Source organism: Chanodichthys erythropterus, chromosome 6 (genome assembly GCF_024489055.1).
Source record: "Chanodichthys erythropterus isolate Z2021 chromosome 6, ASM2448905v1, whole genome shotgun sequence".
Taxonomy (NCBI): domain Eukaryota; kingdom Metazoa; phylum Chordata; class Actinopteri; order Cypriniformes; family Xenocyprididae; genus Chanodichthys; species Chanodichthys erythropterus.
This window is the reverse complement of record NC_090226.1, coordinates 34256803-34384619: the sequence shown is the minus strand read 5'-3', so window position 1 is coordinate 34384619 and position 127817 is coordinate 34256803. Positions and strand designations below refer to the sequence as shown.

The window sequence follows — 127817 nt, the reverse complement described above, 5'->3', positions numbered from 1 at the left end:
TTTATAGCTTCCTGATCCGTGACGTCACCCATCTCTGACGTCACGTCTTTCGTTGGTTGGATACAGAGGTGCTTCACGAACACAAAATACAGAGGGTTCCCATCACGTCATACGACGTAGCGTCTCGTTCCCTTACTCAGGGAACAAGGGTTACACTCATAACCCGAGACGTTTTTAATGTTGTTTATATGTCAATGTGTTTTTTTTTGTTGTTTTTTTAAACGCAGTGAACCAAAGAATGTGGTTTGAAATCACTGGTGTTTCTGATGTCACAAACTGCCTTGTAACCAATCACGAGTGGATCTCTGAGCCGGAGTGACTGAGAGGAGGTGTGGCTAATTTGCATATTCATTGATCTGTGTATATTAAATGAGGCAAGGGTGTAGAGTTACATTCAAGCTATTTTAAGGCATGAAGATTTTTTTTTAAATATGTAATTTTGGTGATCAAAGTTTTAAGGGATAAGTTAGATCACAAGCACTCTTCTTCATGAGCAACTGAGCATGCGTTTAAAAACCAAGCTCTGAATCGATTTGAGATGCATTTGGAAAATATCAGAAATGATCTACGAAACACAATGCATTGATAGTATTGTCCCAGCCCTATTGCCCACTTTGGCTTAGTGCATGCAAGCCAATTAAACACACACTTTACATAACATAAAGCACACACCTTTCTTAAAGGCCCCCTGTGGTGAAAATCAAGTTTTAATGTTGTTTATATGTCTATGTGGTGTTAAAACTGAAGTGAACCAAAGAACATGGTTTGAAATCGTTGGTGTTTCCTGACGTCACAAACTACCGTAACCAATCAAGAGTGGATCTCTGAGCTGGAGTGAGTGGAGGCGGGGCTAATTTGCATATTAATAGAACCACATATATACTAAATGAGGCAGGGGTGTAGAGTTACATTGAAGCTATTTTAAGGCATGAAGATTCTTTTTCAAGCAAAAAAACATTTAAATATGTCATTTCGGTGATCAAAGATAAGTTTTAAGGGATAAAATTATTGACTACAGGGGGACTTTAAATTAAGGAGAGTTATTCTCTGAACCCTTTCAATTATGGCTGACTTTTTGTAAGCCAACACCCAACCTTAAAAAAAGACACATAGTATTTAATAGTATTTAATGATTTGTAGATAACATTTAATAGGTTACACTGTAATGAAAACAATGCATTTGGTTTGTAAAAGGTGTCAGTTTTCGTTGCCTTTACACAGTTGTGTCCAGCAGGTGTCGTCAGCGTGCGGCGATTCAAGCGCTTCAGAACAGTAGATCATTTTACTAAGCAAGTGGTTCATCTGTGTTAGAGTTTGGAAAAGCTCCAATTTCTCATCACTACCTCAAAGTAGAGCAGCCTTTTGTTTCAAATTATTGTAGGTGAATCCTCTTCATCCAGTACTCGGTTTGTTCTCTATGTTCAAACTAAACTCAGTCTTTGCCACTGAAATCACTTCATGCATCAGGGTTGAACAGGATTTCAGTTGTGAATTTCTAATAAGTGACTGAGAAAACCTGTAAGCCATATTTATATAAAAAAGTATGTCAAATTTTACTTAAACGGTAATTTTATAGGTAGGACCGTTTACTTTCAAAATAATATCTATTCTTAATACTTTATTCATTATAAGTCAGCAAGGAGTCCTTCCTTGAATTTCTTTCTGTCAGTGGCATTCAGTAGAAAATGTGTCTTTGTTTTATTGACAGAGAGTCAAAGTCAGACTCAGGTTTCCATTTCTGACTATAACTTTCTCAAACTTTCTTTTAATGATGAAAAATGCTTCTGAGCAAAGGAGACTTTGAGAAGTGGGAAATGAAGAAGCACCTTCACTTGAGATGTGATGAGAGATCAGAACAGATGTGAGGCAGATGGTTTCACAGACAGCACAGGTTAAGTGTTCAGAAGACTCCTCTCATTCTCTCAGATAGACAAGAAGTTGCACATTCACAGTTTCAGAGGTTACTTGTGAAAACTGGTGAAAGCACATCTTGCTAGCATATTTGAAATCAGGAATATAGTAAAAAATGCAAAGCACTCAACTCTCTGGAGATTGTATAGCTGAAAACTATTTCAGCACATGCAATAGCACACACATTTTCCATTCCTGCTCTTTCTCTCTCTCTGAGGCTGTGCTACTGTAGCTGATGGAGAAACAATAACATGTGCTCGAACTGCTGAAACTTAAGCTTGGCAGTGATTCTGGCTGTTTTGTTAAAGGCCCCACTCCCGTCCATAGCCATGGAAATACACAGTCGCAGCCCAAAGCCAAGCAGTACTACATACTGGTCTAAACTTGATAATATTTTCTTTTTTTTTGGTAGTGATTTAACTTTGTAAATAGTTAGTTATGCCAAAATGTTATCTCTGTCGTCATTTACTCACCCCATGTCATTCCAAACCTCCACTAAAGGTGCATTGATTACTGAAGTTTAAAAATGAATATTATTATAAAGGATAAGAACTATTTTGTCAGTAAATGCAGATCATATGCAGCTGTACTGCCCTTGCAAACTGACGAGCCCACCGTTTCACCACATATATTAGATTCAGCTTTTTATACGCAAACCACATGCAAATTCATCAGCTGAGTATTTTTTCTTTAAAACTGCAGTGAAAAAAAGCAATTTGAAACTGCTCCTAATTCCTCTTGTCACAAACATGTGACCAGTCCTGTTAATGAGAGGGTGGGGCACTCTTACAAGATGCCCAGGCCCGGATTAAGAACACATTGGGCCCTGAGGCTATAGCAACACCAAGGGCCCCCTTTCATATGATTGCCAAGCCACAGTGTCTTGTACCACAAGAATTTTTTTTTTTATTGTTATTATTTTTATATTTTTACAAATTTCATTTTATCAAATCATTTTATATAAGCACAAGCACACTAAATATTCCATGCTATTTTACATATTTTAAAATATATTTAACATATAAAATATTTAACATATTTTGAAATTGTATTGCATATATTGCTGAAACAATAATTCTTTCCTCTTATTAACACAAAATAAACTATTTTGAAGAACGTGGGTAACCAAACAGTTGATGGTCCCCAGTGATTTCCACATTTTATATATATTTTTTTCCTACTATGGAAATGAATGGGGACCAGCAACTGTTTGGTTACCCACATTCTTCAAAATAGTTTATTTTGTGTTCAACAGAAGAAAGAAACTCATTCAGGTTGAAAACAACTTGAAAGTGAGTATGATGACAGGATTTTAATTTTTGGGGTGAACTATCCCTTTAAGGACAAGGGTCCGCATGCTAACTATTAGGATGCTGTCACTTTAAGACGTGCACGCGTCCCATTTTCTCAACTCTCTTCAGACATAACCAACTTTGTTTATGTAAACCTTTTGTGTATTTGACAGTATTATAGCGCAATCAGACGTGAAACATGAAGTCCAGTAGTCAGGTGCTGTTTGACAGGCTTAAGTGTGTGTGCACGCTTCGGGTGTATGGGGTCAGAAAAAGCGCATCTCAGAACAGCACACGAATGACATGTTTAACTGGCAGGGCTTTAAAGCACATGCAAATAAAGAACTTTTGTGATTGCGAATAAGTGCAGTGTCCCGTGAGTAACTCTACCGCTGTGTTAACATGTGATGTGAATGTGTCGAGGTCGAGTTGTACGGATGCGGCACCAGAACTGCAACTGATAGAATGTGCTTCAAGGGCAGATAGTGGAGACAAGTCACTCGACATTGGTGTTCGTCAAAAAACAGTAGGAAAGTTAATTCGGGATTTTTACACGGGTGATGATGATGAGAGAAAAACACTGACATTGTGAATTCAAACGGCAATAAAATCAATCGACTCGTAAACTGTAAATGTTGAAAACACCTTACGTTTTCATGAGAAACAATTACTATCCGAATAGGGCTTAACTCGTTATAAGAATAATAACTTGCTGCAGCTGCTATCTCACCTTCTTCAGCGTGTAAAGCACACAGATCGGCGACGGTGTCGGTGGGTGAAGATAATTGTGAGCTGCCGCTGCGCGCGGGGTCTTCCACTGGCTCGGATGTTTTATGTGAACCGAAGAAGTTAGTTTTGGTATTTTTGCTGTAAGATTTGCATCCCTTTTTCTCCCTTTCAAGCTTATTTTTCCTTTTTTGCGCACCACTTTTTTAATCATTTGAACACCAGCGAGGCTGAAAAAGCAATAAAGGCCAATTTTCTAGTCTACATGCGATAGCATAACGCAAAGAGGCGTTTCCCGATGTCATGGCACGAATTGTAAAGTGATTTTGATTGGACGATGATTTATCAGTCAGGCACATTTTCCAATCATTTTTTCTTGTTATTTTATTAGACACAAATCAACCACCTATGACTTGTCAATCTCATTTCCTACAGCCAATCAGGGGCCCCCTCTACCCGCGGGCCCTGGGGCTTCAGCCCCACCTAGCCCTTATGTTAATCCGGCCCTGAAGATGCCTCTTTCAGAAGATGTAATATAAGTCTCTGGTGTCTCCAGAATGTGTGTGTGAAGTTTCTGCTCAAAATCCCCCACAGATCATTTATTATAGCTTGTCAAAAACACGCCATTTTTGAGTGTGTCCCTTTAAATGCAAATGAGCTGCTGCTCCCGCCCCCTTTCCAGAAGAGGGCGGAGCTTTAACAGCTCAACAACAACAAAGCTGGAGAATCTCACGCAGCCAAAATGAGGAAATTGTTCAGCCTTACATTGTTCAAACCGGAGTCGACACTGATGGAGAGACTCAGGAAGAAGTTACAACTTTTAGACGTTTCTGAATGGTTAGTGGATAAATTGATGTAGTTGCTGTGGAGTTGATTCAACTCATCCACTAGCATGTGCCGTCATGTTCATCTTTTGTGTTGAATTGACCCTCGTTTGTGAAGCAGTCCGGCATAAAATGATGGCATGACAACAACACTCGACTACAACAACTCTTCCTCTTCTCTAAAGCAGACCAACATGGCCCCGCCCCCTTTGTTTATGTAAATTTTAGGGTTTGTGATGTCACTAACCCAGGAAGAAGCTCTTGTAGTCCCTACCAGCCGTTTGTTTTAGTCCTTAAACAACGATTTCTGTAAAAGAAAATATCTCCTTTGCATTGAACTTTGAGTGTTGTAACTTTGCAGATGTTGTTTATGATCAAACAGCAACATTACACACTAACTAAAGTTAAAAAAGTCAAATCATAATCAACCACGCCTTTAACACAATGAGCACAAGAACACCTTTAAAAGGATAGTTCACCCATTTACTCGCACTCAGGTTGTTCCAAACCTGTAGTACATCCAGAGACTCGGCTCCAGCTTCGACAACAACAGGATTTTCCAGGATATTTGGCATTTCCTCTTATTTTCCAAGTGTTCTCCAGTACGTGTGGGAGCCCTGCACTTCTACACATAAAATACTTGCCTCTTTGAGTCTATATGGAGTAAAATAATTCTGAAGGGTCATTTTAAATGTTTTTTTTAATAAATAATAATAATATAATTGGCTTATATTATCGGCTTATTATAAGGGGTACGAGCGATTGCTTGTCAAACACTGTCAAATAAGCAATAATGCCTACTTTACTTGCATCCCACAAATGCCTTCTGCTCCATTACACACATCACACCAGCTTTACAGCATCATTTCAGAAACACAGTGATCAAATCACATCAGAAAACAACATGATACACGTTACAATGATTTATTGATTGTTCATTAGGCAGTTGATGCTCATGATTAAAGTTAAAATGTGCATTTGGCAATAGATGAGCAAACTTCAGACCTGCAGGCTATATCTTTCTTCCTGAGAGCTGAAAATCTAAAGCAGCATGTGATGTTTTCCTAATATCATTACTCAGGTGTTTTGACGTTCACTATTGCTTTTTCTCCTGTGGACCAACTCATGACTGTAATGAAAATGTCATGTGGCCAAAACAGACGAATTAAAGGATTAGTTCACCTCAGAATGAAAATGTCCTGACAATTTACTCACCCCCATGTCATCCAAGATGTGCATGTCTTTCTTTCTTCAGTTGAAAAGAAATTATGGTTTTTGAGGAAAACATTTTTCTCCATATAGTGGACTTCACTGGGGTTCAACGGGTTGAAGGTCCAAATGTCAGTTTCAGTGCAGCTTCAAAGAGCTCTACATGATCCCAGACGAGGAATAAGAGTCTTATCTAGAGAAACCATCACTCATTTTCTAAAGCAAATAACAATTATATACTTTTTAACCACAAAAGTTGGCTTTTATAGAGAGGAAAATTTAAAAGATAAAAAAGAGAATCAATGTATTATGAATAATTTACTGCCATTGTGAGAACAGAATGTAATCAATGAAAAAGTAACTGCAGACTGATTACAAGTATTTTAAATGTATTCTAATATAATCTAATTACAATTACTTAATTTTTGGAATCTGATCCATATTACATGTAATCAGTTACTACCCAGCACTGTTAATAAGTTCAATATTAAAATTATGTCAAATCAAGTCACCTTTATTTATATAGCGCTTTATACAGTACAGATCATTTCATTTTCAGTTCATTTTGGCTGTACAGCAGCTCTAAAAGACAATAGTGTTGTTGTTCAGCTGAAGTTATAATACCATTTTATAAAACAGCCTGTAATTTGTGAAAATGTGTTTATTCCCTGTTTCTGTACTTCCCCAGTTCTCCAAAAATCCTAGAAAAACTGTTTACAGAAAGACTTGATGAATTTATTGAAACAAGTTAGTTGAAAGTCAACACGGATTCCGGACAAACAGATCAACATCTTTGGCTCTAATGGAACTAATTGAGGAAATTACAAATTGTATAGATACGTGTTAGGCATATTCATAGATTTAAAGAAAGCATTTGATACCATAAATCATGACATTTTATTACAGAAACTGGAGAGGTATGGAATCAGAAGGTGAGTAGTTATTTGAGAAGCAGCAACAGTTTGTGTAAATTGGTGATCAGAAATCTATATGCATGGACATAACTTGTGGAGTACCACAGGGATCGGTCCTAGGCCCAAAACTTTTCATAATTTACATTAACGATATTTGTGGAGTATCAAAAATATTAAAATTTATTTTATTTGCTGATGACACAAATATTTTCTGTTCAGGGGAAAATTTACAGCAGCTTTTGGAGGCGATCGCAAAAGTTAAATTAAAAACGGTGATTTGATGTAAATAAATTTTCATTAAATATAGTAAAACAAAGATTATGTTATTTGAAAAGTATACTAAACTTCAAGTAGAATTGAAAATCGATTATATCAATATAGAAAGAGTCTATAAAAATAAATTTCTTGGTGTTATTTTAGACCACAAAATCTGCTGGAAACCACATATAAAACACACTGAAGAAAAACTGGTAGAGACTATAGAAATATTAAATAAAGCCAGATATATTCTAGATAATGAATCATTGTATATTCTGTATAATACACTCATAGTGCCATACTTAAAGGATTAGTCCACTTTTAAATAAACTTTTCCTGATAATTTCACTACATAATACCCTTATTTCTCATCTGGGATCGTGTTGAACAATTTGAAGCTGCAGTGAAACTAATTATGACCTTCAACCATTTGGGCTCCATTGAAGTCCACAATAAGAAGAATAATCCTGGAATGTTTTAATCAAAAACTTTAATTTCTTTTCAAATGAAGAAAGAAAGACATGGACATCTTGGATGACATGGGGGTGAGTAAATTATCAGGAAAAGTTTAGTGGACTAATCCTTTAAATTATTGTGTGGAAATCTGGGGAAACACCTACAAAACCAACCTATAGTCGTTATGCACATTACAAAAGAGAGCAATCAGAATCATTAATAAGGCTGGATATTCGGAACATACAAATATTCTAGAAATCATACACACTAAAGTTTATTGATCTGGTTAAATTTAAGACGGCACAAATTATGTTTAAATCAAGAAATAATTTACATACAGAAAATTTACAAAAAATGTTTATGGAGAGGCAGGGTGGGTAAAACTTGAGAGAAGAATTAAACTTTAAAAAGCTCAACTCTAAAAAGTATGTGCATCACTGTGAGGTTGTGGAATAATTTGGAGCAGGTGTTTAAAAAGTTGTACAAAAACGAGTTACTAAAAGGATATGAGGATGAACAAAAGTGAGTGAGAGTGGGTTAAAAGATTGATTGTATTAAGATTAAAGGGTGACGGTTGTTTGGTATAAAAGGTGAGAATTTGGTTTGAGTTTAAAAAAAAGGTTTATATGTTACTGTCCTATGAATATATAGTATATATAGAAAAATATTTAATATGTATTGGAATTTTTGATAGCTGTATAAGGGGTGGGTAAATAACAAGCTTTTGCTTCATCCCGCTCCTTTTTGGACATGTGTAATTAATTGATAATTATTCTTAGATATTGTTTTTTCTTCTGTATGTGGTAACACAATTATTGTATTTTCATATTTTATTTTATTTGTTATTTGTTGTTGTTCAAAAAAAAAAAAAAAAAAAAGTCAGTTCAGTGTTGATTCACTTCCATTGTAAATATCATTATTAAATTAGTTTCAAATTAGTATTAAATCAGCCTGACGGGGGCGCTACAGTGGTCAAAAGTACGAAATGGTTCATAACAAAATGAATTTTGGATTTTTTGAAAAACATACTTTTGTGAACTAGTCCTAGGTTTTTAACCCAATCGGAACTAAAGCAGTGCAGCAAAATTCTCTGTAGTCTGATTGTCAATAATTAGCAAAAAAAGTTGAAATTTCGATTCACGGTTCCTAAGGGCCGCCAAAACGTTCAAAGTGGGTGGAGCCACTTTTACTAAAATGGCTATAACTCGTGAACTCAGTGAGATATTTTCACCAAACTCAGCACATCTATGTAAGAGCTCATTCTGTGGTCGCGTGAAAAAGGACGTGGCGACTGGCCACTTGTTGGCGCTATAACAATGAAAAAAACATGAAAACGGCTAAAACTACTTCACCGTTAGTCCAACTGACTTGAAAATTGGCATGCATTGTCTTCATCCGAGGAACCACGACCATCTATGAGGATATTGACGCATCTTCAAAAACATGTCCGCCGTCGACCAATGAAATTTGAGCGTCTATCTGACAGGGTTAACGGAGGCCGATCTGGGCCTGTTTGACTCAAAAAAAATTCAAAAGAAATCAGCGCCTTCACATTTTTCACATCCGTAAAGGATCATGTATTGCGCAATTTTTTGCACACGCCCACGATATTCATACCACATGATAGAACTCCTCGTTCTGAGCAACTTTACCTCTAGGACCGCCGCCGTCCATCGAATCGTTTGTTAAATATTGGAGATTATTTTAAAAACGACTTTGGCGAACTAGTCCTAGGCTTTTCGCTCAGCCTCGATAACTATTAAAAAGCTTTAAAAACTATTTCCTATGATAAATTGCGTGTATTTGCTGTAAATGGTCTTTTCCATCTCACAGGCTTGCTAATTAAAACATTACACCTTTTTACGCATGTGCTTAAAGGCCTTGAAATGCTTGAACCCCAATGCTTGCAGCTATATTTGAGATTGTTTTTGTTTTAAAATGATTTATTTTAATTTTAAATCTGTATGATTTAATGAATAGCTTTTCATTAAACCTCCTGCAGTTCCCTCAAACTGGGAAATCCTGACGTAATGTAATATTTAATGCACTTCATGTTGTTGATAACAAAGAATGAAATATGTTTTATTTCTGTTTGTATTTTTAATATCAATATGGTACAAGATCATCCTAATCAAATTAATGTGATGAATGATTTAGGTCAAAAGTAATCTAAAAGTAATCAGATTATATTAACTTAAAAGTGCAACTAATATGGAATCAGTAATCGACTGCAATCTGTAAGTAATCTAGCACATGAAGCAGTCGGTCTGATTTTCTATGAAATCTTAGATACATCCCACTTCCTGCTCTCGGGATGGGGAGGAAACGTGTGCCGCTCACAGAATTCCCTGAGCTCCGGCTAACAAAGGCACATCTTGTGTTCACCACGAAGACATTTAGACTTATTCATTCATTCCTATGTAGAGATTTGTACTTGTTTTCATCTTGGTACATGTAGTTCTCATCTGCATGGAATAGCTTTTCTTATGGCCACGTCACATTTATTTATATTTATACAGTACAGATTGTTTCAAAGCCGCTTTACTGTGATAACTGGAAAATGATTTGATGATGCAAACAGCAGCTCTAAAGAAAATAGAGTCATTGTTCAGATGAAGTCAGTTCAGTGTTGATTCAGTTCTGTAAATCTTTAAATAGAAATTTCTCTTTGCCTAAATGCTGAGAGATTCACGTGGTTGTTAAATTAACAGTCTACTCTTTATTCAAATGTCAAAGAGACCAATGCTGCTCTTTAAATTCCAGTGATTCAGGACCTTTGCACCTCACAAGCAGCGTTAATTCTGCTGGGATTTAAATGCATTTGGAGTCAAAAACAATAATCATATTTCAACTACACTAGGATCATGTCATTTTTAATCAGAAACATTTTGGGCTTAATTATACAGGTTTGTCACTTTTGTGTTTCCAGTTTGTGATGTGAAGCTGTTACCCGTATGGATTTTCTGATTTATATTTGTTGATTGTCATCGTTCATGAGGTACGTGCGTCGAGTGTTGAGGTCTGTGTACAGAGTTTTAACAGTATTTCCCAGATATGGTTGCTTTATGACATGGACATAAAAATGAAAAATCAAATGCTCAAAAAGATCAAATAATAAATCAAATTCTCAAAACAGCTGCTCAAAAGAGAAATCAAAAGCTCAAATGCAATTTCATTTCCTCATTCAGGGAAACATAACTGTACCAAAAATAAAATTAAAAATAATTTTATTTAATATTTAATTTTCATTATCAATCCACCTGTCATAAAACAAATTTTCTTAGGAAAAAAACTTCCATATTATGTGATGATTGCTTCTTCAGAAACAAATATCACATACTTCACGTTTTAAGAGTCCTAAAACAACATGCGTCCTACTAAAATACTAGAAAATGTGTGAACATTTTCTTGCAATAATGGATGCAATAATTCAAGAACCAAGGCGGTCACTGGCATTCTTTAAATATTCCAGTGGTGTTAAAAAGTGCAAATAAAGTGTCAGAGCTCCAAGTAAATACCAGCCTATTAATAAAAACCTTCAGTGCGCTGCTATATGCAGCTCAAACTCCCCTGCATCAGTCCAGCATTCATTCCTCCGTTCAGCTAATTTAGGACATTTTCTAAAATATAGGCTAACATTCCAGGCCTAGGGTGTGCTCTCACTGACACATAAATACAAAATACATAAAACAAAAGAACTGCTTGAAGCCAGTGTAAAATATTGGGGGAAATGAGTAAATTATACAGAACATGTGAATTCATGTGTCTTGGTGGAGTAAAGTGATAGTCTGCTGGATCGTTGTCTCTGGTCTGCAAGATTTATGAACATTATTTAATATAAAATATTTATTTAATGAAACATGTTTAACTCTAAAAAGCCATACATCTAAATAAGTTGTTCCAAATTTGAGGTTGATATCTCAAAAAATGAGCTTTCAGTAAGATTTTGTTTGGGCGCAGTACCACATTTTCCCCATTAGATGTCAGCAAAACTCCACTGGTACACACAGTTGGATTTGTGATTTACAGTGGAGTTTTTCTCTCTCAAATATCACACACGCACACACACACACACACACACACGTTTGTTTTTGTGAAATGTGGGGACATTACATAGGTGTAATTGTTTTTATACTGTACAAACCGTATTTTCTATCCCCCTACACTACCCCTACCCCTAAACCTAACCATCACAGGATTTATAAGCCTTTTGAAAAGTGGGGACATGGGTAATGTCCTCATAAATCACCCTCTCCTTGTAATACCTATGTCATATCCATGTCATTATACACATTTGTGTGTCCTGATATTTCACAAAAACATGCCCACACACACACACACACACAATTTTTTTATTACACACATAAAACCACACTCTGACATCCACACAAACACACCCACATAATTAAAGCTGCATAATTTATCCAATTGGCAAAATAGGCCAAACTTGAGAAAACGGCACCATCTGGTAAAAAAGAATAGTAAAATTGTAATTCTGAAGTCTCGCAAACAGAATGAAAGCCTATTAACAAAGATTGCATCATTTTATAGTTAAATGGCCCTGGAATTAAAAAAAAAATGTAGTTTTAATGAATTTCAATAGGAGCATTTTTGTCCAAAAGGCCCTGAGAGGAGCTATTTTTTGTTACTTGTGTAAGATAGATTTATTAAAGGAAATAGGGGGGAAATAGTAAAATTCCAATGAAAATACACACTTGTGCCAAAATATATGCAGTTGGCAATAACACAGGCAAAATGATATATATATATATATATATAACTGAAAAAGACAAAAATGTCCATAAGGACACTTAAGGGTTCAAACACACCAGCACTTTGATTTCACCAAATGGTGGGACTTTAACTGTGATGAGAGGTTAAGAGATCAACAGGTTTTCTTTGCATCTGGTTTCTGGTGTATTGGATGCCTTTATTGATCACGTGTATGTGTTGATGTGTTTTTCCCAGCATATTCTTCCCTGGTTCCTGACATGAATAACTGGACATTACATATTCAAATACATTCCTTAATTAGGAATTTCTTCAGACATCTTATGTTTGGTTAAAGTGGTTTACTCATACCACCTGGTCAAACAACTTGAGAAGACCTTTCACCACCTGTTCCAACAGTTCGGGCAATTCATGACAAAAAGTCCATCACAGCCCATTTCTTTCCCTGCACTTTTACCTTCTAACACCCTAAAGCACATGCACACACACACACACACACATTTTATGATGCAAGTCTTTCTGTGATTCATTGTCACAAAAGCAGCGTGGAGATTACTGGAGGGATGCGTGTGGTTGGGGAAACATCCGGCAGAGGATATAGCTAACATCACTGTTTATTTGTTTTTCCGTTTAATATGAAATCTTGGAGGTTGTCTGACTTCAGTTGTTAAAATTAGATTTTTAGGGCATTATGGTTAAAAGTTAATGATGGTTTTGATGCTGCAATCATGTACTGTATCAGTGAAGTGTATCTGAGCTGTAATCTGAGAAAGAGTGTCACTAATTAAACTGACTTTTTCTTAAGTGTCTTCTCATTAGCTTAAAAGATTACTTCACTTCAGAATTAAAATGTCCTGATAATTTACTCACCTCCGTGTCATCCAAGATGTTTATGTCTTTCTTTCTTCAGTCGAAAAGAAATGAAGGTTTTTGAGGAAAACATTCCAGGATTTTTCTCCATATAGTGGACTTCACTGGGGTCCAAATGTCAGTTTCAGTGCAGCTTCAAAGAGCTCTACATGATCCCAGACGAGGAATAAGAGTCTTATCTAGAGAAACCATCAGTCATTTTCTAAAAAAATAAATAATTATATACTTTTTAACCACAAATGCTCGTCTTGCACTGCTCTGTGATGCTCCACTTGTGATGTAATCACGTTGGAAAGGTCATGCATGACGAAGGCAGAAGTACTGCGGTAGGGCGAAAAACTCCATCTCATTTTCTCCTCCAACTTTAAAATCATCTGACATCGTTGTTTTACCTTTTTTTGTAAAGGCCGTTTGACTTAGTCTTTGCACGTTCACTTTGTAGACACTGGATCGGTACTTCCGCTTAAGTCATGTGTGACCTTTCAACATGATTACGTAATGCGTGGTGCATCGCAGAGCAGTGCAAGACGAGCAATTGTGATTACAAAGTATATCAAATTTACTTTTTTTTTTAGAAAATGAGCAATGGTTTCTCTAGATAAGACTCTTATTCCTCGTCTCGGATCATGTAGAGCTCTTTGAAGCTGCAATGAAACTTACATTTGGACCTTCAACCCGTTGAACCCCAGTGAAGTCCACTATATGGATAAAAATCCTGGAATGTTTTCCTCAAAAACCTTCATTTCTTTTCGACTGAAGAGAGAAAGACATAAACATCTTGAATGACATGGAGGAGAGTAAATTATCAGGAAATTTGAATTCTGAAGTGAACTAATCCTTTAAGAAAGAAGATGCTTATGAGAAGATGATTAAAACTTAAATGTTATTTTACTGTGGTAAATATTGTTGGCTCTGTGAGGGTCAAATGTGCACAGTGAAACTTAAAATCAACAAAATAGCATAATAAACATACTAATGATGTCAAAAAGCTGTTTGTCCAATGATATTTTCACTGTTAATGAATTGTGTTCATTTCTGAATAAATCAGATGTCATGGTCATCTTTAACTCTGAGGAGCTCTTACTATTTCTTTTTCATTGTGGATCTCACAGGACACACAGTTCTGGAAGTTTTATATTTTTTAATATTTCATACAAACAATGTTGAAGTCTCTACGGTCACAGATTTAACATGTCAACTCCGTCATCCCGGTGTAATAGTTTCTGTATATAGTATACTGTATATTTTTGATATGTGTATTAAGGCAGCTACAACTGAGAAAGAAAACAAAACTGCTCCACTGAACAACATGTGGTTAAGGTGGAAAAATATTAAATTTTGTCAACTCTGTCAGATTTTATGTCTGATGGTTGACAAGTGCTCTCAAAAAGTCTATATAATGTGATTTAACATGATTTTGCATATTGGGAATTTTTATAATGTTGTTTCATGATTCTATTTAAATATACTGTATATTTGGCCACAGCTGGATCTTTGTCAACTCCATCAGTATTTGTCAACTCTGTAAGTATTTGTCAACTCTGTAAGTATTTGTCAACTCCAACAGTTTTTGTCAACTCCATAAGTATTTGTCAACTCCGTAGGTAATTGTCAACTCCAACAGTTTTTGTCAACTCCGTCAGTATTTGTCAACACCGTCAGTATTTGTCAACTCCATAACTATTTGTCAACTCCGTCAGTATTTGTCAACTCCGTCAGTATTTGTCAACACCGTCAGTATTTGTCAACTCCAACAGTTTTTGTCAACTCCGTCAGTATTTGTCAACACCGTAAGTATTTGTCAACACCGTCAGTATTGGTCAACTCCGTAAGTATTTGTCAACTCCATCAGTTTTTGTCAACTCCATAAGTATTTGTCAACTCTGTCAGTATTTATCAACTCCATCAGTTTTTGTCAACTCCATAACTATTTGTCAACTCTGTCAGTTTTTGTCAACTCCATAAGTATTTGTCAACTCCGTAAGTATTTGTCAACTCCAACAATTTTTGTCGACTCCGTCAGTATTTGTCAAGTCAACTCCGTCAGTATTTGTCAACTCCGTCAGTATTTGTCAACTCCAACAGTTTTTGTCAACTCCAACAGTATTTGTCAAGTCAACTCCGTCAGTATTTGTCAACTCCATCAGTATTTGTCAAGTCAACTCCGTCAGTATTTGTCAACTCCGTCAGTATTTGTCAACTCCAACAGTTTTTGTCAACTCCGTCAGTATTTGTCAACACCGTCAGTATTGGTCAACTCCGTAAGTATTTGTCAACTCCAACAGTTTTTGTCAACTCCATAAGTATTTATCAACTCCATCAGTTTTTGTCAACTCCATAAGTATTTGTCAACTCCGTAAGTATTTGTCAACTCCAACAGTTTTTGTCAACTCCGTCAGTATTTGTCAACTCCATCAGTTTTTGTCAACTCCATAAGTATTTGTCAACTCCGTAAGTATTTGTCAACACCGTCAGTATTTGTCAACTCCATAACTATTTGTCAACTCTGTCAGTTTTTGTCAACTCCATAAGTATTTGTCAACTCCGTCAGTATTTGTCAACTCCAACAGTTTTTGTCAACTCCGTCAGTATTTGTCAACACCGTAAGTATTTGTCAACACCGTCAGTATTGGTCAACTCCTTAAGTATTTGTCAACTCCAACAGTTTTTGTCAACTCCGTCAGTATTTATCAACTCCATCAGTTTTTGTCAACTCCATAAGTATTTGTCAACTCCTTAAGTATTTGTCAACTCCGTCAGTTTTTGTCAACTCCGTAAGTATTTGTCAACTCCAACAGTTTTTGTCAACTCCAACAGTTTTTGTCAACTCCATAAGTATTTATCAACTCCATAAGTTTTTGTCAACTCCATAAGTATTTGTCAACTCCGTAAGTATTTGTCAACTCCTTAAGTATTTGTCAACTCCATAAGTATTTGTCAACTCCAACAGTATTTGTCAACTCCATAAGTATTTATCAACTCCATCAGTTTTTGTCAACTCCATAAGTATTTGTCAACTCCTTAAGTATTTGTCAACGCCGTAATTATTTGTCAACTCCTTAAGTATTTGTCAACTCCATCAGTTTTTGTCAACACCGTCAGTAATTGTCAACTCCATCAGTATTTGTCAACTCCTTAAGTATTTGTCAACTCCATAAGTATTTGTCAACTCCAACAGTTTTTGTCAACTCCATAAGTATTTGTCAACTCCGTCAGTTTTTGTCAACTCCATAAGTATTTATCAACTCCATCAGTATTTGTCAACTCCTTAAGTATTTGTCAACTCCATAAGTATTTGTCAACTCCAACAGTTTTTGTCAACTCCATCAGTATTTGTCAACACCGTCAGTTTTTGTCAACTCCATAAGTATTTGTCAACTCCATCAGTTTTTGTCAACTCCGTAAGTATTTGTCAACTCCATAAGTATTTGTCAACTCCAACAGTTTTTGTCAACTCCATCAGTATTTGTCAACACCGTCAGTTTTTGTCAACTCCATAAGTATTTGTCAACTCCATCAGTTTTTGTCAACTCCTTAAGTATTTGTCAACTCCATAAGTATTTGTCAACTCCAACAGTTTTTGTCAACTCCATCAGTATTTGTCAACACCGTCAGTTTTTGTCAACTCCATAAGTATTTGTCAACTCCATCAGTTTTTGTCAACTCCGTAAGTATTTGTCAACTCCATAAGTATTTGTCAACTCCAACAGTTTTTGTCAACTCCATCAGTATTTGTCAACACCGTCAGTTTTTGTCAACTCCATAAGTATTTGTCAACTCCATCAGTTTTTGTCAACTCCTTAAGTATTTGTCAACTCCATAAGTATTTGTCAACTCCAACAGTTTTTGTCAACTCCATCAGTATTTGTCAACACCGTCAGTTTTTGTCAACTCCATAAGTATTTATCAACTCCATCAGTATTTGTCAACTCCTTAAGTATTTGTCAACTCCATAAGTATTTGTCAACTCCAACAGTTTTTGTCAACTCCATCAGTATTTGTCAACACCGTCAGTTTTTGTCAACTCCATAAGTATTTGTCAACTCCATCAGTTTTTGTCAACTCCGTAAGTATTTGTCAACTCCGTCAGTTTTTGTCAACTCCATAAGTATTTGTCAACTCCGTAAGTATTTGTCAACTCCAACAGTTTTTGTCGACTCCGTCAGTATTTGTCAACTCCGTCAGTATTTGTCAACTCCATCAGTATTTTTCAAGTCAACTCCGTCAGTATTTGTCAACTCCATCAGTATTTGTCAACTCCAACAGTTTTTGTCGACTCCGTCAGTATTTGTCAACTCCGTCAGTATTTGTCAACTCCATCAGTATTTTTCAAGTCAACTCCGTCAGTATTTGTCAACTCCGTCAGTATTTGTCAACTCCAACAGTTTTTGTCAACTCCGTCAGTATTTGTCAACACCGTAAGTATTTGTCAACACCGCCAGTATTGGTCAACTCCGTAAGTATTTGTCAACTCCAACAGTTTTTGTCAACTCCATAAGTATTTATCAACTCCATAAGTTTTTGTCAACTCCATAAGTATTTGTCAACTCCGTAAGTATTTGTCAACTCCAACAGTTTTTGTCAACTCCATAAGTATTTATCAACTCCGTCAGTTTTTGTCAACTCCGTAAGTATTTGTCAACTCCATCAGTTTTTGTCAACTCCATAAGTATTAATCAACTCCATCAGTTTTTGTCAACTCCATAAGTATTTGTCAACTCCGTAAGTATTTGTCAACTCCAACAGTTTTTGTCAACTCCGTCAGTATTTGTCAACATCGTCAGTAATTGTCAACTCCATCAGTTTTTGTCAACTCCATAAGTATTTATCAACTCCATCAGTATTTGTCAACTCTGTAAGTATTTGTCAGCTCCTTAAGTATTTGTCAACTTCATAAGTATTTGTCACCTCCAACAGTTTTTGTCAACTCCGTCAGTATTTGTCAACACCGTCAGTATTTGTCAACTCCATAAGTATTTGCTACGCCATAATTATTTGTCAACTCCTTAAGTATTTGTCAACTCCAACAGTTTTTGTCAACTCCGTCAGTATTTGTCAACACCGTCAGTATTTGTCAACTCCTTAAGTATTCGTCAACTCCATAAGTATTTGTCAACTCCATCAGTTTTTGTCAACTCCATAAGTATTTGTCAACTCCGTCAGTTTTTGTCAACTCCATAAGTATTTATCAACTCCTTAAGTATTTGTCAACTCCATAAGTATTTGTCAACTCCAACAGTTTTTGTCAACTCCATCAGTATTTGTCAACACCGTCAGTATTTGTCAACTCCATAAGTATTTGTCAACTCCGTCAGTTTTTGTCAACTCCATAAGTATTTATCAACTCCTTAAGTATTTGTCAACTCCATAAGTATTTGTCAACGCCGTAATTATTTGTCAACTCCTTAAGTATTTTTCAACTCCAACAGTTTTTGTCAACTCCATCAGTATTTGTCAACACGTCAGTATTTGTCAACTCCATAAGTATTTGTCAGCTCCGTCAGTTTTTGTCAACTCCATAAGTATTTATCAACTCCATCAGTATTTGTCAACTCCTTAAGTTTTTGTCAACTCCATAAGTATTTGTCAACTCCAACAGTTTTTGTCAACTCCATCAGTATTTGTCAACACCGTCAGTATTTGTCAACTCCATAAGTATTTGTCAACGCCGTAAGTATTTGTCAACTCCTTAAGTATTTGTCAACTCCAACAGTTTTGTCAACTCCATAAGTATTTGTCAACTCCGTAATTATTTGTCAACTCCTTAAGTATTTATCAACTCCATCAGTTTTTGTCAACTCCATAAGTATTTGTCAACTCCGTAAGTATTTATCAACTCCATCAGTTTTTGTCAACTGTATAAGTATTTGTCCACTCCGTAAGTATTTGTCAACTCCGTCAGGATTTGTCATCTCCCCCAGAATGTGTAAACTCCGTCAGTATTAAACACCATCAGGTGAAGGTTTTTGTAAATTTTGAAAGAAATGTATTATTCTTTTTTTAATTTATTGTGTTAAAATATTAAAACACCAACTGAACTAAATGATGATATCTGATTTACCCAAGAACATTGGTTATATATATTTAATATTAAAAAAGAGGTTAGAGAAGGAATTTAGGAACTGGTTTGTTCATAATAACACAAGAAAAAAATGTTTTTTTGTTGTTGTTGTTGTTTTTACTCCTTTACTGAACACCATTATTATATAATTGAAGACTTTACACTGTTGTTGGAAGAATCAAATTAAAATATCATGCTTTTTAATGCGTCTGATGGAGTTGACAAATTAAGTTCCAAAGTGAATAAATGTACATTTTTAGGAAAAAAAATATTTTCAGAGAAACCTGTTCCCTTACATGGTTCATTAGCTGAGGCCTTTGTCTACAAATATAGGCTATCAGTTTAAACATAATATATTATTAAATAATAAAGCCCAACTTCTACAACATGTTTTGTCCCTTATCTCAAGAATCAGTGAGTAGCCAATATAAAGTTTTGTCTTCCAGAATAAAATACGAGAAAAACGCGAATAATTGCACTGGAAGGATTATTTTTCTCGGCAGAGATTTATTGTCGTCTTCTCTCAGCTGCACGTGAAAACAGGGTGCGAGAGGAGAGAGCAGGGCAACGCTTCTCCGATTTCACCTTCCTGGGGGGTAAAGGGGTGGATTTTTATTTCCGAAAATACGGCTCTCCATTCAAAGCTGCATGGACTCAAACCTGCGGGCCCCAGGATCAGTCCGCACGGAGATTCCTCAGGAGTTTGGCGCTTCATCGTCCACCATTTGGGACTAAATGCTTCATGCGCGTCACTAGGAGAAAACACTAAATCCAAGCTTTTTCTCTTCTGTTCCTGAAACGCCGCATGTCTGCAGTTTAGACATGATCCTGTCGGCGGATTCAAGGACTTTACTGCTATTTGTGGCAACACTAGTCGCATTTTCGGCCGTTGTCAAATGCCAAGAGGAGAATGAACGTGAGTCTGCCCACTCTTACTCTCAAAAGTTTCGGCTTGAATTATGAATATCATATTGAGTATAAAGGCTTAATGAAAGGAAATACTTTACGCGCTGCCAGATTGACAGTCGGGGGTAAAGATTTTGTGCATATTTGTATTTTTATGGAGTTTGGATTTATATATATATATATATATATATATATATATATATATATATATATATATATATATATATATATTTTTTTTTTTTTTTTTTTTATGAGTTTGAAAAAAGAAGAATCGGTGATAAACTTTTTTCCGTCTCTTTTTTAACCAGTTTTAGCTTATTTTTGAAGTGTAATCATTGTGAATAGTCAGACTGTGTTTATAAATGCTCAAAGTCTGAAGGTATTCAGGGTATTTCATCCATCAGCACACCTGCGGGACATTCCTGAAGCCTTCAAGCACACATATACACAGCACTGATTTATTCATTGAGCATTTGTTTTATTTGATCATTCTTTTATTGATTGATTGCTGGCTGAAGCCCTCCTGATGGCCCTGAGGCTCAGCTGGTCAGGCCCTAAAAGAGCGCATTCCTCTGCTGTCAGGGGCCACCGGGGCGAATCCAGGCTTGCACAAATCGCAGATGCTCCAAACTCCTTCGAATTGTCAGAATTCTGAGCTGGAGGGATACCGAAAGCTCTGCTTTTATTTTTTCGCCCATTCAGATTCTTAGGTGCATCATATCAGTAGTTGAATTCAGCAGCGGTGGGCCTCAGCCAGAGTTACTGCTACCCTTCCATACAGTTAAAGTGCTTCCATCTGTTTCCTAAATTACCCAGGGGCTACGATAGTCCAGGGAAAGAAGGAAAGACTGTCTGGCGGAAAGCTATTGGAAAAACATGAAAAGGACAGAGGCAGCTATTATAATTCAGCAAGGCACATTCCTTGGACGATATTTTTTAAATAAGCTCGTGGGTAAACAAATTAGAAGATTTCAGAGAGCTTTTTTTTAAAAGGCAGTAAAAAAATGACAATAAAATACAGTTGAAAAGAGGCAATTAGGGAGAGAGGGAGAGAAATCTGAGCAAAAGCTAACAATTGGGTTATTGTAGCAGAGTGTTTCATAGTGAGCAGGTCATGGATCGGCTCGTCTGGGTCTCCAGCTCAAAGGCCGTTTGTTAAACCATCAGTCATGGCATCATATTGCAGAGGTGGCCTATGGATTTCCTAACCTGCTGACGTTAAGGTTTGAAAGAGAGAAAAGGAAAGACAACATTCCCTCCCCTCACCTGTGTCCAATTTGGAGTTTCCTCCATTTTCCACTTCAAAAAGAAAAGGCTCTCATGGTTGCGTTCCTGTAGCTCAAACAGCGGAGAAAAGAGAATGGAAGGAAGGCCTGAAGCGTGTGTGAGAGTGAAAGCTGTCCGTTCTCCGTTCTCTCTGGCATGTTTGAACTGGCAGCGTACAGACACACACTTCCTGATCCTGCTGTTTAGATTAGGCAAAAGCCTGTGAATTGCTCAGTCTTTACTTTTCAGAAAGGCGTCATTCATCGCCGTATGGGGTCTGTAGGAATTTACAGAAAATAAACAGGCCGGTAGGGTAAACAAACAGCGCTTGTTTGATTACTCTCAGTCTCTCTCCACTGCCCCATTTTCCCTGCGAATTCTTGAGCGAATGCTACTGAAAGACTGAAAGGAAAGTCATTTCACTTTGAATTTGAGTATACAAAGAGCTGTGTCTGATACAAATATATACAATGAACAGTCTGGCTTGCATTTCATCTTTTAGTCTGTTGGTTTCCGGATGGGTTGTGTGTCTTTTAAACAGCCTGGAAGTAACACAGCAGAGAGCAGAATTCTATCAGGATGAGAGTTTGAAATGATTGTTAATTATCTGGTTTCATTGATATCAGTTTTGTGCTGCCATCTTGTGGTTTGAATTTGAATAAGCGTGACGATGACATTTGCATTAATGAGGAGGTTCCTCTGCACAGAAAAACTCGAATTTAATGCTTTCTACTAGGGGTGGGCGATATGACAAAATCTTATATCACAATATGAGTCATTTTATTTCAGGATAGCGATATATATCACAAAATAGTGATTTTTGCTTTACACTTATATGATACCAAAAATGTCATAATTCTTGTCACCAATTTCAATATCACAAAAAACTCAAGCTTACTGAAGACAAGTAAACAGTCAGTGCTAAAATAAGAACAAAGAAACTAAATCTAGCTGCAAGCAACAAGCTGAATAAGGGAGAAAAATGAAATATTTGTGGATATCTGTGATCATGAGGTTAGGATAAAGCTGTTTAAATGACAAAGCACTTATAATAACATGGTTTATAACTTCTGAGCAGTAGGTGGCACTATGACGAAACTCTGCATGCACCCTCAAGTCATGCCTGTGATGACATGTACCAAGTTCCGTGTCAATACACAAATCTTTTGCAAAGATACAACCGCATAACCATTTTGGCGTGCTCGCCATCAAATTTGTTGATGCAGTATAAGACAATGGTTTGGTCTATCAAAAATCTTTTAATAACTTTTTGTCATGAGTGTCTGTAGATGCTACATACCAAATTTCTTACAAATCAGACAAATTTTGTAGGAGGACTTCGAAAAAGTAGGTTTTGAATAAAATTCAATATGGCGGACAATAAGTATACAAATTTGGTATTGTAGGACTCGGCATAAGCCAACAAACCTAAAGATGTAAGTTAAATGACAATATGTTAAATTTTTCATATAAACATTTTCATAAATTTCATTATATCTCTTGACCACTATGTGGCGCTGACCTAAAACTTTACAGGACCTCTCAGAATATATATATATATATATATATATATATATATATATATATATATATCATTCAAAACATTCATCATGATTTAAGGACAAGGCACTCAAAAGTTATAAGCCATTTTCCCTATCTTGGAACCAGTAGGTGGCGCTTTGACGAAACTGTGCATGTACCCTCAAGTCATGCCTGTAATGACATCTACCAAGTTTGGTGTCAATACACCAAATCATTGCGAAGATACAGCATTAAATCCAGTTTTGCGTGTTCACCGTCAAACTAGAAATAAGAATTACTAGCCTACATAAATGATATAATCAAATGTATAAAAACACTGCATATCTTCACTGTGTAAATTAAATATACATTTATTTTTATTAAAGTGTAACAAAAGTAATTCAGTCAAGAGCAGTGAAAGATTTTCTCTTTTTTGTTGTTTGATTAACATTAATGACACAGCAGGTTTATTAGGCTGCTGTCACTTTAAGAGCGAATGCACTGATCTAATATACTGATACATGCATTTTTTTTTTTTTGTCAGCTGTTTACGTTCACTTAAAACATAAATGACTATGTTTACGAGGACAAAGAAGGCATTTTGGCTACGTTCACACTGCGAGCTTTAATGCTCGATTCAAGATGCTCAAGATCGGATTTTTTTGTATATCTGTTCACATTGTTCTTTTTAAATGTGTCCAATATCAGATTTCCAGTGTGAACAGATCATGGTTCTGATCTGACCTGCATGTGCAAAATAACGGTACAAACGAGGTTGCCAGGTTTTTACCACAAAATCCACTCAATTGCTTCTCAAAACTACTCCATTCGGGTTCCGTGGGGTGTATTAACCCAGTTCTCCGGGAAAATGGCAAACTTGGCAACACACACAGCACGCTGTCATATGGAAGTAAACACGGAGGGCATTAAAGTAAGCGATTACGCATTTATTTACTGTCTGATCTGCTGTGGAAGCCAGCGAAATTATGCGCAGGCAATATGAAAAATAAAGACAATGATGTGACAGAAGAGAGCAGAGTTTCCTCATGTTTTGCTTGTATTATAGAGCTGTCTCTGTAATACTTACAAGTTCTGACACATCACTGACCTTCTGCTGACCACCTTTTGCAACTGTCTTGATGATGTGGGGTATGGAAAATCTTTGAATAGACTCCCATGAGCACAGAATTGCTACAAATGTTGATCTCGAGTGACATAAAAATCGCATGATTTCTGATATGACTGTTCACACTGACCTGTAACGGATTTAGTATCATATATGAAAGTGGCACAAATCGGAATTTAAAAGATCAGATTACATCTGGTTTGTACTGTTCACACTGTCATGGGGAAAACAGATATGAGTCACATGTGGGCAAAAAATCAGATTTGGGCCACATTTACCTGCAGTGTGAATGTAGCCTTTGACACATAAGTATTTGTATTTAACTTTTGAAGCCCAAACGAGATAGAGACTATAGTCAAAAACCTCTACCGGAATATCGTCCACCCCTACTTTCTGCTGTAGGCATTGCACTAATATGATTTATCATGTGACACTAATCATGAAGCTTTCTATGGCTTGGGATTTCAAATCCAAATCATAGAGTTTTAATGTCATTTCTTTAACTCTTCACCCACCTCCTGCTTCCTCCTCCTCCTCTTCCTCTACTCACGCTCCTCACAGAAGACCCAGGCAGCTGCACGCAGGACGGCCAGTCATATAGTGACAAGGACGTGTGGAAACCTGAACCGTGTCGCATTTGCGTTTGCGACACCGGCTCGGTCCTGTGCGACGATATCATCTGCGAGGAGCTGAAAGACTGTGCCAAACCCGAGATCCCGTTTGGGGAGTGCTGCCCAGTCTGTGCCGCTGACCAGCCATCCTCCCCTGGTCGTAATTTATTTATTTCTCACTTTTATAAATAAATTACATTTGTATTATGGCTGTACAATTAATCTTAATCAAATCAAAATCGTGATTAAACCATTTGCTTTGGTGTGATTATGAAATCACAAAGTCTGCGGTTATTTATTTTATGCGCAGCTTGTCAGTGAAGCACGGCTCTGTGATCACTCAGTTATGTGCATTTGAAAAAGCAATGCGTCAAATATCTTTCCAAACATGAAAATCATTTACGAACCTCTTGTCCAACAAGACATTAATAACATGTTTTTATTTACATGTATTTTGACAGTCGAGTGTTTGAAAACATCCTTCTGTGAGATTTTCTGCTTGTTTCCGCCACTAAATAAAAAAAAAATTAAAAAGGTAATTGCGACTTTTTATCTCACAATTATGACTTTTTTTCTCACAATTGTGGGTTTGCATCTCACAATTTTCACAGATTTAAAAACAATTGAGAGTTATAAATTCTGAGATAATTCTTTTTCCCCTCAAAATTCACAATTCTGACTTTATAACTCATAATTCTGACTTTATATCACGCAATTCTGACTTTATAACTCGTAATTCTGACTTCATAACTTGCAATTCTGACTTTATATCTCGCAATTCCTGACTTTATAACTCGTAATTCTGACTTTAAATCACGCAATTCTGACTTCATATCACGCAATTCTGACTTTATAACTCGTAATTCTGACTTCATATCATGCAATTCTGACTATATAACTTGTAATTCTGACTTTATAACTCGCAATTCTGACAATATATCACGCAATTCTGACTTTATAACTCGTAATTCTGACTTTATAACTCGTAATTCTGACATTATATCACGCAATTCTGACTTTATAACTCGTAATTCTGACTTTATATCACCCAATTCTGACTTTATATCACGCAATTCTGACTTTATAACTCGTAATTCTGACTTTATAACTCGTAATTCTGACTTCATATCACTCAATTCTGACATTATATCACGCAATTCTGACTTTATAACTCGTAATTCTGACTTCATATCATGCAATTCTGACTATATAACTTGTAATTCTGACTTTATAACTCGCAATTCTGACTTCATATCATGCAATTCTGACTATATAACTCGTAATTCTGACTTTATAACTCGTAATACTGACTTCATATCATGCAATTCTGACTATATAACTCGCAATTCTGACTTTATATCACGCAATTCTGACTTTATAACTCGTAATTCTGACATCATATCACACAATTCTGACTATATAACTCGCAATTCTGACTTCATATCACGCAATTTATGACTTTATATCACGCAATTCTGACTTTATAACTTGTAATTCTGACTTTATAACTCGCAATTCTGACTTTATATTACGCAATTCTGTCTTTATATTACGCAATTCTGACTTTAAAACTTGCAATTCTGACTTTATAACTCGTAATTCTGACTTTATAACTCGCAATTCTGACTTTATATCATGCAATTCTGACTTTATAACTCGCAATTCTGACTGTATAACTCGTAATTCTGACTTTAAATCACGCAATTCTGACTTCATATCACGCAATTCTGACTTTATATTGCAACTGAGAGAAAAAAAGTCTGAAATGTGAGATAAAAAGTTGCAATCACCTCTTTTATTTTTTATTTCATGGCGGAAACAAGCTTCCATGGATATAGGCTATTAGCTAGATAATGTCAGTTACTATTAATAATGTCGATTAGCATTGCAGTATATACTTTATTATCTTGAAAATACCCGAGAAGGCCTGAAGGACTCAGATATAACCATATTTTGTCATAGTCGTGTGTTTATTAGTCATGTTTAATCAATCAAAGTGTTTCAGTCTTCTGTTTATTCAGCTATAGCAATAGTATGATCTCCATAGGGATTTCCTGTAATAACATACGTTATATTACTTCTGCAGAGCATATTTGCAGTTTCTGTGCAAGAGCGCCCTCTGGCTTTCAGATGGAGCAGCATTTACTACTGATCGCAGAGTCATGCTTCACTGACAAGATGCGCATAAAAACATTGCAGCATTTGCCAAATCACGATTTCATTTCGATTAATTGTGCAGCCCTACTTTGTATTCATATTTGTTTGATGGATTTGGGTATTTTACAAAGGCATCTTAAATATGTGCCGTGCAAATTTATGGATGCCTTTTTTAAAAATGAACCCAAAACAACCCAACAAACAATTTGAAAATGAGAACAGACTAACAACTAAAGACACAGTGTTGGCTTTGTCTGGAATGGATATCACTGGCGGCAGGAGTGTGATGGACACATATGGGAATCATTTAGAGAGAACCTCACTTGAACAGACGTGGTATAGAGTTTCATCTCTGACTTAATGCTTCGAGTGCTTTCTCTTGCGTACCTTTACAAAGTTTTACTTTATCACAGAGAAAGAAAGCGTGTATTTGTGTCCATCGTCCTTCACACGTTTAGCAGATAGACCTGGCCTGCGTTTCCCGAAAGCATCAACTGTTTTTCGGGGAACGCAGCCCTGATCTGCTCTCTGAATACAGAATAAGCGAAGCCGGTGCATCAGCCCCCTGCCGCCGACATCTGCTTCAGATCAAAGCCATTCTGAGGGTTTCTCAGTATTTGCTATCGTGTCCCGCGGTCAGATGTGAACGGCATGCCAATCTCTGTCAAGTTAGTGGCAGGTTGTAGCTCGCCCTCAGCTCACATATGGGTAAACTGTGAGCTTTTCGTATTATCTCTCGAATTTGATTTTTGGTTTATTGGTTTGTGCAGCACTAAAATGTCAGATTTAACGTTTACCACTGGATGCATAATATGCAAGACATATTTCAGATCTATTATGACATGCCGTGAGGAGGGTGAACGACAACGTCCCACCAACACAGTCTTTAAAATCACACTTCATTTACGCTGAACCATTAACAGACCTGACTTTACTTTATATTCATGCATACATAAATAAAACATACTGTTCAGTAAAAGTAAACAGCCCAATGTAAGGTTTAGATCTTAGTTTGTGGCAGATTCACAGCAGCTAAAATGCAAAAAATAGCATTACAGTTAGAAATGTGCATAATCAATCTGAGTGACTTTCTGTAATCATAAAATGGCAATTTGTGGAAACAATCATTCTTGCTCATCAACCTCAAGTGCTCAAATTAACGTATTTCATTTGATAACTCATTAGTACATTGGAACACATTGGAACACGTTGGAACACGTTGGGACTTTAAATTTCATTGTTTCAATGTTGCCACAGATATGGTGTGCATGTCTGAACTTTTACGTCACTGATAAACATTGGATTCTCTCAGTTAGTGAACACGTCCTACCGCAAATGTGAAATATCGTAATGAACAGGTCAAAAAATGATGGAATCATTATATTCATAATGCCTGAATACATACATCACATTCAAGACTCAAACTGCATGTGACGATTAAGAGCTGAATGCACTGGATATGGCCTGTAAAGTCATTTAGGCTCTGCCAACAAACACAGAGCTCATGATTGCTTTTATATGATGCTGTTTTAACACTCTGTTTTTTATCTTTCATGCCATGATAATAACAGGCTTGCCAGGTGCTAAGGTGAGTCTGTGTTTAATGTCTGTTTGAAAATCTGACTGTGTTGTAGGTGATGATTAAGTCTCAGGTTCATCCTGTGTTTGGTCTGAAATGTTAGTTAATGCGTGCATGAGTGCCAAGCAGCGTCAATCACTTAATGTGTGTGCGCTGTTGTGTTTCGCCTGAAAATATCATAAAATATGCCGGCTAGAGTATGAGGGAATGTTCTGACAAGAACCTCTCAAAGTTATGAACAAATGTTTATACACTTATATTTAAGTAACATTTAAAGTAATGTTCCCATTATGTTTGCATAGAACATTCAGAATAACGTTTTAATAAATTAATATGAATGTTCTATTTGTTAGCTGGGATAATCATTTAGAAAGGGTCAGTGTGTGTTGTATTTTTATTTATTTATTTGCTCTTTTAAAGAAATACTTGATTTAATATGGACTACTATTTTACCCCATTGTGCAACAGGGACAAAAAGGGGAACCAGGAGACATAACAGATGTAAGCTTCAAATCTTTATCATTGATGCCAGATTTCTGTGTGTGTGTGTGTGTGTGTGTGTATGTGTGCACAGACACATTTCAGGTGTGTGTCAGCTGCTTCACTTGTGTCCAGTTTAGAGCTGCACGATTCGGGATAAATTGAAAATCACTTTTTTTTTATTTTTATTAGAGATCACGATTCACTCACAATTCTGAGTAGACAATTAAACAAAACAGTCTATTTAAAAAAAAAAAAAAAAAAATATATATATATATATATATATATATATATATATATATATATATATATATATATATATATATATGATTCAATGACTCACTCATAAAGACTTCACTACTCAATGAATCAGCATTTTTAAATGAATCTCTTGAATAAGTGATTCAGTGACTCACTCATAAGCCCTGTTCAAATACCCACACTTTGCACTTGACAACTTGCCTACTTACATGACGTATTTCCTGTATTTGGCCCAAGTGTTCAAGTGGGTGTGAAGACCACAAGTGTGTGTAGAACTCCTGATTGCCCGATGGGACACACTTATAGTCTTGCAAAAAAGTGTTTACAGAGCTTTTTAATGATTATTTTCAGTACTTTGAATTTTAAAATACACTTCTAAATGTCTGTTCAGTGGTCGCTATGTAACTAACAGAAGAGACTATTTTAAAATTATGGTGCTTCTTTAAGTGATAAAAAGCAGTTGCAAATGATGCACAAAATACACATAGCCTTCCTACCTTCCATTGTTATATTTTACTACCAAATTATATGTAATATATAATTAATTTAACTTACAGTCGAATGTTTTCCTTGACATCTCATGATTTCGGGGCATGTGAGTTCCCGAACACAATGCATGATGGGATACACTTATTCAAGATAGTGTGGGTTAAGTGTGCACTGCACTTGGGCATTTTTAAGACATGGGACAGTCTTGTGCACAAGCTCTCAAGTGGCCAAGACCGCAAGTGTGGGTATTTGGACAAGGCTATAAAGACTTCACTTGTGTCATTACTGGATGAATCAGTGTTTTTGAACAAATCTCTTGAATGAATGATTCAATGACAAATAATTTTTTAACAGTCACTTGTCGCCACCTACTGGTGTAATGATGAGCACATTTTGAAAGGAAATTTACTCTATTTTGATTGCTCCCATAGACATCAGTGTTTATATCTGAACTATAAACGTTTATCCCAGTGATAATCTAAATTACTATAAGACAGAAATAATGATGCTATGTTTAGAAAGACTGTGTGACTGACTGCTCTCTCTGGATCAGAACACAGATCCGAATGTTCGCTGTGATCGGACTTGTCAAGGGTTTAATAGACAGAGTCGAATCATTCAGTAATCAGTGTTTGAATCGAGATCACGCTCTTTTAATGATTAATCGTGCAGCTCTAGTCCAGTTAAACACAACTGCACTTATGAAGTCTGCCACATTTCTGTGTGGATTCTGTGGATCTTTATCTTCTTCTCGTGTTTGTTTGAAATGGTAAAGCCTCTCCCAGTCATTACGCTGACGTTCTGTTGATTTTCCCTCAGGTTGTGGGACCGAGGGGACCAGGCGGTCCGATGGTAGGAATACTTCTGGCATTCTTGGGATTCTCTGGTCTTGCTTTAGCAGCACGCTCAGAAACATGCACCGCTAACTGACCCATCTTTACTAAACAGGGACCACCAGGAGAACAAGGGCCACGCGGAGATAGAGGAGAGAAGGGGGAGAAGGTGCACTTCACTTCCTGTCTGACTTCCTGTTGTGCTCCTGGCAGTCCGTGTGATTGAAAGATATGATAACAAACGGAACAGGGCAATGCACACAGACAGAAATATATTTTATTAGAAAAGAAACATATTTGTTATGCAGATAATCTTCATGAATTAGTTTTCACTGCAGTATTTTTGTCTTTTTTTCCTGTACAAATATTTAAACATTCTTAAATCAAGCTGCATTTACTGGGACGCAATCATATCTCGTTTTCTGAGGGGAAAAAATGCATTAAATTGAAGAAAGTTTATACTTAAAACAAAAAAATTTATACAGTCTAACCAAAACTTATTCAGACATTTTTGATATATTTTTACTAGTGTGTGCAGGACACTATAGTTCATTTATGTAAGTGAGGATAGCAAAATAAAGTAAATTGTGACATATTATACCCAAAAAATCTTCATACAGTGGACTACCAGTAAAATTGATTTGGAACCAAAAATTATTCAGACACTTTGACCTGACCATGTTTTGCTTATATATTATCTGACACAGATTAACGTTTTCTGACACAGTTTAACTCTGAGATCTTGTCATATTTTATTACCATTTTTTTTTAACTAATGTGAATAAACTGAATAAATGAATGAAATGTTCAAGGTGTCTGAATAAATTTTGGAAAAATAAACAATTCAAAAGGGAAAACTTTTTTTTTTTTTTTTTCCTTTTTTAAGCATAAACTCAATTTTGACAAATTAATATCATCTGTCAATTTGGTTCTTATGAGAATGTATCTTGATTTAAGAATGTTTAGATATTTGTGCTGGAAAAAAAAGACAAAAGTACTGAGGAAATCATTACTATCACTTTACTTTGAGAAGGTAAATCATGTCTAAATTCTAACTAAATGCTCACAAATATGGTCAAAGTGGACCTGAAATCACCTTTTATTATAGTCCTAAAAATAACAGCACTAATGTATCATTTGACAAGCTATTGAGCTAATGGGCCGTGGATGCATTATTATAGTCGTTTAGCACACAGTTAGCACTAAATGTTCTCCGATGACAAACACTAACTGTACTGAGGGTCGTTTCTCTGTCTTTAGGGAAGTCCAGGCCCCCGTGGAAGAGATGGAGAGCCAGGAACCCCTGGAAACCCCGGCCCTCCTGGACCGCCCGGTCCAAACGGACCCCCAGGCCTCGGTGGAGTAAGTATTTTTTAGATTTATAGACACAGTCAGTCTCCATATGATTTTATCCGATGTAAGACTTAAATAACCTAAATGAGACAATACCTACAGTAATGCAATGAAAAATGAGAGATCATTAACTGTCAGAGCAAAAAGATTGAGAGCGAGAGAAATGGAATGAAAACAGCAAAATGAGTTTGTCCTTTATCTGCATTTAGCAGACAACTAACTCCACCAGGCCCCACCCCTTTATTCTGCATATGAATTATTTAAATGAGGAATATTGTGAAGAAAACTCAAGACTACAATGGAGGCGTTTCAGAAACACTGACACTGATATTGAAGAACTCCCGCTGGAGGGACTTTGGAAACCTTTTTTTCTGCTCAAACAGCAACATTACACACTAAAGAAAGATGAACATGGAAAAAAAGGAGAACAGATCCTCTTTAATCAAACTCTGTCCAGGGAGAACTCAAGCAGACCGCGAGACAAATCTCTGATTCTTGACATAAGGGACAAAACAAAATGTACATTTATTCGCTTCGGAACTTACTGTGTTTCAACTCCGTCAGACGTATTAAAAAATATGATATTTTAATTTGATTCACCCAACAACAGTGTAAAGTCTTCAGTTGGTGTTCAGTAAAGGAGCAAAGTGAAAAAAATTTATCTAAATATTTTTCTTGGGTTATTATGAACAATCCAGTTCCTACATTTTTTATATTAAACATCTATAACCAATGTTCTTAGGTAAATCAGACATTATATCATGTAGTTCAGTTGATGTTTTAATATTTTAACACAATAAATTTAAAAAAGAATAAGACATGTCTTTCAAAATTAACAAAAATCTTCACTTGGCATTAAATACCGACAGAGTTGACAAAGGTCCAGCTGTGGCCAAATATACAGAACATGTAAATAGAATCATGAAACTACATTAGAAGAATTCCCCATATGCTGAAAACATATTAAATCACATTATATAGACTTTTTGAGAGCCCTTGTCAATCATCAGACATAAAACCTGACGTATTGTTCAGTGGAGAAGTTTTGTTTTCTTTCTCAGTTGTAGTTGTCTTAATAAAAAAATGCCAATATTTATACCACAACTATATACAGAAACTATTACAACTATTACTATTGCGATTAATGACAGAGTTGACATGTTAAATCTGTGACCGCAGAGACTTCAACATTGTTTGTATAAAATATTAAAAACTATAAAACTTCCAGAACTGTGTGTCCTACTGTGAGATCCACAATGAACAGGAAATAGTAAGAGCTCCTCAGAGTTAAAGATGACCATGACATCTGATTTATTCACAATTATAAAAAATCCTGACGCAAAGTGAGGACACAACTTTGATAGGCATTTTTTATGGAAAATATAATTCAAGACTTACATTTTTTAATTTTTAAACACTTTCATTGGCAATTTTACATTGTGACCTCATGCTGAGCACAGGTTAAATTACATGTGTTTCCAAGTATAGAGCATGTATTTAAATAATACTAACAAAATTATTTTAAAAATAATAGCAGTGAATGTCTTGAGTATTCAGATATAACTTTTTACGCATTTGTATTTTGATGAATTTATTAATTTTTAAAGTAAAGAGGGCTTTTGTGTAGATTCTTATCTCAAGAATCAGTGAAATGTGTTTATCTCTCTCAAGGAATTTGAGGAATTCTGAATTGTATTTATGGTTTACATTTTGCCGACGCTGAATGATTTTGCTCTTTTTCAGAACTTTGCCGCTCAGATGGCTGGTGGATTTGATGACAAAGCAGGAGCAGCACAGATGGGAGTGATGCAGGGACCAATGGTGGGCGCTTATCATTACATCATCATGTAGTGGAAATCTTTTGATATTTAACATTGTTCTGTGTGAGCTGTGAATCTACACTGGCCTCGTGTTTTGTTTTGTTTGTGATTCAAAGTGTTGCGAGCTGATTCCGATACCAGTGAAATTCAACGATTCAGTGAAGATGGAAAAATGCTTTTGAACACTTCTGACTTAAAATTTTTTATTTTATTTATACTATTTAATTATATAGTACTTTTTGAGTTAATTGCATAATAATAATAAATTGTATAGTTAAGTTTCATCTAACTAAATATAGCTTTAAAACATACTAGTAATAAAGAAACATGATACGAACAATAAAAAGTATTGTCATCCGTATCTACACTCCAAAAAATGATTTTATTACTCACCATTTTTGTTTTCTAATACAAATATCTAAAAATTCTTAAATCAAGGCACATTTACTGGACAAGCAAAATTACTAAAGATATTAAATCTTGTTTACTGAAAAATGTATCAAAATCAAGTGAGTTTTTGCTTTTAAAATAAGAACAAAATAAACAAACTTGCATTCTAAAAATGCTGGGTTAAAAACAGCCCAAGTTGGGTTGAAAATGGAAAAACCCAGCAACTATTGTTTAAAATGACTATATTTCTGGCTTAAAATGAACCCAAAATAGGTTGGAAATTAAAAATCAGATACATAATTACTAGAGGCAACAATAATAATCAAAAGGTGAACATTTATTCATAAGCAGTTTAATAAATGTTTATTGTTTAATTATTATTGATTAAACTTATTAATAAATGTTCATTTCCAACATATTTTGAGTTCATTTTAAGCAGCAATACAGTAATTTTTAAACAATAGTTGAGTTAAATAAAACTACCCAGCAGGTTGGGCAAACATTTAACCCAACTGCTTGGTCAAAACAAACCAATCACTGGGTTTGTCCATCTTAAGTTGTTTTAACCCAGCATTTTTAGAGTGTGTTCAGTTTCTTTTTTTGACCACATTGGCAGATATTTGTTCTTATTTTAAGCTTAAACTCACTTAATTGTGATACATTAATATACTTAATATCTTCAGTCTTTTTGCTTTTTTTAATAAATGTGTCTTGATTTAAGAATGTTTTGATATTTCTACTGAAAAACTGAGGGAGAGCATCATTTTTTTTTTGCAGTGTAAGCATAACATCAGGCAAAAGCCCAGCTTTCTCACAGCACATATCCTGTGCAATAAAGCCCACGATTTAGAAATGTACTCTATGGAAGTTTAAAGGGTTTTGTCAAGCCTACTTACACACCGAGCTGCAAAAAACGTGGACGTTCGCACTGCCAATGACAGAGCAACCAGTTTTCTATTAGTTGGTGATTTTTCTGGTGACACAAGGGACAACTTTATGCACATGAGCGGCTCGTGTTGGTGATGCAGGTTCAAGCCTGGCTTGCACCCACCCTCCCTGGTGATTTACCACCTATTTTTTATAGTCTATCCAATAAAACGGTAATGTATTAAAAATTGCACCCAGTTGACAGCTTGATAAAACCAAAAAACTACTCCCAGTGGTGATTTCACATGCTAGCAGCTCATTGTATGTTTTGCTCTAGAATGCTGCTGTCATGACCAGGTACATGAGGACTGTAAAGGCTGAAGTCATTAAAACAGACTTGATGACCACGTTTAACCCGTGAAACCGTCACACAGATCTGAACGTAAACGGTTGTGATTGATGAATGCTTTGGAATACAGACCTACGGCGGGTCTCTTTTTAAAGACGACACTCAGCAGATTTTTGCAGAAAAGCATTTGAAAGTCTACAAAAGTTATAGTCGTTTAAGTTTACTGTAGGCAAATGTAATGAACTAAACATTTTTCAAATCAAAGCCAAATGTCTAGCCAATTTATGTACCAAATTTCACAAAAATTAAGCACACTAGAAATATTTAACGTATCGTTTCTATGTTAATGTCCAATTTCGAAACAGTTGATGAATTGTGATTGTTTTAAGCTTTTCGAATGATATCTAATTTATGATTACTAAAATATGTAATAGGGAAAAAAGGCAATAAACACACAGTTAACAGGCTAAAAATGGGTCATTTTTCAAATATTCAAATCAGGCTCTGGATTGAATCCAAATTTGTCATGTTTATTTGTCAACTCATATAAGCCATGTTCATTTTTGGTTCCACTTTGTTTTACAGTCCTGTTCCCCATGTACATACATGTGCTAATAATTACAGTATAACTGGGTAATAACCCTGATCCTACCCCTAAACCTAATCTTAACCCATGTAGTTACCTGATATCACCCAGTACTCACTCAGGTAAGTACACTGCAACTGCACATACTGTGAAATAATGTTTTTCTCCCAGCATGCAAACATCTGAAAGTATATTTTTGTGTCTGTCCTGAAGGACATAAGACGATTCCATAAGCTCCTTCATAGGCTCAGTCATGTGACATGCAGGAACACATAGGGTGTTTTAATAGTTCTGGGAAACTCCCACTACGTTACACGTATATATCCGTCTCTTAAACACTAGGAGCCATTCAGGAGCTCGGCCTCATTTCAGCACGTGCCGAGGGTGATTTTCCTGTGGTTTCAGGAGAAGCTTCCTAAATCGTTTTCTTTGTTGGTTTTGTTAGTAACATGCATCCAAATATCAAGCACTGCCTAATGTGGAAAATCTGTCAGGTTACAAACCATTATAAATATTACCTGTTTGAACATGATGTTTTATCCCACACATCATGCGGTGATTTAGTGCGCCGGTTGTCGCTCTTCTTCATGTCATTGGTGAAAAAGCTCTGAAACGTTTAATTGCTGGTAAGTCACACGGGTTCAAAGCGCTTAAGCTGATTTGTGAGTGTGTGGAATCTGTGTTTCTGCTCCAGCGAGTCGCTCTGATGTCCTGAGGGCTCTGCTGGGAAATGTCTCCCATGAAGATGGCCAAAGAACAACTATCATGATGAAAACATTAAGACCCACAGCTACAACTTGTGTCTCATTATATGATTGTGAACAGATTTATTGATTTGTGTTGTTATGTTTGTTCTTCAGGGTCCGATGGGTCCACGAGGACCACCAGGCCCCAATGGATCTCCCGTGAGTGTATTTCCTCAACAAACACCTCACCTGACATGCGCGATAAGTAAAGATACGACTGAAATGTGAATGGGAATTTTTATGCCTTGAAAGACATGCAAAAATAGCATGTGTAAGATGATACTTGGCTTCCCAAATGTAATAACATCACTCACACACACACATACACACACACACACACACACACACACAGGTTAGGACTAGTAGTCATCATCCTCTCTATAAGCTGTATACTCTTAAAAAATAAGGTTCTATATAAGGATAAATTACTTAAATTATTGCAGAATACTTTCATGTATTTAATTTTTTGTGAATATTTATTACTTTGATTATTTACTTATCTATTTCATTGAGACTCCGCCCACACGCTCATCTGATTGGCTGTGATTCTTGATTGATTTAGTCGCGAGTTCAGTCCGCATGCAGAGACTCCGCCCACACGCTCTCCTGATTGGCTGTGATTCTTGATTGATTTAGTTGCGAGTGCAGTGCTCTTGCAGAGAGACTCCGCCCACACACTTATCTGATTGGCTGTAATTCTTGATTGATTTAGTTGCGAGTGCAGTGCGCTTGCAGAGAGACTCCGCCCACACTCTCCTCTGATTGGCTGTGATTCTTGATTGATTTAGTTGCGAGTGCAGTGCGCTTGCAGAGAGACTCCGCCCACACACTTATCTGATTGGCTGTAATTCTTGATTGATTTAGTTGCGAGTGCAGTGCGCTTGCAGAGAGACTCCGCCAACACTCTCCTCTGATTGGCTGTGATTCTTGATTGATTTAGTCGCGAGTGCAATGTGCTTGCAGAGAGACTCCGCCCACACTCTCTTCTGATTGGCTGTAATTCTTGATTGATTTAGTTGCGAGTGCAGTGCGTTTGCAGAGAGACTCCGCCCACACTCTCCTCTGATTGGCTGTGATTCTTGATTGATTTAGTTGCGAGTGCAGTGCGTTTGCAGAGAGACTCCGCCCACACTCTCCTCTGATTGGCTGTGATTCTTGATTGATTTAGTTGCGAGTGCAGTGCGTTTGCAGAGAGACTCCGCCCACACTCTCCTCTGATTGGCTGTGATTCTTGATTGATTTAGTTGTGAGCACAGTGCGCTTGCAGAGAGACTCCGCCCACACACCCTTCTGCACAGAGACTCCACCCACACGCTCTTCTGATTGGCTGTGATTTTTTATTTTTTTGCCTTACGTAGTTGCATGGCATCTGCTGTGAACATCATATAAGTGTAGGGCGTTTTACTGCCATCATGCAGGCGGACAATTCATCTCTTTCTTCTACATAGTAGAACATAATATGTGTTTTTGATGTTTGTTTTGGTTTTCTTGTTATTAACTATACTGTTTATATCAAGGATTACATCAAAACTAAGAGCTATTCTGGGAAAGAGTATGTGTCTATACACAAACGCATCCTGTGTTTCAGGCAGAAGCGGCTTGTACTCCAGCAGTCTAATAATATTTCTTCTCACTGTACACATACTGATCATATAAATATTGTTTCTGGCATGAAACTGGACTGACAGTCTGTGATGTGAATTCGGTCTCTATTTGCTGCAGGGCCCACAAGGATTTCAAGGCAACCCTGGAGAAGCCGGAGAGCCCGGATCATCCGTACGTATCCAAAAAACCTGAAACACTCCAGAAAAACTCTCATTACTGATGATTACAGTCAACCTCCCAGTGTGCGAATGCCACTTCATTTAACCGTAATACTCCTAATCATAATAAGCCTCTCTAGATCTTGAGTTCAGGTCAGCGAGGTGCACACCGCTGGCTCCAGTGCTCTCGTTTATGAATTTTTTGGTAACACTTCACAATAAGGTTTCATTTGTAAAAATGAGTTAACATGAACAATCAATGGAGAATACTTCTAAAGCATTGATTAATCTTAGTGTTAATTTCAACATACATAACATCAATAAGTTGTATTTGTTAAAGAGGACCTCTTATGCCCTTTCTAAAAGTCTTGATGTTGGTTTTGTGCTCTACTAGAACAAGTTTTCCTGCTTGAATATTGATTATTTTCCTCATATTCTCCATTGTTGCAGCTCCTCTCTTCCCAGTCTGTCAGTAATGCTTTTTCATGCTAAAACATCAATATTACACACTTAAAGAAAGATGAACATGGAAAAAAAGCATAATAGATCCCATTTAATATAAATTAATGGTCCTGAGCTGATGTGAACTAACAATGAACAGCTGGTTTTAACATTAACAAAGATGAATAAATACTGTATCAAATGTTTTGCTCATTATTAGTTGATGCATTAACTAATGGGACCTTATTGTAAAGTGCTAGCATTTTTTAATACACAAAGCACAACACTTTATCATTGTTCTCAGTGTTTTCACTCATATTTCATATCTGTCTGGACCTTAATAATTAATCTTTTTTTTTTTCTTGATAGGGCCCAATGGGTCCTCGTGGCCCTCCTGGCCCCTCAGGAAAACCAGGAGATGATGTAAGTATTCCCACGCCTCACGTCAGCGTCAGCCTAACCTGTTATTTGATTCGTCCTCATATGTTCTGTAAAGGCACATGATCAAATCATCCTCTGAACGTCACGTTACAATTTTAGTTGTGTGAACTTTCTCCAAGGTGTTTTTCTGAGTACTGGAGAGTCCAGCTGTTCTTCTCTTCAGACTCCATTCCTTCCATTACTCTTGCCCACATCACACACGACACACACTGAAAGATTTCTGTGTGAACACAACAGTGTCCTCAAGCGTCAGTACTGCAGAAAAATGTCTGTTAAATGGGGTTTAAAAGACAGCAATATAATTGATTTATCTGAACTGAGTTGAATAATGACACTAACTTTTGCACTGTTATTGATCTGAACTGAATCAACACTCAACTGAATTGAGTTTCTGTAGAGCTGCTTTATAGCTGAAATTGAATTGGTTTTATGACTGATTACTTTTGCTACAGTAACACTGTTATTTTCCTGTTCATTGCTGAACTTTGGCAGAATCTGTATTGTATAAAGTGTGAAAAAAAGTGTTCCCAGCGAACTGCAGCTTTGATGTAGAAGCATAAATGCAAATCTTTCATTTCCTGTTGGGTTTGTAGTTACACTTTTCTGCCACAAGATGACATTTGAGCACTGAAGAAACACTGCTCAGCTCAACGTTTGATTTTAAGCTGAGTGTATGAAATCACTGTTTTTTACTTGTAGGGCGAACCTGGCAAACCTGGGAACAGTGGTGAACGTGGACCTCCCGGACCTCAGGTGAACCATTTTAAACTGAAACAGCGTTAAAGTGTTTGATCCATCATGTGAGAAGTGCAGAGACGCAGTGACTGCTGCCCGCAGCGCTCAAGCTTTTGCCCAGATGTGAGACGCTGCTGTGGCCTTAGGCCAGAGAAAGAAAGAAGAGACGTCTGAATACTTCCATTCACCTCATACCCCTCTCTCTCTCTCTCTCTCTCTCAACACAGGGAGCTCGTGGATTCCCAGGAACACCAGGTCTACCTGGAATCAAGGGACACAGAGTTAGTGCACTTTTTCATCATGTGCTCTTTTAGTGGTCAGTCTCTACAGGGTAAAAATAGGGCTTTTCACACTTGAAATAGCTACTTAACCCTGGATCATTCTAAACCCAGGTAAACTGAATCCTGGGCAATTCTGCTTCACATTTTAAATTGCTCATATTTCACAATTAATCCGAATACCCAGGAATCCTGGGTATTCATAAGCTGCTGTTTCACATTCTTAACCCTGGGTTAACGTTCTTATTGTTTACGGTGTGTGTCAGCGTCATTGATTGGAGTGCAGCACTCAACCTGTTTACATAAATGCTCTATCATTGTGCATCCTCATTATTTTGACAATTGTACTATCAAGTTTATCCACAATAGACTTTTTGAACTGTAAAGGTAAGAATGAAACAATTTCTTTCTCACTCCAGTTGTCACATTTTCTGTCACCATTTTGACTTTTTTTCTCTCAAAGGCTGAAAAATACTGCTGTTTGTATACAACGCGTGATTTTTCTGAGACTGTACAAATCATGGGAATAATATGGCTAAGCATGTAGCCATTATAAATCCACTTAATTTTACACTGCACACACCTGATACTGCAATACAGGGTTAACCGCAAAACGCCGCTAATTCTGCTCTGGAGCAGGGTTTCATAACCCCGGGTAAAACATGGTGCTAACAAGAGTCAAGCGTTCTTTTAACCCAGGGTTAAAAGCGGGGTTTAGTACGACGATAATCCGGGTTAAAACATGATGCTAACAAGAGTCAAGCGTTTTTTTAACCCAGGGTTAAAAGCGGGGTTTAGTACGACGATAAACCGGGTTAAAACATGGTGCTAACAAGAGTCAAGCGTTTTTTTAACCCAGGGTTAAAAGCGGGGTTTAGAACGACGATAATCCGGGTTAAAACATGATGCTATCAAGAGTCAAGTGTTCTTTTAACCCAGGGTTAAAAACAGGGTTTAGAACGACGATAATCCAGGTTAAAAGATGGTGCTAACAAGAGTCTAGCGTTCTTTTAACCCAGGGTTAAAAACAGGGTTTAGAACGACGATAATCTGGGTTAAAAGATGGTGCTAACAATAGTCAAGCGTTCTTTTATCCCAGGGTTAAAAGCGGGGTTTAGAACGATGATAATCCAGGTTAAAATATGATGCTAACAAGAGTCAAGCGTTCTTTTAACCCAGGGTTAAAAACAAGGTTTAGAACGACAATAATCAGGGTTAAAACATGGTGCTAACAAGAGTCAAGCGTTCTTTTAACCCAGGGTTAAAAACAAGGTTTAGAACGACAATAATCCAGTTTAAAAGATGGTGCTAACAAGAGTCAAGCGTTCTTTTAACCCAGGGTTAAAAGCAGGGTTTAGAACGACAATAATCCGGGTTAAAACGTGCTAACAAGAGTCAAGCGTTCTTTTAACCCAGGGTTAAAAACAAGGTTTAGAACGACAATAATCCGGGTTAAAACGTGCTAACAAGAGTCAAGCGTTCTTTTAACTCAGGGTTAAAAGCAGGGTTTAGAATGACAATAATCCAGGTTAAAACATGGTGCTAACAAGAGTCAAGCGTTCTTTTAACCCAGGGTTAAAAACAGGGTTTAGAACGACTATATCCCGGGTTTAAAGGGATAGTTCACCCAGAAATGAAAATTCTGTCATCATTTACTCACCCTCAAGTTGTTCCAAACCTGTATGATTTTGTCTCCTTAAAACAAAATAATGATGACAAAATAAAATATAAATTAATTAATTTTCAAAACGGAACAAATACATTAAGAATTAGCAAATATGACTAAAACGTCCAGGTGGAATCTATGTCAAAACAGCAATCAAGAAATTAACTGATGACTTTAACCCTCAGAAAAACACATGCATCATTTTCAATGTCAACAGTAAGAGTAAGCCAATTTAAGTGTAAAAAGTGTCCAATATATGTGATTGGAATAATAAGCAGGGTATAAGCACAGTGTGAAAAGCCCTACTGTTAATGTTTTATATTACAATTATCTGAAATATGTTTAAAACTCACCGCCTTTAAAGATATGTATTGGAATTAAAATCTATAGACACAATTAGATAGTGTAATAAATGTGTATTTTTTATTTATTTTTTTACCACTGCTCTGAAAGAAGACATGCAAAATTGACCGGTGCATGAAAAATCAATGGTTTTGCCTTAATGCTGTGATAATGCATGACATTGAAGTGTAAACAGTGTTGCTAAACGTGTTGATCTGTGGTTTGTGTAGGGATATTCAGGTCTCGATGGTGCTAAAGGAGAGTCTGGAGCCGTTGGGGCAAAAGTATGATCTTCACAACTCACATTTCCACTATCACATGTATGAGTATTTCAGTGTTTGACTCTCAGTATGACCCGTCTGTCTCTGTCTGTCTTTGTCAGGGTGAGAGCGGCTCTCCTGGAGAAAGCGGTGCTCCTGGACCGATGGTAGGTGTTTGCGCTCGGCTGTTGTCCTGCACAAATGAATTAAACTTGAATGAAGTTTCATTTCTAACAGATACACCTGCACCTAAGCCTGAGCAAACGTCACATTCAAACAAACATCAGTATACACATAGGTCTGCCTGACCAAAAGCGTCTCAAACGCTCAGATGCCACTAAATAAACTGCCATGAGTTCAGAAGAAACACATTCGTCAGCATATATGAGATAATAAAGTGCATAAATATGGCATTATAAATATTGCAACCAAATTCCCAGATAGGAAAGAGCAAAACACACCGACACTACAAAAAATGACTTTATTGCTTAGTATTGTGTCTTGTTTTCCAGTACAAATATTTAAACATTCATAAATCTAGATACATTTACTGAAGAAGCAAAATTACTGAAGATATTAAGTCTTGTTTACTGAAAAATTGATCAAAATGAAGTGCATTTAAGATTAAAACAAGAATAGATATCTGCCAGTGGGGTCAGAAAAATGATCGTTTTCCCTTTGAATTCAGTTTATTTTTCTGACCCCACTAGCAGATACTTGTTCAACTATTAAACATAAACTCACTTCATTTTGATCAGAAAAAAAGACTCGATATCTTACGTCATTTGCTTTTCCAGTAAATGATATTTGTGCTGGAAAACAAGACAAAAACACTGAGCAAGAACATCATTTTTTGCAGTTTAGACACCATTGAGATTAATTGGCGAGCGAATGGAGACTTCCTCTGAAGTAACATCAGATGTGTCTTCTCTAGAGTTTCCGATCACAATAATGTCTGTGTGCTCAATAATGTGCTCGGATTTGCCAAAGTCTTCAAAAGTCAGAGATCTGAGTATAAACTCACACTGAACTGAGCAGCGCTCCATATTTAACTATTGATTCCTTTTTATTTCTCCAAAGGAATCTTTTGGGAAAACAGTTAATATTCACTTGATGAATGACTGCTGTGTGTGTGTGTGTTGTTCCTCAGGGTCCACGCGGTTTGCCTGGTGAAAGGGGGCGTCCTGGACCGTCTGGAGCTGCTGTAAGAATCACTCGCTTCTTCAAATATCTTCATTCTATAAGCCTTTCCTCTGTAGATTACTGTCAAATAATTTATTTTTTATAAATATATTTCCATCTATATCAGGGGTGTCATATAAAATGTATAATAATAATTAGAGATGCACCGATATATCGGATAATAATAGATAGTTTAAAAACAGCTGTTAGTCAAGGCCGATATATCTTGTCAATCAAAAGAGGGCAGGAAAATTCACTGAATTTGGGCTTTGTGTAAAGAAAATGCTAAGAAACTAGTTTGATGTTCAATATTAACTATTAATCCATGTAGTTATATGAATTAATAACATTCAGAAAGTTAAGAATTTAGTTAATGTGTGTTAATATTAATTTGAGTAATGTGTTTATTACTGATACCAGTTAATCTGTAACAAGTTGATGAAGTTTTGTTTATTTCTTTTAAGTATAATGAAATGATCATTAATTTAAAAAAGATATAAAAGGCAGAACCCCCAAACTATCGGAATCGTTATCGGGTATCGGTGGAGAAATTTAGAATCGGTGCATCTCTAATAATAATCATTTAATAATAAATCCAAAAGTAAGACGCACGAAAAGAATGATAAAAATGGAGTGGAAATGGCAAATGAGCTAATAAGTGGTCCTCTGCAGCCATCTGCTGGTTATTGTGGTAATTTCATGTAATTTTCATGTTTAAAGTGTTTGTTTTCCACCAGGTGACAGAAATCCTCCACTAAAGCATGGCACATGTTATCTCCATGAATGAAAATGATAACTGTAGATGTTCTTTAAAGTTAATTTTACTGCACAAATGTAGTAACATGTTACATGTGTTGAAAAAAATATATATTTTACCAACATTTTGCCGATCTAGACAATTACAGTAATATAAAGTTTGTCTACATTCTTAATGAATATTAGTTGGTTATTTAAAATGATTAGAAATGAATTCACTATTCAGGGATTGGCTTGATAAATAGTGTAGAAACTAGTGTATTGTTCATGCCTAGTATACAAAGAATATATTAAATTAATTTTTGTTGTCCTCCATATGTGCAGTACCTCACTTTTACTGTGAAAAATGATGTTGTATTTTGTCTTGTTTTCCAGTACAAATATCTAAACATTCTTAAATCAAGATACAAGAAAATGACATAAAGCCCAAAATGTGTTTTTGCTGTTAAAAACATGAGACACAAGGTCTAGAGATGTGTTTTTAAATTTTGAACTTCCTGTAACTTGAGCGGCGTGTTTTTAGAACGCCTTGTCATGAGCGAGACACGAGCGCAGCGGTTAAAGACGTCCGTCTAGCGTGCGTTTACTTTAAAAAAACAAGTCTTGCTTTCTGAAAAGTTTATCAAATTAGAGTTGAGTTAAGGCCTATAACAAGAAAAATATCTTAAATATTTTTAACAAGATTATTTTTCTGACCCCACGGGCAGATATTTGTTGTTGTTTTAAGCAAAAACTTAATATCTTATGCTATTTTGCTTCTACAGTAAATGTATCTTTATTTAAGAATGTTTAGATATTTGTGCTGGAAAACAAGACAGAAATACTGAGTCAGAAAATATTTGCTGGTCTGCTGGTTCGCCATATCCATGTTATTTTCAGACATGAGAAGTAAGCAATGTGACATACTTCCTTTGTTTGTGGGACATTTGCATTTGACTGTAGATGAATGACTAGAAGAAAAAAATAGAATTTCATAATCATAAACAACGGTACAGCAGCACGATATGTTAATATGAGTCAAAATATACAATGATGTTCGAAAGTCTACAGTTATAATAATAAAGTCATTTAAATAGATCCTTTTCTTGCTGTTGACATGGATGCATCATATGGGACTTCAGTGTCTTTCTCTCATTCATAGTGCAGTAAATAATAATAATATGGTAATCAATATCACCTGCTTGCACAATAACAGCATAATGGAAACATTCTTGTTGTTCAGTTTACCAAGATGCTTGTGTATCCTGTGAGGATGTTGATCATTTGTCTGTTGTGTGTGTTTGATCAGGGTGCTCGTGGAAATGATGGTTTGCCCGGCTCTGCTGGTCCTCCTGTAGGTTTGAGGCTTCATCATCATCATCATCATCATCTGTTGTAGTAGCTCTAAATGAATGTTCATTTTATTCACCTCATGCTGTTTTTGTTAACAGGGTCCAGTCGGTCCGTCTGGAGCTCCCGGTTTCCCAGGATCCCCCGGTTCAAAGGTGTGACAGTTCTCAATTCTTCCTTTCTCTTTCGCTAATGAACCATTTACACTGCTTTATTATCAGCTCCTGTCACATGTGTCATTATTAATGAATCACTAGTTTTAAACACAGGTATTAACTTATTTTTATGCATGACTTGTAACAGGCTAAAGATGCCAAAGATACTGTTTTTGTGCTCTACTAGAGCAGGTTTTCCTGCTTGAATGTTGATTATTCTCCTCATATTCTCCATTGTTGCAGCTCCTCTCTTCCCAGTCTGTCAGTAACGCTCTGTTTAGTTCCTGTCTCTATGAAGCCCCTCCTTATGAAAAGCACAATGCACTCTGATTGGTCGGCTGGAGCAGTGTGTTGTGATTGGTGTTTGGGAAATGTCCCGCCCCTTACCATAACCACCAGTTTCAACACACTACTGACTAACTCAACCAGGCCCCGCCCCTTTATTCTGCACATTAATTATTTAAATGAGGAATATTGTGATGTGATTGTCACTTTAAGACTATTATCCACACAACAAATTTAGTAATAATCTGCGAGTTTATGAACATATTTTAATGATCAAATTAATGCAGATTAATGTTCAACCGAGGCACTGAAAATGACCTGTTCTTGAGAAGAAATAGTTCATCATGTATCATGTTGTTTCTCATTAATCACAGGGTGAAGCAGGACCTACCGGAGCCCGTGGACCCGAGGGAGCTCAAGGACCCCGTGGAGAGTCAGGCGTCCCTGGATCTCCAGGACCATCTGGAGTATCTGTGAGTAAAAAAAAAGGACTATTATTATTATGATGGCCTTGAATGAGGGCTTGAAATAAGTGTGCTGTAAAGAAACTATAACATCCTGCTGTTAACATGGGCATTGAAATGAATCTGTGCCACGTAGAAGCAGTATGACTCTGACTTTATGACTCTGATGAGACCTAAAACATGACTGAAACACATACCAGCTAACAAAAATGTGTTCTGAGAACGTTTTGCTAAAGTTCCCATAAAGCTGAACAATGAAAACATCGTTTTTAAATATTTTAAAAACTTTTATTCTTGGTTAGGCAAATTATAAAGCAACATTCCGTTTGGGAAACATTAAGGGAAAGTTACTTTTGAATGTTCTCTGACACAAATCGTGACATTTAAAAATGTTAGATGAACATCCAACTAAAATGTTTCAGAAAAAAAACAACAGTTAATGAATGATGAATAGATAGTGTGCTGACATTTTGAGAACATTATTAAAAACCAGATAACTCTGAGCAGACATACTGGAGAAAGAGCATGTTGGGTGGACAACTTTTTGTAGCATTTTTGACATTCAGTACTGTGCAAAAGTCTTAGCAGTGTTTTAATGACCATCCATGTTTATTTTTCAATCTCTTTATTAGCAAAAATAACAGAAAATACAGAAAATATGTACACAAAATGTAAAAACAATTCTGAACAAAATGGCTTCTTTAAGCAAAAATCAGTAGTTAGTGTGATCTCCTGGACTTTGAGAAACCTCTCATCGGATTTTGAAAGTTTTCTTGGCCTTCCAGTAATTTTTCCGTTCCATTTAAGAGAGCCGGTTCCTTCTGTTGCTCAAGTGTAAGGGGAGATCACTAAATACTTGCCACTTTAGCCTATAAAAGCTGTTTTTTAACACTGCATACAAATGTACTGTATTTTCTGGTTATTCTAATAAAGAGACTAAGAAATAATTATATATTATCATTATATCATTGCTAAAACATCATCTAATTCTGGCCTAAGTGTTCTGTACAGTATTGTAAATGGAAGATTTGAAGTGGCAAGATTCGGTTTTCTGGCAAAAGCTGGTTTTAGGTGGTCTCACAGCTCACATGACCCCAAAACCTCCCTAAACCAGACCAACTTAAGCAGCCAACAGGGAACAAAATTCTCTAGAGCTATGAACAAAAGTTCTTCCAGTAAGGCTAATAGAACGTTCATTCAAAGTCAAATGGTCTTTATGTTCTCAAAACATCAGCACAAAACTCCATAAAAGAGTTTTAAAAGTTGTGAGTTGTATGTTTTTATACAGTGGATGCCACTGTAAAGGCTACGTCTGTCCCTCACAGCCTCGTGTTCATCTGAGTTAAATGCAATATGGTGTATAACCTGAACAAGGTCTATTGGGAGTGTTAGCTAAATGTTCTTAGCACATATTTTTGGTAGCTGGGTATAACCAGTGGAACCATCTTGGTGGGCAGATTTTACTCAGCAGTCTCAATCTTACATTAAGTTCCTTTTGGAGGTGGACAACGCCTTCCCACCAGCTGATGCTTTAAATAAGAAATACATGTCATTGACGTCACAGCTCAGGATAGTCACTAGTGAAGGGTTCGGGACCATGTGAGTTCCAGTCACTTTTGATGACGTCATTTTCCCACGGCTTCAGGGTGACAAGACATTTAGAGCTCAGATGATTGGATCAAAGGTTCTGTGCGTTTCAGGTAGATCACTACAGGTTCTGGGACTGGACAGTCAGCGAAATACATAGAGTGTACTTTTAAAAACTTTTTGCTAAATTTTCGATACCAGTGAAAGTTCACAATTCTCTATTTCAGTTTTGATACCACAGCTAAAACTACTAGCTTAACTAATATAAATTTAAAACATCATTAAAGACAAGTAGACAGTAAGTAATAAACTAAGAATAAAAAATAATCAATCATTACAAGCAAAAGCACAAATAAATACACTACAACAAAGACACAAATGAAATAAACAGTGCTTTTATGTTTGTCATGTAGGTCTCACATTAGCTTTCAGGTACCTTATTAATTAATCCTTATTAAAGTTACAAAAGTTTTTCAGTTAAGAGCAGTGAGTATTTTTTTTCTTTGCCCTTTATTAGGCTATTAGGCTGCTGTCACTTTAAGAGCGAAAGTACAGATCCAATATACTGATACTGTACTCATGCGTTTAACTTCTCAACTGTTTACATCCACTTAAGACATAATTGACTATGTTTACTAGTATACTCGCTATGTTTTGACATAATTTTTGTGTGAATTTGTCCACTCAAGTGCAAGAAGATGTGAAAGAGAGCTCAGTTTAGTATTTGTGTGCTGTCTGAGACGCGACTTTCTGGTTAATGAGTTATGAAATGAGCTCCTTTTCACACCTTCTTGCACTTGAATATTTAAATTGTCAAGGCTAAAACTTATGTGGCGACCAACTGGCGAGTGACATTTCTACTCACATTTGGCACTTGGCGAGTGTTAATTTTAGGCCCGGTAACTGAAATAATTTATGCAGCAGATTAGAATAAACTGCATTAAAAATGATTATATGTTGCTGGATGCCTAGGAGTCCTCATTTTTGTCAGGATTATTTTTTATGTTTTTGCTTTCAAGTGGAATGTACAGACCAAACGGCATCTGATGCGAGTAAACTGAGCATTAGATGGTAACTCTCTGACTGTGTGATCTCGCTCAATCTGCAGGGTAACCCTGGTACTGATGGCATCCCCGGAGCTAAAGGATCAGTGGTATGTACATGTCCATGAGACTTTGTTATTTGTGATCCACTGTGAATGAGCTGTTTATTTCTAGGTCCATCTGAGCATCATTCCTGTTTTGACATGATTCAGCGATCACTTCTGATCATTTGAATGACCCAAAGCAACACAATAGATCATGTGAGGAAGCTCTTTTCTTCCTGCAGGGTGCTCCTGGTATAGCTGGCTCTCCTGGTTTTCCAGGCCCTCGCGGCCCTCCTGGACCTCAGGGAGCGACGGGTCCTCTGGGGCCCAAGGGACAGTCTGTGAGTTTCAGTCTTCATTTCAAATTGACCTCCTCCACTGAGTAAGGGGTAATCTTCAGTTAACCATTCACCACAGACGAACCCAACATGTAGTTTATTTAGCTGTAATGACCAGCTGAGTTATACTGCTTTAACTAACTGTGTCCAGTAGTGCTGCATGATAAACTGAGAATCAAAATTTTTTTGTTTAAAATAGAGATCACGATTCTCCCATGATGCTGATGAATCTCGAACAAGCCTAATGACTTAACTTTTTACATTATTGGATGTATCAGAGCTTTTGAATGAATCTTTTGAATGAATGATTCAATGACTCACTCATAAAGACTTGACTTGTTTCATTACTAGATGAATCAGCGTTTTTGAATGAATCTCTTGAATGAATGATTCAATGACAAATACATTCTCTTGTTGCCACCTACTGGTGTAAAGATGTAATTGATCTTTACTCTATTTTGATCGCTACTGTAGACATCAGTGTTTATATCTGAACTATAAACTATTATCCCCGTACTTCTGTGATAATCGTAATTATTGTAAGACAGAAATAATGATACTGTGTGTTTGAAAAGACTGTTTGTGAGGCTGAGGTAGGCTAGAGGTATAAAGAGTGGGACATGTTTGACAATGAAGTGTTATTAAAAGCACAAAGAGTCTTTTTTTTTTTTTCTTGAATAATACTGTTAGGCAACTCTTGTCGCAAATTAAGATTTTACTCACATCACCCACTCATAGACCCTTCATTCCCACCAGCGATCATCATTCAGAATATCTTCTGGCCTCTTTCTGATAATGCTGACAGCAGATCAGATCACGAGCTTCATGATTTGGAGTAATAGTCTGACTCTGATGTGTGTTTGTCTGTAGGGTGATCCGGGTCTCGCAGGGTTCAAGGGTGAAGCTGGTCCTAAAGGAGAAATTGTAAGTTCCCACATTCACATTGGGAGTCATTCATAGCCTTCAAAATCATAATAACTTCAATATCTGCAACACTGTATTGTATTACAAACAAAGCTGATTGCACGGACTGTAAACATTATTATAACTGTAGTTACAGTTATTCATGAGATCATAAAATGCATTACAATGTGCATTAGAAAGTCATAATTAATGCATTATGTTACTTTTATAATGCATTTAAGTAGTGTTACCATAATGTCTTCTAACATAAAACAATATCACATTAAAATAATGTTTCAGTTTACATTTTTTAAAATGTTTTTAAATATTGATTTTACAGCTGCTGTTTATAGATGCAAGCAAAAACTTCAGTTTTTAGTATTTAAACCTTCTGTCAGTGTGTTTATGTGCTGTCTGTCAGAGGATGCAGTGTGTGTATGAGTGTTAAATATGTCAGTTAAATGCAAATGAATGTTTTAATGTTTAGGGTAGCGCTGGTCTTCAAGGTTCCCCCGGCCCTGCCGGAGAGGAAGGTAAGCGAGGACCCAGAGGAGAGCCTGGTGCTGCTGGACCCGTCGGGCCGCCTGGAGAGAGAGTGAGACACTGTCGCCTCATATCTGATCTTTAGCAATACTGAAGAACTTTATCTGCTTCTCTTGAGTCTTGTGTAACATTTTACACATGACCCATGCATGCAACTATATTCTCTCAAACACATTGGTTAGAGAGGGCTATTGTGTTTCTAGTTCTATAAGATGAAGTGTTGTACTGCATTCTGTTATTAATAACCTTTAATGATGTGTTTTCTGCAGGGAGCTCCTGGTAATCGAGGTTTTCCTGGACAAGATGGTCTGGCTGGTCCAAAGGTGAGACTCCATGCTCAAAGTGCAAAACACAATTACTCTTTTTACACACAGTTTTTTAGGGCTCAAGCCCTTTCCCAAGGCCCTATTGTTTTCCTTAGGTACCTTTTTTTTTGGACCTTTCGGGCACTTTTGGAAGTAAGCTATATAGGATTGTTTGAAAAACGCATGATCTGGAATTTGATATACTCCTCCTAAGAAATTCATCCTTAGTCAGCATGAAGTCAAGACATTGAGGGTGTTAAATTGCGAGTGGATTTTTGATATCTCAAACGGTTTGGCAGTGGGTTGAAACAAATTTATGTCGAGAAAGGGAAACAGGAAGTGTGTTATAACTTCTGCATACATAAACTGATTTTGATGAAACTGTGTGTTCGTTGTAGGAGGCCAATCACATGAATGTGACTATCAGAGTGACATTATAAGTCAAAGTCATAGCGCCACCAACTGGCAGCAGGAAGTCTTTCACTTTCAAAATGCTTTGAAATCACCTTATTTGTGAAAGGATTCTTGATATCTTGAATACTGTTGTCATGGCAACACATTAAACTTTAATATTCCTTATGGGGGTTTCCAAATCACTTAACATGTTTAAAATTGACACACACATCAGAGTTGCCAGTCAGTAGACATGGGCAAAGCCATATAAATGGGTGGGGAAGAGGGGCTCTATAGTGACAACTTTTGATAAAAGTTGGGGTTAGTCTTACCTACAGTCACCAAACTCGGTATATATATTGTTCTCATCAAGCCGGACAACTTTCGTATTTACAGTCATTAGCTCCGATCAACAGAAAGTCAGCTATTTTGGTTTGAATGTGGATTGAATCAGGCTCTGAGTTTTTAAGTAGTCCTCGTAAGAGATTCATGCAATCGCCACCAAACTCAGTCAACATGAAACAACGTGCCTCATATCCTGTAAAATCATTGTTTGATTTAAATTAAGTTAACTTAAGTTAAATTAAGATTGTATTGTATGTTGCCCGCCATGCACAGGTTTCCTCAAGCCACCAGGGTGGCGGTGGCGCCGGGGCTTGGGACCATTGTCGCTGCGTGCAGCTATATTTTTTGTTTGTTTTACTGGAAAATTACCAGAATTTAATGCCGGATATGATGTAACATTACTGGTAAATTACTTCTATGATGTTTTTACCAGAAAATTACCAGAATTTCTGTGTTCTGCAGAACACAAAAGAGGATATTTTGAAGAATATGGGTAACCAAACAGTTGCTGGTCCCCATTGATTACCAAAGTATGGAAAAAAAATGTTCTTCAATTTCCTGTTGTCTTGCAGGGCGCTCCGGGTGAGCGTGGAGCTGCAGGCGTATCGGGCCCTAAGGGAGCCAGCGGAGATCCAGGACGGCCTGGAGAACCGGGTCTGCCTGGTGCAAGGGTAAATCAGTCCATCTGTCTGCAGAACCAATTCAAACAGATCTGATTCTGATTATACGTGTTTGTCGTAATCATGGGCATTCTTGTTACGCAGGGGCTGACGGGACGTCCCGGTGATGCCGGTCCACAGGGCAAAGTCGGTCCATCTGTGAGTAGACATGGTTTTATTAGCCAATATTTTGACTATATTAGGACTGTCACTACTGATTAATCAAGTAATCAAATTTTTGTTGCGGTAATAAAAATAGACCTAAGCAAACAATAGCCTTTAAAATACATATCTAATAACAATGAGGCAGTAATATTTGGTAATTTCTTGAACAAGAATATGTGGACATCAAAACATGCAAACTCAGATTGAGGGTTTAAACTTTTATTTTGAAATCGCGATGAACTCTAGTAATATGTTTGGATCTTGAATAACGGTCATGTTCTGTCGAGATGTAGGGCGCTGCTGGTGAAGACGGCCGTCCGGGACCCCCGGGACCTCAGGGTGTTCGCGGTCAGCCTGGAGTGATGGGATTCCCTGGACCCAAGGGTGGCAATGTAAACATGAAATCTCTTGTCAATACATGTCTGTTTGTTTTGTGTGTATTACGGGAACATGAACGTGTTCATTCCTGTCTTATTTTGTTATTAATTATTATGCTAAACACTATTTATAATTGAAAACAAGTATTATTGCTCTGCATCTTAATGACTTAAATGCTGGCAGTTTACATCAGGCGTCTTCCTCTTCACTGCAGGGTGAGGCTGGGAAGGCTGGAGAGAAGGGACTCGCTGGAGCTCCGGGTTTGCGTGTAAGTTTTTCTTTCTAAAATCCTCAACACATCTACACTGCAAAACAGAGTGGAAAGAGAGCAGCTTGACTAACCTTCAATGTGACTGAGCGTTGGTCCTTCTCATTAGCGGCACTGAGCTCTCTTGGCAGTGTTTCTTGGCAGTTTCTGTCTTCCAGAGCTAAAACTGTGATGTGTTTTAAGGAAAACTGGACATTTGGATGCATGTCGGTGGCGCTCATATATATATTTCAGTCAACATTACTAAACATAGATTTGGGTAAATGGTAATTTACAAAGTGAAAAATAGCATGTGTGACATTATAAAGAGAACATTCAGAACTAGTGATTGGCTTTTATTTCAAATCAAATCAAAGCTTTATGGTCAAGTGCACATGGTGGAGCATGCAGAGTGAAATGATTTTTCAGAAGACTAGGATGTCATTTGTACAGTTGCAACATAGTAAAAATTATTTTCTTCCTTTGTATTTCTGTCTTGTTTTTCAGTACAAATATCTAAACATTCTTAAATCAAGATACATTTACTGGAGAAGCAACATTTTCTAAATTACTTAAAATATTAAGTTTTCTTTACTTCAAAATTATCACAGTTAAGTGAGTTAAAGCTTAAAACAAGAACAAATATCTTCTAGTGGGGTCTGATAAATAAACAATTAAAAGGGAAAACAAGATTATTTTCTGATTTTTGTTCTTGTTTTAAGCTTAAACTCACTTACGTTTTGATCATTTTTAAGTAAACAAGGCTTAATATTTTTAGTAGTTTTTCTTCGCCAGTACACATATCTTTTCACATCATAGATTCTTCACTTTTTAAAACTGTTAAACTTAAGTTCAAAACCTAACATAATACAAAAATGAACAAGATAGAAATTTGCTATATTACATACATACAGAATATACTGAAAAATTTTCTGAATCTAAAAAAATAATATCACAATAATCAGATGTAGCTGAACAAACAGAAGTGTTACAGTTTTTTACAATCACTAAGACACATTTCTCAATACTTGATCACTTTTTCCAAACTCTTCACACAGTTTCAGCTTCACAGCAGTTAATTTTACATTCAAAATGCACTAAAACTACCAAATCACTTCATTCACGTCTCAAATCAACCCATTTTTCCAGAACACTAGCAAAGCTTTTACCCAACAAAAACAGTTAAAAAAAAAAAAACTAACAACAGGAGCATTATACAATGTTTTCTTTTGTAAAAATTTCTTTACAAAACAAGAATGACACTCTCTACTATTTATAGTTCACTATTATTATTCCATAGTTTCCTATCTTTTGTATAGATAGTAATGAAATTGAAAGACTAACACCTGTGTGTGTTCAGCTACATCTAATTGTATATTCAGTATTTCAGTATGGTATTACTGTAGAAATGTAATCCTAGCGATTGTAAAAAAAAAACAAAAAAAAAAACTGTAATACCAGGTGTGAACAGGTTTTACAGAAACTAGAGGAGCTTGTCAGCAACATACAACACACTCTTTCACACCTCAGCCTTACTTCCCATCACACAACAGTGTAGTGACGGATGTGTTGTCCTCTTCAGGGTCTGCCTGGTAAAGATGGTGAGACGGGTGCTGCTGGACCCCCCGGACCTGCTGTGAGTGTGTCTCTGTGTGTGTCACATGCTTATGTAAGGTTATGAAGGAATGAACACTGAGATGATGTGATGTTCACAGGGTCCCGCAGGAGAAAGAGGAGAGCAGGGTCAACCCGGACCATCGGGCTTCCAGGTGAGTGTGTGAATGCTGCAGATCACTGAACAACTGACAGCTGGTGTCATGGTTTATATTAGAGCTGCACGGTTCTGGATAAATGATCTTTAAAAAAAAAAAATTGTTTGAATGAATGATTCAATGACTCACTTGTTTTATTACTGGATGAATCAGCGCTTTTAAATGAATCACTTGAATGAATGATTCAATAACAAATAAATATTTTAACAGTCAATTGTGGCCACCTACTGGTGTAATGATGTAATTGATACAATCTTTATTTGAAGCATCAAGTTACTTTTTAAAAGGTGATTTTCTGTATTTTTGATTGCTACCACAGACATCAGTGTTTATATCTGAACTATAAACTTTTATCCCAGTACCCATTACTATTATCTTAATCATTGTAAGACGGAAATAATGATACTGTGTGGTTAAGAGGACTGTTTGTGAAGCTGTTTCATATCTATACATGACCACGGCTCTCTCTGGATCAGAACGCAGATCTGAATGGTCAACGATTATATGACATAATGAACATATACTAAAAGTGATCGGGCAGACCCCACAAGTCGTAGAGACTTGAAACTTTGAGGGCTGGTACTACTCAAGCCATTTACAACGTCACCAAGGCTCATCCCAATCAGCCTGACAGGGGCGCTACAGCAGTGAAAAGTATGAAATCACTCATAACTCCTAAACCGTTAGACGTAGGGTCAAGTGATCCAGTCATTGCAGAAATACTCTAAATCTTTTTTGAATAACCTACTTTTCCTAGGTTTTTTGCTCAACCTCAATAAAACCAATACAGTGCAATTCTCTGGACTCTGTAGATCAATAATTATCAATCAAAACTTGAACTTTTGCTATAACAGGGTCATTTACAAAATAGGTGTGGCCAAGTGCGTGCAAAAGCCTGTAACTCCTAAATGAAAACTTGGTGAGCACATGTGAAATATGATTCTAAATAAGCATGCAAACTTTTAAAGAGATCAGAGCATAGGTGGCGCTACAACTGATAAAACGCTTTAAAGACCATGTATTTCTTTAGTAAATTGCCTGTATTGGATTTAAATGGTCTTTTCCATCTGTGATCTAAGTGGTTACATGCTTACTAAATAAAACAAAATACATTTTTATGCATGTGCTTAAAGGCCTTAAAGAGCTTAAGCCCCAATAATTGCTGCTCGCAGCTATATTTATAGATGTAATTACATGCAGGTATTTCTAAGTATAAGTACAATGTAAAAACACTTTACAATTTGTTTAGATAGTCCACTTTAGACATTCTACTAACTATAAGTAACTTTGCAACTACATGTCACCTAGCAGTCATTAGAGTTTTAGTAGAATGTTAAGTTAGGGTTTGGGTTAGTGGAATAAGTTTACTTGTACTTGCAACTTATAGTCAGTAGAATGTCTGTTGAGGAGCATCAAAATAAAGTTTATTGAAGCAGACAGTCTACTAATACACTAATGACTGCTAGTTGACATGTAGTTGCAAATGAATGAGGGTTAGTTGATATGTAGTTGAATGTTTAAAGTGAACTATCAAAATAAAGTGTTATATTACTTGAAATGTTAGTAGGTAGTAGTTAAAGACACTTGATATAAAATGGGACTGCTGCTGTTTTTTATGTTCATAGGGTCTGCCCGGACCACCTGGTCCCCCTGGTGAAGGAGGTAAACCTGGTGATCAGGTGAGAGTTCCTGAATCCGACGAGGAAACTTTACTTGTTATTCTGCTCGCTGCACATAGAAGCGTAATAAAGTTGCGTGTCTGTCTTTGCTCATTCAGGGTGTTCCAGGAGAGGCTGGAGCCGCAGGGGCCACTGGACCCAGAGTGAGTCTCAACTCTTCACTTTCTCTTTGCTTTATTAAGTACATCGTATTCTCCTGTGTTAAAGTTCCTGTGTCCTTCTCAGGGTGAACGTGGTTTCCCAGGAGAGAGAGGAGGTGCAGGGCCGCAGGGCCTCCAGGGGCCTCGTGGTCTTCCAGGAACTCCAGGAACTGACGGACCCAAGGTAAGCAGATCAGTGGGACAGAGATAACCATGAAAATCTCCTGCTTTTTTTCTGTGCCACTTTCACTGGATGTATGGCTCTAACTGTGTGTCTGTGATGTTCTGCTCATCTGTAGGGCGGTGTTGGTCCGGGGGGAACTCCTGGTGCTCAGGGACCTCCGGGATTACAGGGGATGCCTGGAGAGAGAGGGACCTCTGGGATTCCTGGACCAAAGGGCGACAGAGTAAGTGCAACAACTAAACATCTCTGTGAGATTTATTCAGATCCGCTCTCTATGAACATGTCTTGATTATTAAAGTACTTCTGCACATAGATAGGTCTGTGTGTGTGTGTGTGTGTGTGTGTGTGTGTGTGTGTGTGTGTGTGTGTGTGTGTGTGTGTGTGTAGAATACAATTCTTAGTAGTTAATAGCAGATGAGAAGGATTTGCAAGGATTCACTTCGAATGTTCGGCTAATTGTCAGTCGACTAGAAGAGGCTTAGTTGACCAAAATGTTATTAGTAAGTAATAATGGCTGCTTGCTCTAACATCAACCTAGATAAATGTGTGCCAATATTAGGCGCATATCCAAGTGTTTGTGTGGAGTGTGGAAGCTGAAGTATAGCACACTTACTGCATGAGATGGAGGCGCCAGCGCGATCACTTGAATGTTTACCTGATATCAGTGGAAAAATAATCCAACATTCGAAACTGTAAAGGGCTATTATTTGTGTAAACTCACAATAACAAGAAAATGTTGTGTCTTTGTAAAATAAAGAAAACAAACAGGATGTACTTTCTGCCATCTCGGTCTCTGTGAACTGGAACATGTCACAAAAATGAAACGAAACTCAGTGTATTTTTGCTCCACAGACATGAGAAATATATCTATAGAAAGCTTGAAATGTCTACTTTTAAATGAAATCAGAAAAATCTGTTTGAAAGGTGCATTTCTCTATATATGCGCGTCTATACTGCAGAGATGGTGAGGCAGCATTGTCAACTTCATGTTTGCAGCCGACACTGACTCAAAAACACTACTTTATTAATAAATAATTAAAATGTCTCCTAACACATTCATAAGCATTGCTTTTGCGGCAAGATTATGCTTATGCTTGTGCTTGTGCGTGAAATAGCTTAGATTATGCCTAAATATATTAAACGCTCATTATTTTTTAGTATTCTCCTCACAATATATTGAAGATATCATAAGATCAGTTATAAGATTTGACTGTCTGTGTATCACAGGGTGACAATGGTGAGAAAGGACCTGAAGGCGCTCCTGGGAAAGACGGCGCAAGAGTAAGATGATTAAACATCTTTTTTCCTCCAATAGATACTAACAAATTCTGAATTTTTCATATTGACTTTGTGTTGATTTTTTTACATCTGTGGTTGACTGTTGTGTTTCAAGCACAGATTAAATTACTAACATCTATTGTATTGTCTCATGTCTCATGGGACACAAGAGGGTCAAAAACATTTGCACACGAATTGTGTAAAGCGGATCATGAAGAGTGTGATAGTGCCTTGTTATATTTCACACTTTTATTTGGTCAAATAGTTGAGTAATGTGTAATATACAGAGGTTAGTTATACATAGATAAATGATATTGCTATATTTATTGATGAAGCCAGGCTTCTTTGTGCAGTATTAAAGTGACTGGTCATCACTGGTCTACAGTATATAATTCAATACATGAATCAGAAATTGAATACATAAACACATGACATCATGTGTAACGTGTGCATGTTGCAGTGTGTCAGCTGTACACAAATTAAATTATGAGTTCAGATCTGGACGGATGGATGTGAATTTAGAGTCAAACTGCTGATGTTTATGAACTTAATTCTAGGGTTTAACGGGTCCAATTGGTCCTACGGGTCCTGCGGGACCCAACGGTGAAAAGGTACTGAAGTTTACAGTTTATTATTTCTGTGTTGACTATCCAGTATTAATCACTGCATTGCACGTTTAGTCATAACTGAGTCTGATTCTGTGCTCATTCGTTCCTCAGGGAGAATCTGGACCGGCAGGGCCGTCTGGAGCTGCTGGTACTCGTGGCGTTCCTGTGAGTCCCTCACACACTATATCAGTATTCAGAGACCTGTGCTCTACTTTCCATACATTCTCCATCTAAATCAGCATATTTTTGCAACTTGTATATGTAATGCATTGCGAGCAGTGATCTTCTGTTGCTCAGAGATGACATGAAACTTCATACCGACTTCATCTCGTATGAATCCTGGTCCGAATTCATTATACTTCACATAATACATGATATGACATGCAGTACTGGCCAAAAGTGACATCCGGAGGGGATGCTATTTGTTTTTAATGAACCTACAAGTTCAATTAAACCGTAAAATGTTTTGGATTTTTTAAATATTTTAAATATGAGGGAAGATAGAAACACTAAACTTGGTTAGAGTGTTTATCTGACACGATTATTTGGCAAAAAAGGCAAACTACAGTTAAAGGCTTTATTTTACTATGCAAAAAATGCATAGAAAAACAGGAAAAAACACTACAATATAATCAGTTATTAATATTTTGTTGGTTCCCTCTTGTTTTTGCATGTGTTCATAATTTGTATGACAGCCTGGCCAAAAATTATCACACATTTTGGCATGTTTCAGTGCATTATTATCACAAATAAAACAATCGACTCTAAGCATAACTATATAATATGCTTACAAAATCTTTGTTAATAGTATTTGAATAAAGGGTGAAGATGTGAACTTTCCTAGGCCGGGCATCACTTCCGGCCATCTTGGATATTTCAGATCTTCAAACACAAACACATTTTTGGATAAAAATCTGGTTAAGTTCTTGTGGAAAGGGAAGATGTTTGAACTGTGATCAGAGCAGTTCAGTGATTGGCTAGCGGCAAGACAGCAACATGACATAATACAGTTAGAAAAGAACATCATATCAACATGTAGATGGATAGATGAATGGATGAATCGAGTCAAATCATCAACAGTTACATTTAGATAACGTAGTAATCCATGTACAAAAGTATATATTTGCTTTATACATATTGTGTTGTACACTTCTAGGAAAAGAATGTAATATGAACAACATGTATAGACTTTATCACTTATGTTTTAGCTGATGGTGTGGCACCGTACAATACAAGAATCATATATACTAAAAGTAAGGCTTTCTCTTTCTCAGGGTGACCGAGGAGAGACCGGTCCTCCTGGTGCTGCTGGTTTTGCTGGTCCACCTGTAAGTACAATCTTAATAGCTGCTGTTTTTCTTTATTTCTGCCTGACAATAAAGTCTCTCATGTTACCATCAAACTACAGGAATAGCAGTTTCTCAGTGCACAAACAAAATTTCTTTGACCTAGAGGTTACCCAACTAATAGTAAAACTCATTTTTGAAGTGGGGAAGATGGTGCAAATGATGAGAAATCAGAGCTTATAATTGCTTGATTGTATATTTGTTTGATAAAGTTAGCACTGAGATTTCAGTATACTCAGTATAAGAAGGCTGGCGAGTGTGCTATCAAATCAGGAATATTCAACATCAGAACATAGTTAATATGGTTTGTTTCTGCTTCTGCTGTCTGTCCGGCTGTTGTCTCTACATTGGTCCCAGACGTTTAAAACTGTTACCACAACAGTATGGCAGTGATGGCAGTTTTGTAGCATGATTTGAGAGGACTGTATGCAGTTAAAGCTTTAAGTCCTTCTAAAAGATCTTCAGTGGTCAAGCTGAAGCTGAAGCTTCGTGAGCTGGAGCTGTGAGAATGTTTGCCAGTGAAATCAATCATCTCTGTTTTTAGGCATTGTGAACTCTTTTTGGGACATTTTTAATTAAATGTAGTAGAGGAACATGCAGAAAAATATCAGTTCTACTAAAATTAAAATCAACAACTGTCATTCATTCAGTAATGAATAGACCTGATTTTAATCAAACACTACAATCAAGACAGATTTATTATAAATGTTGAATATTATAAATGACAAATGAACAGTTGCATCTAATTAACTATTTCCCCGTCGGCACAGTCTTATAGCTCGTCCCGGGTCGACATTAATTCGGTAACATTAGTCAGTTTTGATTGATACGCTGATAAATGTTGATGATCGTGTTATTTTATGTATGTATCTGCTTACTTATGCTATTGTTTGTTTATGCTTCTTCTTCGCCTGTGTTTTGATCAGGAGATTCTGTACTCTTTCAGAAGATTCATAATAGCGCCCCCTACAGTGAAAACATAGAAAGCTGTCAAATCTTGTCTATGGCAGGAAGTATTTTTTTTTCATAAGTCGAGATAACTCGTTAATGGAGGGAAAAGAGTTAATGACATGAAAGGCGTAGTTGTCCTTTTAGAGCGTGTTAGAGCACTAACATCTAATCATTATAAAAGAGCCCATATTATGCTTTTTTAAGTCTTGATGTTGTTTTTGTGCTCTACTAGAGCAGGTTTTCCTGCTTGAATGTTGATTATTCTCCTCATATTCTCCATTGTTGCAGCTCCTCTCTTCCCAGTCTGTCAGTAACGCTCTGTTTAGTTCCTGTCTCTATGAAGCCCCTCCTTCTGAAAAGCACATTGTGCTCTGATTGGTCGGCTGGAGCAGTGTGTTGTGATTGGTGTTTGGGAAATGTCCCGCCCCTTACCATAACCACCAGTTTCAACACATTACGAACTAACTCAACCAGGCCCCGCCTCTTTATTCTGCATATTAATTATTTAAATGAGGAATATTGTGAAGAAAACTCAAGACTACAATGGAGGCGTTTCAGGGAGTTCAGAAACACTGATATAGAGAAAAACTCCTGCTGGAGGGACTTTGCAGAGGTTTTTCATGCTCAATCTGCAACATTACACACTAAAGAAAGATGAATAGATCCCATTAATATTGTCATTGATTGTTAAATGAATTTTTTGGATGTGTTAGGGTGCAGACGGACAGCCTGGCATCAAGGGAGAGCAGGGTGAAGGTGGACAGAAGGGTGATGCCGGTGCACCGGGCCCTCAGGGGCCTTCTGGAGCTCCAGGTCCTCAGGTAACATCAGCCATTTTCATTTGCGTTACTGTTGTTCGATAGCGTGCCTGTATTTCTTCATATCGTTTATTCTTGCTTTGGTTATAGGGACCAACTGGTGTGTCTGGACCGAAAGGAGCTCGTGGTGCTCAAGGACCTCCAGTAAGTGCAAATCAATGGGTGTTCTTGTAAATGTAGATCTTGAAACTAAATGTTTATTTTTATGATTTTTGCAGGGTGCCACAGGTTTCCCTGGAGCCGCAGGTAGAGTTGGACCTCCTGGTCCCAATGTAAGTAAATCAGTGGACCTGTTCACTATGGCAAAATATCTCAGTGTACAACATTGAATTAGTGTAATTAATTAGTGTATATCCATCATGTCCCTCAGTACGTTTATTAACAGTTTCTTCATGAGAACATATTAATGTCCGTTCTCAGGGTAACCCGGGTCCCGCTGGTCCTGCTGGCCCTCCTGGTAAAGATGGTCCAAAGGGTGTGCGTGGTGACGGTGGTCCTCCTGGAAGACCCGGTGACGCTGGGTTGCGTGGGTCGGCTGGTCCTTCTGGCGAGAAGGGAGATCCTGGAGAAGATGGTCCTCCCGTATGTAGTTTTACTGGATCTCATTAAATGTGCTTCAACTTTGACCTCAGTAATAACTCACCTATTCCTGCATTACTGTTAGTTGACAAGCTGTTTTTAGGTTCCATTAATGGATAATACCATTTCTGTCCCGTTCCAGGGTCCAGATGGGCCTTCAGGTCCTCAGGGTCTGGCTGGTCAGCGTGGAATTGTTGGACTCCCTGGACAGCGTGGAGAAAGAGGTTTCCCCGGCCTGCCTGGACCCTCTGTGAGTCCCACACTGACATTTAATGTCGTAATGATGAAAACACATCAATATTTGTGATGGTTCAGTGATGGGGGAATCACTGTCAGTCATGAGCTTTTTATCAGATTTTCCTTTAAGGTGAACTTTATGTAAACATACTTTACCAGCTGTTGAGTTTCCAGTGAATATGATGAACTGATAATAAAATCAGAATGCTTTTCCATGTTTTATGATCAGATACTTATGCCAATGAAACACATACCTTTGCTGTGAATGCATCTTATGCAAGATATGGAGACACTTTTGCTTTGTCTCATGCACCATTACCCACAGAGATGAGCAGTCTTCACAGTTTCACCAAAAATCATGACAGCATGATTAAAAATCAGAGGTCATTTCTTGAACAACATTTACTGTTAACTCTTTCCCCGCCAACATTTTAAAGGGGTAATGAATTGAGAAATCAACTATTCCTTGAGCTTTTGATATCATATAAGAGGTCATCATACTATAAGAATATCCTGTAAGTTTCAGAAGTGAAAACTTCCTTGTTAGTCCAATAAAGCTTTTTTTTGACAGCGAATGACTGATCCTGGAATAGATAGGTGAAACTCCGCCTCCACAGAAGAAATCAATGCCTACTTCATCATTGCAACATTAGCCCCGCCCACTGGCTTGTTAGTGAGATGAGGAGGAGAGAAGAGCGATACAGGACTAAAAATAACATTACCTTTCAAAGGATCCTAATGCTAGGAATATGATTATTTATTTCATCCAGGGGCACCATGCTTCTATCATTTGTTTCTGCTTCTTCTTCGCCTGTGTTTTGATCCGGAGATTCTGTACTCTTTCAGAAGATGCATAATAGCGCATAACCGTATAACAGTGAAAACATGGATTGACAGAAAATTCCATCAATGGCGGGGAAAGAGTTAATAACAAAGAACAGATGTTATATGGGCAACTATGGCTAACATGGGTAGATTTAACTGAATCACTTTCGATTGATGAATGCCCCTCACAGGGTGAGCCTGGGAAACAAGGAGCTCCCGGAGGATCTGGAGACCGTGGACCGCCTGGACCTGTGGGAGCGCCTGGTATGACCGGAGCTGCCGGAGAGCCTGGGAGAGAGGTACGCTACAACCGTGGTGATTTACTCCAGCACCACCCTTAAAGGGGACATATCATGAAAATCTGACTTTTTCCATGTTTAAGTGCTATAATCGGTTCCCTGGTGCATCTACTAACCAGGAAATGTGAAAAGGGACAATTCGGTAACTTTGTTTCGTCAAGCCTTTCTCTACAAGCATGTGAAAAAAAAGAGCCGCTCAGATTTTGCTTCCCTTGTGAAGTAGGAAGGGGATCTTATTGTAATATTACCACCCTTTAATCTGCACTTTCTACCCACGGCACCGTCATTTTTTTTCATAAGCAACAACGGTGTACTAGTTAGAGTCTGGACACATGCTAGTGGATGAGTTGAATCAACTCCACAGCAACTACATCAATTTATCCACTAACCATTCAGAAACGTCCAGTTTCATTCTAAAACTTCTTCCTGAGTCTCTCCATCAGTGTTGACTCCGGTTTGAACATTGTAAGGCTGAACACCGTTACTGACAATCCTCATTTTGGCTGCGCGAGATTCTCCAGCTTTGTTGGAAAGGGGGCGGGAGCAGCAGCTCATTTGCATTTAAAGGGACACACACAAAAACGGCGTGTTTTTGTTCACACCCAAATAGGGCAAATTTGACAAGCTATAATAAATGATCTGTGGGGGATTTTGAGCTGAAACTTCACACACACATTCTGGAGACACCAGAGACTTATATTACATGATGAAAAGGGGCACAATAGATCCCCTTTAAAATCAACCTGTAAAATAAACCAAGGAAAATAAGCAAACCTTTTGGGATCTCACACAGTTGAGGCCACACCTGAATTACATTTTTCAGATGAAATATGAAATATTGTGTATCTCAATTTCAGATGAGATACATAATATTTCAGTGCTTTTGATTTAGTAAAGATGGTAGCAGATTTGAAGGTAAAAACAGCTAAGAATTATACTTCAGTCTCTGATCTTATTGATCAGTATCTGAATTTAGCAACCAACAGAAAGTGTTACATGGGACATGACCAACAAAACCAGTTATCTTAGACCAGATCAAGAAGCCCAGTTCCAAATTGCAGCATCTATAATTTTAGCTTTATTAATTTTTATAGCACTTATATATATATAGCACTATACAATACAAATAACTTCAAAGCAGCTGGTTCAACCCACATCTAGATCCCACTTGAATGCCCAGTGTCAAAATCCTTACAATAAATTCTTAAGACATTAAAGTCTGCATGAAATCCAAATTGACCCTATCCATTTTTTAATAAATGCTACTGGTCTTACTGTGAATAATTCATCTATGCATATATAAATTCACTCATTTTTTAGACCTTGTAATCTTTAATCAAACCTGTATGTAAGGCCATGCTGCACTTGAGCCAATCGGCCTCCATTCTGGTGCAGTTTACAACACTCACTTTTCACAATCAACATCCGACTGAGTAAACCAGGAGTTGCTGAGGCGGGTAATGCACTCCCAATTCTTCACATAAAATGTGGGGAAAATGGCTTTTAGAGCCTAATCATAGTTTTCACGTGATTGACAGGCCTGTGCTGCAGTTCTGTGGATGTTTTGCCCTCCAGGTCTCCACACTGGTCACATGACTGAAAATTATGAATGTTTTGAGCAAGGTTAATAATTTTCCCATCTTCGTCAAAGACATGCTAAAGACCATATGGCATGTTTTGCCAGTCAAGACTTGTCTATGTGTTGTACAGTGGGATCTCGGAGCATCCTCTGTAATCGTCATGATGAGACAGATGTGGCGGCCCGTCACTGATTTTGTACCGTTTCTGCATTTTTCCAATTCATATAGTATCTCAGTTTGTTCAACAGTTTGTTGAAAATCATTTTCATTTACAGAAAGAAAACAACTAACGGAGATTAGAAAAATGTATTGATTGTATTGACAGTTGTCAAAAGAGTAGCTCATGGCGAGTTGAATATTATACATTGTTTTTCAGGGCAATCCTGGATCTGATGGTCCTCCTGGCCGAGATGGTTCTGCAGGAATAAAGGTGGGGAATATAATGTTCATGCATCACAGTGCCATTATCAATGCATTATCAATGCATTTATGCTTGTTGACTCTTCTGTTCAGGGTGACAGAGGTGACACTGGTCCAGCTGGTGCTCCTGGTGCTCCGGGTGGTTCTGGTGCCCCTGGTCCAGTCGGACCCACTGGTAAACAGGGAGACAGAGGAGAGGCCGTAAGTACAGATTACTAGAGCTCTTTTATTGGAGCTCTTTTAAAAAAAATAACCAAACATTAGTTTATTAGTCTGGATCATTGTGTCCAGAAAAGGGTTTGTTCTGTTGATGTTATTAAAGGGTACTGCTGAAAGGATTAGTTGGCTGATATCATCCGATACGTACAAAATTGAACATATTAAATTAAATATATATATATATATAATTTTTTTTTTTTTTTTTTTTTTTTTTTACCAACAATGTAGGCTAGAATTTTGTTAAATGTTCTTAGCATTTTTTAGAAATATATCACTTGATTTAAAAAAAGTGATTTTGTGTACTAGTTTAAATTCTTATCAGCCCTGACAATGTAATTTTTCTCAACAGGGTGGAATGTGTATGAGTGGCTTTAATTCACTATAAACACTATAAAACATAAATCAAAATGAGTGTTGAGACATTCCAAGCTTCAGTTGAATTTCCCTTTAAATCTGGAAAGTGGTATAGCCGGATGGGATAATGTCTTAAAGCTGCCGTTAATACATAGAAGAGTGGACAGCACTGTCCTGTGCACTGCTGGAAAATGATAAGGCAGATTTTTTTTTTTTTTTATGATTTTCAAAAGATGATTTCAAGCCAAAAGATGAAGATACTTGACACACTTATTACATTTAACTGCAGGGACCCAAAGGACCTTCTGGATCTCCAGGGCCTGCTGGAGCTCGGGGAATGCCTGTAAGTACTTTTCTTGTCACACTTTAACAACACTCTGGACTTTTCCTTGCTTTATTTATTTTGTTGTCAGCTCTAAAAATTCAAGTGCTGAAACTAGAGCTGCACGATTAACTGAAATGAGCTTAAAATTGAGCTTAGTGCGATTATGAAATCGCAAAAGGCTGAGATTTTTTTTTTTATGCGCAGCTTGTCAGTGAAGCACGGCTCTGTGATCAGCAACATGCATTTGAAGCCACATGCGTCAAACATCTTTCCAAACATGAGAAGCATTTATGAACCTCATGTCCAACTAAAGACAACCTTTAATAACATTTTTTTACTCCAAACATCAGTTGTGCATTTCAGTTTTCAATGTGCATGCATAAAATTCAATGTAGACTTAACATTCAGTTACAATGCCCATGTTCATTAATCACAGGGACCACAAGGGCCACGTGGAGATAAGGGAGAAGCTGGCGACTCAGGTGAGAGAGGACAGAAAGGACATAGAGGTTTCACCGGTCTTCAAGGTCTGCCTGGGCCTCCTGTAAGTTGCTATTTCTTTGTGACATTTGAACTAAAGCATTCCATGTACAAATACTGAGGTAAGATGTGATGCACTAACTCCTGTACAATCCACACACAGGGCCAGCCTGGTGACCAAGGTGCTTCTGGACCTTCTGGACCCGGTGGAGCAAGAGTACGTACCCAGGAATATCCCAAAGTTTAGCTCCAACCTCAAACACACCTGAGCCAACTGATCAAGGTCTTAAAAACTAGTTTTTTGGAAGAGGTTGGAACAAAACTTTGGAGGTCGTCAGGATTAGAAACCCTTGGACTATGCAAACAGGTCACGCTGTGCTGAGACTCAAACTTTCTGTCTCTTTCCAGGGACCCCCAGGCCCTGTTGGTCCAGCTGGAAAAGATGGAGCAAATGGTTCGCCTGGACCTATTGGACCCCCTGGACCTCGTGGGCGTTCTGGAGAGACTGGGCCATCCGTAAGTACCAAAGTGAAACCTAGATTTACACATTGGTTCCCAACCTTCCTGGAGTATCCAGGACATACCTCCAACATTTCACATTTAGTTTGTCTCCCTAGTTAAACACACCTGATCCAATTGATCAGTCAGTTAGTAGAGACTCCAAGACCTGATATGGGCATGTTAGATAATGGATACTCCCAAAATGTGTGCTGTTGGAGGTGTTCCAGGACCAGGGTTGGGAAATGCTGGTCTTTAAGTGCCCCTATTATGCTATTTTAAAGGTTTCTAATGTTGTTTTGAGTCTCCTACAACAGGTTTATATGAATCTAAAGTCAAAAACACTTTAATTTTCTCATAATATCCACTGCAGCATCAGCTATTTTCTCTCAGTGTCTGAAACGCTTCCATCAAGGATTCGGTCTCTCTAAACCCCGCCTTTCTGGGAGCTGCTCTGCTCTGATTGGTCAGAAACCAAACGTTCATTATCATATCTGAATCTCAGCTCTTGATTCACAGTGATACGAACATTACCAATGGCGTCGGTTTTACCGTATCAATCTCATCAAAGTGGATTTGGCAGCAAACTCTTCCAGTCTCAGATACAACTACAGTGATTGAGGGCGGGGCAAAGAGACGCTGTTTAGCCAATCAAGAGCAGAGGCGGGCATTATGCAAATTAGTTACAAACCTACATAGGAGACAATAACTCCATTTATCTGCATTTTGATCTTTAAAACTTCCCAAACAGCTTTATTACACACTACATGAAGCTTGAAAGGTAATATCTGAAAAAGCATAATAGGGGCAAATTAAATATTCTGATTAAAAATGTCTGCTGAAAATTAAGGACACATAACTGTAAATCAGTGTCACTAAAATACACTGCTTCTCCATAGGGCCCCCCTGGAAATCCTGGACCCCCTGGTCTTCCTGGCCCGCCGGGACCTGGCATCGACATGTCTGCTTTTGCTGGTCTGTCTCAGCTTGAAAAGGGTCCTGATTCCTACAGGGCAGACCAAGCTGCAGAAGGCAACCTTCAGAATGATGCCGAGGTGGATGCCACTCTGAAATCCCTGAATAACCAGGTCGAGAGCATTCGTAGCCCTGACGGTACTAAGAAGAGCCCTACCCGGACCTGCAGAGACCTGAAACTCTGCCACCCAGACTGGAAGAGTGGTGAGTTTGCATCAGAGAGAAGCGTGGTTACAGTGGAGTTCATGTAAGAGGTGAATAATAGGGAAAATACGTGGTATTAAGAAAGTTTTGTCTCTCTCTTTAGGTGAATACTGGATTGATCCTAACCAGGGCTGCACCGTTGATGCTATCAAGGTATTCTGCAACATGGAGACCGGCGAGACTTGCGTCTATCCAAAACCTGCCAACATCCCACGCAAGAACTGGTGGACCAACAAGGGTGCTGAACGCAAACATGTTTGGTTCGGAGAAGCCATGAATGGTGGATTCCATGTGAGTGTCTCACTTTCCTGTTCTTGAATTGGATTTAGGACCATTTTCAGAACTATTCTTTAGGATTTCGATCATCTCTGGCTAATGAACGTTTTTCACTACCACAGTTTAGCTATGGAGACGAAAATTTGGCACCTAATACAGCAAGTATTCAGATGACCTTCCTAAGACTGCTGTCCACAGAGGCCTCGCAGAACCTCACCTACCACTGCAAGAACAGCATCGCCTATATGGATGAGGCCAATGGCAACCTGAAGAAGGCTCTTCTGCTGCAGGGATCCAATGATGTGGAGATCCGAGCTGAGGGCAACAGTCGCTTCACATATAGTGTTCTTGAGGATGGTTGCAAGGTGAGGAAATGCTTTTGTCCTCTATAGAATAGGCATGGGAATCAAGAATTTAAAGAAAACACTGGAAGTGAATCTAACCCATTTTGCATTACAGCAAAATGATACAAAGGGAGTAAGTAGACAATGAGAAAAACTCAGGAGATTACTGTCTAAGAGTTAAGCGTGAGAATTCTCCGCCTTGACCCCAAAGTTTGCCTGCCTCAGTCAGCGCGCAAAATGTTTGTTAAATAAATTTAACGTCTTTCACAAAATCTTAAAAAAAAGAACAAAAAATAGCTAAATTTCCTGTGGTGCACTTATACTCTTAGTATGATTTTTACATCAAAAATTTTCATAATTTAGAAATAAAAGGCCGTGATGAACATGTAGCCGATCACAAACATGTTGAGCACATGAAAGCAATGAGGGATCTCGTCATTACAACTTGATTTCTGCACACTAATGAATGCTTTTATAACTAACAGTGCAAGCACACTGTAAATTAAAATTTCACTGGGAGTTTTGGCACGAGTCCAGAACTGATAAACTCACGCTGTTTGATTGACAGCTCCAGCGATTGCAAAGGGAGCGTTCTTTGATCGTTTTTTTTTATATAATAATTTAATCACAGTTCATTATTTTCATCCTACTAAGAGAAACAATGGGAAGTTGGCCGCTAGATCAGATCAGGCATTAGAATTAAAGGGGTGGTTGATTATGAATTGACTTTTTTAATTTTAGTTAGTGTGTAATGTTGCTGTTTGAGCATAAAAAACATCTGTAATGTTACAACGCTCAAAGTTCAATGCAAAGAGAGATATTTTCTTTTAAAGTAATCACTTTTTAAGGACTACAACAAATGGCTGGTAGGGACTACAACGAGCTTCTTCCCAGGTTGGTGACATCACAAAACCCAAAATTTACATAAACCCCACCCCCTAGAACATGCAACAAAGGGGGTCATAAAAGCAAGATGCCTACATAAGTTATAACCATAATTAAACTAAACTATACCTGTTCTGTCTTCATGCAGCATATATTATTTGGCTCTGTAGGATCTTACAACACAAATTTACAGCAATTTAAAGATTATCATGACAGAATATGCTAATCAATGACTTCAAGATAGTTAACTCCACATCAGCTACATAAATTAATCAACTAACTGTTCAGAAACGTCCTGTTGCATTCTACATGTTGTCACTTCTTGAGTCTCTCCATCATTGTCTGACTCCGGTTTGAACATAAAAGGCTAAACACCAATACGGACATTTTCAGTGAGTCTGCGTGAGGTGATCAAAGCTGCTAACAAGAGCTCTTGAAACTCCGCCCTCTTCTTGGGAGTAACAGCTCATTTGCATTTAAAGGGACACACAAAAATGTAGCGTTTTTGCTCATCCTCCATTAAAAAAGTGACAAATTTAACATGCTATAATAAATGATTTGTGGGGTATTTTGAGCTAAAACTTCACATACACATTCTGGGGACATCAGAGACTTATATTACATCTTGTAAAAGTGGCATTTTATGACCCCTTTAACACAGTTACTTACATGTTGTTGCATTACTGTCCATATTATAAACATCTGTTTGCAAAGCCTGCGCCGAAATTGCGACTGATTTATCAAAGAATCCACAGTGAAATGTACTGCATAAAAAATAAATAATGCTCAACTGAGACATTGTTGAAAATAAATAAAATAATCACATTCCTAGCATTAGGATTCTTGTAAATAAAATGTAATATTGTTGCAAAAATCATGGAAATAGTGTGAAATGTCAATGGAAAAGCAGTCCAGTAGATTGCAAAACATGTTCTGTGTGAACAGACCCTTTACATTTGAGGTCTTTTGCCCCTACAGAGACACACAGGACAATGGAGCAAGACAGTAATCGAGTACAAATCACAGAAGACTTCACGCCTACCCATTGTGGACATCGCACCTATGGATATTGGAGGAGCACATCAGGAGTTTGGAGTGGACGTGGGTGCCGTCTGTTTCTTGTAAAGATGAAACCTGGATGCAGAAAGAATAAGAGAGAGACAACACACACTCGAGAGTGAGGAACAAAGAAACAGAGGAACTAAAGAACTAGACATTTTTGAGTGGGACATCTTTTTATGACTAGAAGAAAAAGTGCTTCCGAAAGTATTTTTAGGATATGCACTGATAGGCACTAGCAGTACTCATCTGTGACTGACCGGCAGACACTCTCCCATCTCCACCCTCAGCCCTCTGGGAAAAAAATCTCACAATCGAACCGAACGGTACATAAGGGAGTATGCCAGCGAAAACGACAGAAGTAGAAGTGTGTCTTGGTTTTATTTATTTATTGTTACGGTGCTATCCCTCCCCTCCCATGCATTTGGATCAAGAGTTGTAGTATTTTAGCATTTTCATCTACAATTATTCGACTCACATGCACCCTGAACTCTGACAATCACATGCAAGTGTTCGTCTTTCTTGTCGCCACAGTGTATGTAAATTACTGTGCATTAAAACATAATCAATGGTGCTAATCTTTTAAAACACCCTGCTTTTTTTCTCCAACGTCCAGATAGACATATAATAGTTTGTGTATATGTGCGCATGTGCGTTGAAGTTAGCTTTTCTTTCTACCTGTTATGTCACACTATTCGAAGAGGCTGTTCACGCAAGTGGTCTGTAGCCCAGTTTTGAATTAAATTTTTAAGCTACCTCATGCTGGACAAAACAATCAGAAAAAGTAAAGCCTTACGAATTTGTAAAGTCAGCATAAAGCTAGTATTTAAAAGATAAATTCATTCTTTTATCTGCTCCACTCTACTCTTTATAAAATCGGCCCTAAGCACAGCCTTCATTTGAAAGCCTAAACATATGTAAAAGACTTGTTTTTATTTCCTTGTTTTATGGTTTTAATGAATGCAAAATGTACAACTTTTTTTCTTCCTTTGGTTTTAGATGCACTCTTAGATGTAGGGCAAGAGCTTACACTATGTGCGTTGTGTTGCTTTAAGTTGTTTTTGTTAAAATAAAAGGATAGTACATCTTTGTTCAGTTATGTAGTATGGGTTTCATAGGTGGGTTGATCTGTTTTGTCTGTTTTTTGGGGAAAATAAAGAAAAAATCTAGCATCACATCAAATAGTTAATTATGACGGTCATTAATATTTCAGATAATGCGTACAGTGTGCAGTAATGCACATAGTATGATCTGTCAGTCTGGTTAGTGTATTTATGTAAAGTAAATTTCCACTTGTACATTTGTGCTGTTTTTCTATGACTTTTTACCGTAGCAATAACAGATAGAATCATTTCTATGAAATAAATAGTGTAATGATGGTACATCTTCTATGGGGTTTTCTTACGGCATGCCTTTGTGATTCAGTGAGGATATTCGAGTGAAAAGTAATGTCATATAAAATTTATGCGACATATAACTTGTAAGTATGAACTGTAAGGAAACACTTTTTTGCTATCCAGAATCAGTTAATCGATCTTACTTTTGAGCTGGTTTTTCAAAGCAAAATTGGATTGGATCACTGTGGTAGAAATAATACGAGATGGAAAAAACAAATTCAATGCTTTTGCGTTCTTTCAGTACAGAAGAGGATTAGGGCCAAGCAATAATAATAAAAAATAAAACCATCTCGAGATTAAAGTTGTTAAATTTCGAGAAAAAAACTAGTTAAATTTCGAGAAAAAAGTCAAAATAAAATGTTGAGAATAAACTCATTAAATTATGAGAAAAAACTTGTTAAATTTCGAGAAAAAAGTCAAGATAAAATGTTGAGAACAATGTTGAGTCATTCAATTACGAGAAAAAAGTCATTAAATTACAAGAACAAATTCGTTAAATTACGAATTTGTTCTCATCATTTAACAATTTTTTCTCGTAATTTAATGAGTTTATTCTCAACATTTTATCTCGACTTTTTTTCTCAAAATTTAATGACATTTTTCTCATAATTTAACGAATTTGTTCTCGTAATTTAACGACTTTTTTCTCGCAATTTAATGACTTTATTCTGAACATTTTATCTCGACTTTTTTCTCGAAATTTAATGACTTTATTCTCAACATTTTCTCAACTTTTTTTCTCGAAATGTAACAACATTTTTCTCATAATTTAACGAATTTGCTCTCGTAATTTAACGACTTTTTTCTCGTAATTTAACGACTTTTTTCTCGTAATTTAATGACTTTATTCTCAACATTTTATCTCGACTTGTTTTCTCGAAATTTAACGAGATTTTTCTCATAATTTAACAAATTTGTTCTCGTAATTTAATGACTTTATTCTCAACATTTTCTCAACTTTTTTTCTCGAAATGTAACGCAATTTTTCTCATAATTTAACGAATTTGTTCTCGTAATTTTACGACTTTTTTCTCGTAATTTAATTACTTTATTCTCAACATTTTATCTCGACTTTTTTCTCAAAATTAAAAAGTTTTTTTCTCGTAATTTAACGAGTTTATTCTTAACATTTTATCTAGACTTTTTTCTTGTAATTTAAAGCGGACCTCGGTAAGATTTGCGAAGCTCCCCCTACAGGTTCCTTCAGTGAATCACACTGTGTAAATACTCCAAGCGCATCTCTGGACTACAAAGACTACAACGCTCACCAGCATAGTTTTGAAAATACAGTACACTCGATGGAGGTGGGTAATTTTCGAAATTGTCTTATAAAGTCGTAATATATACATTGTTTTTGAATTACCATAAAGCATTTTGTCACTCTCGCGTGAACGTGAACATGAGGCGAGATTGTGTCAGGTCGGCGCAGCTCAACTTGCAAATGCTGTTTTCTGGCGTAGACGTGCCAGAGGGGGTTAGTGCTCGCCTACAAGTCACTACAAGTCAATTAACCATCGTAAGGACTTAGAAAACTATTTATTAAGGTAAAAAAAGTTACTTATTTCTGCTTTAACAACTTTTTTATGGATTTTTCTCATAATTTAATAGGTTTATTCTCAACATTTTATCTCAACCTTTTTCTCTTAATTTAACAAGTTTATTCTCAACATTTTATTTCGACTTTTTTCTCAAAATTTTACAACTTTAATCTCGAGATGGTTTTATTTTGTTATTATTGCTTGGCCCTAATCCTCTTCCATAGTTCAGAAAAGTTTTTGTTCAGTGTTGAACAAAAAAAAAAAAAAAAAGTCAGTGTTGTTCAAAAGCAACCTGATCGGATTCCGGCTATCGGATTGGATCAAATCTTGAAAATGGGTTGTTCAAAAAGGAAAAAAAGGATTCTGAAATCAGATTAGATCACAAAATCCAATCTTGGTTTTGATCTGGATGAAATCATCAGTTTGTGTTGTTCAAAACGTTTTTAGTAAGATTTGGATACCTGATCCAAAAAATCAGGATTATACTGATCAGGATGGTGGATTTCAGGAACAAACATGTAATAAAACTTGGTCAAAAAATACATTTATATCATGTAATATACATGCATACATTTTATTTATTTTGCTCTTGATTAGTTTAACTGTTACAGTAATAAATTAGAAGTAGACATTGCTACATATTTCAGTAACTGTAAAGTAAAACAAGACATTTTGATGCCATAAAATAATCAGCTGTAAATATCAAACAAAGTATTATATTTGATTCAAAGTTCTCTCTTTGTAAACATACATTGTCACAGTCAGTCAAAAGTTATTTGTAAAGTTTTTCAGATGAATTTCTCTGGTTTTCTGAGAGAATGCATTGAAATGTTTTTCCCCACCATCTCATGTTCCGTCTATCACCATGTCCCTTCAGGGGCTCCGTAGAACACTAGATTTGGTTATCTGGAAGAGTGTCTATCTGGATCAGGGTGATCCAATCCAAGTTTGCTTTGAAAAAAACAGCACAAAAGTAAAATGGATTACCTGATCCTGGATAGCAAAACATGGGATTTCCAAATCCAGATCTCCTGATCCAGATTAAACTTTTTGAACAACTGGTCCCAGGATTTGATCAAGGAGACATGCAAAATGTGCAGTGTTGGGGGCCTCCAGGAATGAGGTTGGGAAACACAGAGAGGAACTGGACACATGAAGACTCGCACTGATCCAGATAAGAGGAATCCTGACACCTTGTGGAATTTCTTTGAAGGGCAGCTGAAAGTAAAGCATGTGTGGCACATCTTGTCCTCACTGCAAGTTTTAAGCAAGACTTAAAGGATTAGTTCACTTTCAAATAAAAAATTAGCCCATGATTTACTCACCCTCAAGTCATCCTAGGTCTATATGACTTTCTTCTTTCTGATGAACACAACCGGAGTTATATCAATAAATATCCTGAGCTGAAGTAGTCTCCGTCTACATCCATCCATCATAAACGTACTCCAAGCAGCTCCGGGGGGTTAATAAAGGCCTTCTGAAGCGAAACAATGCGTTTGTGTAAAAAAAAAATCCATATTTAACAAGTTATGAAGTAAAATATCTACTTTCCATCAGATCGCCCTCAATATTTAAGTTAGTTTAAGAAAGTATCAAACTCTTGCAGTTCAAAAAGCTCATGCTACGTCCTCCTTCCCTACTCAACTTACGGGAAAAGTGACGCCATCACTTACTTCGGATGCGTCGGATATTTATTAATAAGCCTATATTGTGTTCAGCAGAAAGAAGAAAGTCATATACACCTAGGATGGCTTGTGGGTGGGTAAAGCTTGGGGTAAATTTCATTTGAAAGCGAACTAATCCTTTAACACTGTGTCCAAACCAGACGCAACGCTAAAATCTTTTCTGTGTTAATCAAATTTTTGTCCTAACCAGCCGACGATTCTGTTTTAAAAACGATTTCTATATTTCTGCGATATTGTGGCTGGAACAACATGACAAAGTATGGCAGTGATAATCTCAGGATATGTTTATGTGCTTTATTGTGTAATGTGACTTTAAATATCATCATTTCTTCAGTAGCCATCACTGAAACCAACAATAGACAATATTATATTATTTAATATTCTTAAATCTTATATGACTTAAATATTGTTCCAGTAACTCAAATATGAATGTTTAATAATGTTAACAAATAGTGTAATATTCACTAATTTGATTTTGTACTTTTCCATCAGTTGCGAGTGCCGAGAGAGCCCGCCCCTGCGCTCTTCTGATTGGCTGTGATTTTTGATTGACTATCGTGTCTCATAGTCGCGGCCGCCATTTTGGAGTGAAATGCTAACTGGATAACAGAACAGAAACACAAAAGCAAACAAAATGACAACGAAAGAGAAGGCAAAGTGGAATAAACGAACGCAATGTTCGGCAATACACTGCAAAAACTATCAGTGTAGCACTACAGAGGTTGCCTTCCATCGTTTTCCCAAAGACCCTGACAGGTAATTATTCACAAAAGTGTAGAAATATTGCGTGTTTTGAAGTGGGATTTATGCTAGCGCTATCTTATGCAACTGCTAATTTAATTTTTTTAGTCTTTATTCATTTTATGAACTGCAGGTCCTAGCCATAGAAGCCATAATAATGATTTATATGAATGTGCTACTAAGTTAGAATCGATTTATTTAATTTATTTCATTGATAACTTATTTTGTATGTTATTTGTCTCATAGGAAACTGAGGTTATTATATAATTAGATTAACTCATCATTTCATTCTTACCCTTCATACTTAATGTAGAGAAAAATATAATATTGATGAAATCCTTGAACTTCCCTGTCTCAAGTTATTTGAGAATAAGCCTAGTGAGTTACTTAATACTTTTATTTTATTGTTTAAATATATTTTTTTAAATATTTTTTTTTTCAAGTAACAAGTTAAAGGGTTAGTTCACCCAAAAATGTAAATTCTGTCATTTATTATTCACCCTCATTTCGTTCCACACCCGTAAGATCTTCGTTCATCTTCTGAACACAAATTAAGATATTTTTGATGAAATCCAATGGCTCAGTGAGGCCTGCTAAGCCAGCAATGACATTTCCTCTCTCAAGATCCATTAATGTACTAAAAACATATTTAAATCAGTTCATGTGAGTACATTGGTTCAATATTAATATTATAAAGCCACAAGAATATTTTTGGTGCGCCAAAAAAAAAAAAAAAAAAACGACTTATTTAGTGGTGGCCGATTTCAAAACACTGCTTCAGAGCGTTATGAATCTTTTGTGTCGAATCAACGGTTTGGAGCACCAAAGTAACATGATTTCAGCAGTTTGGCGGTTTGACAGTCGATCCGAATAATGATTCGTTATTTTGTGTTTTTTTGGTGCACCAAAAATATTCTCGTGTCTTTATAATATTAATATTGAACCACTGTACTCGCATGAACTGATTTAAATATGTTTTAGTACATTAATGGATCTTGAGAGAGGAAATGTCCATCGTATTTTAACAAAAATATCTTAATTTGTGTTCTGAAGATGAACGAAGGTCTTACAGGTGTGGAACAGCATAGGCATAAATGACATTATTTTCATTTTTGGGTGAACGAACCCTTTAAATGAATAAATACATGCATACACAATACTGTCTTTTTCAGGTGTGCCAGGTGGGTGCTGCATCTCAGGAATGCATCTTTGTTGGGGATAAGCCCTCTGCAGCTCAATCAAAACTACAGGGTGTGCAGTGCGCATTTTCACTCTAGCCAGTTTAAGAGAGCATGTGATGTGTAAGTATATGCTGAAAAAATATCACTATAAAATTGAAATTGCCTTTAGATGGTACTGTATCTGTCTTTCTCATTACTTTTTAGCCATGCGGGATTGAAATGGAATGCAGTGCCCACAATGGTTAAAGACCCAGACCCACCACTCCCATTGGACTTGAGGTTAAGGAGAAAGCGATCAAAGACACATCAGAAGTTACCATTAAAGAAACGTAAGATATATATAGTTAAATATAGGGATACTTTGAGATTAGAGATGTCAATTTAAAAAAATTCCATGATCGATTGTCATTTATATCAATGATCGGTTACACTTTACTTGAAGGGGTGTACTTGAAGACTGACATGACACCTTCATAATCATAACATGACACATGTCATGAATATGAAGGAGGTTTTATGAATGTTTATGACAACTGTCATTAAGTGTCATTCGCTCAATTATGTCATTTTTAATGCAAAGATGACATTGTTTGAGATGTCCGAGTTATGACAACTTGACATAAACCAATACATCATAACCTGTCAGTGTCTTTGTCATGACAACTTGACATCATTTTGCTTCATGGGATAACATTGCATTAAACTGTCATGTGGTTGGTTTTGTCATGAGGCCATTATAATAGTGTCATGAATATGTATCTTGAGCTCAAGTACAGTGGTACAAATTGAACTTGTCATTAAAATGTCATTAAGTGACAATACTCTGACAAATAATTTTATAACAGTGTCATGACTATTTTTCATTTCATGTTTTTTTTTTTTTTTTTAAGTTTCCTCCAACAGAAGGTCAGATAATAGACCATTTCAAATTTCGTAAAAAAGATGACACTGTTATAAAATAATGGTAACACTTTATTTTAGGGTCTTTTAACTAGTTGCTTATTACTATTAGCATTCATATGGCTAAAATATTGGCTATTTATTAGTACTTATAAAGCACATATTAATGCCTTATTCTGCATGACCATATTCTACATTCTTAATCCTACCCAATACCTAAACCTAACAATTAACTATAATAAGCAGTAAATTAAGAGTTTATTGAGGGAAAAGTCATAGTTAATCATTTATATATGTGTTCCCTAATAATGTAATGTAATGTTAACCCATAAAGCCAAGTAGTTTTTAAGTTTGATAATTAATCTGCTATGTCATGTTTATGACAGGTTATGATGTTTTGCTAATGTCAAGTTGTCATGACAAAGACACTGTCAGGTTATGATGTATTGGTTTATGTCAAGTTGTCGTAACAAAGACATCTCAAACAATGTCATCTTTGCATTAAAAATGACATTTAATGACAGTTGTCATAAACATTCATGAAACATCCTTCATATTCATGACATGTGTCATGTCAAGATTATGAAGGTGTCATGTCAGTCTTATGCACACCCCTTCAAGTAAAGTGTTACCCAATGATCAATTAATTGATTAATCGTTAGCCTTAATATAGCCTGTAATATGCGTCTGCTGCAGTGGCATATAGCCAACGGCATGACAGGGTGTGCAGACTTGCTGTTCCATGTTCCTCACCAAATGAATGAGAAGGGTTTATAGTTTAAATAAAGGGCTATAGGATTATAAAACGAGTTGATGTGATTGATCATTTAAATGACTTATTTAATAATGAAATACATTGACTAATAAAACGTGTCACTCAGATGCGTTTTTGTCAGAATATACTTGACGTGCTCTTCCTCTAACACTGCACTGAAAACGGCAACTACAAAAAAAGAAGCATCCTATATAAGATTAATCAGATATATGGGAATAAGTGTAAAAAAACATAATGGAGTTTTATTAAGTGTTAACAATGAGATTATGTGTTTTTTATAATCAGTTAACACTGCTTTTGTCATTTATTACAAGATAGACAAAATCTGTCACCAAAAAGTCATTCGGTTTAACCAAAATTTCAGTTTTACCGAATTACGATATTTTAAGACAATGCTAACAGGCTGATATCTAGCAAAAGGACAATCAATTATTTTATGTTTAGTACAAGTTTTTAAAATATTACAACATTTTCCATGTTTTATAGCGGTTGCACCGAATGACCTGATGTTTCGGGACATGCGTATGATCAAGTGAAAACATGAATTTTTCAAATAGTTAAGAGAGAGTTAGTTACTTTGCTTCATGACCATGTGGTCCTTTGCAGGTGTCTGAATGATGTCACATCCTGTCACATGATACTGACCGCATGACTTGATCTAAAAAGGTCCCTTTATATCGGTTACTCCAAATGACATCAATGAAATTCATTCTTTCTCATGACAAAGCGACGACTTCTACACATAATTTTAATATCATTTTGCACTTTGTTTATATATGATGATATAAAATCATGCCAGAATAAAAAAATATATACATTTATTACATTTTAAGATGTTTTAATCACAAATGAAATGGCTGTATTGAACTTTGGACGGTTAAACCAAATGACTTTTTGACACTTCAAAATCTTTAAAATATAATTAAACCCTTTTGGATTCAATAAAAGAGATCTAGTTGTACAATCTTACATACTTTGGATGTCATATCTTTGTTTTTATTATTAATATTAATGCCTTTAGACAAAAAAAATTACCTGACACATCATTGACCCATGCACAAAATAAACATAATATTACAAATTATATCTGCAGAAAATGATTTTATATTTCATTTTTAGTCACTCTAGATTTCTTTAATAGTGTCAATCACATTATCCATTTTATAACATCTTACATCTTGTTTTTTTGCTGTAATGTGATTTTAGTTAATAATTTTTCAAATTTGTGTTTGTTTTACAGGCCAAAAAAAAATAGTTTGCCTGGCAAATGTAGTCTCATCCACTGCAGACAGTGTTCAACAACCCGCTGATTCAGTTGTTCACTCACCGACAGCTGTTACCTCACCTGATGCTCCTGTAGCAGGACCTTCCACGCCACTGACACCACTGTTGCCATCAGCCGTTGAACCTTCTGAGAAGGAACGTGCCCTGAAGCTGAAGATTAGGAATCTAAGTGCACAGGTGTGCAAACTGAAGGCGAAAATGAGGAAAATGACCCCGCTGAAGAAGACAGTGAATGCCGGTATTAATAAGGCGTTCGTGATGGAGCAGTTGAAGAAACTCTTACCAGCTAAAGCCTATGCTTTTGTGAGCACACAAATACGTGCGTCTCAGCGGAAGGCTCGTGGTTTTCGGTGGAGCACTCAGGACAAAGCTTTCTTCTTGTCTCTGCTACATGCAAGTCCAAGATGTTACTCGCTGCTGTTGAAAGTGTTTTTTATGCCATCTGTCCGCACACTGCAGAAGCTTGTTAAGTCTGGTGCAATTCCACCAGTCACTGCTAATGCGGAAGCTGAGCAGGTCGAGAAGCCAATGGACTGTATACTAGATGATCAGTTTGATTCCCAACAAATATCTTCTTTTAGTTCTGATGATCATGGTAAGTGGGAAAATTAAAGGATTAAAAGAGTGGATAAACAATGCAACCATCTATAAATAAGCCTGCATCTTAATTAATATTGTCATAATACGTCTAGTTTTATTTGAGACATACAGTATGTATCATTAGGTAAATCATTAATATCTGTATGTATTTTGTTTTTTCAGAACAGTGATGCTGAAGTCAACATCCCTGAGGGTGTCCTATCAAAACGTGTCCTGGACCTGCTGAGATGCATTGCTGTGTCTGTTATCCTGTAATTGCCATTTTTTTTTACACAGTGGCTGTGTTTTTCATCTCTTTAACACACATTAAAATGCAAAAACTGTTTACTGTCAAGCTGTTATATTCTTATTGTTCAACATTCCCACTTTTTGTGATGTTCATAATTTAATTTCATATGGTGGTGTTAAAAGAACACTCCACTTTTTTTGAAAATAGGCTCATTTTCCAACTCCCCTAGAGTTAAACAGTTGAGTTTTACAGTTTTCGAATCCATTCAGCCGATCTCTGGGTCTGGCGGTAGCACTTTTAGCATAGCTTAGCATAGTTCATTGAATCTGATTAGACCGTTAGCATCTCGCTCAAAAATGACCATAGAGTTCCAATATTTTTCCTAATTAAAACTTGACTCTTCTTTAGTTACATCGTGTACTAAGATTGACGGAAAATGAAAAGTTGTGATTTTCTAGGCCGATATGTCTAGGAACTATACTTTCGTTCCGGCGTAATAAAGGAGCTTTGCTGCCGTACCATGAGTGCAGCAGGCGCAATGATAAAACTTTTCATTTTCCGTCTGTCTTAGTACACAATGTAACTACAGAAGAGTCACATTTTAAATAGGAAAAATATCGAAACTCTTTGGTCATTTTTGAGCAAGATGCTAACGGTCTCATTAGATTCAATTAACTATGCTAAGCTATGCTAAAAGTGCTACCGCCAGAACCGGAGATCGGCTGAATGGATTCGAAAACGGTAAAAAACTGTTTAACTCTAGGAGTTGGAAAATGAGCCTATTTTCAAAAAAAGTGGAGTGTTCCTTTAATTCAGTGTGCTAATACTTGAATTTTAAAGAACTTCAACCCAAACTGACAAGGTTTCTAGAGAGAAAGTGTTTGGTGAATAATAGTGGAAGACTTTAACGCGAAGTGTGTAAAATAATCTGTTAAAAGGATCTGATGATCACTAGTGATTGTACATTATTCTGTTGTCATCATTCAGGTTGGTTGTCTGCTTTAATATATTGCCATAGCGACAACAAAAAGATAGTGGACTGCAGTCGCTTTCACTCCAAAATGGCGAAAATGTAGCGGGATGCTGGAACCTTCCATTGTCTTTCGCTTACTGCCAATATAAGTTCTTCAATTGTACATGGGACAACAAAAGTAAAACAGCACCAAAACTTGCCATCCAAACCAAACTGCTTAGATTTCTAAATACCTGCAGTACTTCGACTCTCTGCAACAAGGAAAAGTCAAAAGTGTGTACGTCCAAATGTGTCTGATACTCAGAAGAGCCAGAAAAAGTACTCTAGCCAATAAACAAAACCAGGACACAGTGAAAACAGTAAGAACTGAGCATTTTGGTACACAGCCCAGCACAAAGGCTGTTTAAGAGTATTTGTAGTTACACAAATCATTCTTTCAGGTTTCAGGGAGTAAAAATGATCAATTATTACAGTAGTTGCCAGGTGTTATGGAAAATTAACCCTTTATTTTGAAAGATTTTGTAAGCATATTGCATAGTTGTGCTTGGAGTTGACCATTTTATTTCTGATAGTAATGCAATGAACCATGCCAAATTGTGAGACATCACTTTTGGCCAGGCTATCAACCAATAACCAATGAAATATTAATAACCGATTTTTCCTGTAGATTATCTGACAAAATTATTTGGCAAAAAAGGCAAACCCCTTGACCAAGTTTAGTGTTTCAATCTTCCCTTACATTTAAAATATATATATAATATTTTCCTCATATTTGGATGGTTTCATGTAACTTGTAGGATCACTAAAAACAGATGTCCCCTCCAGACATCACTTTTGTACGGAAGAGGATAAGGGCCAATCAATAATAAAAAAATAAAACCATCTCGAGATTAAAGTTGTTAAATTTTGAGAAAAAACTCGTTAAATTTCGAGAAAAAGTCTAAATAAAATGTTGAGAATAAAGTCATTAAATTATGAGAATAAAGTCATTAAACTACAAGAAAAAAGTCGTTAAATTAAGAGAACTCGTTAAATTTCGCGAAAAAAGTCTAAATAAAATGTTGAGCATAAACATTAAATTATGAGAATAAAGTAATTAAATTACGAGAAAAAAGTCGTTAAATTATGAGAACAAATTCGTAATGTAACAACTTTTTTCTCGTAATTTAATGACTTTATTCTCAACATTTTATCTCGACTTTTTTCTCAAAATTTAACATTTTTCTCATAATTTAACGAATTTGTTCTCGTAATTTAACGACTTTTTTCTCGTAATTTAACAAGTTTATTCTCAACATTTTATCTCAACTTTTTTCTCTAAATTTAACAACTTTAATCTCGAGATGGTTTTATTTTTTTATTATTGCTTGGCCCTAATCCTCTTCTGTACTTTTGCCCACTGCTGTGACCAAACGGTTCATTCAAACGGTTCACATCACAAGGTCAGTATCTTTAATATCTGTATAAACTCTCAGTCACAGATTACTGTAAATGTCTGGACTGCATCTTTTCACTGACCGTGATGTAAAATTAATTCACATAATAAATCCTGTGAATAATCCACAATAATGAATACAAACAAGAAAATTATTTATTATTTTCATGACAGCACGTGAATTACAGGTCCGAGTCAGTTGCTTTGTAAAGGTTTGGGTGCCGTCTGAAGCGTTCTTTTGGCCATTTCCAGAGCGCCCTCCTGCGTCTTGTTCCCCCCAATGAAGCCACTGGCATGAACGAAGATGCAGTCGGGAATTCCACTCAGCTCGGACAGCGCTTCGTCCCGGACACCTCGCCATTCCTCCAAAATACTCAACCTAGAGACACATCAGAAATCACATTACATTCAATGCAAATACAGATTTATAACCAGAAAGAGTGAACACAATAAATCAAGCCTTCAGTAATTAACACTCTACAAATCTACTCTTGAAGAACAACAGAAGCTGAGTGTCTCAGTATGAAAGCGTTTCAAGATGACAGGAAATGCCACACCTGTTCTGAAAGGTGTTCAGTCCCGCCGGGACACACTGGACTCTCCAGTGGCCGTTTTGATCAGTGTACAGCACAAACTTAATGGGCACGTCCACCTTCATCTCCTTCTCCAGGGAAAACAGATGCTCTTTCCAAGGACAACCGCCCTGAGCCAGCACCACGATCTCCCCGCTCGGATCCACCTGCACGGGAACAACACGACCGATGACAGTCTTGGGGTTTGTTTCAGAAACTTTAAAGGATTAGTTCACTTTTTTTTTTTAAATGTCTCACCCCCATGTAGTGCTGCACGATATACCGGTGCTAGAAAGGTATCGCGATACCCTGCTTTTAAAAACGGTCCGGATCTTCATTTTATTAGGTACACTGAGTGCCAGATGTATTTCCTAATGACAGCAGGGGGCAGTGTGCGTGCAGCGCGCTGCTTCTAATGCACATTGAGTGCGTTTATTCCTCTCAACTGCACATCGGCTTTTATTGTGACGAAACGAGAGGTATGGTTGTAAACACAGATGCTCTTGCAGACCGTCCACAAATTGTTCAGAAAGCAGATGCACGAAGCGAAATATGGCATTATTTTGCTTACATTGCCGACAGCCATGGCAAGCCACACAAAGCCTGACTGCAAAAGATGTTTAAAAATAACGCAAGTGAAGGGAGTCAAAAGCATCTTGTCGACAAACATCCCGATTTGTACAAAGAATTTAAAGAGGGACAGGATGGTGAATGTGATACCAGCATTATGCTCTCAAACATTAAATGAGTGTTTTTTATTTATTTTACTCGTGCAAGCAGACCTGAGGTTATTATTGAGTCTAAGTTTAAAATGTGATATCTGGTTGCAAAAATAAAATTAATTTAATACAGTTATATACAGTTATTTTAAACCAATTTATGCTTTAATAACATTACTCTAGTTATTTACAGTAATATAATTTTTACATTAATCTTGCTGTCAAAAACACCTAAATGTTTAATAAAGTGTAATAGCAAATAATTTACAATTTTATTGAGCGTGAAAATAATAAACATTAAAAATTATATTAAATCTAACTCTAACTTCACAGCAATGAAGCTCAAATCCAGAAGTATCAGCCTGCACACTGGTGAAGAAATATGTCATATGTTATTTATTTACTTTTCCTGCTGTTTTAGGTTTTTGCCATAGTATCGTTTAAGTATCGGTACCGTGATATTTAAGTTGGGTATCGTATCGAAGTCAAAATTTTGGTATCGTGACAACACTCACCCCCATGTCATCCAAGATGTTCATGTCTTTTTCTTTCATCAGTGGAAAAGAAAAAGGGTTTTAAGGAAAACATTCCAGGATTTTTCTCCATATAGTGGACTTCACTGGGGTTCAACGGGTTGAAGGTCCAAATGTCAGTTTCAGTGCAGCTTCAAAGAGCTTTAAACGATACCAGACGAGGAATAAGAGTCTTATCTACAGAAACCACCGCTCATTTTGGAAAGAAATGTAAAATGATCGCCTTCCAAGTGCTTCCTCCAAAACCGCACTTTCATATTCTTCAAAAATGTCCTACGCCTTCCCTATTCTAGTAACGGAACGAATGCATCGCCAGTTACATTTTTTCTGTAAGTTGAATGGGGAAGGGCGTAAACTTTTTGAAGAATACGGAAAGCGAACCAGTGGTGTATAAAGTACTCGAAAACCATACTTGAGTAAAAGTTTTAAAGTATGTGATATTTTTTGTACTCAAGCACGAAAAGTATTTTTTTTTATATTACACGTACTTAAGTATTGAAAGTAAAAGTACAAGTAAATGTGAAATACAAAAGGAGCAAAAAATATAATTAAAAATTGTTCTATACACAGTTTGAGCAGCAAGATTGTGTTCAGTTTTAAATCTTTCTTACATTTTGTTTCTTTGAATTAAAAAATGGCAAAATGTTTATTGTAATTTTTAAATATAAAAAATACAAATATATTAATTATACATTGATCGTTCATGTTAATTCATAGTGCATTATAACTAATGTAAGAGACAACTTTAAAATGTAAAAATGTAAATGTCGAAATTAACAAATGAACAATACTTTTATAAACCTTTAATTTACAAATGGACTCTTATCGTAAAGTGTTACCATTTCATAACAGCCATGCTTAAAACTTACCATCTTTACACACAAAATATAGCATGGGTCTATTATATGTACACATTACCTGCGTGAAGTTGGCCCCCCACCCAACGCAAAACGTCGGCAAAATAGTCTCAATCGTTTGTGCTCTGTTTGTGCTGGTTTGTGCCGTAAAAATTTTTGTTTGTGCTGCTTTGGTTTTTTAGATATTAAAAGAATATTTATAGGTCATTCTGAGGTCACCCAGCCCCCCAACATGTTCCGAATTCACCGAAAATAGTCTCAAACGTTTGTGCTTCGTTTGTGCTGGTTTGTGCCGGTAAAAGTTTCGTTTGTGCTGCTTTCGATTTTAAAATATTATACTTTGAATTATAGGCGATGACGTCACCAGCCCCCCAACATGCTCCAAATTCACCCCAAATAGTTTCAATCATTTGTGCTTCGTTTGTGCTGGTTTGTGCCGGTAAAAGTTTCGTTTGTGCTGCTTTCGATTTTAAAATATTAAACTTTGAATTATAGTCGATGACGTCACCAGCCCCCCAACATGCTCCAAATTCGCCCAAAATAGTCTTGTTTGTTTGTGCTTCGTTTGTGCTGGTTTGTGCTGGTGAAATTTTCGTTTGGACTGCTTCGGTTTTAAAATATTAAAAGAATTGGCTATTCATTCTCACTCAGCCCCCATATGCTCCAAATTTGCCCATAATAGTCTCAAACGTTTGTGCTTCGTTTGTGCTGCTTCCATTTTTTATTTTAGATATGTTTATTAAAATAATACTTATAAAACCTCAGGTCACTCAGCCCCCCACATGCTCCAAATTCACCACAAACAGTCGCAATCGTTTGTGCCGATAAAAGTTTCATTCACATGCTTCCTCGCTTTATAAATATTAGACATTGATTGCATTGAATTGAATGACACTGAACGGCTGCAAATGCAAATCGCATAAGAGCATATTATAGTGACTATTAGACTACATACCAAAGCATATAAATAGGAGCAATGTGATTTCAAATTAAGTCTCTGTTTGCTTTCTTTCTTTTCAGTGACAAGCGCGTGTCAGAAACGGAAAGTTAAATGGCGTTTCAGGGCGCCACTCATGAGAAACACATATTAAAGAATAATCACATTTTTATCCATGAATAAAATTACGAAAAATCTAGCTTTATTTTTCAGTTTTCAGTTTTTTACACACACAAACAAACACACAAACACAAAATCAACTCTTTCTTATTTCTTTTTAAGTAAAAAAATCAAATCAGCATATACCATGGCGCACGGATGACGGACCCGGACCCCAATTAAACATCCAATATTGTTATTTCATTATTTCTTTACAAAACCAAAACGAAAAAAAAAAAAAACGAAAAAAAAAAACAAATATAGAATTATCATCAATTAATTATGTAATCATGATCAATTATCCTTCAGGAAACACAATATTATATAAACCTTTCAACAACGTTGTAGGCCTACTTGTATTTGTATTTGTATTTATTATTTATTTATTAAGTACGTTTCAATACAACCGAAGTTGTCCAAAGGGCTGTACATTAAAATGGAGAAAATACAAGGCACAATTAATATAAAGCATACAAAACATAAAACACATACACATCTAGGAATCAATCACTCATCAGAGAGCACAATACTTCTCTTGTCCGCGGAGGCGCCTGCGCAATCCCTTCCATTGTTTTCTGATATTTTAGATTTTACTAATGAAACACAAATTATGTTATTATTTAACAAAACAAAAAAACTGCTTGTAATAACAAGTGAAACATCATAACGAGTTGCATCATTAGGTTTTACTTGGGCCTTTTAAGAATAAAATAAATACAAATAAATAAAAATTTCCTCAATGTTGTTTTAGACCACATAAAGCCAAAATGAGTATTTTAGGGGCCACCCACACATTCGAAACGAATTTTAAAGCATAAACTAATTTGTTTAACCCATAAACCAAAAATACAACAACAAAAAAACTCTTAAAGCTCATTTTCTTTGTCTTATTGGCCTATAGGCTTAATTATTATTATTATTATTATTATTTTGCCTTTGTTTATTTTCAAGTAAAATCAAATTAAACGAATGTCTTTATTTGTTTTTTCGATTTGGTTTAGTTAGACAGTTAAATAAGTCGTTTTTTCTCGACATAGGGTAATTAATTGAAGGAATTACACGGACTGATGCAGCTTTTTTGATGCAACAACTTTCCGTTTCTGACACGCGCTTGTCACTGAAAAGAAAGAAAGCAAACAGAGACTTAATTTGAAATCACATTGCTCCTATTAATATACTTTGGTATATACCCTAGTCACTATAATATGCTCTTATGCGATTTGCATTTGCAGCCGTTCAGTGTCATTCAATTCAATGCAATCAATGTCTAATATTTATAAAGCGAGGAAGCACAAATGAAACTTTTATCGGCACAAACGATTGCGACTGTTTGTGGTGAATTTGGAGCATGTGGGGGGCTGAGAGACCTGAGATTTTATAAATATTATTTTAATAAACATAGGCTATCTAAAATAAAAAATGGAAGCAGCACAAACGAAGCACAAACGTTTGAGACTATTTTGGGCGAATTTGGAGCATGTGGGGGGCTGAGTGACCTGAGAATGACCTATACAAGTTATTTTAATATTTTAAAATCGAAAGCAGCACAAACGAAACTTTTACCGGCACAAACCAGCACAAACGAAGCACAAACAAACGAGACTATTTGGGGTGAATTTGGAGCATGTTGGGGGGCTGGTGACGTCATCGCCTGTAATTCAAAGTTTAATATTTTAAAATCGAAAGCAGCACAAACGAAACTTTTACCGGCACAAACCAGCACAAACGAAGCACAAATGATTGAAACTATTTGGGGTGAATTTGGAGCATGTTGGGGGGCTGGTGACGTCATCGCCTATAATTCAAAGTCTAATGTTTTAAAATCGAAAGCAGCACAAACGAAACTTTTACCGGCACAAACGAAGCACAAACGTTTGAGACTATTTTCGGTGAATTTGGAACATGTGGGGGGGCTGGGTGACCTCAGAATGACCTATAAATATTAGTTTAATATCTAAAAAACCAAAGTTTCTGTCATTGCATGATGATGATACAGTTTAAATATGCAACTTTGCTGGATAACGAATGCATACCAGCGAACAAATGGATATAAACTAATGCAAATTAATGGTAACAATCGTGACATTAAACAGTTGGTATTTTTGTCACATTAGTAGTACCTCAAGCGGTTAAAACAATGTCAGCCTCGACAGAGAACATACTACTGTTCTCCACTAATGCAGCATCAAACTAATTACTTTATAATGATATGAAAACATGTACTGTAGCTAGTGTACACTGTATAACATACCGTTTTGTTGTTCGTTTTAAATCCGTTTTTGAAGTGTCCCGCTCTGTGCAGCGCGCAGCCTCACGTCACGTGTCAAAACAAACTCTACAAGGCATCAGTAATAGTTTTTATTTTGCCTCTAGAGGTCGCTCTCTTACTGTATAATGACAGCGCGCTCTTCTCAGCCGCTCCAGCAACGGATGCAACCCGTATAATAAAAAAACGCGGTTGTGCGAGCACTTGCTTGCAGTCTGTGTTCTTCCGACTTTATTTTGTAGTAAGTAACGAAAATGCTTTGAGAAAATGTATCGGAGTAAAAGTATACATTTTATTTAGGAAATGTAGTAGAGTAAAAGTAAAAGTTGACAGAAATATAAAGACTCAAGTAAAGTACAGATTCTCTCAAAAAATACTTAAATACTTATTACTTCGTTACATTACACCACTGAAGCGGACGCACTTGGAAGGCGATCATTTGTGTTTATAAAGCAAATACATTTACATTTCTTTCCAAAATGAGCAATGGTTTCTCTAGATAAGACTCTTATTCCTCGTCTGGTATCGTTTTAAGCTGCACTGAAACTGTCATTTTGACCTTCAACTGTTTGGGCTCCATTGAAGTCCACTATAAGGAGAAAAATCCTGGAATGTTTTCCTCAAAAACCTTCATTTCTTTTTGACTGAAGAAAGAAAGACATGAACCTCTTGGATGACATGGGGGTGAGTAAATTATCAGGAAAATTTTATTTGAAAGTGAGCTAATATTTATTTTTAACATTAGAAGCATTTTAGTTGTCGACTTGAAGGTGAAGTACAGTTTCTGTGACTAGTTTCACCTCGTGGAATTACAAAAATAAGCATATTTTCAAACAATCTTGACCACTCTTTCAAAGTCTTGATAATTTTATATTATAATTCCAATTATTTTGTCCATCTAGTCATCTTTTTACTAGCACATCTGATAGTGTGAATTCTTTCACACACACCTGTCTGCAAGAAACATGTGCTTGTGCTGAAGCAGCGATTAAAATGATCTTAGTTTCAGTATGTAATACTCTTGCAAAACATGCCAGATCAAGCCATCGTGCATCAGAGAATCACATCATATCCTCCAGCTTGAAAACGCACAGATATTGATTACCTTATATCTCGTCTGAACAGCTTGTTGCACGATCTCTCTCGCCGGGAGCCAGGCGTTCATGTAGTAATCCAAACGGTCCTGGAACTCAGCTCCTACAAGAGCCAGGGCTATATGGAAACCCTCCTATGAAGTAAAAGGTTTTAATGTCAAGTGATATTCTTATATGATCATAAAAATGTTTGATATTCACTTGAACTTCATGCATCTATTCCCAGTCTGGAGTTTGTATGGAGTATGTTTAGTAGTGATTTCAGTGTAGAAGAACGGCAGAATATGTGAATATGTGTTAAAAAAGCATGTGTGCTTTCAGTAAACCTCAGTGTTCTGGTCTTTGCTGTTCCAGTGCGGGTTGAGATGGCCGACGCGAGCGCTGAGGGTGGTGGTGATGGAGTAACGCGCCTCTCCGTCACACTGACAGATCCCATTATCCACTGCGTCCACTTCCTCCACAAAGTTCTCATACATCTGAAACAAAAGACTTCGGGTGTCGGACACTGGAGCAACTGTGTTCCGCTTTAAAGCGTTTGGGTTAAACTGACCTTGTCATAAAGGACCTCCAGCCGCGTGTCGTCCTGCTTCAGCTGCGTCAGCTGGGCAAGAACTCGTCTGCCGAAATGAAGGTAAATCAAACCTGCCGAGCTCAACTTCGTCACCCATGGCTTCTCTGGACACAAGCTATGGAAACTTTCCGCAAAAGATCTGTAGAAAGAATTTTCTTATTTTCTTTCCTTTTCACTTCCAATTCAATGTTTCTTAAAAGGTGCAATATGTAAGATTTTTGCAGTAAAATATCCAAAAATCACTAGGCCAGTGTTATATATTTTGTTCACTTGAGTACTTACAATATCCCAAATGTTTCCAACTATTTTTAAATCGTGAGAAAATTGCAATTTTAACCAGGACGTGTGAGGAGTCGCCTGTCAATGGCGTCACACCCGCGTTACCCTCGGTTTCCGGTTTATTTTGTAGAAACCATGGAAACACCTTTAATATGTACATGTTTTAATAGACAAGGGAACAACTGTTTTGATTTATTTATAGACAGAAAACTAATTATTGTTATATAGCTCAACACGTTTAGTCTTATTGTTTAAATCTAATTTTCTTGATTTTTTGCGAGTCTCATGCTTCACCGTGCCTCAGAGAAAAACACTATTGTGTGAAGTAGCTAACATAGCATAATCAGATGCAGCTTTATTTTTAGTAACAGTAATACAGCATTTTCTCCATCATTCAATACGTTTTAAAATGAATTGCATGTCATTTATCAACACAATCATCCAGCATTTAATCTGATATTGCAAAATGGATCTATCTTACTGCAGTGTGTAACAGTGTCTCACAGCAGCCGCCGAGCGAACGCACAGAGTAACGTTATAACATCATTTTCAACTAGGGCTGGGTAAAAAAAATATTGATTTCTCGATTTTAATTGATTCCGATATCGATTCTTAAATCCCAAGAATCGATTAGTCTAGTCTGTTTTCAGTTGATGAATGAACAGAACATGTAGCTCCTCCCATCCAATAAATCGCAATAATCTTTGTGCTTTGTTACTTTGAATATGAAGCAAAGTCTCAGATTTCAAATGACGTCCATCTTATGAGATTCAAAAAATAAATACCGTTTTGGCGCTGTTTAATGTGGCGTGACGGATCGCTTTAGCGCCTCAGTTAAAGAGAAGCATGTGATCATCCTCTCCTCCGCTTTAATACCAGTTACAGCGAAATAAACATGAACATCTGAAGGTATGTTAAAATATACAGTACAACTTACTGAAATCTGTATCATATCTCGTGTAATCGCTCAATCAGTGCTTCAACCTTGGAAAGACGTCAATAAAACAGCTTCAGTGTCACGTGACGTCACATTTACCTCAGAAAAACATATTCAGTGACCATAAACTCATTAATCAGCTGGAAAAGTGAACTCTAGAAAGCATTTTGATAAATATAGCTATGCACCGTTACATATTCATTATAATTTTTAATGTTCAATATTTAATGCATGTTTGAATAAATCTGCCACGATTTAAATGTTTATATTTTTAAAAAAACCTGAATTGGAGTACAAATGATTATGTAATTCTAAACCATAATAAAAAACATTGAGTGTAATTTAAGTGTTTGTTTATAAATAAGTTAATTTAACCTTCAGTATTATTATAGTAGTACCAACTGACTCTCATGTGTAGTTTACAGCATTAGTTGATAAAATTGTTCCTCTAGACAATTTGCCATGTACTGAAACTGAAATACTACATCCAAAATAATCAATATTGAATAAAAAGCATGTGAATAGTAATCGAAATGAATCGTGAAAATTGTGTCAGTACCCAGCCCTATTTTCAACACTCTCAAATGTATCTAATATGATAAACAGAGCTGCGTTTCCTCATACTCATGACCGGAAAAGCAGCAGCGGCGCCGGCGACTGTGTCATAATAAAAGTCCCGCTGCTCGTGAGGCGTGTGTTGATCAATCGCTCCAGCTCCTCGTTCAGCTCCACAACACTCGCTCCTGCTCTGCTTCACACTACAGTAACGGTAATAATCGCATCCATGAACATGATTTCTGCCCGAGTCCAATCCCGATTATTTCCACCGGCTGTGAGGTGAAGACCACATGTCCCAAGATTCCGCGCTCAAACTTGGTGTCATCAAGATATGCCTTTGTTTTGAATAGACCTCTAGCGACCTCTAGCGGACAGAAATCTTACATATTGCACCTTTAAGCATACAGTGTGTATGTGTGTGTATATAATAGCCTATTTAATACGTCATTAATAATATGTGACATGTATTATGAACTATAAAATACCCATGATTTCTCCATGACTGTTTCCTAAAGAAGGAAAGAAAGAAACCTTTGATGATGATCGTATCGCTGACGGCTGGGATCAAACTCTCCTCCAACATCCACCACAACATCACACTCGCTCAGGACAGACGCGTCTCTGCTGCGGAGGATCTCCGCGTCCTGATGAAGGAAGCAGTGCAGAATCAAACAACAGGCTGGATGGAGTCAGACTCGTGTGTGTTTCGTGTTAAAGCACCTTGTACTCTGGCAGCTGTCGCAGAAAGAAACACGCCAGAACTTCATCGCAGTGAAAGGTGCCGTTATGAGTCCCGATCCGCATCTTCTTCATCATCAGATACTCTTTATCGATAAACACGTGAGTAGCGGCTCTCCTGACAGTCCAGCGGAGCGCGTTCATCAAGAAACAACTTCTTCTTCGTCTTCCTATAGGGGGATTTTAACCAGCATTACTGCCCCCAACTGGACAGGCGTGTGGAGCGGCGGAAGAAACTTATCTTTTTTCTTTTTTTTTTTTTAATTTAGCCAGTTGCCAAAGCAAAATTTTTCATTCCTTCCTTTTTAATTTTTTATTTTTTTATTGAAACAACAGTAGGGGAATACAAACACTGTCAAAATTCTGTATCTTATGTCACAAATTAATCATGTTTCTATTACTTAATTACTTATTAATCATGTTTTATTATTCTATTATCTTTTTCAACAGTCTTAACAGCTTTTTGATTGTTCTGTATTGATGTTAGAGAGTCATAAAAAAATCTTCAAATCAGTGGAAAATAGTCTACCATTTGGTACAGTCGATATACGTTTTTCTTTATGTATATGATATTTACCTAATAGAATAGAGAATAAGTTTAACTATATCCAATTCCAATAAACCAGTATCACAATCCATAAACAAGACCATTACATCAGTTATAGTGACAAACCTGTAAAACAAGTCAAAAAGAAAAATAGAAACTTGGGACCAAAATAATTTGGTATAATTACAAATGAAGAATAAGTGTACAATTGTTTCTGTTTCGAAGAAACTTATCTTTATTACTTAGATTTCTTTAGATTTTTTTTTTACCAAAATGTATTACTTTTCTGAACACATTAATGACATATTTAACTTCCAGAAAAACATATTTTCCCATCTCAGGCATCAAATCTCTTATTAATCGTCGTTATTTTAAGTTATGGACACAGCTCTCTGAATATTATTATAAATTGTATTTGTGATAAAATCAACATTTTCCTATTAATCAGATGTTCCTCACACTAATTCAGTAATTGCAAATATAAAAGTTACATAATCTCAGACTTTTGCTACTAAAGCCTGAAATTGGCACTTTTTGTGACAGCAACCTCATAATTTTTGATTTTCTTATGATTCCTCTGAACATTTCAGAAAGAATTCAACTAAACTTTAAATTACTTTTTCATGAACTTAACAAAAATAATGGTAACACTTTACAACAAGGTTTATTAGTTAACATTAGTTCACTACATTAGTTAACATGAACTAATGAACTGCACTTATACAGCATTTATTAATCTTTGTTAATGTTCATTTCAACATTTACTAATACATTATTAAAATCTTGTAAACATTAGTTAATGCACTGTGAACTAACATGAACAAACACTGAACAACTGTATTTTCATTAACTAACGTTAACAAAGATTAGTAAATGTAACAAATGTGTTGCTCATTGTTAGTTCATGTAAGTTAATACATTAACTAATGTTTAACTAATGAACCTTATTGTAAAGTGTTACCAAAATAATAATAATAAAAATGTGTGACGATGTTGTGATTTTTTGGCCTCTGCTCTAAATCTAGTGAATAAATGGAGAGCGCATGGCATGCATGATATTAAGAAATCATGAATAATGTTGAAATAACAAAGATAATTTTCACAAGTAATAGTTTTCTGTCTTTAATTAATGTAAAGGGGTTGAGTTGTTAAGCTTGACAAACAGTTTCACAACATAATTTAGTTATAATTATTAAAGAAGGTGCTAACTTGCTCACAATGCTGTTCAGAAGACTTCTATGATGTCACTTCCTATTAATGATGTCACATAAGTATCAGTTCATTATGGTTTATGTAACGGGGTTGAAGGGTTACTGAGGTCTAAATGATGTGATTTTAATGAATAATCATGAATTTACTTAGAAAAAAACGTTAAAAAAAAGCTTCACAAATGATTCAGTGTTTAGAATGGAATCGCTCGATACTGCTGACCCCTGCTGGAAAACTCAGCCAAAACATGCACAAAAACACCTTTCACAAACCAATTGCAAATGTTTTATTGATAGTGTAATCTATTACCGCTGAAATTGCGAAATGTATGACATAACGAACCCTCGTTTACTGAAATCACGTGACTTTGGGAGTCTGATATGCGCGAATCACTAGATGATTGTGATCCATCTATACATTTTTCAAATTAATGTTGTGTACTTAGTCATTTGCTTATATTTGATAGAGACCTGATTTGTCATGACACCATACCTACACTCGCCATGTTGTCATTCTCATGACCTACAAGCATCAGTTGCATTGCTTCACTGGCATTCAAAAGTCCTCTCCCGTGGCCTCATGGGATAGTAAAGTATCCATCAAATGCATCATATGCAAGTCATATCATCCGGTTACTTTTTCCTACTGTTTTATGACTACTGTGAATTCAGACATCTTTTGTCGCATACTGTCTTTCGCCATCTATATAGTAGGGAAGTATGTTCGCAAATTCTGAGAGAAAAAGTAAGAATGTGAGTTTATATCCCTCAATTCTGACTTTATAAGATGCAATTGTGTGTTTAAATCTCAGAATTGTGAGATAAAAAGTCGCAATGACCTTTTTATTTTTTTTATTTAGTGGTGGAAACGAGCTTCCATATTTATTTGCAAAGAATGAGTGAATGCAAAGTTTCTTGAAAGAACACAAAACATTTGCGAGAGAACGCTAAAGCTTTAAAATTCATTTTTTCCACCCATCTCATGTCCCTTTAGGGTTTCCGTAGCCCCTCATATGAACAAAAACACACAAATAAACATGCAATAAGGGATGAAATTACTTTTAACTGCTTCATCTCTGATTATTGTGCCAATGTAGTTTATATACAGTGATTTAAAAAATAAATAAATAAATAAAATTAAGTATATTATTTTTGGTGGATATTGATTATTTTATGGTGCCAAAATCTTTTTTTAAGTATGTCTACTTCTGCTTTACTAATCAAGAGCAAAATAAAAATATAAATGTGTGTGCATATTACATCATATAAATGTTGAATTTTTTGACCAGTAAAGTTTTATAACATTTTTCGTGCCAGAAATACATCTGATGGGGTCAGGATAATCCTGATTTTTTTGGATCAAAAGTTCTGAACAACACATGAATTCATTTTGAGAATTATTATTTTTATTTATTCTTTTTTTTTTTTGGAACAACCAATTTTCAAGATTTGATCCAATCTGATCAATTATTTTTGAACCACTGGGTCCTGAAGTTTTTTAGTAATCCTGAAGACCTTGATAAGCGTGATCTTTGCCCAGCGCTGATCTACAGCCTCTTCATGTTCACCGTGATGCTGCTAAATCTGATGACTTGTTGACAGAGTAACTGCATTCTCTTATTAAAAGACATTAGCACACAACAATGAATAAAACTAGTGGGCGCTCCAAGATTTCTCTTAATATATTATTTATTGAAAAAATACCAGTTTCTCATTATTAACAGGAGTTATGCAGCTCAACAATGACTTCTCAGCACACTTTAGAGAGTTTACAGTTTGAAATGCATCACTTAACTCATGTATACGTTAACAAGACCAACTTCAGCTTCATAAATTCCTGATCAACATGTATTTATTGCTTAGGCTAGTGAAAAGTACAAAGATGCATTAAACGATGAGTGTTGTTTCAAAAATCTTGGTTAGAAATTAAATACACCCAGGCAAAACCACACTTGAGTGAAAGTATTACAAAACCCCTTTTTTTCTAAATAAAAATCAATTTACTTTAAAGTAACTTTGATAGATAAAGTAAATGAGCTTTTTTGATTACAGTTTTAGAGGAAAATGTCAGTATAGCTGTTCACAAATTTGTCAGTTAAGGGAAATAATTAAAACATGCTCAATGTCAGAGACGTTTTGGGAACTGATGAGACTTCTCTCCACAAGGACAGATGGTCAGTCACATTTCACATTTGAATAAACAGTTGCATGGAAGCATTGTGTGATTTACATATTTTGTACTTTGGAGTGAAACGTTTTTCTCCTTGTAAAAGTAGCTGATTAAGAAAAGCATTCAGACTCACAGCAACATGTAGGTATATTTAACACTTCATGTGATTATCTATTTTATTGCTGATGGGCATTTCAACTGATGTTTGCCCTGACACTGAGAAATTAGACATTCATTAGAAAAAGAGGCAAATAAGTTGTATGTCAGTGCATGTACGAGGTTTTGGTGCTCATCTTCAGTCAGAATCGCTGCTGCTGCTGCTGCTGCTACTGCTGCTGGACGAGTGCTGAAACACCACAAAACAAGAAGCGTTCAAGCAATTCAGCATCACTGCAACCAACTAACAACCTTTCATGAGGATTTGTGTTCAACACACTGGCTGTTTGAATAATGAAGTGACAGATTACTCCAGTCTTCAGTGTCACATGATCCTTCAGAAATCATTCTAATATGATGATTTGCTGCTAAAAATAACATTTATGATTATTATCAATGCTGAAAACAGTTCATGTTTGTGGAAACTGATGTATTTAATTTTTCAGGATTCTTTGATGAATAGAAAGTTGAGCATAAATTTGAAATATATATTTCTGTAACATTATAAATGCCTTTACTGTCACTTTTGAGCAATTTAATGCATCCTTGATGAATAAAAGTATAAAAAAAAATAAAATAAAAAAAATTGTGACCCCAAACTTTTGAACAAATATGTATGTATATAAAGGCTATAGTTCAATTTGTGGTCATTTATTGATATTTTTTGCTAAATTATTGCAATTATTAGACATCACATAAGTGACAGGTGTGATAATGGCTGCGTCTGAAAGCTTAAAAATGCTGCTTTTGGAGGATGCATTCCAAGTTACGAAGGCATTTAAAGGGTTAGTTCACCCCAAATTAAAAAATTCTGTCATTAATTACTCATACTTATGTCATTCCACACCCATAAGACCTTCGTTCATCTTCAGAACACAACTTAAGATATTTTTGATGAAATCCGAGAGCTTTCAGTCCATCCATTGGGAGCAATGCAATTTAGACATTCAAGGTCCAAAATTATAGTAAAGACATCATTAAAGTAATCCATGTGACTCCAGTGGATTAACCACAATTTTATGAAGTGCTTTGTTTGCACACAAAAAATAAATACATAATTTACCTCAGTATTTACAAAAAACTTCCGTTCTTGAGTCAACACAACACGCATACATCATGGTGCTCCCCCTACTGGATTGCAGGTCAATATTTTCTTAAAGCTGCAGTCCGTAAGTTTTGCCTCTTTGTCGCCATCTCTGTTTGAAACCTGCAATTGCAGTTATTTGCAGAATTATCATCTTTACGTGGTTTGTGCATCAGCACGGCTCCTTAATGTGGATGAATCTAATGTTTCCACACCTGTGTGGATACTGACTACAGAATCACAGATTGTTGTCTTTTGAACAAGTAACAAATCTGCCACTTTTGTTCTGGCCAACTGAGAAAAAAGCATTACAATAAATCACGCTTCCAATGGTGATTAAATCTAACGATCGCTTAGCTCGGATCACGTGTTATACTTTGCTCTCAAATTGTTAATGTTAACATCATCAGCATTGCGTGACTGTGTGTGTTTAGTGTATATTAGCATTACCTGTAGATTTAAATTTCTGTAACCTCTCCGCAGTCTGAAGTCTTTTGCTTTTGACTACAGGTGAATCTCCAGCTGTCACTGATGATTGTCATTTGGATCTTTCTGGATTACAATCCGCCATCAAAATGTTTAGTTTAATTATTGCAGCTGCTGTGAGAAAAGGCTATAAATGATCCGTCACCTGCAGCATCCTCACATGATATAGTCTCCTAGCTGAGACTCCTTCTTTCTGTTTACAGACATAATTTAATGATGCAAAGACGAGCGGCTGCATGCTCGAATTTCCCGTGTAAACCCACCAGTACCACTTGAATTAGAAAACATTATTACAAGCTTACCGTTGTGAATCGAGCTAAGGTAAGGAGATAGTTTTGAACACTGGCTGGTTATGTACTTGCTCAAAAAGTGATTTTGGATCATTTTTAACCAAAAAAAGTATGGACTGCAGCTTTAAATAAAGTGGTAAAGTATGTTTTTTGTGCAAACAAAGCACTTGTGTCGCTTCTCAAAACAGAGGTTAAACCACTGGAGTCACAAGGATTACTTTAATTATGTTTTTTCTATCATTTTGGACCTTGAATGTGTAAATTGCGTTGTTCCCAATTGATAGACAGACAGCTCTCGGATTTCATCAAAAATATCTTAATTTGTGTTCTGAAGATGAATGAAGGTCTTACGGGTGTGGAATGACATGAGGGAGAGTAATTAATGACAGAATTTTCATTTTTGGGTGAACTAACCCTTTAATTAAACATTCGTTTAGTTTGCACCAAAGCTCACTCTATTTTGCTGTAGATCATTAAGCCCTTAAACTGCCTCAGAAATAGTGTTGTCAAAAGTACTGACCGTGATACCAAGTCAGGACAGAAATGTTAAAAATGTGTCACTTTGAGCGCTGTCGAGTGGATTCGTAAACGCCTCTGATTGGCCATTGAGTTCCCACACTCATCAGATATGTCTGTGATTGATGTCATTGACATCTATTTACAACATGTTTTTGAAGCGTTGATCATCGTAGCCAATCACAGACATATCTGATGAGTGCGTGAACACAAAGGCCAATCAGAGGTGTTTATGAATCAAAGCATCACATTTTTAAAATTTTAGCACTGACTTGGTATCGTGGTCGATACTTTTGACAACACTACTCAGAAGTCTGTCCAAAATCAGTTTCGCGAGGTGCCTTTGTGCGCAAATGCGGCCTGCAGAGTCATTGCCTGATAAAGTAAAGTCACTGCGTAAGTTTCCGGATGCAGCCGACGTCTACTCAAAAGTCACGTAACTCATGTTCACTGAACATTCAGCCTCTTACCTTGCCATGTTTCATGTGTTTATGTTCCTTGTTAGCTTTATGAGCTTTATGCCCTTTCTTCATCTTCTTCATCTTTTTGTGTTTCTTATGACCAGGTACATGCATTCCTGCCGGCTGGCCTCCAAAATGTGGGACGGGGCAAGGATGCCCTGCTCCAGGATACGGGCCGGTCGGGCCATACGGGCCAGGCACACCGGGCACACCGGGAGGGAAAGGCTGTTGATTTGGGGTCATGTACGGGATGGTGGTGGGCTGGTTCATGCCAGGCGGATAGGCAGGGTTCTGTCCAGGTGGGCATGATGGCATGGGCATTCCTGGATATGCAGGGTTTGGAGGTGAAGGAAAGGCAGGATTGGGTGGCTGAAACGGAGGTCCTGCGTATCAAAGCATGGCACATATGAGATGAAAAAAAGGGTGTGTGAGTATTGACAGTCGATACATGATGAATTTCCCATGAAACAGCCGGAGAATGTCCCTATGAAGGTTTGTTCATACAATGATAATGGATGATTTTAAATAAGCTCAAAAAGAGACAAAAAGTATCATAATTATTTAAAAGTATCCTCATTTGAATAATTCATACGCAGAATAAAGGGGCGGGGCCTGGTTGAGTGAGTTAGTAGTGTGTTGAAACTGGCGGTTATGGTAAGGGGCGGGACATTTCCCAAACACCAATCACAGCACACTGCTCCAGCCGACCAATCAGAGCACAATGTGCTTTTCAGAAGGAGGGGCTTCATAGAGACAGGAACTAAACAGAGCGTTACTGACAGACTGGGAAGAGAGGAGCTGCAACAATGGAGAATATGAGGAGAATAATCAACATTCAAGCAGGAAAACTTGTTCTAGTAGAGCACAAAAACAACATCAAGAGTTTCAGAAAGGGCCTTTAATACAAAACTGTTTTATGTAAAGCAGGCACCTCCACAGGAACCCTGCTAATCGCTGTATGAACACAAAATTACCTTGTTTCAATAATGTTTATTTATTATATTATTATGCATTATGAATGTATTATGGGACCATTTCAAGGCATTGTCAACTTGTTTTGTCTCTCCTCTTTTACTCATTTTGGCTATAAAACAAGTTCTCTATTAAATAACTGCAAAAATGTGACCCTGATTGAGGTGCAACATAAACATGAATGTTGGGTTGAGAAATTAATGAATGTATTCAGTAAAAAAAATGAAACCAAAAATCACCTTGATTCGGCCACATGTTTGCCTCTTCCGACTGATCTGCAACAAGTAAAAAAAACACAGACTTCAATACTTAATGTACGGATGTGAAGTGAACAGTGATTGGGTTAAATGTTTGCCAACCTGCTGGGTAGTTTTATTTAACCCATCTATTATTTAAAATTTACTGTACTGCTTGGCTAAAAATGAACATTTATTAATAAGTTTAGTGAATAATAATTGCACATTTATTAAATCGCTTATCAATAAATGTTCATCTTTTGATTATTATTGTTGCCTCTAGTAACAATTTTTAATTTCCAACCTATTTTGTGTTCATTTTAAGCCAACCATATAGTATTTTTTTTTAAAAAAAGAGTTGGTTTAAATAAAACTACCCAACATGTTGGGCAAACATTTAACCTAACCACTACGTTTGCCCATTTTCAACCCAATTTGGGTTGATTTAACTCATTATTTTTTAGAGTATACATTTACCACTTTCACTCTGCTCACCTCAAACCGGTTATATGTGCTGAACTGATATTTACTACAAATACGGATTAGCTGTTTACACTACATTCAGTGCTGCCTAAAATAGCTTAAGATGCAGATGAGGTCCGTCCACTGTCAGACGATCACACTTACAGAACTGTTTGCAGCTCAGGTGTTGTCTGTGTTTGATGTGAAGCTCTTTGCTATAGTGGCCCTGAAGTGCAAATGAAATGTACGCCTCAAAGCAAAGCGCATGAGGAACTGTTGTTCGGTTTCACTATGGATTGTATGTCCAGTCAACAGGCTTACTTTTACACTGCATAATATGGAAGTTACTATATTTACTTCCCTATTGAGATGCATGAAATGACTTCTCAAACAAGAACAAATGTAGGGCGGGGCTTGATTCTGTCTGTGGGGAATTGATTGGATGGTTGTGGTTTGCTATTGGTGGATCTCATGTGAGTGACAGGTTGCCCCGCCCTCATCATCAGAGAATAGATGCCATTATTCTGATTCATTCTGATTAATCTCACTTCAGCACATTCATACCCAATTTAAAAACCAACAAAGCAAATGGGGAAATAATAATAAGAGGAAGAGGCAAAACATTCATTTTCTACTATGTAAAATAAGTTTAAATTCAACTACATTTCTAATCATTAAATACATTCAAAAATATGATGTTACTTCGTAATCATCTTTAATTTCAATAAGATCAGACATGAGTCCTTTGCTTCCTTGAAACTGCGCAATCCATGTTTTCCACATCCGGGACAACAGCACATTATAGCTGGAAAACGCCCTGGACAAATAACAACAACTCTCTCTCCCTCATACTGCTGTGAGTCTGTACTAAACCAAACCTGTGCTAGAAGAGCTGAAACAGACTGTCAGCACCTCAGAAGTCAAGAATAAGCCCAAAACACAAACTCCGTTCACATAAAAGCTTTGAAAAGAGAATGGCATGATGCAGTTTATTATTAATTAATAATCTAATAAATCCTTCTTTTAGCATTTGCAAGCCGATGCCGATTTCCTAAAGACTGGCTACTTCATGCGTTTAGTATTTCACATAATAAGGCTATAATAATCAGGTTTAGACCACATACCTTCTTCCTCGGGAAACTTTAATGCACTGACTGACTCCCACTTCCGCGTTCCGCGAGCTCATCGATCACCGGCGTGACGTCACCCGAGAGCGTACTCTGACCGATCTCACCTGTGTCTGATCTATTTAAATGTTCAAACAGCGGCAGTCATGTGAGTTTATACTGCTGCAAGTGTTCTGACCTTCATTTGCAGAGTAACTCTCACCTGATAATAAATCACCTGCTGACTGATGATTGATCGGATGAGGAGATCGGATTTCACACAGCGTGCCTTATTGTGTGGGAGAGTTAGGGATGGTCGATATTTTGTTGTATGAGAAGTGTGTGTCAACAGTGTGATCTAATATGCATGGGTTCTTTACTGTTTTTAATGTTTAATTTGGTCTTCTTTTATCCAGTGCCTGTCTGTGTGTCAATACATTGATAATACATGTAAAAACTGATTCATAAGATTTTCATGAGGAGCCAGTTATCCTTTCAAGATTTTTAGGAAAATCTGGTGGTTCCCATTTTGCATAGGGGTAAATTCAGGTTGAATGGGACACTTTTCCCCAGACATCTCAATGGTAAAAAGTGTCCCAATCAACCTGAATTCACCCCTACTTATGCACTTACACAAAATGGCATAGAAGTATAAATACTCAACTGTTGCAGTTTAATTATGTAGTGGAGAGGGATGGTATGGAAGCTTGTTTCTGTCACAGAATAATAATAAAAATAATAATAATTAAAAAAAGGTAATTGCGAAATATTTCACAATTCTGACTTTTCTCTCACAATTGAGTTTTAAAATCTGAATTGTAAGTTATAAAATTGTAATTCTGAGAAATACTTGCAATTCTGACTTTTTCCCTCGCAACTTTGAGTTTATATCCAGTAATTAATTTTGAGTTTATTCACATTTTTCATTCAGACATTCATCTCATATTTGACATATATTTATATTTAATTATTCAGACTTTTCTGAGATAAACTCACAATTGTGAGTCATAAAAATCACAATTCTGAGAAATAAACTCAAAGAATTGGAGGATATAAACTCGCAATTAGGACTTTTTTTCGCAATTGCAAGTTTATATAAAAAAGATGTAATTCTGTATCTTGCATTTGACTTTATAACTCACAATTGTGAAATTACATCTCAAATAATAAAAAAATAAACCATCTCAAGATTAAAGACAATATAATGCGAGATTAAACTTAAATTTCTAGAAAAAAGTTGAAATACAATGTCGAGAATAAAATCATTACATTTTGAGAAAAAAGTTGTTTCGAGAAAAAAAGTCTAAAAATGTTGAGAAGTTAAATTTTGAGAAAAAGTCAAAATAAAATTTTCAATCAGTGTTCATTGCTGATAGAGGACTCTGTTCAAGCGCAAGAAGAGTATCATTATGCTTATCTGCACATACTATGGATTATTAATAAGGTGTGTACAGAATTTGATCTTTTAATAACAAGTGTTTTTCACGTTAAGGGTATTAGAAAGTCCAGTTTTCTTGTGAGTAGTGTACTGTTTTTTTCTTCTAAAAAGATCCAGCCGCTTGCAAGTTCGTATGCTTCTTATTATTAGGTAGCTAAAGCTGTATTTCTTTGTTATTGAAAGAAAGCCTAAAATATAGGCCTAGCTTGATTAAGTGATCCAACTCTGTCATGTCCTCTAGGATCGAACGAATATTGAACGAATATGACATTGATCGAATGCTTGTTTATTCTCGACATTTTATTCTTGACTTTTTTCTTGAAATTTAAAAATTTTTCTTGAAACGACTTTATTTTCAAAATTTAGTGAGTTTATAGCCGACATTTTATTTCAACGTATTTCTCGAATTTAGTAGTAAAATTAGAGAAATTTAACAAGTTTTTTATGAAACACGACTTTATTTTCAAAATGTTGTGTTTATAGTCGACATTTTATTTTGTCTTATTTCTCGAAATTGAACGAGTTTTTTCTTGAAACACTACTTTATTTTCAAAATTTTTGAGTTTATTCGTCCACATTTTATTTTGACTTATTTCTCGAAATTGAACGAGTTTTTTCTTGAAACACTACTTTATTTTCACAATTTTTGAGTTTATAGTCAACTTTTTATTTCGACATTTAACAAGTTTTTTCTAAAAACCAAGACTTTATTTTTTAAAATTTTGTGAGTTTATTGTCCACATTTTATTTTGTCTTATTTTTTGAAATTTAACGAGTTTTTTGTTGAAACACTACTTTATTTTTAAAAAAAAAGAGTTTATTCGTCCACATTTTATTTAGACTTATTTCTCAAAATTTAACAAGTTTTTTCTCGAAACACAACTTTATTCTCGAAATTTAATGAATTTATTCTTAACATTGTATTTAGACTTTTTTCTCAAAATTTAACGAGTTTAATCTCGCATTATAACGACTTTAATCTCAAGATGGTTTTATTTATTTTTTATTATTGCTTGGCCCTAATCCTCTTTCGTAACAGAGACTCTGACATCTGACTCTGACAAAATAACCTCATAAAACTGATACATACAGCTAAGTACAGTATATAGTGCGTCATTTGGTACATGGATGTCAACAAAACATTCAGGTTTTGGCACTCCGCTAGCCGCTTTAAAACAGAATAAATGTAATGGGTGAAGAAATATGATAGTAGCTGTGCTTCATTACGGCTCCATGCGCAGGATCACCAGCACAAAGGTTAGCTGGAAAAAGGAGCGACTAACAGACTTTGTACTGGGAGCTACTGCTGAGGATTGACACATGTAGAATGAATGTAGTTAGAGCTTCAACAGACTCTATGGCAATTAGCTTGTACAGTTCTGATGAAAGTGCCAAAACCCCAGAACATTTTAACATGAAGGGCATGTGAGAGCAGAGCAAATCTTATCCAAGTCTGAGTGGACTTCATGGCCTACATTAAGTCAAGGCTTCTCAATCCTGTTCCTGCAGTGTTCATTTCCAATCCTGCTTCAACACACCCATCTGTAATGATCAAGTGTTCTTTAACAAGTGGATGAGGGAGGTATTTTTGGACACCCTCGACCCCTTGATTTTGACAGAGGGAGCGAGTCTACTCAGCATGTTCATTTCAGGAAGATCCATAGACCACAATGCAACACGATTGTGATGTCACAGCAGATCATGCTTAATTTACGCTCACCCCACACAAATCTAGTTTGTAATAGTTCTGACATTCAACCTCATTTAATACTTGTAGCTACCTTAAGCTGACTGTTATAGTTTATTGTATTATAATTTCCGTTTGTGTATTTTTAAATATATATGCCCAAGCATACATACAGGGCTGCGTTTCCCAAAAGCATCGTAAGCTTAAGTTGATCGTAGCTCCATTGAAACCAATGGAGCTACGATCAACTTAGGCTTACGATGCTTTTGGGAAATGCTACCCAGGTCTATAGAATATATCTATAGAATAAGTGCATAAAACAAAAAAACAAAAGTGTAAATAATAAATCAGCCCCATTGCAGATTCCAAGTGATCAAGGTCTTAGGGCATTTCATTTAAACATGTCAAGGGTTTTGCCAGTAGTGGGCGCTCGTGCAACGTAAGCGACGACATACAGCCGAATGAACGAGATGGAGTGAAGTAAGCAAGGGAAGGGAAGGCTATCGACACCTGCCTGGTTACTGACATTCTTTAAAATATCTTTTGTGTTCAACAGAAGAAACAAAGTCATACAGTTTTGGAACAATTTAAGGATGAGAAATGACACAATTTTCATTTTTGGGGTGAACTATCCCTTTAATGGTGTGAAAGATAAAAGATACATGTAGTGGTTTGCAAAATGTTTTGTTCTTGTCTCAAATCATTAAAAGGGGACCTATTATGCAAAATTCACTTTTACATGGTGTTTATAAGGTTTATAGGGTGTGTACACAACCACCCTATAATGGTAAAAATCCACCAAATCCTTTTTATTTAATACAAAACAGGTTTTGCTAAAAGTTGTTACTCAAGGATGGATCATTGCCAACTGTTCGTGATTCAGCTTATAGTCTCCAGAGTGAAAAGGCAGAACACGCACTTTATTACAATTGTTTTATGGATATAAAGTTTATTAAGAACCCCCCAAAAAGGCATAATGTCTGTATATATTTGTTTACTGCAAGTTGTAACAAGTGTTGTATAATTTGCTGTGTATGTTGATGATAATGCAAAGGACAGAGTTTATGGATAAAATTTTAACGCACACGTCTTACTCTGTTTAATTCAGCTCTTATGGTGATTTTCCGGAGTGAAAACAGATGCCTAATCTTTTGTGTGACGCACAATAAACTTCATAAAACTCATCAGTAAAGTTTTGGCCATCATTCGGACGAGGTCCGCTACAACAGGCTTGTACTAATAGTGGATAAAAGCAAGATGACCACATACATTATAACGTAATCAAACTATCTCCGTGCAGCATATATTCTCTGGCTCTGTAGGCATCATTATCTGACTCCAGTTTGAATTGAACACAGCTGCTGACAGTTTCTGCCAATTTTAGTGCGTGAGATTGCCCTGTTTTGTTGTTGTCAGTATGCTGGAGCATGAGCTCTTGAAGCTCCGCCCTCTTCTTGAAAAGGGGCTGGGAGCAGCAGCTCATTTTCATTTAAAGGGACTTCACATACACACTCTGGGGGCAGAGCCTTTTTTTTTTTTTTTACATCTTGTAAAAAGGCGCATAATAGGTCCCCTTTAAGTGGAAAAGGAGATGTGCACAGACAAGAAAACTGCAACAAGTTTACAGAAATATGAGATGTCACTTTAAACCGTGTCAAAGTAGGGATAAGCAAGCATAAAAAACTGCTAGGAGTCTTTCTGAAGTTCATCTTAATTTAATAATTATGAATGCTTAACACCAAAAGAGTAACATTCACCTGAGTTAACATGTAATGGAAAGTGAAGAGCTTTGGTTTGAACTCCAACTCATAAAAAAGCCCTCTCTAAATTAAGGGTTTAAGGCATTTGTCTTTTAACCGGTTAACATTTTCCCTATAAACAAAGCATTACTGTTTAAGACCACAGTGACCAAGAAAACTGGGACAATTAGCATTAAGCAACTCAACTGCATGTATTTACTGTAACTTAAATGTGTTTTGTATATCAAGACAAAGAACTAAAGCAATACAAAAAAAAAAAAAAAAAAAAAACGTTATGGAACATCTACATAATATAAAAATGCTTACATTTAAGACTGCATAATTCATACATTCACAAAACAAAAGGTAATTTCAGAATATGCAGTTTTCCATACTTAGAAAAAATATAACTTATGTACAAAAAGCATCAAATCTTTTTGTTTCATCTTATTTACGGTGATTAATACACAGAAGCATGATGGCTTATGAGTAAAGTATTAAAGATTAAAAATATGACTATGATATCACTTTCACGCAGTTTTTTTTAATCTTTCTGTTTGTGTTGTTCTGTTGTAACCCAATATATCCTCATTTCATGACGTCAAGTGGACCATTGAGTGATGCTTAGGTGAACCACACCACAATTTCAGTTCAGGGAATCGGTAAAAGAGGAGAAAAGAAAGCTGAAACAACTTGGATACAGAATATACATGGAAGGGATGCAAAAAAGGCTGGAGTCTCAAAGAGGACGAGGTAAACAAGCACCTTTAAAGGTGCACCATCACACCTCTTTCTATCCCCTGTGAAACCACTTTTCATGGCTGTTGCTCACTGGAGGCTCCGTGCCCGAGCCGCCGTTTTAATGCCTACAAACTGCAGTGCATTCATTCTTCCCAGTCAGATCTCTCAAAACGCTCACTCCACTCAAAGTGCATTAATAGCCATTGCTATTCAGATTGATGGAGTGCAGATCTGTGACTTGCATGACACTGATGCCACTGGACTCTAACCGCGTAAACCCTTCGGATGACAGCGTGCCCATGGTAACTAGAGTCTGCTGGTCAGCCGCCACGTCACCTGCAGCACAGCTGTCAGCAGTGGTCGCAGTGGTGATGGTGTTGTCCGCGCTGCTCACTGCACCAGTAGATCCTTTCTTATTCATATGGGTCTTGATGTGCTTGGACAAGTGGTCACTACGCATGAACCGTTTGGGACACTCTGGGCATGAGAACTTCTTTTCACCTGCAACCAGACAAAGGGAAAGATTTGAGTCAACTTGTTCAAAATAAGCACCACTGTAAAACCTGGTTTATGCGAGGCTTGAGTGTAAATTTGCAAAATTAAAGGATTAAGGGCGCCAGTAATTGACAAACCTTTTTTTTCCCCTCTCCTTTGACATATAAGAGGACATTGTGCTATTAAATAGGGATGTAACGATATCAAAATCTCACAATGCGATAATACCTCGGTATAAAGTCCACAATACGATATTTATTGTGATTTTTATTAAAAAACAAAAACAAAGTCTTGGAAAAAAGTGCAGTAAGTGTTAAACAATGATTGGACAGCTGGACCTTGACAAAGCTAATGTCTATTATTTTTTCTAACATTCTCAAGGGTTGTATTTGTTAACATTAGTTAATGCACTGTGAAGTAAAATGAACAGCTGTATTTTTATTAACTAAGGTTAAAGATTAACAAATACAGTAACAAATGTACTGCTCATATTAGTTAATACATTTTAGATCATGTGGGTGATGAAATCGAGAATACCTGTCGTATATGAGTAGCGTGAGGGCTTTTCAGTGCTTCAGTGTTTCATTGGTGTAATATTCATTACATTTACATTTAGCAGACGCTTTTATCCAAAGCGACTTACAAATGAGAGTAGTAGAATCAATTAAATCAACATGAGAACAACAGTATGTAAGTGCTGAGTGAAGTCACAGTTATGTCAGTAAAGTGCTCATAGCGAAAAATTTTTTTTTTTTTTTTTTAAATAAATAAATACACAGATAGGAGAAGAATATTAGTCAAGGTAAGTGCTACTACTACTGGGTCAAGTGCTGACGAAAAAGATACGTCTTTAGCATTTTTTTGAAAATGGCTAGAGACTCGGCTGCTCGGATAGAGCGTGGTAGGTCATTCCACCAGCCAGGAACAGTCCCGGAGAAGGTCCGTGAGAGTGATTTTGTGCCCCTATGTGATGGCACCACAAGGCGCCGTTCACTTGCAGAACGCAGGTTTCTGGAGGGCGCGTAAGTCTGAAGTAGTGAGTTAAGGTATAGCGGTGCAGAGCCAGCTGTCGTTCTGTAAGCAAACATCAGAGCCTTGAATTGGATGCGAGCAGCTACTGGCAGCCAGTGCAGACTGATGAAGAGAGGAGTGACGTGCGCTCTCTTCGGTTCGTTGAAGACCAGTCTTGCTGCAGCATTTTGGATCAGTTGTAGAGGCTTGATAGTGCATGCTGGAAGGCCAGCCAAGAGAGCATTACAGTAGTCCAGTCTGGATATTCATGAAGTGAGAAGTTTCTATTAAAAGGGTTAGTTCACCTAAAAAATAAAAATTCTGTCATTAATTACTCACCCTCATGCTGTTCCACACCTGTAAGACCTTCGTTCATCTTCAAAACACATATTAAGATATTTTTGATGAAATCCGATGGCTCAGTGAGGCCTGCATAGCCAGCATTTCCTCTCTCAAGATCCATTAATGTACTAAAAACATATTTAAAAACAGTTCATGTGAGTACAGTGGTTCAATATTAATATTATAAAGCGGTGAGAATATTTTTGGTGCACCAATAAAAAAAAAAAAAACGACTTATATAGTGATGGCCGATTTCAAAACACTGATTCATTTATGCTCCGATGCTTCCTGAAGCAGTGTATCGAATCATGATCAGATTGCGTGTCAAACTGCCAACGGCTGAAATCACGTGACTTTGGTGCAGCGAACAGCAGATTCGATTCCTGAAGCAGTGATCTTGAGAGAGGAAATGTCATTGCTGGCTATGCAGGCCTCACTGTGTGGAACAGCATGAGGGTGAATAATAAATGAAGGAATTTTCATTTTTGGGTAAACTAACCCTTTAAAGGATACGCTCCCTGCACTTCGCCCAACCATCACAACCAGAACCGGGCTAAAAAAAAACCCTACTTTTTGCCCGGAAGAAATATCATTTCATGTGACTACGATAATAGAGATAACTTTGCTATCGCCATACCACAAAATTAATAATACCATAACATCCCTACTATTAAAACATACTGTAAGTTTCAGAACTCAAAAGTTCCTTGTAGGGATGCACAATATATCCATATCTGTATCAGCCGACACATGTCCTTTTGGGCAGATACAAGTTGTAATATGTTTATTTTGTATAAATATCTGAATAATCTCATATATGATGTGTTTGGCTGAGTTAAAGGGGTCCTTGATTATGATTTCACTTTTATAACTTTAGTTAGTGTGTAATGTTGCTGTTTGATCATAAACAACATCTGCAAACTTACAACGCTCAAAGTTCAATGCAAAGAGAGATATTTTCTTTTACAGAATTCTCTGTTTAAGGACTACAACAAACGGCTGGTAGGGACTACAATGAGCTTCTTCCTGGGTTAGTGACCTCACAAACCCCAAAATTTACATAAACCCCGCCCCCAAGAACACACAACAAACTGTATGAAACACTTCCCCCACCACTGACATGTATTTCCAGCAATCATAGGGGGCGCTGTTATAGATCTTCTGAAATAGCAGAGCATCTCCAGATCCAAAAACAAGTGAAGAAGATCCGCGTAAACCAGAAAGAGGTTTACATTTTCATACAACAAAATTTTCTAGGGGCCATGAAAGTTTTCTGAACACTGGCGGGCACTTTTTTAGTAAACATTGATGGGCAAAGAGTTAATTGACACAATATACAATGTATATTAATATATAACGTCACATTGTCCAGCCTTCCACGCTCAGTTAAACATTCAAAACGGGGCTTGAACTGAAACACACAGCAAACTTCTAGGAGCTCTGAAACCCTCTTGATGACATGCTGCTAAACTCACCCGTGTGTGTCCTCTTGTGTCTCTGCAGCTCATCAGAGCGTGTGAAACGTTTCCCGCAGAAGGACCAGGAGCAAACGAAGGGTCTCTCTCCTGTGTGCCAGCGTAAGTGTGCCCGGAGATGAGACGTTTTCCCATATACCTTGTTACATCCAGGAATATGACAGATGTGCTGTTTCTTCTTATTGGGGTCATTGCTGTAGTAAGAGCAGGGAAGAGAATACATTTAGAAACAGTTTATAGCTGCATACAAGTGAATGTATGGTTAAGTCTCATTTATTTATATAGAGCTTTATACAATAAAGCTTTGAAACTGGAAAATTGCAACTGGAAAAGGTGACAGTGGCAAGAAACCAGGTGACAGAAAAAAATGTGCAAGGAAATAAATAAATGTCTTTGGAACTAAAAAGCATGTTGAATTGCACTCATTGAAAAAGAATGCATTGCATTAACAGTGCTTTCATTTTAATGCATTGTATTTTCAGGACTTGCATCTTTGGGAGCTGAAATTCAACATAGTTCAATATTTAAGCTGTGAATATTTCAACTAAAATCATTTCACAATTTCATTATTAAAAATTCAATAATCCAGATTCAACTTACAGACATCATTTCCAAAACATTCAGAGTTTCTCAGTTACAATGTGACATGATTTTGCTTGTGTCCATTTGGTGAAGGAAGACTGTCAATTTTAAAACCATAAGTGATCCGTTCTGGCAAAATGATTTGCAAATCAGTGGACAGACGCCTGCTCTTGAAACGCTCCCATGTGAATGTAATGTCTATTTACAATATGTTTTGGAAGTGCTATTCATTGTAGCCAATCACAAACATACACTGAGCGCATGAACACACAATGGCCAATCAGAGGTGTTTAAGAATCCGCTCAACAGCACTCAAAATGCTAGGTTACGCTGGTATCGTCACATTTTTAACAAAAGTTTAAGCTTTTAAAAAATGTAAACATAAAATCTTTAATTTACTTAAAATGTTAACATTAATTTACAAACTGAAAAACTTTTTCTAACAGTTTGGACTTTAATAAAGAGGGGAAATTTGCATTTAACCTTTTCACTGGCATTTTGTTTTCATAGTTAGGCAGATATCATGATGATCATTATAGGATTGTCTAGAAATATAGAGATTATTGCAGAATCGCTGTATCGTGATGTTATCATTATCATGAGCAATGTATCGTGCGATTCCCACCCCTAGTCAGTAGGGGGATAAACGGTAAAACTTTATTTCAAGGTGTCCTTTTTTACAGTGTAATTATACATTTAAGAACGTAGTAATAATATTTAACTGCATGCACTTACTGTAAGTTTGGTTTAGGGTTAGTTGCATGTAATTAAGCATAATTTATAGTTATTACTACAGTAACATGTTAAGAGTCTTGTTTTTAATTACAAAAATGGGTTCTGTGGGAATGGCCACTAATACTCTCACTTCTGATTAAACAGCACACCTGTCCACTGCATGTCTCCTTTATCGAAGTGGATGTTGAAGCTTTGTGTAAGCGAACAAGCCTATTAAAAAAGTGCTGTATTAGCGTGAGACATACCGTCCCTCTCCGTCTTTGCAGTACGGGCAGGTACAGGCTTCCCTGCGCGTACGTCTGCTGGTGGGCGTCGGGCTGCTCTCCACGTTCTCATCCATCACGCTACTGTCCTCCAGACCGTCTCCACCCGCACCACTCACATCACCTGCAGAACGAACGCTAAACATTACACCTCTACACATGACAAACATGGAAAATTAGAGATAATGGACAAAACCGACAAATGTGAGGGAACAACTGCTGCAGACAGTGAAGAAACAGATGAAACCAGCTGGGTACTGAGATCCCACTGATTGTATTGATGATGATGGTTTTGTTCGTTTTGCCTTACAAGAAATTATGCCTTGTATCTAATGCACACAATTCCACATCTGATCTCAAGTTTCCATAGCTGTAACTGGTTCTGTGCACTAGAAAAGACCAAGGCCTTGGGATTAATTCCCAACAAAACGTGCTTTCTTTATTTGCGTGAAATTCTATATTTCATCTAGTCATGTGTTCGGTTATTAGAAAGACTTCAAGCACATTTGTTTTACTCAGTGACTAAGAAATCACAACCATTTTGTTTAAAGGGAGCTAATGGAATGTTTTCACATTTCATCTCATGTATGTGTCAATCAAGCATCATCAAGGATGATATTCAAAATTCAAGAATATTTCAAACCTTGAAAACAGTTACAGTCAATAATTTTCCAAATTTTAAACGAACCCTTGAAAACGTAAATTTTCTGAAATTTTAGTGTGGTATATTTTAAGCTAACAAATTATTAAATTAAGGATGTAGTATATTAAAAGTGTGTCAAGAGGCACAAAAGACTTGAAATGAAAGAGGGAGGTTTCATGATCCTTTCAAAATATTGATGATTTCCTGATCAGTGCACCACTACTATCCACTACTATCTATTCACATCAAAATGAACACAGATCACTATTCAATATTCACAGATCAATATTATGCAAATAAGGGGAAAGATCTTATAGCCAAAAAAAAAACAAAAAAAAAAAACACCTTTAATAATCAATCAATTACATTTAATTAAATCAAAACAAAATATTCAAACTGCACACTTAAATGCGGTCTTAAATTTAAAATTATATTATATTATATTATATTATAATATATTATATTATATTATAATATAATATATAATATAATATAATATATATAAAAAAAATTTAAAAGTTGATTATGCTTCCTCTTTAATTTCTTGTTGAAATATAAACATTTAACACAAAAACTGACTAACAGGTTCAGTAAAAAATATAATGAATATGCAAAATACATATATTTAGCTAAATGTTCCTCTCTAGAGTTATTCTGGCTGACTATCAACTTTTTTGAATGGCTTTTCTGAGGTAAATGTGACATTACGTGGCATTGTTTACTAGCTGTTTTATTGACATCTTTTCACGGTTGAATCACTGATTGATAGATTATGAAGAGTGATTATGATGAGACATGATTCAGTAAGTTGTTCTGTATCTTTCAACATTCCTTCTGATGTTCATACATGTTTATTTGGTGCTGTAACTAGCAGTAAACAGGAAGAGATGATCGTTTCAACTAAAGCGCTACAGTGATCTGTCACCACACATTAAAGAGTGCCAAAACCACATTTATTGTTTCAATTTCAAAATTAATAGAGTTTGAAAGCTTAGACTTTGTTTTATATCAAAAGTAACAAATCACATAGCTTATTGCGATTATGGGATGGCAGGTACGCTACAAATAATAATTAGTGAACTTTTGTTCCTGCATCATCTGAAAACAAAACAGACCAAAAAAATTGATTTAGGAATTTTAGACAGATTCGACAGATTGATCGCCCGGCTGAATTATCGGGTCGACGATTATGGCATTTTTTTAATTAATCAGCATTAGAGCAGCTAAGTGTTGTGGCGGCCTGGTATACTTTATTTTCCACGTTCTAGTGCATCTCGTGCACGTTTGAGCGCACCAGCTGTTTAAAGTATACTCCTTTGAACTCGAGCACGGAAAGACACGCATGTGCACCATCTACTGGACTGCGGTTACTTTTCAAGCGTAAAAAGCATCAAAAATTGGGCTGCACATGGATGGGGTTTGCGAGCCTTCAACCAGCTGTAGTTTAGGCTACAGGAAGGCACGGGTACCAAAAGCTGGTAATAAACCCAGTGGCTAAATTATACTAGCATGCAATGTATAGATAAGCTTCGACGCAATCAATTCTGTTTCTGTACATTACTGGACAATTTCTCTCCCTCTGAGGCTGCTTGTGAGACGGAGCAACTCTCACTCTGCAGCTGTGCCTTGTTCACATACAGCTTCAATTAACGATGGCAGGGGAAACCAGACCATTTCAAAAGCGTAATTACATTGCAGCCTACTAGAATTGATGCCGACCATGCTTATCATAAGTGCAACAAGTCATTTGCATGTAAAAGTAGAAGCACATGCAATTCAGATAAATTCTGGCTAAACATGCACGTTAACTTTTCTCATTAAATATGTCTGTGGGTCCAACATAGCCTCTACAATGTCATTGCACTCTTATGTAGTTATGAGCAGCAGGCTTTGTCATATGGGTGAACACTTATTTTTGTCATCACTTAGATTATGGCCATTTGACTTAGAGGAAAGTCTGTCAACACTCAAACAAAAAGCATGCTTCAGAACAGTTCTGAGAAGATGCTTAAAAAGTTGAGCCATGTATTATTACTATGAATTAGGCTACTATTCAGTTTATTAGACAAAGTCTAGATTTTTGATCACCTGTTTTATGCATTTAACATATACATTATTTTATATATTATAAGTGCACTGATTGGAGAGGCTTGTGTTGTTCAATAAATGTTTATTTTAAGCAATTTTCTGTATCACTTCTTATTACTTAAAGGGTTATTCCACCCCAAAATGAAAATTCTGTCATTAATTACTCTCTCATGTCGTTTCACACCCGTAAGACTTTCGTTCATCTTCGGAACACAAATTAATATGTTTTTGATGACAGAATGCTGTCAGATTTCCTTCCATTGACTGCCTTTGTAACTTCGACTTTGACGCTTCAGAAACTTCATAAAGAGATCGGAAAACAAATCCAACAAGAGAATTAATTTTCCGATCTCTTTATGGAGTTGTTGATGCGTCAATTTCTCTCAATCTTAAAATTGAGAAATTAATAGTCCTTTGCACCCTTCTCCTCATCATTTTGGTCGAATAGTTTCAGTTGCTGGAATTTCAGTGCATCACTATACAGCTGGCCTTGCATTTGGGCCTCATGCATGGAAAGCCACACAGAGAGAAAAACTAAGTGCAAAGAGACAGTAGTTTTGGTTATAAACAAAAGAGACATTTTCGTCTGGTATCCTGAAATTAACAGTGCGTAAATATTCATAAAATCAAATCAACAGAACCAAAGTAGACTAACCGGTTGTGTTGGCGAGGGTGATGGGAACACCCTGCAGCTGATGCATCTGCAGCCCTGCGTTGCCAAGCGTGTTCAGGTTGATGGTCTGAAGTCCAGAGAGCTGCATGGTTCCTGGTGTCCCGGCCTGTGCCAGTGTGATCTGAGTGTTAGCGGGGCTCTGCAACTGAAGGGTCTGCCAACTGACCTGGCCGTTCGGACCTACGGTACGGATCAGGATGGGGCTTCCGTTCGCAATGGTCTGGATCTGAACATTCTGCACTCCATCCTGAGACAAAGTCTGTGTTGCGAACACCTGACCACCGGCCGAGACTGAGCCGGGCTGAACGGTCTGCAGGACCTGCTGCGGCTGAATGAGAATCTGCGCTTGACACGGTTTCTGTCCGTCTCTGTTATCAGATGACATGTTCTGGAAGGGCTTTCCCGTCTCTCCTTTGCTACTCTGGGTTAGTGTTACGATTCCTGATGTAGCTGTCCGTGTGCTGGTGGTAGAAGTAGTGCAATACTCCACTGGAGTTGTAGACGATGTGCACTGGAGCAGCTGTTGAGAAGTTCCTAAATTTCCTCCAGCATTTGCGTCGCTTCCAGATCCGACAGGCGTACCAGAGCCCACCGGGAGAAGGGTGATGTTAGCATTCAGTGGTACAGGCATGTTGGCAAGGAACTGCGTCTGACTGGGCAGCACAGTACCACCCAGACTGATGTTCTGCAGAGGTATTGCTTGCTGAAAAAGGCCAGGGACGGTTAAGATGTTACCAGCACCTCTGTTGGCGGGGGCAGCGATGAGCTGCTGGTTACCGTTGGGCGAGGACACAAGCTGAAACTGCCCAGATGCTGTGGTTGACACATCCTGAGCTGTCTGAGTAAACTGGAGCTGCTGTCCATCTACAGTCTGAAACTGTGGGATCACCTGATACTGGATATTTGGCATCACACCAGAGAGTGCAGTTAGCACCTGTTGACTTTGTAGGTTTTGTGAGGATGCCATCACATACTGCGGTTGCACCACAGACCCAGTCTGTCTGCTCTTGTCCTCCGAGGAAGAGGTTACGCTACTGGAGCTGGTGACAGCCTGAGAGCTTGCGGGGATTATGTGCCAGCCGTTGGTGGCATGTGACAGTTGCTGGAGGCTGATCTGGGAGTCCTGTGCCTGGCTTTGCCGTGATTGTTGTTCCACAGTGTCATTTTCATCAATCCGACTGCAGGTGGCTGCCAACAGCGCTAAAGGTGAAGGCTGCTGCGAGTCCTGGGGAGGTAAACATGGTTTTGAGCCATTCTGGAGATATTTTAGGTTACTTGGCAATACATGCATATGCGATATCTATCGAAACCGTCAGTTAAATCAAGCATTTTTTTTATGATAGAACTTCAATAATTACAAATAAAATGTGGCAACCATGTATGTAGGGCTGGGTGGTATGACCATGTATATCGTGACCACAGCACAAAGTGTCTATCGTTAGAGATTTTACTATATAGTGTATTTCGCAGCTAGACGTGCCGGTATACGGTAATACGAAATAAGCAATATCACTCGAGTAGCCATGCAATATCGCTCTATATCAGCGCGGCATGTGATTCAGCCGTAGGTAATCACAGCCATTTATACAACAGTTCGACGGCACAAGTGTGTAAATAAATAAGAAACAACAACAACAACGGATTGTCTTTAAAAACCCTCTTTTGTGAGAACTACTTCCTTCTGCCATGGATTAAAATCTCAAGTTGACAGTTTAACAGTTGAGCCCAAGATCCGTTACTAATTACGTCACTTTAAAAACTAGTAATAAAGAAACGTTGAGTCTCTTCATTGAAACTCATTGAAATATGTAGAGTATTATGAGTATTATGAGTTATGAGAACGAGTGTTTTACCTGCATCTAGCTGATATTCTTCAGGTCAATCTTATATTCATAATCACAAAATCAGTTTCAATGTAGGGCTGGGGGATATATCGCATGCAAATGTCACGCGCATTTCGTCAGTAAAGCCGGTTCCCTGATTACCGTTAAATCGCCATCACCTGCTTTCAAATGGAGCGGCATTTAATAGACAGAACCGTAGTTCACTGACAAGCCACGCAATATCGCGTTCATTATCGCAGATATCGACATGGACTACTTTGATGATGTATACCATACATACACTTTCAATGGAGGGACAGAAAGCTCTCAGACTAAATCTAAAATATCTTAAACTGTGTTCCAAAGATGAACGGAGGTCTTACGGGTTTGGAACGACATGAGGGGGAGTCATTAATGACATAATTTTCATTTTTGGGTGAACTAACCCTTTAAATGTAACTTTCACTAGTCGAAATCACTTCCAGACTCTTTCTCAATGCCAAAAAATATGGCATGTTATTTATATAAAATATTTATTGAACAATAATGTTTAAATTAACAACAATAGCCATTATAACAGTATAAGAAGTAAAATATGAAATAAACAAGCAGTTCAGTCAAACGTACAAATTGCAGTTTTCTAGTTAGTAAAGGATTCAATTTCAATTTAAGTTATGAAACTTAATATAGCCATTAAGTCAAATCTATTAGATCTGGAACAAGTAATATATTAATAAGAATAAAAAAAAAAATATTGCCCATTTGATATACCCAAAACGAATTATACCTCATGTTTAAACACTATCTACATAAGAGCCAGTGGCAAATTCTTGAAGCATTGGCTGAGATGAAACTGTTTTCGGGGGATAGATGAGCACTGAAAGGCCACTGACGTCATCGAGCTCATATCTCTGAAAGCATCTAAACATTATTTTCAAATAAGGGCTATACGTTTACATATAAATACGTATACGCATATCTGAGGGCTAAACAACTACATTCTTGCCTAAAATACTATTAAAACTATACTCCATTACAAAATAACTGTAGTATCTATAAAAATATGGTGGGTTTGCTCGAAACGGTTCCCTTGGCGATACTGGTAGAATATCGCATGGCTGCAAAGACCTCTCAGCCAATCAGATTCGAGAACCAGAATGATGTATACGTTTTTTGTGTCCAAAATAAAAGTCTGTTTACTTAATGTATGCATGTTCTGTGCATAATCATTACGTATAAATACACACACATACATGTACATATTTAAGAAATTAAATTATATATATATATATATACTAAAATGTATTTGAAATGTATTTATTTTGTGCTAAGTATACTACAAATACATTTACATATTTATGTACTTAACAAAAACACCCTGCAATTGTACTTTTGTTATACTAAACTGGTATACTTGGGCCCGGTTTTACAGACAGGGCTTAGCCTAAACCAGGATTAGGCCTTAGTTTAATTAGGGTATTTAAGTAGCTTTTATAAATGTACCCTAGAAAAAAAACAAAAAAAAAAACATTACTGGTGTGCATCTTGAGACAAAACAACAACAATATTTTAAGATATGTCAGTGCAAGTTGCTTTCAGTTGAAACAGCTCAAACATGCATTTTAGTCTTGGACTAGCTTAAGCCTTGTCTGTGAAACTGGGGTTAAAGTCTGCTAAATTGGACTAATTTTGTTCTTAATGCAATTTAATTGTGCAGAAGTAGTGCTAAGATCAAACTAAAGATATATTTGATTGTGCTATAATGGAACTATTGCATGTATACTTTACTTTATACTTCACATAATCCTTATTAAAGTCCCTGTAACCCGGAAGTTGCAAACGACTTTTCTCCAGTGTTGTGACGTATTTCCAAGTGAAACGGAATATTGAATAGTGGGTGGGGTTTTATTTTAGCGCTCCTCCTCTCTATCTCTCGCTCATAGCAGACAAACGGTCAGAGGGGAGTGGTTTAAGCGTTTTCAACCAATGCCGTCAAACGGATGTCATTAGAAAAGGGGCACCGTTGAAGCCAAACAATTTTTTTGTGTGGATTGACTTGCACGGATGAATTGTTCACCACAAAATTAGCAATTTGAGCTAACAAAATAAATAAGGTCAATTTTGATTTCATGTGTACTTTAATAGTGATATTAAAACACTTTTAGGCATAATGTTAAGAAATGTGCATTGTGCAATAAAGAAATACTCAAAAAATAAAGTTTAATTATAATTTTCTTAAGTGATATGTCAGTATATATTTTAATGGATTCGAAGTATACTCACTATGAAATAAATGTATTTTAAATAGATTTTGGTATTAGGTTTTTTTTTTACTAGGGGTGAAGTGCTATGCATGGTTTTACCTGTGGTTATCATGATCCAAATACTATGGAAGACCAATGGTTAATTTTAATCCTAAATCAAACAGACAGAATATTTAAATTTTACCCTATACAAATTAGGTTGTTACAATTTTTACAGATTTTACAAATGTGCATTTCTAAGAGGCAAAACATGTATTATTACCTGTTTGGCAAGTGTTTGTCATGTTCTGATAAAGAATAGTCTGATGATAAAACCACATGTAACCCTATTTGGATTCTACAACTTTAACTCGAACAAAAATCTGCCTTTAAACTTTTTGACATCGATATTGACTGATATGAAATGTTTGATCATGATATTTTTTTGCCCATATCACCCAGCTCTATTCAGACTAACTACTTTCTTAGCAACACTGTCTTCAAGCTGTTGCTCTGCCAGTAGTGTTACTGACCTGAAAGAGAAAACTGGCCATTAAAAGAAGACAACTCCCTCCATATAGCACTGTTAGTCATATAGTCAGTCATATTGCCATATAGTCAGTTCAATTCTGAGAACTTGCACTGTGTTATGAATTATGGTGTAACCAGTGGTGTAGTCTACGTGATACGCAGTATACACCGTATACCCACTAGGAACTTAAAATCTGTACAATGTCTCGTATAATAGCTTAATCAGCATTTCAACCGCGGAAAGACATTAATAACAGCTTGTAAACAATGTCACATTTAACTCAGAACAAACATATTCAGTGACCATAAACTTGTTAGTCAGCTAGAAAAATGAACTCTTGAGAGAAGCATTTAGCTAAATATATACACCATATTACATAATTATAATTTTTAATGTTCAAAAGCCTATATTCTGCCTATTTGAATAAATCCCTCAAGTTGACAGCCACCATTTAAATGTTTATATTTCAAAAAACGAACTGGAGTAGAAATAATTTAAGTCAGTAGGCCTATTATAACTTTATTATTATAAAAAATTATTATTATAAAAAAAGTGTAATTTAAGTTTGTATACAAATCAGTTCATTTTAACCTTCAATATTAATGTAGTACCAACTGATTCCCATGTATATTTTGCAGCATTAGTTTTTAGAAAATTTGCCATGTACTGAACCTGATATACAGTATATCCAAAATAACTGATATTGCATCGAATTGCAAGGTAGTCAATTGAAATGCATAACTATGATGACAGACTGGCAGGAAATGGTGTAAAACAGAAAAAGTCCAAACGGGGAGATATTGTGACATAATAAGCTTCATCTTTCCATTATTGTTACACTCTAAAAAAATGCTGGGTTGAAAATGGACAAACCCAGCAGTTAGGTTAAATGTTTGTCCAACCTGCTGGGTAGTTTTATTTAACCCAACTATTGTTTAACAGTGACTATATGGTTGGCTTAAAATGAACCCATAGGTTGGAAATTGAAAATCAGACACATAATTGCTAGAGGCAACAATAATCAAAAGGTCAACATTTATTAGTAAACAGTTTAATAAATGTTTATTGTTTAACTTTGTTTAAATTTAATATTAATAAATGTTAATTTCCAGAATATTTTGGGTTCATTTTAAGCAAGCAATACAGCAATTTTTACACAATAGTTGAATTCAACAAAACTATCCAGCAGGTTGGGCAAACGTTTAACCCAATCACTGGGTTAAAACAACCTAATTGCTGGGTTTGTCCATTTTCAACCCAACTTGGCTTGTTTTTAACCAAACATTTTTTTTAGACAGTAATAATAGTTACAACTTCCACTCTTAAATGTGCATTGAAAATTGCCAGCTGTGCTCCAGGGACCATATTCATATAACATCTAAGGCTATCTTAACTGGCTGAGTTAGATGGTGATGGACACTAAACAGTAGAAAATCAGTCCAGAGTCTCTTCAGCTGTAAATGTCATTGGCTGTTAAAGTTTTTTGTTGCTTATAATAAATTGACATGTTGATAAAACACATAAGCAGTCTTTCAGAATGCTCTCAATTACATGTAGCCTAGATCAGATGCATACTAGGGCTGGGTATTGACAATTTTCACAATTCGTTTCGATTACTATTCACAGGCTTTCGTTTCGATATTGATTATTATGGATGTAGTATTTCAGTTTCAGTACATGAAAAATTTTCTAGATGAAAAATTCTCTCTAAATTCTACTCCAATTCGTTTTTTTAAATATAAATATTTAAATCATGGTATTTCGCGCTGTAACTGGTATTAAAGCGGAGGAGAGGATGATCACATGCTTCCCTTTAACTTAGGTACTAAAGCGGTGTGTCACGTCATATTAAACAGTGCCAAAACAGTATTTATTTTTTGAATTTCAAAATAAGATGGACGTCATTTGCAATCTGAGACTTTGTTTCATATCAAAAGTAACAAAGCACAAAGATTATTGTGATTTATTGGATGGGAGGCACTACATATTCTGCTCATTCATCAAAACAGACCAAAATAATCGATTCTTGGGATTTAAGAATCGATATCGGTTCGTAAAAATGAGAATCAATTAAAATCGAGAAATCTATTTTTTTTTTACCCAGCCCTAATGCATACTATATGCAGGGTTGGGGAGTAACAGAGTACATATAACGGCGTTATGAAATCAGGATACAAAAATCCAGTAACTGTAATTTGATAAGAGTTGCGTAAAAAAATATAGCAATCAGATTAGTGTTACATTTTGGAAAAAAAGGGGGAATACCATCAGGATTACAATAGTTTCATTTAAAACTAAATAAATCATTATTTTGCCATAATAACACATTAAGCGCTGCTTGATTATAAAGTATTTCCTGGTTCTGTTGCCAGTGATGACTCACGCGAACCACCCGCTGGTGCATGCGCAAATAACACCCGTCTACAATCTCCTCAGGCGCAAACTGAATCACTGCTGCCCGCGGGGAAAAACGCTTTCAATTCATGAAAATTTCGCTGCTATTTTGTTTTCAAATAAGAAAATGCAAATGACATGGTTGTACAGTGCAAACTCTGCCTTCCAACTACGAAAACTTTATCAAAGGACTAAAAAAAAAAATCTGTAATACCATACTGTAGCCACTAGATGTGCCCTTTACACACACACACCATATATCACATTTATATTATATTATATTATATATAATCCAATCACAATTCGTTATCGATAAACGTGCAGTTAGTGAAGGCGGTATAGGCGGAATAGCGCTGAATGACAACAGAAGCGCTCTCTCGCGTGCGCTCTCTGCGGCACGCCCGATCAGTTCTCTTTGCGCCTGTATAGTCAAATACACGCACACACAGATGTCAAAATGTTAATCGTGTGTAGTATCTCGTGTAAATACAGTCGGTTATGGCTTAAGTGGATGTAAACAGGTGGGTAAAAACTGGATGTGTGTCAGTATATTGCATCCATGCATTCAGCAGCCCAATTACCTGTCTGTCATTAATGTTAATCAAACAGTTAAATAAATGTATACATGTTAAATAAACCTGCTGTATCTGGAAAAAAAAGTTTGTTTACTATTTTATTGGTAATTTGCCATTTGTTCCATTTTGTAAAGCCTAACAAAAATAACTTTAAAAAAATAAAATTGTAAAATTTCTCATATTATGGTCATATTGCCCACCTATACATACCAGCTGATATACCATGTAGTTTTGATAAGGGTTGTCAGTCTGCATCTGAAAGATTGAAAGCATTTTAAATCTAGCTAAATCAAGTAAATGACTCAAAATCAAGTAATTTTAGCATGCCAAAGTCAACTTTAATCATATAGAATGTAATTTCCCAATCAGCAAAATTGTGGCCAGGGAAAGAAAATGTTAATGTCAAGCCCTGTACATAAAAAATAATTATAATATATATGTATATATTAGGGCTGGGCGATATATCGAATGCTTTTGTCACGCGCATTTCGTCAGTAAAGCCGGTTCCCTGATTACCGCTAAATCGCCATCACCTGCTTTCAAATGGAGCGGCATTTAATAGACAGAGCCGTAGTTCACTGACAAGCCACGCAATATCACGTTTGATATCGATATGAATCGCCGTCGATATTGAACGCGATATTGCGTGGCTTGTCAGTGAACTACAGTTCTGTCTATTAAATGCCGCTCCATTTGAAAGCAGGTGATGGCGATTTAGCGGTAATCAGGGAACCGGCTTTACTGACGAAATGCGCGTGACAAAAGCATCCGATATATCGCCCAGCCCTAATATATATATATATATATATATATATATATATATATATATATATATATATATATATATATATATATATATATATATATAACCTTGAAGTAATCCAAAAGTAATCAGATTACATTACTTTCATATTGTGGTACTTGGATTATGTTACTGAATACTTTTTTTTATGAAGTAATTTGTAACAGAATATGAAGAGTTTGGTTCCAAAACACAATAAACGCCTTTAAAAAAAAAGTTTCCGCCAAAATCAGTATTGTATCTGGTCGATATTGAAAAAGTCATTAATTTTGTGCAAAATGCGTTTTTAATACCAATGTACTCGGCAAATGTGTTTATTTAACCGTGCGCTGGCGCCAGATACTCTTTAATCAGTAATGACAAATAGTTAATTTATAACATTAACAAGATGACCCGTTGAATTCATTTTGGGAGCGACGACTGAATGTATTTTTAGTCAAATGACTGTATATAAGTAATGGCAAAGTTCAGACGCTGTCATATATGTGAATCAACTTTGTTGTGCATTTTAAATTTGAAAAATAACTATATATATTGATGGATTAATTGCATTTTGGAAAAAAAAAAAAAAGTCATGGATTTATTGCATTTTGGGGAAAAAAATAATCAATTTTTATAATAAACCTTTTAAAATCAAAATGCAGATTTGAACTTAATGTTTTTATAACCAAAAGATGCTATGCTATGTTTGAAACAGAAAAAGGTGGTTTTCATCTTGCCACTTTCTTGGTAAAGAAAATACCTTTTTACTCAAATTAATCAAAATGGAGTTATTGCATTTTGGAACCAAACTCTTCATATATTTTTAATGTAACCCTCCCAAGCCTGACCATATGCATGAGTGAGTGTGGAGGTGCTTATGGGGTGTCGCTCTGGGATGGACAAGTATGAGGCTGGGAAGGAAAAGTCA

The 127817-nt window shown here is 36.6% G+C and overlaps 5 protein-coding genes across 10 annotated transcripts in view; 2 read left to right on the top strand and 3 right to left on the bottom strand.

Moving 5' to 3' along the window:
• The first annotated feature begins 20022 nt into the window (after positions 1-20022).
• On the top strand, positions 20023-73091 carry col2a1b (collagen, type II, alpha 1b). The gene is made up of 51 exons (XM_067388746.1): positions 20023-20168; positions 24633-24845; positions 30604-30650; positions 31742-31843; positions 33578-33655; positions 36707-36751; positions 38315-38368; positions 39166-39219; positions 39937-39990; positions 40200-40253; positions 42489-42542; positions 42641-42685; positions 43669-43722; positions 45745-45789; positions 45887-45940; positions 46600-46698; positions 49385-49429; positions 49606-49704; positions 50572-50625; positions 51092-51199; positions 51417-51470; positions 52763-52861; positions 52955-53008; positions 53308-53406; positions 53607-53660; positions 55222-55275; positions 55355-55408; positions 57037-57090; positions 57189-57233; positions 57316-57414; positions 57530-57637; positions 58642-58695; positions 59250-59303; positions 59412-59465; positions 60575-60628; positions 62311-62418; positions 62506-62559; positions 62634-62687; positions 62836-62997; positions 63137-63244; positions 64248-64355; positions 66312-66365; positions 66449-66556; positions 67218-67271; positions 67690-67797; positions 67897-67950; positions 68142-68249; positions 69131-69410; positions 69514-69701; positions 69809-70051; positions 71894-73091. The coding sequence occupies exons 1-51, from the start codon at positions 20075-20077 to the stop codon at positions 72038-72040; spliced, it is 4380 nt and encodes a 1459-aa protein (XP_067244847.1). The 5' UTR covers positions 20023-20074; the 3' UTR covers positions 72041-73091.
• A 4102-nt stretch (positions 73092-77193) lies between these two features.
• LOC137021800 (uncharacterized) lies at positions 77194-82393 on the top strand. The gene is made up of 5 exons (XM_067388766.1): positions 77194-77350; positions 78508-78636; positions 78721-78845; positions 81432-82070; positions 82238-82393. The coding sequence occupies exons 1-5, from the start codon at positions 77229-77231 to the stop codon at positions 82243-82245; spliced, it is 1023 nt and encodes a 340-aa protein (XP_067244867.1). The 5' UTR covers positions 77194-77228; the 3' UTR covers positions 82246-82393.
• A 2479-nt stretch (positions 82394-84872) lies between these two features.
• Positions 84873-95091, bottom strand: myg1 (myg1 exonuclease). Its single transcript, XM_067388765.1, has 7 exons — positions 94915-95091; positions 94726-94838; positions 92400-92559; positions 92176-92325; positions 91861-91983; positions 85270-85451; positions 84873-85091 (listed from the first exon to the last, which is right to left on the bottom strand). Exons 1-7 carry the CDS (start codon positions 95074-95076, stop codon positions 84908-84910), a joined length of 1074 nt encoding a protein of 357 aa, XP_067244866.1. The 5' UTR covers positions 95077-95091; the 3' UTR covers positions 84873-84907.
• Positions 95092-98333: 3242 nt separating this feature from the next.
• Positions 98334-104772, bottom strand: prr13 (proline rich 13). The gene is made up of 4 exons (XM_067388767.1): positions 104645-104772; positions 103062-103097; positions 101860-102233; positions 98334-99203 (listed from the first exon to the last, which is right to left on the bottom strand). Exons 2-4 carry the CDS (start codon positions 103075-103077, stop codon positions 99153-99155), a joined length of 441 nt encoding a protein of 146 aa, XP_067244868.1. The 5' UTR covers positions 103078-103097; positions 104645-104772; the 3' UTR covers positions 98334-99152.
• Positions 104773-108378: 3606 nt separating this feature from the next.
• sp1 (sp1 transcription factor) overlaps positions 108379-127817 on the bottom strand; it is a 20647-nt gene continuing 1208 nt past the window's right edge. For 3 of the 6 annotated variants that reach the window (XM_067388756.1, XM_067388759.1, XM_067388760.1), the window contains exons 3-7: positions 126316-126360; positions 118521-119763; positions 115117-115258; positions 113555-113748; positions 108379-110732 (exon numbers count right to left, since the gene is read on the bottom strand). In XM_067388756.1, coding sequence (XP_067244857.1) covers positions 110425-110732; positions 113555-113748; positions 115117-115258; positions 118521-119763; positions 126316-126360 — 1932 coding nt within the window. In that variant the 3' untranslated portion in view covers positions 108379-110424. The remainder of the gene's footprint in view (positions 110733-113554; positions 113749-115116; positions 115259-118520; positions 119764-126315; positions 126361-127817) is intronic. The other 3 variants (XM_067388757.1, XM_067388761.1, XM_067388762.1) reach the window with 1 other exon arrangement.

Coding starts and splice junctions, on each gene's coding strand:
- col2a1b (XM_067388746.1), top strand. CDS start 20,075: ATGATCCTGTCGGCGGATTCAAGGACTTTACTGCTATTTGTGGCAACA. Junction 40,254..42,488: donor CTGGAATCAAGGGACACAGA/GTTAGTGCACTT, acceptor TGGTTTGTGTAG/GGATATTCAGGTCTCGATGG. Junction 53,407..53,606: donor CTGGACCCAAGGGTGGCAAT/GTAAACATGAAA, acceptor TCTTCACTGCAG/GGTGAGGCTGGGAAGGCTGG.
- prr13 (XM_067388767.1), bottom strand. Junction 99,204..101,859: donor AACACATGAAACATGGCAAG/GTAAGAGGCTGA, acceptor GTGGTGTTTCAG/CACTCGTCCAGCAGCAGTAG.
- myg1 (XM_067388765.1), bottom strand. CDS start 95,076: ATGAACGCGCTCCGCTGGACTGTCAGGAGAGCCGCTACTCACGTGTTT. Junction 94,839..94,914: donor GACAGCTGCCAGAGTACAAG/GTGCTTTAACAC, acceptor TTCCTTCATCAG/GACGCGGAGATCCTCCGCAG. Junction 92,326..92,399: donor TGGAGGTCCTTTATGACAAG/GTCAGTTTAACC, acceptor CTTTTGTTTCAG/ATGTATGAGAACTTTGTGGA.
- LOC137021800 (XM_067388766.1), top strand. CDS start 77,229: ATGACAACGAAAGAGAAGGCAAAGTGGAATAAACGAACGCAATGTTCG. Junction 77,351..78,507: donor TTTCCCAAAGACCCTGACAG/GTAATTATTCAC, acceptor TGTCTTTTTCAG/GTGTGCCAGGTGGGTGCTGC. Junction 78,637..78,720: donor TTTAAGAGAGCATGTGATGT/GTAAGTATATGC, acceptor ATTACTTTTTAG/CCATGCGGGATTGAAATGGA.